This window comes from Megalobrama amblycephala, linkage group LG1 (assembly GCF_018812025.1).
Source record: "Megalobrama amblycephala isolate DHTTF-2021 linkage group LG1, ASM1881202v1, whole genome shotgun sequence".
Taxonomy (NCBI): domain Eukaryota; kingdom Metazoa; phylum Chordata; class Actinopteri; order Cypriniformes; family Xenocyprididae; genus Megalobrama; species Megalobrama amblycephala.
In genome coordinates, this window is record NC_063044.1 from 65,076,757 (window position 1) to 65,198,652 (window position 121,896).

Sequence of the window (121,896 nt, forward strand, 5' to 3'; positions counted from 1 at the left end):
TTATTAACTAAGCATATACTAACATCAACTAATGGTTTGTTAATGTATACTTATGTCATGACTTTACTTGAGGGGGCACATCATAATTAATTCACTGTTAACTACTTACCAAATTCAGCTCATGATTATCATTAACTTACTATCAAATACACATGTACTAACACAACTATATAAGTGTTCAGCCCAGTTAAGTGATGTTGTGTGACTTTTCAAAAAGTCAGAGAATGGAGGTACAGTATGATCATGGCCTGCGTCTGGATGGAGAGTGAACTTCTGAATCTGATCCCAGCAAACGCTCCCTGACCTTAGTTCATGTTTCCTGTTTGGTTATTTTTTTGGGAACCGATTCCTCAGGAACTGTTGTAAGTCACAGTAGTTTAGTTTGATAGGAAAGAATATCACAAAACAGATTAAGACCTTTTAAGATAGTGTATTTAAATAGTGTATTTAGTATTTTATATGTTTGATAAGGAGGGTCAGTGAAAATAATTACAAACTAATCCTGTGCCTTTCAGTAATGTTTATAATGAAGCTGCTGTTGTCAGTAGTTTAAATTCTGACAATAATAAATTGTTTAAATTTATTTCAAAGTCCAAATATGTATTATTCCTTCTTATAGAGACTGTTTGATTTAGTTTATCCTAAATGTTAATTAATGCATTAATTATCAAACATGTATTAACGCATAGTTAAGACTTCTGTTTTCATGCATGAATCCCTATGACTCCTGTCGTAGTTAAGGATCACTCTTCATTAGTTCATATCTTAACTAATCTTGAGTTCATGTTGAAGTAACTATTAACTCAGGTATTAGTTCATGGTTATTCATGTACTGTTATTGTAAAGTGTTACCAATAAATGTAGCCTTGGTGAGCAGACGAAACTTCTTTTAAAAACATTATAAATCTTAGTGGTTGCAAACTTTTGGACTTTACTGTACATCAATGTTAAATATTTAATTCTGTTTTCAAATCTACATTTGCACATACAGTTCCATATGCAAATATATTAATGTAAACAAACCAGCAGTGTCTGAATTTCTAATGTTGAGAGAATTATTTTCTTCAAGTCTTCAAGATCATCAGTTATGGGTGACAAAAATACATTCTGCTTGACAAGTGTCCAGTTCTCCATAGATATTCTGGTCGATTTCATAAGAGACAGTTTAGGACTATTTCTATTGTTTTGCCGGTTCCTTCTCATTTAGAAGATTGTCTTATAGTTTCATTGTATTGATCTTTTCGTCATCTAACAATAATATACAATGCAGATATATTAACTTCAGTCATGACATTATCTTATGAGCCCCAATGCATAAACACTAACAGACCACCATCACCTCTGCTCCCTGCAGGGTGAAACTGTTCAAATTAAAGTTGATGGTAAGTCTGACCCATTTTAAGACACTTAAGAAGAAAACGTTGACTTGACATTTTTTCACATTGATAATTTTGTCTTTCTTTCTCACTGATATTTTACCCTCAAAAGCTGCTCTGCTGTCTGACCTGGCACACGTTCAAAAAAGTTCAACTTTGACGTGGTGAGAGAGGACACAGAGGATTTACTTTAAATATTATTTTGTATTTTATGTAATTATGTGACTTATCTTTAACAAGCATACTGTGTGCTATACCTTTAGCATACTACTTCAGTCTTCTGGCTGAAGATATGAAGCTAAACGCAGTGTTTTATAATGCTCTTCTTAGGTTCTTTTCATGTTCCACTTCCAGCAGGTTTGTATCAGCATGGTGAAAAATGCTTCGTTTTGGTTATTTTCTGGTTCTGTTCCGTTAATCCCTTTTCATTACCCACATGTTTAGTCTGCTAATTGTCTTATTCATGTTACCCTTTTGAGTTTGGAGTTTATTTGGAGTAACCTCTTGAATCCTTCTGTTTTTGAGAGCTGTTGTTGTTGTTGTTGTTGTTAAATGATATGTCTCTGAATTTGGGTCTCAGAGCTTTTTCCAAAATTGAAGGGGGGGAAATAAAATAATTTTTAATATTTTCCCTTCTCGAAGGGAAAATATACGTTTGTTTGTCAACCACCATCAAACCTCAGAGGAAGAAGATTAACATGGTCTCTGTTATTGTGTTGTGGTTAACAAACTGTTAAAATGTACTTTTAGTATATAGAAAGATGAAATCTGGTCATTAAAATCATTCCCATCCTCATAGACGGTAGTAAGGTTTGAAGCAAGCAGGAATATCTGGAGGAGTATCAACTGAACTGAGATCTGCTGCTGTGAAGATGGTGTTTGTTAAAGAGGAGAGTGAGGAGGACATGAGTGAACCAGAACCCTGGAGAATAAAACACGAGGAACAAGGAGGTTGGTGTCTATTCTTCAGTCATATTTAATAACTGTTGTGCTACATTAAGCTAACAAAGCTTTAGACATTGAGTGTACGTGGATCCTTTAAAAGTATTAAATTCCTTAATGTAAAAAAGACATGTTTATTTTCGTTCTTTACTTTTTGGTAAAGCAAAACTATGTTCAAAACTCGGAGCATTTGCGACTCTCCATGCAGACTCTTTTTTTTTTTTTTTTTTTTTTTTACAGAAGCCAATAATCTCAAACATTTGTTTTTCCGTTTAAATAATGCCCTAAAATCTATGTATTAAGTCAAAAATGAATTACTATGGTTATATTACTATTTGTAAATAATACTAAATATCACTAAATATTTTTTCACACTCGCACATTTTCAGTCGCAAATGCGAGTGAAATGGTCGCAGTGTAGAGCCCTGAATCATGTAGTGTAGTGTGATTGAAGTGGTGGTCGTTATAAAATCATAAGAGCTGTGAAATAATGTGGATTAGACAAGTAAATAAAAAGGATGCACCGATACCAATACTTTCATTTTTGGTACTCTCCGACACTAATACCTGTTCTTTGCATTTGTAATTTTTGAAATGTATTCGGTAGAGAAAACAAAAGAATAACAATGAATCAAATTTGTTGATTTAAAGGGTTAGTTCAAACAAAAATGAAATTTATGTCTTTAATTACTCACCCTCATGTTGTTCTACACCCGTAAGACCTTCATTCATCTTCAGAACACAAATTAAGATATTTTTGATAAAATTCAATGGCTCAGTGAGGCATGCATTGAGAGCAAGTTAACTTAGACTTTCAAACGCCCAAAGAAGCTAATAAAGACATATTTAAAACAGTTCATGTGACTACAGCGGTTCAACTTTAATGTTATGAAGTGATGCAAAAACTTGTGAAAATGAGATCCAGGCAGTAGATAAAGTTGATGGAAAATTATTTATTCATTACAATGAAATTTAGCCTCATACGCAAACTTTAATCGATAATGAAAATATTTAATAAAACCAAAAGGTAAAATAACAACCATAAAGAAGCAGTCAATAGTTAATAATAAAATTTAGAGTATTGTAAAATCCAGAGTATTGTATCTAATAGATGAAGATCAAAAAGAGCAATAATTAAGACATTTGCAGATAAGAGACAAGAAGCAGAAGCCAAGGAGAGCAAAGGAGGGAAAAAGCTGAATTATCAATGACCCGGTCAGCTTTATACCATGAGCATATAGGGAAATTTACATCCCACACAAACGGATGTTTTTGTTAAAAGAAAAGGTTAAATGGTTTTACCCAGTGTGATATAAGAGTTGTTTTGACCCCCTTTGGGAATTTTGCAAATCTTACCCTTTTAAATGTCATCAGGAATAATAACAGACATATTTTGATCAGATTTCAAATTCATATGGTTAATTCTGAAAAACATCACTTATACAGTACTTGGCAGGCGTCCAATGTCTAACCACAAACGTGTCAGCGTGACCTGTCACACTGGAACACTTGAAGAACAATTGAACATAACAAGCATACTCTCTTAAATATAAAATAAGAGTAACCATAAAGGTACAATCACAAGTGAATACTTGAAAATATGATGTGAATTAATATGTAAAGTAGAAGTACATAAATATAGGAAATCAAAAGTGAAACTGATAAATCATAAGCCACAAATGATTAAAATAAATATTAATAGAAATGCATGAATATGAATATTGACCATTTTGGATCCATCAGAAGCAAAGAGAATACTTCTTGTGTGCCCAAAAAAAAAAAAAAATAAATAAAAATAGAGACTTTATTCAACAATATCTCACACTTGTCACTGGAGCTTTACGAATCTTTTGTTTCGAACCAGTGGTTCAGAACGTGTATCAAACTAGCTCAAACTGACAAAGTCATGTGATTTCAGTAAACAAGGCTTCATTGTGTCATATGTGTTTTGAAATTTCAATGGTTCACATGACTTTAGCTGTGCTCCGAACTGCTGATTCAAAACAAAAGATTTGTAAAGCTTCAAAGCTTCATGAAGCAGTGTTTAGTTCAGTGATGAGTGCTAGATATTGTTGAATAAAGTTGTTATTTTGATTTTTTTTTGGCACACAAAAAGTATTTTCATTTCATCATAATATTAAGGTTGAACCACTGTAGTCACATGAACTGTTTTAAATATATTTTTAGTACCTTTCTCGGCATTTGAAAGTTAACTTGCTCTCAATGCAGGCCTCACGAGCCATTGGATTTTATCAAAAATATTTTAAAGGGTCATGAAACCCTGAACTATAATTTCTGAGAGTTTAACAGAGGTATGTGTGTTGAACATAATTTTACACAAAGTTAGCATCTATTACATTTAACTGTAGGGGGAAAGTGGTTAATTTTGAGATTTGTTTCCGCAATTTTCATCTCCCGGGTTTAAAGTCTACACTGTGTTCACGTCACAGGTGGTGAAGTGGCGGTGCACTAGCATAATTAGATTATGAGTTGGTCATGGTCCCATGAATGTGGTGTAAAAGTTTGGGTGTGTTGGATGGCTTTCCCCACGGTGCTGCCAGGGCTAGACTGGCTGCGTGCAGTTGGTTGGCCATCAACTACCGACACATCAAAACTGTGTAGCAAGCATTTTTCTCTAGAGAGCTACAAGAACTGGAGACCGGTGGACTTCTGACAGGCGCTTCAAACAGTGAGATTGCATGCTATTAGCTAGAGATTCATTAATGGATCAAAAACGAGTGTTTGTTTTTTCTTTGTAAGAGTTTCTGCATCACACAAGTTGTCTTCAATATCTGTGTCTTCAGCACAAACATGATTCATCAACACTGTTTGTAACCAGTCTTTATGGCTCTTTAACTGATCAAACGGCTTATAAAAATGCAGCAAAATAATTCTCAAAAGTTATCAATGATGCAACAGAGTGGTCATGTTCAATGCAGAGAACAAAATGCAAATGGATGCACATTTATTTGTGTATTAAATTATAGCAAATACCATGTATATTGTGCTGCATGTATTTGCAGCATGCATTTATGGAAAGATTTTTTTATGCTTTTAATGAGTGAAATAAAACTGAATCAGAAGCTGTTGCTGTGTTGTCAGGCTCTCCTCCCTCACCCCCCTCTACTGCGCAGCTTAATCACGCCCACTTCTGTATCATTTTTCAAAATTGTGGTGAGAAATGACTGCTGCTGAAATGGGGTTTCATGACCCTTTAATTTGTGTTCTGAAGATGAACGAATGTCTTACGGGTTTGGAACGACATGAGGATGAGTAATTAATGACAGAAACTTAATTTTTGAGTGAACTACCCCTTTAACGTTAGTAATATGTGCCTTGTTTGACCTGCTTTGCAATTGACATATCCAACTGAACTACAAACTTTCCAGCCATGTCTATGAAAAAGGGATGTGTGCTTGAAATGCTTGCGTGTCTGTGCCGCTGTGCGTTCAGTTCATTCCGTGTTTAGTTTATCAGCTTGTGCACAGCAGCTAAATAGGCATAAATATTTAATTTGTTTAACATTCTGTTGTTAATAATATATTTGCTTCATAGACATCCTTCTATTATATATCCATTTTGCCCACTGTTTACTCTGTTGTCAGTTTTTCTTTGTCACAAGCACTGTACTGCACGTTACATGGTATCAGTTGTTGGTATCCAAGTGTTTTGATGTGAGTATGATTACAATTTTGATGAGTATGATGAGTACAAAAGCACAGTATCTGTGCATCCCTATAAATATAAAAAGAAAAATAAATTACTTCAAAATATATCTAAAGGTATGTTTATACGACAATGATGCACTTTTACTTTAAACTTTTACTTTAGTTTTTCCAACATTACAAAACAATCCTTGTTTGCACACATTCAAGAAAACAATTAAAAGTGCTGTATTATTCATGCCAGGCCAGTGTTTGTAAAGAACCACCATGTACCTATAGATTGAACACATAATATGTATGCGCGTGATGTCACCATTTTTACAAATTTGTATTTTTGTATTTTACACAGAGCTGATAATGGTACTGTTTTCAAAAGTTGCTCCTCAATAATCATAACCTCTACTAGGCTTCAGCAAAGTTCGAAATTGCGACCATATGAGCCTGAAATTCAATGTGTGCAACCTCAAAATGAGAAGAGACTCTCCCGGTGAGGGCTCTTTTCATGCAGGTTCTCATATGGGTGATCACTTCTTCTCTGTGGCACCAGAAGATGAGGTAGATGTGCTTAATCTGTTCCCCTCAGATGAGGAGTATGATTTTTGTTGATGTGTCTATGGCTGCTCGATTTAAAGGAGATCTTTGGTAGAGCGGCCAAAGCATTAGAAATCTTGATTTGAAGAGGAGACTGAGGCTCAGTCTGGTCCAGTTAAAGTCCCCTTCTTCTAGACTTTGAGGAGGCTGTGAGAAAATAAATTACGAAGAGCAACTTGCCATAACAGCGATACTTTTTCTGACTAGGGTTTCATCCCTAGAGACCTCTGTCAAGGAAGGTCATGGTTATGCAGATGTGCATCTCTCCGCTGGTGGAGGTGTGGGATAAACATGCTGGGTCTAGTATGCCATTGACAACTGGTGTCAACAGATGCATCTCATCTAGGCTGGGGGGCAATCCATGCAGGTTGGGGCATTAAGGGATGCTGGAACAGTCCTTGGGCAAGTCAGCACATCATTGTGCTAGAATTAAAGGCAGTGCATCTTGCACTTCAACATTTCAGGCCACGCCTTTGGGGGTATTGTACTACTTCTGACTGTACAGTAAGGCCGTGTGTCCACCTAAGCGTTTTTTCCAGCTCCGAGCGTACTTTTTCAATTGTTTTCAATGGGAGCGTCACGTTTTTTAAACGGCAGGAGCGTAACGAGCCGCTGAGCGTCTTTTTTACGCTCAAGCGCTGAGAGCTCGGCGTTTTTTACTGGTCGCCTCGAGTTGAAGAATGTTCAACTTTGAGTAAAACGCTGCGCTCATCACTGTCACTTTTTAGCCAGCCATCCAATCAGAGTGAAGGAGGGGCGGGACAAATATAACACTGGCCAACTGATATTCCGTATCATAGCAACAAAGCCTCTCAACGGAAAAAAACGCTACACTGCAGAAGCGCTCTCAAGTGCTCACAGACGGGCGTTTTAAGCAGAGCGCCTAGCGTTTTCAGCTGGCTAAAAACACGGCCTAATGGCAGCATATATCAACAGACAAGGGGGCCTCAGCTCTCCTACATTGTGGATTGGCACACAAACACTGGTTATGGGCTCAGAAGTAGTTCCTGTCACTGAAGGCAGCACATGTGCCTGGATCCACAAACATTGTCAGTGGATAAGCTGTCCTGGGGTATCGGGTAGAGTGGTCCAGGGGTAGACAGCTGCCCAGGGGAGTGGAGACTGCACCCCAAGGTGGTCATGCACCTGTGCAGGTTCAGTCCAGCAGTAGCAGACCTGTTTCATTGTCCCCAGTTATTTTCCTTGGGGAGGGACAATCCCCCTCTTGGAATAGATGCCCTGGCACATCAGTGGCCTCAGGGCGAGTTTTATGCATTTCCAACATTTAGCCTTCTTCAACCTCTTCTTCAGAGAATGAAGAGGGAGAAGGTGATACTAATTTTTATGGTCCCAGATTGGCCTCATATAATATGGTTATCAAACATTCCACCCCTCCTTCATGTCACACCATTGAAATTCCCAATCAGGAGGGATCTACTATCTCAGGCACAGGGAAAGTTGTTTCACCCCTTTCCTCGGGGTCTCAAGCTCTGGGCCTGGCCCCCGAAAGTTGGCTAGTTGCTATAGGACTATCAGGCAGTGGTTTAGACCCTAGAAGGAGCTTGTGTTCCCTTCATCAGTGGCAGCCTATTCATTTAGGTGGGGGTATGTTTCAGTCTTAGTGTGAAGGATAAAAGGTAAAAACTTTGACATCTACATCTACGATATTCTACAATTGGATGCAGGCAAATCCACTTCCACTTTCAGAGATATGGTGGCTGTAATTAAGGCTGTTTGAGTGGGTGATTGCAAATTATCAGAGCATTGTGTTAGCCTGATTTCTCAATTCCTCAAAGGTGCTCTAAGATGTATAGCACACAGTACTAGACATTTTAGTTTCTAAAGACTGCCTTCCTCCCGACAATAACCTCTGCTAAAAGGATTGGGGATTGGGGAAGTTTCTCATACATATGGAATATGTAATGTAGTTGAGAAAGTTTGTTCTCTAATTGAAGAGACTCTCTCCACCTTGAGGCCACTCTGGGACATGTTCCAATCAAAGGACAGCAATGAATGCACATAGTGGTGTCTTAGAGGGCACTAATTAGGGTGTGACCAGCACAGCCGGATTGCCTTAATCCACATCACCAGATATGGTGGATCAATTTCCCATACATATGGAATATGTAACATAGTGGAGAGATGGTTTCTTTACTCAGAGAACAAAGGTTACATCGTAACCGAACATTGATATGTATAATACAGCATTTGTATTCATTGTGAATGGGGATCGCTTTGACATCGTTTGTACGTAAAACTTTTCAAAAAAATCTTTTAATATTTTAGTACATCTTTGTATAAATGTACCCTAATTCTTTTTTATTTTATTGTCTCAATTGATTTTCATAATTTTTTTTTTTTTTTTTTTTTAGGCCTGATGGAAGTGAAAGATGAAAGGCAAGATCTGAGTGAAGTGGAAGAGAAACCTCAGCATCAGAAAGCTCATGATGTCACCACTGGAGAAAAAACATTGAGTTGCTCTAAAACTGAAAACAATTGCTCACAAAGCAGTATTCAAATAACAGAAGTCACAAGACCTTTCACCTGCTCTCAGTGTGGAAACACTTTCAAATATAAAGGAAGCCTTAAGAGGCACATGTTAATTCATACTGGAAAAAGGCCTTTCATCTGCTCCCAGTGTGGAAAGAGTTTTACACAAAAAGGACACTTTAATGAGCATGTGCGAATTCACACTTCAGAAACGGCTTTCATCTGCCCTCAGTGTGGAAACACTTTCACACGCAAAGGAAGCCTGAAGAGGCACATATCAATTCATACTGGAAAAAATCCTTTCACATGCTCGAAGTGTGGAAAACGTTTTACATGTAAAGGTAATCTTAATTATCATTTAGAAACTCACACTGAAGAAAAGGCTTTCACCTGCCATCAGTGTGGAAAGACTTTCAGGTGCAAAGAAACCCTTGAGAATCACAAGTTAATTCATGCTGGAATAAAGCCTTTTACCTGCACTCAGTGTGGAAAGACTTTCAGATGTAAAGAAACTCTTGAGAATCACATTTTAGTCCATGCTGGAATAAAGCCTTTCACCTGCTCTCAGTGTGGAAACAGTTTCAAACTTAAAGGAAGCCTTAAGAGTCACATGTTAATTCATTCTGGAACAAGGCCTTTCAGCTGCTCCCAGTGTGGAAACCGTTTCAAACATAAAGGAAGCCTTAAGGTTCACATGTTAATTCATATTGGAAAAAGGCCTTTCATCTGCTCCCATTGTGGAAAACGTTTTACACAGAGAGGGCAACTTAATGAGCATGTGCGAATTCACGCTTCAGAAAAGCCTTTTAGCTGCTCTCAGTGTGGAAACACTTTCTCACGTAAAAGAAGCTTGAAGAAGCACATGTCAGTTCATACTGGAATAAAACCTTTCTCCTGCTCTCAGTGTGAAAAGAGTTTTACATGTAAAGGAAGTCTTGATTATCATTTGGTATCTCACACTAAAGAAAAGGCTTTCACCTGCTCTCAGTGTGAAAAGACTTTCAGGTGTAAAGAAACCCTTGAGAATCACATTTTAGTCCATGCTGGAATAAAGCCTTTTACCTGCTCTCAGTGTGGAAACACATTCAAACATAAAGGAAGCCTTAAGACTCACATGTTAATTCATACTGGAACAAGGCCTTTTGTCTGCACCCATTGTGGAAAGCGTTTTACACAGAAAGGACAACTTAATGAGCATGTGCGAATTCACACTTCAGAAAAGCCTTTCAGCTGCCCTCAGTGTGGAAAGACTTTCTCGCGTAAAGGAAGCCTGAAGTTGCACATGTCAATTCATACTGGAATAAAGCCTTTCTCCTGCTCTCAATGTGGAAAGAGTTTTACATGTAAAGGAAGTCTTGATTATCATTTGGTAAATCACAATGAAGAAAAGGCTTTCACCTGCCCTCAGTGTGGAAAGACTTTCAGGTGTAAAGAAACCCTTGAGAATCACATTTTAATTCATGCTGGAATAAAGCCTTTCACCTGCCCTCAGTGTGGAAAGACTTTCAAACATAAAGGAAGCCTTAAGAGTCACATGTTAATTCATACTGGAATAAAGCCTTTCATCTGCTCTCAATGTGGAAAGTGTTTTACCCATAAAGGACACCTTAATGAGCATGAGTTAACTCATGCTTCAGAAAAGCCTTTCACCTGCCCTCAGTGTGGAACCAGTTTCACACGTAAAGGAAGCCTGAAGAAGCACATGTCCATTCATACTGGAATGAAGCCTTTTGTGTGCTCCCAGTGTGGAAAGAGTTTTACACATGAAGGACACCTTAATGATCATTTGGCAACTCACACTGACGGAAAGCCTTTCACCTGCTCTCATTGTGACGAGACTTTTACGTGTAAAGAAACCCTTGAGAATCACAGGTTAATTCATGCTGGAATAAAGCCTTTCAGCTGTTCTCAGTGTGGAAACACTTTCAAATATAAAGGAAGTCTTAAGAGACACATGCTAATTCATATAGGAACAAGGGCTTTCGTCTGCTCCCAGTGCGGAAAGAGTTTTACACATAAAGGACACTTTAATGAGCATGTGCTAATTCACGCTTCAGAAAAGCCTTTCACTTGCTCTCAGTGTGCAAAATCTTTCACGCGTAAAGGAAGTCTTAAGAAACACATGTTAATTCATACTGGAATAAGGCCTTTCACCTGCCCTCAATAGCACAAAGTTCATCTGCACCACTCTCACTCTGCCGTAAGGCAATTTAACTGTGATCACTGCAGTAAAACATTTGCTTTCCCGTCATTACTGAAAAACCACCAGAAAGTTCATACAAATGAGAAACTGTACGCCTGTCCTATTTGTGGAAGAGATTTCCAAAGATTGACTCCTTAAAAAGACACCAGAAAATAATACATGATAGCTTGAAAACTTGTGTGCTGTGTGGGAAAAGCTTTAATACAGAAGATCTACCATGCCAAAGCACCCATAAGAGTGGAAATATGGAAAAATGACAGTTAATCACAACAGTTACCACTAAAATAAAATAAAATAAAATAAAATAGAAACAATCTCTGGGACTTTCTCTTCTGTTGACATTTGTTTAAAAAAGCCAGCCTGTTCTCATTTCAAAGGCATCTGATAATGATAATGAAAACCATGCCCAAAATCCCCATGCCCTTCGCGTCAGTATCGACGGCAACTGTTTCTCATTGAAAGCCTTAAAATTACCTGCATGTATAAAGATAGCATTTATGAGAACAAATTGGAGTGTTAACCGGTTGCACACCAGACAGGAAGTGCCGGACCTCTGACATCTCATAATAGGCCTATCGGACACTGGTCCAGTCTTTCTGTACTCGCGTTCTCAAGTTCAAGGTGGCAGTGTAAAACAGTGAATTGAATCACCGAATGTACAAAAAGTTCACTTCAAGAATTAATTCAAGTGGCGTCCATGTAAGGAAAAAACCTGCGTTAACACAAAGATAAAGTGCGATTATTGTTTCTCTGCACTATTTAAGGCACAAAAACAAATCTGTTGTTAAAACAGATTTTTTAATAGTTGTGTTTGAGTCCCTCAATTGCCCTCAGTATGAAAACACAAAACATCTCAAAATCATTCAGTCACTGCTGGAAAGGGTTCAAATATGCAAAAATGCTTGAAAACTGAATAATCTGTAGGACCCAAAGGATTTTTCTAAAGAACAGAGCTCAGTTTAACCCTCTGGAGTCTGAGGCTGATTTGGGGCATGGAGAAGTTTTGACATGCCCTGACATTTGTGCTTTTTTCAGTTGTTCATAAACTTATTAATGGAAGGTTAATATGGTTACCATAATATGTGAGGAACATGCATGTACATGTTTGTGATTTTGAAGGAATAACGTTTATGCGTGGTTATTGAAAAACAAAAAAACTTAAGTCACTGAAATAAGGCCAAAAAAATAATAAATCTGTGTTCACAAGACTTCTGGGTATTAGGGATTGTAGACTAGAGTTTTTGCTTCAAAATTATGTAAAAATTATCCTACCTACTCTTTTATATAAAACAATAGAGAGATTTAAATCTTGTAAGACACTTTTTGTCAAGAAACACAGTATGCGTGGAGGCATGAATCATCATGAATAATCCTGTAATTTACACCTGAGAAGACAAAAGAATCGCATAATGGGCTGTAATGACTTGCATATTAATGAGCTCTTTCAGTCAGGTAGGCTGTGAAAAAACCCTCTATCATCATGTCTTAAGCTCATCATGGTGTATATCAAACATATAGAAAAAACAGCAATACTGTGAAATATTATTACAATTTAAAATAATGGTATTCTATTATATACTTTAAAATATAATGTATTTCTGTGATGCAAAGTGTCTGAACAATTATGTTACCTCTATGGCATTTCATATAGCCTTTTAGCTTAAAAGCACGCATATTTGGAGAAATATTTGTAAGAATTGAAAATATCTAAAGATATTTTAAAATGAACAAAGACATTTGCTTTACTGTTTCAACCCCCTCTCTCGTGATCAAGCCCTGTAGGCCAAGATGTGTGTACATCAGGGGTCTACAAATGGTAACACCTTTAGTACAGTGGGCAACGCTCTCCCACATATTTTGCTATTATGACTGCGCTTATTTCCGTCGTTGGTATAAGTTGCAGTGGGTGGTAATAGAAAAGAAATGTACAGTTCTCTACCATCTTATCTGTTCAAACATCAGTGTTTGATCTGTAGGTGGATAAACAGCTTCTGCTGGATGTTTGTCGTCTCTGTGTGTGTCAGCAGTTTGTGGCTGAAATATTTCTTCATTTTCTCTCCTGCTAATAAGAAGATCACAATCTTACACAAAACATCTTTACACTGAAATAAAGTGAATCCATCAACAGTCAAATAAGAGTCACAGGTCAGAGGTCAAATATGATTGACAGCTCACAGCACTAAATAACTCCAGTAGATTCAGATATATAGTTCAATATTTCACTCTTCTTTTCATTCAAAGATAGTCCTACATTTAAAAAAAATGTTAAAATCATGTTCAAGTTCATGAGTTCGCCTGCCAATGGTATGAGAGGAGCACAGCTTTCGCTCTAAACCAAACTGACATTACTAACTAATCACAGGTAGAATGGGGTGGGTCTTGGAAAATGTGTGGTTGAGATCCAGCTGCAACCGAGTCCTACTAACTTAGGGGGAGATCAGGGTGAAAAGCACAAAAAAAAAACTCACAAGAATTGAAAATGGGCTACTTTACCACAGACTGGAGTGAGATCATAGACGTCTCTCAAGGTGTTGATCTTTCTTGGTGCTCTGTGGCGTGACAGATCGCTGTAGACCAGAGCACATGAACCAATCATCTCTTCCGCTTTACTAAGTACAACATGAAATAAACATGAATAAACATCCAAAGGTAAGTTGTAAGATACAGTACAACTTTCTGAAATCCGTATGCCACATGTAATCAATCAATCAGTGTTTCAACCGCAGAAAGGCATCAATAAAACAGCTTGTAAAAATGTCACATTTACCGTCACATTTACCACAGAAAAACAGTTCAATGTTCAAAAACTCATTAGTCAGCTACAAAAATGACTGCATTTTTTTTTACATGTACTGCCGTGGCAAATTGTCTCTGTGTCCCTTCAGTTCTGGTCTCGAAGTAAAGCTCACAGAGTCGAAGTTCCGGGTCTCAGAAGTATTTAACTTTATTGTCAAGCAACAAAGTGAGATGCCAGCTCCACATCTGAATCTCTCCAGCCAGGGCACAGTTTTTAAACATTTTTCTTATCTGTTACAGTGTAAGATCCACCACTACAGTTATTTTCCATGATCTCATTTACAGGTGCTCTCCTCCCTTTCACTTCTTGGAGTCTCCCAAGTGCTCCCCAACATTTTTACCACAGTCACTTCACCAATTAAACTGCAGGTGTTGCTTATGCAAGAGATAATTCTCTTTCAACAGCCAACTAGTCTACATCTTTTGACTTTAACTCTCATGGGCCTTCTGCCAATTGATGGTCAACCCTTTTCCCATGGGCCAAATGAAACATTGTATCAAACCAGTCAATACTCCCCGGAGGCAAGAAGCCTTCACATAACACCCTTTAATAATGGTCTTATTCATTTCACAGCCACCTGTTGTCTGGTGGAAAATTAGCTACAAAATATGCTTAGTGGCCAAGTTAACTTCTCAGACACATCTGACCCTTATAGTCACATAGGTCAAGAGGCCTCAAAACACTTCTAGCTTTTATAGTAAGCAAACTAATTCTACAATTGTTTTCTATAGGATGGATAAAATACTCCATCAGTACTGTACCTGATAGGTCCAAAATTAATCAATACTGAATCAAAGGTAATCAAATCGCAAGCGTCTGATTAAAAACCGAATCCAATTGTGAAATTTGTGTCAATGCCCAGCAATAGTCAATAAATGTTTGTTTTTTACTTAAAGCAAATGTTTTATTTTTCATTTATTTTCTTGTCAGAGTGCACCAGAATGTCACCCATTTCCACCTATTTTGAGTTTGCAGGTATGGAGTGAGGAGTGAGGTTTACTTGCACAGAAACTACTAGCTGGCCTCCATTGCATAGGGAGAGGGTGCCATTTTCTTTAAACTTGAATTTTGCTTTTGTTCTGTTAGACAGGGAGCAAGGTAAGACTTTGTTGTGTATTTGTTTACCTTTGTATAGGTTACTTAATGCTACCCTTGTCAGTTAGAAAGTTTCGTTTATGTTGGCCTGGCCCTCTTCTGAAGATTTGCTTCCTTTATTTCTTTCTTTTTGTTGATGTTATTTTTGAACTTATTAATCAAGTTATTTTTCTTAATTCAGTGCTTGTTGCTTTTCTGTATTAGGGAATTGAAGTGACTGTCAGTCATTTTCCTTTAGTTTATTTTTATTTTATTTTCAATAAGTGTTACAGCCTCCTACCCCTAGACAAACTGAGAGGTTCATAACATGTTTTAGATTGTAGGTCGTTTTGTACACTGTCAAGGACAAAGCTAACCAGTGAAACTTTATATCAAAAGCATCCTAAATGTTACATGTGTTTGCACCATATTGTAGTGAGCAACCTTTCTTGGTATTGCTATTGCTGTTTTAAACAGCCCACCATAATCTGTAGTCTGAGCATGTCAAGGACTAATGGCAATGGCAAATATGTTACTACTAGCTAGTTTCTAGGAAGATGTTTTTTTTGTTGTTGTTGTTGTTTTCTGTTTGTGTTTGTTTTTGCCAGATATCCCAGCGTACGTGTCCTCCAAACCACCTACACCTCACTCCAAAAAAAGTTCAGGCTCAGGATGTTTTTTTTTAACCCATGTGGATGTGTAAGCAAAAACTGAGGTTGGGGGAGGATTCACACACAACCAGATAAATATCGCAGTTCGGTTTGTTTCAGGTCAATCTGAGGGTTTTCAGACATTTTAAGAGTTACTATCGTGGGCTTTTCAGTGAAGCGATGAAGAAAATGTTTCTCAAGTTAGTTTTGCTCTGTTTGTGGCATCTGGATGGTGAGTTTTAAATGTGTTTTTATGGCTTCAGTTGTTTCTGTTCTGGTACCATGTGATAAATTACTGGTTAAATTAGTTAGAGAAGATTAACATTCACTGTTAGTGTCAGCGACGGTGGCTGTAGTGAAGCGCACGACTCAGGAAATAACTCAAAGAACAGTCTTTAATCTAATAATCCACACAATACACAGGATAATCATGAGGAGAAACACAACCACGTAACGTAGACGATACCGGACGATAAACTGAACAGAACTCAGGTTTTAAATAACAGGGAGATCATTGGAAGAACAGAAACAGGTCTGGGATTAATGAACTAATGATAGAGAACACAGGCAAATGGAAACAGAGAGAAAACTAAACCTAAAGAGAACAGACACGTTACAGTTCGTCTAATATAGAAATAACTGAACTGGGATTTTACTGTCAGATCAACTTTGAATTCAGCTCTAAACTCAGTTATTGTGGATTGATTAAAGAAAATAATATAAATATGAAGCTCAGATACTCAACAGCATTGGTTTTAGTGTGACATTAAACATTAAAGTAAAAGTGTCCTTTTTAGTTATTGATCCATATATAAATCTATTTCTTTTTTCCTTCATCATCTTTTGTCTTTGTGCTGCTGCAGAATATTATTCATGTCACATTTAAATGATTAAAAGTATTTCAATGAAGCTTCATCAAACCAACATCGTGATTTTAAAGCTTTAATCTGTGAAAAACTCTGTTCTTCAGGAGTGTTTGGTCATGATGTAGTACATTATGTACGGAGGAGAGTGTTTGAGGGAGATACAGTCACTCTTGACTATGATCTTAATGAAATTAAGGATAATGATGTGATTCAGTGGAGGTTTGGAGATGATGAAAACACTGTAATAGCTGAAATCATTAAACGGGACGACAGGTTCACGGTATATGATGACGTTCTTGATGGGAGATTCAGAGACAGACTGAAGCTGGACAAACAAACTGGATCTCTGACCATCATAAACATCACAATGAAACATACTGGACTTTATAAACTAAAGATCAACAATAAGAAAGTTCATTTCTTTCTCATTGTCACTGGTGAGTTAAATATAAATAAATATTTTGATCATCATCAAGATTCAATTAATAATCCAAACTCAATTTTGCTTCTTTTGTTTAATGATGATATTCATTTTATTTACTTTCATAAATGACTGTCTTAATCTGTGCTGAAGCTGTTTCTGTTTGTTCTCCGTGTGTGTGTTTGATGATTCAGTGTCAGTGATGGAGGGAGATTCAATCACTATAAACTCTCGTCTTACTGAAATGAAGGATGATGATCTGATTCGGTGGAGGTTTGGAAAAATTTTAATAGCTGAAATCAATAAACTGAACAACAGAATCACTGTAGATGATGATGTTCTTGATGGGAGATTCAGAGACAGACTGAAGCTGGACAATCAAACTGAATCTCTGACCATCACAAACATCACAATGAAACATGCTGGAGAATATGAACTAGAGATCAACTATAAGACTGTTGCTTTCTATCTCGCTGTCATCGGTGAGTTCAAAAATGTTTTTAATGACAAAATTTTAATTAATTCATACGTCATTTTATTTCTTTTTGCTCTTTTCTGATATTGTTTATTTCAAATTTAAATTTTAAACTATTTAATAAACCATTATAATCTGTGACAAACCCTGTTTCAGTGTCAGTGATGGAGGGAGATTCAGTCACTCTAAACTGTCCTCTTAAGGAAATGACGGGTGTTGTTCTGATTCGGTGGAGGTTTGAAAACACTCCAATAGCTGAATTTGATAAACGGGTCGACAGAATCACTGTACGTGGTGATGATGTTCTTGATGGGAGATTCAGAGACAGACTGAAGCTGGACAAACAAACTGGATCTCTGACCATCACAAACATCACAATGAAACATGATGGAGATTATAAACTACAGACCAACACTTTCTTCTGGCGTTCTTTTATTCGTCTCATGGTCTACGGTGAGTTAAATATCAGTTTCACATGTTTTATTTATTACAGCTAGATCTAAAGAAGTATCTTATCATGACTAATGAGTTCAAATGACTAATTCTCTTACTTTCACATGAACAGCAGGTTTATATTTAACTTTCTATTAAAGGTGCCCTAGAATTTCTTTTTAAAAGATGTAATATAAGTCTAAGGTGTCCCCTGAATGTGTCTGTGAAGTTTCAGCTCAAAATACCCCATAGATTTTTTTTAATTCATTTTTTAACTGCCTATTTTGGGGCATCATTAACTATGCACCGATATATAGGTTGCGGCCCCTTTAATTCTCGTGCTCCCCGCCCCCCGAGCTCGCGACTGCCTTAAACAGCATAAACAAAGTTCACACAGCTAATATAACCCTCAAAATGGATCTTTACTCTGCCATTTTTCGCTATTGTTCTTGCTTGCTTACCTAGTCTGATGATTCAGCTGTGCACAGATCCAGATGTTAATACTGGCTGCCCTTGTCTAATGCCTTGATCATGGGCTGGCATATGCAAATATTGGGGGCGTACACCCCGACTGTTATGTAACAGTCGGTGTTATGTTGAGATTCGCCTGTTCTTCGGATAAATGAGATTTATATAAGAAGGGGGAAGCAATGGAGTTTGAAACTCAGTGTATGTCTTTTCCATGTACTGAACTCTTGTTATTTAACTATGCCGAGGTAAATTCAATATTTAATTCTAGGGCACCTTTAAACAGTTTTAAATGCTCTACTTTTGATCATCTTGGTTCCTCTGGATGTTTCTTGAATATCTTCATTCATCCTCATTTCTCTTTATTCTCTCATGTTTTCAGCTCGTCTGCCTGTTCCTGTCATCAGCAGTAACTCTTCACAATGTTCATCATCATCATCATGTTCACTGGTGTGTTCAGTGGTGAATGTGAGTCATGTGACTCTCTCCTGGTACAAAGGAAACAGTTCATTGTCCAGCATCAGTGCGTCTGATCTCAGCATCAGTCTCTCTCTACCTCTGGAGGTGGAATATCAGGATAAAAACACCTACAGCTGTGTGCTGAACAATCCCATCAGCCACCAGACTCAACATCTGGACATCACTCAACTCTGTCACACATGTTCAGGTACGGCAGCGCTGATTATATTAGCACATATTCACACATCAGGTACTTGAATGATGTAATTTCTCACAAAATGATTACATACATTACATACATACATAAATATTTGTGAGACTGATTAATTTATGGCTTTACATGTTCATCTTTTTCAGGAAGTGGTTAAATCTGAAGCAGAACACTGAACTTTAAAGATTCTTCAAGTGTGTTTTTGTCACAATAAATACTGATGATTATTTGAGCTTCTCTTTCAGTGTCAGATTTGTAAAAATCTTAGTTGTAAGGCTTTATTGTTTATATTTCTCTCAGAGACACACAGATCTCACTTTACTACTGGTGCTGCTGCTGTATATTTGTCATGTGTATTTTACACTGTTGTTGATGATCAAATTAAAATAGCATCTTTTTAATGTGTTGACCCAAATTAAGTTCTGAAGTGAATAAATGTAAATTTTTAGAAGAAAACTTTTTCAGAAAAACTTGTTCCCTTACATGTTCATTAGCTGAGACCTTTGTCTACAAATATATCAGTTTATAATAATGTGTTATTAAATAATAAAAACTAACAACTAAAACATGACTAACATTGTCTCTTTTCTCAAGAATCAGTGAGATATCTATATGTCACGTAATGCACACTTGAGACTTGAGGGTAAGATCCAGTTGCAGCATTTAATAGGGAAATCCAAAATCGTTGTACATCCAGGCAAGAGTCAAACACCATATAAACAGTCCACACATGAAACAAGGAACAAAAACCAAAAAAACAGTGTTCAGTAACGCAGGTGACAAAAGATTAAGACTCAACAAAGGCAGAAACAAACTCAGTATAAATAGACAGACTCTAATAACAAAACTCTGGGAAGTCCGGGAAGTGGGTTTATGGGAAATGAAGTCAGAAGTGGTGAGGCAGTAGTTGGGGGTGGAGTGCCCTCTGGTGGCTAACCAGGGCACTCCAGCTGGTGATCATGACAGTATATCTATGTCATAAGACTGCTCTGCGCTCCTGCCTCTGTTGTGATTCAGCTGAACAAAAGTTTGTAATTTTAGGTGTTTTAAAGTATTTAAAGCGCACATATTATGCAAAATCCATTTATACAAGGTGTTTGGACATAATGTGTGTTAGCAGTGTGTGAACGCAACTACCCTACAATGATAAAAATCCACCCATTCCTTTTAATCCCCATTAACCCTTAAATGCATGACTGTTTCGCCAATCATTCTTACATATTCGGGTCTTTATCGACCCGGATCTATATCTAACACGTAAGGATCTCTATAATATAAAACTCCTCTGATATTAGAGTAACACTTACAGAAGAATAAAATAAATCATATTTTGTTACCTTTTGGAGCTTGAAAGTGCTCCGTTTGAGCAGATGTTTTATGCCATCACCACTGTCCTCGACAGAGCTCATTTCCCAGTGAATTCAGCAAATAATAGGCTAGTTTTATGTTTGAGGTCACGAATATGAGCCCATTCGCAATCTCAAACGTATTCTCAATGCTATATAATTTTCAACATCTTCAAAATCAATATTTCGATCACTAACAGCTTCACCAGATCCATCCAGTAACAGTTAGTTATATTTGATGCGTTCAGTACTTGCTCTGCAGTAAATCGCTGAGCCATTTCACGTTTTTCTTATTATTTCGTTTTTTGTCTGAATGAGTCGTCACTTCATCATTGTGTATCAGACTTTGCCACCTTGTGGAATAAAGGTGAATTGCACTTATTCCATCATCTAAGATTCAATTATTGTTGTTCAGAAAAAATATACATACACTCATACACACCTCGGGTCATGTGCGACCCTATACAATTTTTACAAAAAAATGAATACAAAAATAGGCATTCTTTTATTATTTTGTGATTTTTTTTTCTTGTTATATTCTTTATAATGAATTGATTGAGGAATGCCAAGAAGGTTGATGTCTAACTTTAAAAAATGAACGAGGAGGAGGGTAGTGAATGACGTCCCGGGTCACTAAAGACCCGAGGTATGCATTTAAGGGTTAAACCAAAGCAGTGTCATTAGACAAGCCGTTTTAATTCTCTGATCAATGTGACGTCACATTAACCACAGTCCCCGCCCATGGCCACTGATTGACAGTCCTGTATTACCATAGTTTCCACCCTCAGCCAGCTGTCCGCCATTTTCTCCGTGCTCGAGCAGCTGTAGACAACAATGTCTGGTGAGTAATTGAGATATTTTGTTGTTGGATGTAAGAGTGAACATAACAGTCTTCATTTACTGACATCAGAGCCGCTGAATGCAGTGGATTAGTTTGATTTTTGAAGGGAATGTGCCACAGATCTAATATACACATACAATTTCTGTAAGGTTGTGTGTGTGTGTGTGCTTCAGATAAGTGTGCTCAGAAAATGATCCATTAGAAGTTGATATAGCTTTAAAACGCATGGAAATAATTAACTTTAATGATGAAGAAAGAACTATGCTATCTGTGAGAGTGTTCGCGATAATCAAAACCAAGCTGATGTCTTGTTAGTATTTGGCAGAGAATATGATTGATTGAACTGTGATCGTAGAGAGGGGGCGGGGCACAGCAGCTCTTTTGCATTTAAAGGCACATGTGTGACTGTGTGTGTGTTGGAATAATTCACTGAGATCAGGTGGATGGTCACTCAAAGTTGCTTTACTGGGCCTGGGACAAGACAAAACTTGGAAAAACAGCACCAGATTGCATATCAGCATACAGTGCATCGATGTCGCATGAAAAGTCAGCAGGACGAGATATGCAGCTCTCCCGATTACATATTTCTACAAAGTGATCGTGAACATATAGTGGAAAAAATTCTAAATAAAACATACATTAGAGAAAAGAAAATACAAAACACTGATACAGACAATTCACATTAATACAGTGAAAATATAAACTCAAATAACCATCATTTTACATATGTTGTATAAATTAAATGAGAACGCAGCCCTAAAATGGCGCAGTTACAGTTACACAGGAGAGCACGTGCGCTAATAGCTAACACTCAGCTGGGGCTAATATTTTAACACAGAACATGACAAAACCGAATAAAACACATACCTGGAACAAACAGCACCAAATGGCTGATCAGAATGCAGTGCATGATGTTGCATGAAAAGTCTTAAAGGGTTAGTTCACCCAAAAATGAAATAATGTCATTAATTACTCTCCCTCATGTTGTTCCACACCCGTAAGACCTTCATTAATCTTCAGAACGCAAATTAAGATATTTTTTATGAAATCCGATGGCTTTGTGAGGCATAAATGAATAAATGAATCAGTGTGTCGAATCAGCTGTTCGGAGCGCCAAAGTCATGTGATTTCAGCCGTTGGCAGTTTGACACGCGATCCGAATCATGATTCGACACAAAAGATTCAAAACGCTCCGAAGCTTCACGAAGCAGTGTTTTGAAATCGGCCATCACTATATAAGTTGTTATTTTGTTTTTTTGGTGCACCAAAAATATTCTCGTGGCTTTATAATATTAATATTGAACCACTGTACTCACATAAACCGATTTAAATATGTTTTTAGTACATTAATGGATCTTGAGAGAGGAAATGTCATTGCTGGCTATGCAGGCCTCACGGAGACATCAGATTTCAACTAAAATATCTTAATTTGTATTCCGAAGATTAACGAAGGTCTTACGGGTGTGGAACGACATGAGGGTGAGTAATAAATGACAGAATTTTCATTTTTGGGTGAACTAACCCTTTAAATGAAATAAACAGAAGTTGAGTTCACAAGCAGGCCAGTTAACACTCTATTCATCTTATCATCACAAATAACACATATTTGACTTGATTAACACAACTAGGAGCTGACAGTCAAAATAAGTAAACTTGTGTGTAGTTTACAGTTCAAACTTGGGCTTGAAAACTATCCAAACTTAGTTATTAACTGCTCAGGACAAACAAGAGAAACAACAGTCACAGATCATCCAGGTAACCACTCACAGTATTGAGAATCAGTGGTTCACATACTTATGAATGGGGTTATGAATGATCGCATATATATATATATATATATATATATATATATATATATATATATATATATATATATATGCAATCAGTGTGTCCAGAGCGCTCATACATAATTTGTTTGCACATCAATATAACGGATTCACGCGTGCTTCTGTACGTCACCGCAATCGTCTTTACTTTGATTGCAATCCTCATCCATCAAAACTTTCATAGCAAATGTGTGATGTAAATTACCTTATGACGCAATTTCACACGCTTCCATAATTTTTTGAGTTATATGCATTAAATTATTTTAATGCGTTAAGGATTTTGAATTAATCACATGCATTAATGCATCAACGTTCACAGCCCTAATATATATATATATATATCTATTTTAAATCTAAAAGTTTGGGGGCTCGTCCAGGATATTCCCAAGAAACACGATGATCCTTTATCACAGGTAAGTTGTTTTCATGATTTCCTGTGGTGATAGGATTGATTGATCTCTTTTTATAATAGGTAGTGTCATCCTTGGATGGAGCTCTAAGAGTTTAAACTGTTTAAATGCACAGCTACCTGACAAATATTTTTTTTGGCTCCATGCATATTACAATCCTTACTAGGAATTATTAAAACAAGTCTTGGAATAGTCTATAGATCACAGTATTAGATTATGATTGTGTGTTTAGATTTTGCTTGCTATTATTTGAAAATAAAGTGAAGCACTAAATGATAAATGATTTAAAGTGGCCATTGTTAAATAATTTCTCATTTCTTGGGCTTCACTTCTTGACTTTCTTTGTCTTGGGATTTTTCCATTGTGCACCTCATGCATTTCTAAGTTAATATATTTCTTGAAATGCCATACATGGTAAGGTTTGATTTTTAAGTCGTATGATGGGATGATCAAGCCAACCTGGAGATTGTTGTTTGATCTATGTCTATAAATGACCCTTCATTTCAAACGATGACCCTTCTTCCTGAATAAATCTGAGAATGCTTTGTACCACACTTGATCTTTTATTGAGCATGACATTTATCAACTGTGACAATAACAATGTTTAGAATATATATATACATTGCATTTATATATTACTGACAGTGCCAATTCTCTGATTAAGCATTCATCATTTCAGCAGTTATAAACAATATTCATTTATGAGGAAGTGTTGCAAGTACCCATTAAAGTGAATATACGTCATTGTGGCAATGATGCCACCGGCCTTGCGCTGTTCCCACGGCCCTCAGTCTGGTCCTGTTATCATTATCATTGCCACAGTTATCATTAAACACTTTAGGGTGTTGCATAAAATAACCCCTAAGCATTTTTATTGGTTAAATGTCAAAGATTTTTCCTCAAGTCTTCAGCGCTCAGATAATAGTTGATGAGAAAAGACTCAACGTTCTGAAAGAAATAAAAATGAAAGCAGAAAATGTCTTCCTCTTTTTTAAAAATCGCATCTTTTTTGTACACATCGTTGTTGTGTAAATGTAAAGGTCTCTCACGGGATTGTTACACACACTTTCCTTTAATTCCTTACCACTCTTACAAAGGCCTTATTAATGTGCTCTGCATCCCTGATGTTATATAGAAAACTGGTACCTCTCAAATAAATATGCATGTGGTTATGAAAAAAAATAAATAAATAAACTCTCCAGATGTGAATATAACTCCCTCTGAATTAATCTACAAGATCGTGTATAAAAAAGATATGCCAATTTTGTCACTTTGACAGTCTCTGCATGAAGAAAATATGCACACACAATAAATGAATGTACTGCACTGCAAAAAATAATAAAAAATGCATTGTTTCCAGTCAAAAAAAATTTTTTTAAATCAAGATGCATTTTTTTTTACATAAGAAAAATGACATGGTATTTAGTTTTGTTTCCTGGGGGGAAAAATAATTTAAGTTAATTTTTTCTTATTTTGCAAATTATCTGCCAATGGTTTAAGAAAAATAGAAGACCAAAAAAGTCAAAAATCCTGCACACTATCAATACTTGCAAAACTATCAAAAATATTTGCCTGATGAAGGTCGTGAGACCAAAACTAATAAAATATTTTTTATATGTTTTGAAAGTATTGATAGTGTGCAGGATTTTCTTTGTTTTTGTTTTTTGTTTGTTTGTTTGATATTTGTACTTGAAATAATACAAAAATACACAGTAAGAAAATCATTTTTGCAGCATGAATGAATGAATGAATGAAGTACTTAAACATCGCTTATGCTTTAAAAAGTTAGAGGAGCCAGAAAGAAACTCTAGGTTTACCAAAAGAAAACCTGCTCCTGACCAATGTCAATGGCAATTACAATGGCAACTGACTCTGAGTACAAGTTACCTCTGTTTCAGAAACGGGCTTGAATTACCCTGAGTTTCCTTCATTTCAGGGTTAATATACTCAGAGTTTCACATCCTTTCTGAAAAGGGCCCCTGGCCTAACATGCAGAACATAGTGCTGACTTTGACAAAATTCTCATCTGTATGCATGCAGAGAATGGATGGATGGATGTTTGTATACCATATAGCATCAACATGGTAATTTACTGGTAATGTTGCAACTTCTCATCCCAGAAAATTGCAACAACTGATAAAAACTGCAGTTTACTGGAAACATTCCAGAAATCCTGACACAGAGAGACTATACACCCACACATTGAATCTGGGAATCAAAGTAAACACTGAAGTTTCAAGATGAACTGGCCCTTTCAAGATTTTACTGGACATCCTCTTTCAAGTAAAGAAGAGCATGTGACTTCTGCCAACACACACTAAAAATAGAGTGGTAGTACTTATATACTGATGCACTAATATGCATTAATTCATGCTTAACTAATGCACAGATAATCATGAGTTAATGTATGACTCATGAAGAACTGAACCGGTAATTAATGATTGCTGCATCAGCAACTAATAAAGAATATATATATCAATAGATTAAGTAATATATGAATTAAGAAAATATATGTATTAATTCCTTAATAACATATTTACTATTAACTAATAGTGTAAGTTAATGTGTTAATTACCACAATGGTTTGAAGTCATACTTCAACTTCCAATTGTCTGCTTTAATTAATCATTAACTAATGATTTGCAAATGTATTATTATGTTATGACTTTACTTGTTGAGGCACATGACTATTAACTAATTGCTTATTATTGGCTATAAACTAATGCTTATTAGTGCACCCGTATTGTTAAGTGTTACCAATAAAGCTTCCAAATAGTTTTTATTTTTATAATTGAATGGAAAGGTTTCATGGATGTTGGAATAAAATTTTCTTCATGAAACCATTGGTGCAAATGAAGATTTTTTAAGAGTGTGTTAGTGTTGGATTTTTCGTTAAGGGGTGATCAAACGAGGCTATTTTTCAGACAGTATGATGTCATACTGTATGGCTTCTGTTGTAATAAATAACAAACATAACAAATAATATAAGTCATAGTTTATGTGTTCATCATACAACACTTCTGTTTGTACAATTCTTTTAAGAGATATATGGTTCAAAAGTGATCAAGGGCTTGGGCAGTTCCAGTAAAACCCACTGCAGGACTTCTCACTTTTGGATTTCACTTTCATTTGCCCTGCTCTGTGTATATATATATAGGGTGCAGACCGAGACACAATGACACTCCACCAAAGAGACTGAGAACTTGTGAGACATTAAAATGTCAGAAAGACTGCGGTTGAGGCACCATGGACATGGTGAAAATGGTAAGTGCATTTTAATATAAAGCTTTTTTCTAAACATCTGTGTCTATTTGCACTGCATCAAAGCTCATTTGTTTTATTTGCAGATGAAGACGATGTACCCACTACCAAACATGGACATGGTGAAAATGGTACGTGTATTGCGATAGTTGGTCTGTATTTACTAACACTGACTCTGCAACTCTAAATTTGTGTATTTTATTTACTTCTTCATTTTCTCAATGTAGTTTGTTCTGTGTTTCTGAATATTCCTAAAAACTGAATGAAATAGGTCATTGCTGTCATATTTCAAAAACATCTGAAATATGTCTCTATTCAATGAAAAATATATTAAGTAAGAATATCAAATACCAAATCTCAGACTGAATCACACCAAATATAGAAATATTAGCTTGCAAAGTTGAGTAAAACCAACTTGTCACATTTACAGTGTTTTAATGTTCAGTGCAAAATGGCGTACATTTATATAGGAGCTTGTTGTTTTTCTAAACATCTGTGTCTATTTGCACTGCATTAAAGCTCATCTATTTCATTTGCAGATGAAGAAGATGATTTTCCTTCTACTAAACAGCAGCAGAACAGTGGCATAAATGAAATTGAAGAGGCTACTATAGAAAAGTCAAAAGCACAAGAAACATCAGTTATAAACACCATCATGGACATATATAATACATATGACAGACCAGCAAATGCCGAAGCAAAAGGCAGTTATGCAAAACAAGAAGCATATAAGAAAGCTTTTAAAGACAAGCCAGGAGAGAGAAATCCCAAGGCTGGATACCTCGCAGAAGCAGGATATGGACGAGTTCGTGTTGAAGCCAGTATATTTGAGGCTGAAGCCAGAGGCCCCAACGCCTCAGCTTGTGCTGAAGCCAGTTCGACTAAAGTAGGAGCAATGGCTCGAGCTGAACTTGCCGGTGTATCAGCTAAAGCTGGTCCACTTGCTGCAAAAGTGGGAGTTGGATTAGACACGGGTGCATCTCTTGGTTGGGATGGGGTGGAGCTCAAATTCCTGGGAACTGGATTCTCATTTGGTCCAAAAATGGGTGTATCTGTTCTGGGTTCAGAAGCATCAGCATCATGTTCAGTCATGTAGCCACAGAGTTAATAACTATCTTTGAATATGTGTAACATTCTACTTACAAAACATGAAGACAAAAACAAAAACCTTATATATTTTTAAAAGTTTAACCAGTTTTAATGCAGAATTAGTAACAATATTGAGCTATAAATACACATAACATACTTTAACAATATGAAAATAATGTTTTATTTTTTGATTTTATACAAATGTTATGACTTTTGTCTTTTGAGAATGTCATTTGTCATTTAAGAATAAATATTTGTGTTTGGTAATGTATGGATATGCTTATTCCTTTTCTATTAAGTGCTGTCATTCCAAGCTTTTATGTTAAGCTGCAATGGTGTAGAGCCTGGGATATAATGATCTGAAGATCGGGTTTAAACAGTTTGCCAGTCAGCTCATCAAAGTGAGAGTCAAAAAAGTATGCAGGTGCTTAAACAGACACAAATGTTGCTCAGGTGATTTATCACACAGCCTTCACAGTCCTCCTTCAGCTTCCCGTCAATGAGGTGATGCAGCAGCACCATGAGCGTAGCTTTAATGATTTTGAGCCTGACGTTGAACCCCCTAATGGCACACAGATCCGTGAGTAAACTCAGGTTGCGATATCCGAGCTCTTTGCAGAATTTATCCAACCATCCATTGTGGGTATCAGATGTGTTGGGTTCCTCTGTCAGAATATGATCAGTAGCATTATCATCAGGAGGCTCCAGGCCGAAAGAGGTGTCGTCTTGAGACATATTGTATAAAAACGTGTTGTGGGGGGGGGGGTCTGACTTACTGTGGTTTATAATGGCTGTACTGGTGAATGAGCGAGGATGGCAGAGTGTATGTACTGGGTGGAAAAGTGGAAAAGATTGATGCACTTTAATTTTGTTGTATCCGTCACACCACTTGAACATTTTGTTTATGATTGAAAAAAGAGAACTCAACAGACAGAAATCTGTTGGGCTTGGATCAACATAAGGGTGAGTAATTAATGGCAGAATTTTAATTTTTTGGGTGAACTAACCCTTTAATGCAGTTTCTTAGGCTACAATTATTTCTTTTATTTTGCTGATTGCTAAATCTTAGAAGGTTGCCATCAGTTGTCATAGTTATACCATGGTACAATGTAGATTATACACTCAGGTAGCATTGTGCAAAAACACTCATTGGACCTCCATCTCTCCTGATCTCACAAGTTTGTCCACAAAGAGTAGTCATACTTCAAATAGTAAAGCAAATTTAATAACAGAAGATTCGACTTAACAGTATCAACATAACCAACACCAGAGACAATGAACAGAAAAATAAGGGCAAAAGAACTAGATACAAAACAGGAGTGCTCTAATTAGTAACATAGTAACCATGACAACTAATGATGGCATGCAGGAACATAGGAACAATAACACAGGCAAACTACATCAAAAAAAAAGAAAGAAAAAAAAAAAAGAAAGAAAGAGAAATAAAGCCAAAACGTGACACCTGACCATCCGTGGTGAAACTGTGTTTCAAATAAAAATTCTGATTCATTTTTAAAACATTTCAGAAGAATTCTTGATTCCTTCAAAACCCATATTGGAGATAAAAAGAAAACCTGATCATTTGTTTAAAACATTAATAGTGTAGAATGTATTTAATACACAGTTTACCAAAAAAGTGTCCCAATTTTGCTGACTTCACCTCTCTGCTGTAACAGTCATTATTCAATATAGTAAGTGATTATGAAAAGGTAAATATTGGGCAACATTATGTGATTTTCACTGAAATATGTGGCTGGAATTTGAAAGATCTCGTTTCTCTTTTCTTTTCTACACTGCATGTGTAGGCCATAGGCGTAATTTGCGGGTGGGACATGTCCCCACCACTTTTTGAAAGGGTCGATATTGTCCCCACCACTTTTTGAAACATCTCGCGGCATCTCGCGGATATCTAATACAAAAGAAACACCTCTAGTTGATTATCAATTTGAGTTAATAATAGGCGATCTGGCGCTGGGATGTGTTGTTTTTGAAATCATGTTGAGTGCTCGTTGTCGCTGTTATGGAGGCGCAACAGTGTTCTCTTGGCGCTCGTGCACATTGCGCAGTGTTCACACGGACGAGCGCTTCAATCTATCGCTTAACTGTGGCAGAGACTCTCTATTCGTTACGTTGAATCACAAAACAAAATACAAATAAACGTGTCCCTGCTCTTGATATACAATCACTGACAAACATCTTTGGTTTTAATGAGAGAAAAAAAAAAAAAATCATACATGGTTGGATTCGAACCCAAAATCTCTTGCATGCTAAACGAAAATATTGCCTCCAGTCCATCAGGACAATCTAGTTTGGATAGCGGATCCACGTATTTATTAACTAATATACATACTCTCGCGACATTGTATTATAGCAGATGTAAGGAAGAAACTATCATATTAATTTTAATATCATATTATTATTATTGTAATAATACAATTACAATACCCCCCACCCCCCACATACACATTCCTGTCCCACCCACTTTTTAAAACAAAGTTACGCCACTAGTGTAGGCTATGTATTTTAACATAGGCCTAGCTATTCCCAACGTCCTTTTCATTTCTTTGTGCAACTCTTTTTTTTAAAGGAAAACAAACAAACAAACAAATAAACGGTGAACTATACACGCGCTAAGTTTTATCGCCCAAATTATTTTCCCGCCTATGGACGCTTCACACTCCAGTCCAGTGGGTGGCGGTAAGACACATGCGTGTGTTTGCCAACCACCATTAAACCTCAGAGGAAGAAGATTAGTTTTCAGTATGATCTCTGGTGTTATGTTGTGATACTGACTCAATACGAACTGTTAGAAATGTACTTTTAGTTTAGAAAGATACATGTTGAATCAGGTCAATATTAAATCATCCTCACAGACGGTAGTAAGGTTTGAAGCAAGCAGGAATATCTGGAGGAGTATCAACTGAACTGAGATCTGCTGCTGTGAAGATGGTGTTTGTTAAAGAGGAGAGTGAGGAGGACATGAGTGAACCAGAACCCTGGAGAACAAAACAGGAGGAACAAGGAGGTTGGTGTCTATTCTTCATTCATATTTAATAACTGTTGTGCTACACTAAGTCTTAAGTTCTTTAATGTAAATACAAGGTGTAATTTAACATTAAAATGTCTTAAATCCACGTTTCAATGGTCTTAAAAATGCATCAGGAACAGGCAGCGATACAAATTAGATTTTGTGTTTGGAATCGTAAAACTTGTGTTGATCGTCATACATCATACAGTTTTGTCATAACATTTTTAGTAGCGCGAGAGCTCGCGGGTTTCCTTTGCTCGTCCACAGAACTGGACGCGCGCTCTCCACTGTATGCAGTGCTCTCTTATGACCTGATTCTCCTCTCTCAGATATTGTGTGCGCTTAAACTGTGTCCTGTGCACTCGTGAATCTGTGTTTTTGAACTAGAAATTATTTCTTTTCGCTTCTTGATTAAACGTTGTCAAAAGTTATTAACCAGTCATTATATACTTTCGACTGACCGATGAAAATGCTACATGGAATCTTATTTGCTGAGAGTTATTGTACATATAAATAACCTAGTCTAACTGCATCACATTACAGGTCAAACACCACTGAACAATTTATCAGTTTCATATCACTTCACCAAATGATTTCAGTTATTTCAATAGGTCATTATTAGATCCTACAACCGCAAAAGAAACAAAACCTACAACAACATCGACCAAGCAAATAAATATGGTAAACAATAGGATAAAAATTACAAGTTATTGTCATGGTTTTTCCACAAAATACATTTTATGTCCTGAAAGCGCATACTCTCTCCTGCTTTCTCTTTTTCTCTCTCTCAAACACACACACACACACACACACACACACACACACAGTACAGACACACAAATGGTTTAGCAACTTAAAAGCAATGACATTTCACACCAGCGAGGTAATAGCTGTGGTTCTTGAGGTAGATAAACTTAAGGCCTTTGCACACTGAGTCCGAAATTTTCGCATACGTTTTTTCGTATTCGTAATCCTAAAAATTTGTCACGCACAGAGACCTTGCGCACTGACTCAGGTGTGTATTAAATTCACCAAATGTTGGCATGCTCTGGTAGCGGATTCCACCCTTGGCATCTTGAGGACTTTGGAAATGGCTAAATTTTTTAATTATGACCACAACAAGGAAACCAGATGCAACAGGGAAATGATGCAAAAGCTTGTTACATGCATTGTCTGTTGTAATTCTAGACAGACTCTTTTTATCTTCCAGTCTGGAAGCATGTTTTCCATCATTTCTGTGATATGGTCTGCCGTATAGGTCTTCTGGAAAATAAAGAGTCTCAATACAGTGAGACTTAAGCTTCCAATCAGTAGAAAGGTTGTGGACTTTAAAGGCCGGAACACACCAAGCCGACGGTCGGCCGTCGGGCAGTTTTTCTTAATCGGCCGACTAAGTTTCCTCGGTGTGTTCCGCACCGTCGGCTGAAGTTGGTCCTCGTCGGCTTTGTTTCGGCCGATTCGACATGTTGAATCGGCGTTGGACCTCGTCGGGCCATCGGGCCATATGATCATTCTGATTGGCTGTTCAGCTACTGCCGTCTGCTGTTTCGGAAAGGCATTTCATATCACGCAGGCGCAGAACTGATGTGCTGCTTGGCCGTCGGCTGTTTAGCGTCGGTTTGGTGTGGCAGGGCAACTTTGGACACAGACGCTGCCGACGTGAGCAAACCCCGCAGTCTGCTTTTGTCGCCACTATTTCGTCGGCGTCGGCTTGGTGTGTTCTGGCCTTAAAGCTCATAAAGGGTTCTCCTCCACCACTAGTGCTGGTCCACAGGTCTGTGGTTGCACTAAACCACACACCCTCTGCCACCTGTTCCTCCACACTCGCTCGTACCTATTTGTACATGGCTGGGATTTTGAGAAGTAGCTTTTTGTTGGAACTTTGTATTGTGGCACTGCCTTTTTTCATCAGATGAAGAAACCCAGGTTTTTCCACAATCTGAAATGGCATCATATCTTTGGAGATGAAATAGGCCACTGCTTTATTCAAATCCTGGGTTTGTTTTGAAGTGGTAGCATAGGTTACACATTTGCAAAGGATTCTGCAACGGCACCACCAGTCTTAAGCTAAAAGTGAATAAGAAAAGTGAAAATATATAATCTATACCAAGATTAACTTTGACTGGACTTGCAGTAATGACTTGCGGAATCTCTTGATCTAAAGAGCGATCTCATATGTGATCATGCATATGTAAAATAAAGCTATCAAACATTAAACAGCACATAAATCAAAACTGCCTAATGTTAAATGAAATGTAATTCAGGAAGAGCTATAGGAATGTGCAAGCAATAGGAGTGTTGGACTCTATCTACTTCATCTGTGTTTTGATCATCCTTGTGAATATTATCCAGATGTAGTTTTTGACAACAAACATGTTTTTCTCAGCTTTTTGCTCGAAAAGCTTTTTATGAAACTTACCCACATTCAAGTGTTGATATAAAAAGGAATGCATGAAGCTAGAATAAAATGGAATAAAAAAAGTTACATTTATTTGGGCGTGCAAAGCTGGGTGGTGATCTCGCAGGTGCTGCATCAAATTGGATGTTTTCGATCCTTTAGCAGCAAGTTTTGCATACAGGCGATCCATCATTTTCATTGATGTCATTCTTGGTGTACCAAAAATGCTCCCACACTGCTGACTTCAGCAGTTTCTTTGGTGGAAACACAGCTTCACTGTTTGGCCCCTCTGTCATAGTTAATCTAGTGTGTGTATATAGTATCCTTCGAGTCTCTGATACGCATGTCACTTTAAGCTGGTGCGCCGCAATTGTAACTTTGTTTTAGTTTCTTGCAAGTTACGACAGTTTTGTTCTGTGCAACTGAAATGCGGTGTAGCAGAGCCTTTACTATTAATTAACCATGAAGTTTTAAAGCACGGTTAATAGTAAAATCGGTTAATCGCTGCATCCCTAATTCACGATAAGAAGAATCTGGAGCGATTCTGATATTTTCCCATGTATTGCGGTTCTCTCTTGAATCGATTCTGAGCTTGGTTTTTAAACAGCAGATGGCACTACTATACATTACATTAACACTCATACACTGCCTGCTTCCCGTTCCTGTTCACACACCACTTAAACTTAAAATAATCATAAAGTTCGAAAAGTTTGAAGCGAATTACAAATCTTGCATCCTAAAAGCATTCTGAGCCGAGGTGCAAGTATATTTAAAGGATTAGTCCACTTTTAAATAAAATTTTCCTGATAATTTACTCACCCCTATGTCATCCAAGATGTCCATGTCTTTCTTTCTTCAGAAAAGAAATGAAGGTTTTTAATGAAAACATTCCAGGATTTTTCTCCTTATAGTAGACTTGAATGGGCACCAAACAGTTGGTCAAAATTAGTTTCACTGCAGCTTCAAATTGTTCTACACGATCCCAGATGAGAAATAAGGGTCTTATCTAGTGAAACCATCGCTCATTTTCTGAAAAAAATTGAAAATTATATAAGTTTTAACCATAAGCTCATCTTGAACTAGCTCTCTTCTTCTTCTCCTCTATTTGAATTCTCTGTTTGAGTGGTCTTCTTCATGAGCGTTTGAGAGTGTGTGCAGTGCTTCCCACAGGTTTGAAATATATACTTGCAGTGGTAGCCGGGTGAAAAATCCTCCTATTAGCCATCACACAAAAATAGTCTACTACATGTGACAAACAAATAATGTGTGATTTTTAACAGTATTTTTTTTATTTATTGAAATTCATTTCAATTACATACTAATATTATGCATTATATATTGTAAATTATGCAAAATTACAGTATTTAAATGGTTCTCTTTTTCCTATTTTCTCCTTGCTATGTCATATAGTGTCTCTCTCAGTAAATGGGACACAGATTTTACTAGTAAAATTCAAATAATGAATAATATAAGTGTCAAATAATGTTCCTAGTCTTTTCTTCCTGTGGAGGAGACTACAATAATTTACTATGAATTAAATTAAAATCAAATTAAATACAATTTATTGTGTAACGAAAATACCAATAATGCCCAGAAGAAGAAGAAAAAAACTTTTCTTGTGACTTTTAATTATTAACAAGCCTGAAATTCACCGGAACTCTTATTTTGAAATGTCTACATAATTGCGGGCTGATCCTTCAGATTCTTACAATCGTCTAAAACATATTATATAAAGGCTATAAAGTAGACATTGTCAAAATTCATCAACTTGAGTTAATTAACAATTGATTGGCATAAATCTGCGCTTTTCGTTGTTTAAGAATCACTTTGAAGCACTGTTTTGCGAGCATGTAGAACGCACAACAGCACCGCCCTGCATGCAGTGCTCTTTGTGAAATATCCACAGCATCTCTGCAGCGCAAGTGGGAATGTCAACAGGAGTAAACAGTTTTGATGCACACATAACGAGCAGGTACAAAATGCGTAGGGCGAGGGGAGATTTACCACTAGTTAATTGGTCGCGGATGGTTTCATTATCTTGGGTGAATACAAAGTATACGAGGATAAAAATAATAAAGGCATAAATGTGTTCCAGATATACTTGGGCGGCTGTTATTATACCTGGGCGGGCTGCCCAAGTAAAGTCTATGTGTGGGAAGCACTGGTGTGGTTAAAAACTGGCATATAGTGCCATCTGCTGTAAAAAATAAGCTCAGAATCGATTAAACAGAGACAATATCAGGATTGATCCAGATTCATTGTATCGATCGATAATCAATGTATTGTCCCAGCCATAGTGTTTTTCTAATAATTCAATGGTTTTTCACCAATTATTCCTTGCATATTTAATGCATTTACTGATAATGTAGTGATCTGTAACTGTCATATTCACTGATATAGAGGAGTGTGTCATTAAATGGAGCTAATATGAAGTGGGTTTTAATTAAAGTACAAGCAGCAATTCTAGCAGAGCATTTATGATATCTTGTGCATTACATCTATTGTTGCATTTAATGTTGATTTGAAACATAATTATTTATTACTGTCATTGTTCCAGTTGAATTTATCACAATTAGTGTTGGGTGGTATTAGACGTGCTGATATTCAGTAATGTGATATATCACAATAAAGAATATGCACTATATTGATATCGTGGGCACTTCAAAATACCTTAAAAAAAATTATTACCAATTATTACAATTTTAAAATGCATTTAAGAATACTTTCCCCAACAACCGTAAAAAATGCACAACACCGCTGTATTCTGCGTCAAAGGGACACGCGCTCAGATGTAAACAAGCCCAACGTGCATGAGAAGCACATGGCGGAACGAGCGAAAAAGCCGTGCTGAATGAAAGTCCATGTTCACTCTCTGACAGCAGAAGGCGCTGATGGAACAGCAGAATGCAGTGGTTACCCCGGAAACCCTGCAAAAAAAAGCAACTGCATTTGTGAAGTTTTTAAAATGCTTCAAACAGACATTCATTCATGTTGTTTATAAAAGCACCAAATACTTACTACTTAAAGACTTAATAGGCTATCTATTTAAACATTTTTATATTTTAATCTGGACTACAAGATGCCCTAATGATTAGAAATGTTCTGATTATTTATTATTGTTCAGTAAAACATCGAGACATGTGTGACTAGCGATACACAATATTATTTTGTGGGGCGAGGGGACATATTTATTTGATAATTTACCATGCTTATTTATTTATTTATTTAGACAATAGACTGCAAATGGGTGTTATACAGGGTAATACAATATTTTATTAGCATCAAAACAGCCTTCTCTAAAAACTCTCACATGATTTGGTTGGATAAAATGTTTAAAATTTCATAGTTTTAGAGATAACATCCTCATATTTGAAATGTAGCCACAAGTCTGCTCATGCTTCAACAACTACAACAAATGCAAATTTGTGAAAACAAAAAGTAATGTCATGCACATGTGCATTAAGTGATTTGTTTATTGAGTGACATCGCCAACTACTGGCCTGGCATGAATAATAGTGTTTTTTTATTTATTTTCAAGGATCGTTTTGATAATGTTGTCGTCTGTACTTGAAACTTTTGAAACTACTATTTTTTTTTTTTTCTCCAATTGTCCCAATTGATTTATCATTTTAATGTTTTTATTTTAGGTCTGATGGAAGTGAAAGAGGAAAGAGAAGATCTGAATGAAGTGGAGGAGAAATATCAGCTTCAGGAAGCTCATGATGACTCCGCTGAAGAAAACCTATTGAGTTGCTCCAAAACTGAAAACAGTTGCTCACAAAGCAGCATTCAAATAACAGAAGTCACAAGACCTTTCACGTGTTCTCAGTGTGAAAAGACTTTTAAACATAAAAGAAGCCTTAAGACTCACATGATAATTCACACAGAAAAAAATCCTTTCACCTGCTCTCAGTGTGGAAAGAGTTTTACAAAGAAATCACACCTTAATGATCATTTGTTAATTCACACTTCAGAAAAGCCTTTCGCCTGCCCTCAGTGTGGAAAAACTTTCACACTTAAAAGAAACCTTAAGACTCACATATTGATACATGTTGCAAAAAAGCATTTCACCTGCTCTCAGTGTGGAAAGAGCTTTACATGTAAAAGACAACTTAATGATCACTTGGTAACTCACACTTCAGGAAAATCTTCCATCTGCCCTCAGTGTGGAAAGAGTTTCAAACATAAAATAAACCTTAAGAATCACATGTTGATACACGTTGGAAAAAAGCCTTTCACCTGCTCCCAGTGTGGAAAGAGTTTTACACAGAAAGGACAACTTAAAGATCATTTGGTAATACACACTTCAGAAAAGCCTTTCACCTGCCCTCAGTGTGGAAAAACTTTCACACGTAAAGGAAGCCTTAAGACTCACATATTGATACATACTGGAAAAAGGCCTTTCACCTGCTCTCAATGTGAAAAGAGTTTTACATGTAAAAGACAACTTAATGATCATTTGGTATCTCACACTTCAGAAAAGCCTTTCAGTTGCTCTCAATGTGGAAACACTTTCACACTTAAAGAAAACCTTAAGAAGCACATGTTAATACATGCCGGAATAAAGCCTTTCATCTGCTCTCAGTGTGGAAGGAGCTTTACACAGAAAGCACACCTTATGGATCATTTGTTAACTCATACATCAGAAAAGCCTTTCGCCTGCCCTCAGTGTGGAAAATCTTTCACACGTAAAGAGAATCTTAAGACTCACATGTTAATTCATACTGGAAAAAAGCCTTTCACCTGCTCTCAATGTGGAAAGAGTTTTACACAGAAAGCTCACCTTAATGTTCATTTGGTAACTCACACTTCAGAAAAGCCTTTCGTCTGCTCTCAGTGTGGAAAGTCTTTTAGATGTAAAAGAAGCCTGAAGAAGCACATGTTGATTCATACTTGAAAAAGGCCTTTTACCTGGACTCAGTGTGGAAACACTTTCACACATAAAGGAAGAGAATTTAACCTGCTCTTAGTGTATAAAGACAAGAGAATTCACACTGAAGAGATGCCTTACATGCGTCATTCATGTGAGAAGAGTTTTAAATGGATCATAAGCTCATCTGCACTATTCTCACTGCAGAAAGAAAATTTAAAGGAGCAGTAAGCAATTTCTGAGAAACGCTGTTAGGCTTGCACGATCCTGGATAATGTGAGAATCACAATTTTTTTGGTTTCAAATAGAGATCATGATTCTCCCACAATTCTGAATATACAACCAAAGAAAATAACATGTAATTTACTAAAGGTAAAAATATTAATTGCTGGAAAATGTTTGAATTAAGGCGAGACACCCCAGGTGAATAGGGTAAAAAAATTAACTAATAGATATCACCATACTACCCCAGCTGATTGATTACATTAAAAATTGCAAACATTTTTTGTATTACAAGTTTTCTAAAATGTTGTTTAAATATGCAAATGAGCTGTTATCTAATTAAATATGCGCTAATTTGCATATATTTCTAGAATAAAAATCTGAATATTGGATGACGTCAAGTTCAAAATTCTTGTTTAATTTTTTGGACATATTAAATTCAAAGGCTTTTACAGAGGAAATTTTGGATATCTCTTTTTATCACTCCATAAATCAGAAAATACTATCAACAGCCAGAAAAAAAAATATTTTCATCATTTTTTTAGGAATAAAATGTTGTATAAAATCAGGCAAATTATATATCAACAAATCCCTCTGTAAAAACCTTCAGAATATAGATAGGAATAAAACTGTAAAGTTTGGTGTATATAAGTTCTGCTGAAGTGGAGATTTCTGACTCAGAGCAGAAGAAAAAACTAATTTTGAGAAAACGGCCTTTAAAGATATTTACTTTAATTGAAATCTATAGGCACAAATAGATAAAGTGCTATAAAATATACACCTAAAAGTGTATTTTGAATGTTTTCTTTCCACCAGTCTGAAAAAACACTTTATGAAAAGCCAAAAAGTGCAAAATCTCAAAATTGACAGGTGTCTGAAAAAACAGTGTTTTTGCCTGTAGTGTCTCCCCTTAATTATTTAAAAATGGTTTTGAATGAATTCAATGACATAAATACTTCTTTCATTACAGGATGAATCAGTGTTTTTGAACAAATCTTTTAAATGAATGATTCAGTGACAAATACATTTTTAGCAGTCACTTGTCGCCAACTAGTGGCATAAGATGTAAATGACACAACTGTTATTTACATACTTCTGTGATAATTTAAATATTTGTAACAAATAATTACTGTGTGACTCTGGCAGCACAATGTTCCAGTAAGATTTTATTAAAGGTTTAAAAGATGCAGGCAAATCTTTCATTAATAAAATAAGATTGTGTGGGTGCTTGAATCGAAATTGCGATCTTTTTAAGATTAATCATTCCGCTCTATTGAGAGACGTTATAATAGAGAAGAGGTCACAGGAAAATCACTGGTAAAAGAACCTGATTTTATCCGTTCATTTACATGACGGTGATTTTTGGTGGCTTAAAAATACAAACTTTTAAAAAACAGATTTCAAAGTGTACGTTTTTACCTTCTCCATATAAACTACAATAATACAAATTTGTGAAAATGGTGATATTGTGCACATTATTTGTTCAGTATAGCTGCATAGTGATTCTTTACAAAGTGACGTCGCCAATGACTGGCCTGGCATGAACACATACAGTGTTTTTAGTTTTTTCCAAGATGCGTGTGAACAGATTGTTTTGATGTTGTCATCTATATGTACATCATTGTGGTGTAATCATACCCTTATACTTAGCTTACTTCAATTATTTTTCTGTTCCCACCAGATATGAATTTCTCATTCATTTAAAAGATTAGTTCACTTTCAAATGAAAATCAGTCCAAGCTTTACTCACCCTCAAGCCAGGTGTATATGACTTTCTTCTTTCTGATGATAATATTAATCGCACATCACTAGATGTTGTTGAATAAAGTCGTTTTTTGGCGCACAAAAAGTATTCTCGTCTCTCATATTATTAAGGTTGAACCATTTTAGTCACATGAACTGTTTTTAAATATGTCTTTAGTACCTCTCTGGGGCATTTGAAAGGATTCATTATCTTGCTGTCAAAGGAGGCCTCACTGAGCCATCGTATTTTATCAAAAACATCTTAATTTGTGTTTCAAAGATGAACGAAGGTCTTACAGGTCTGGAACGACATGAGGGTGAGTAATTAATGATAGAATTTTCATTTTGGGGTGAACTAAACTTTTAAGCCCAAAGTATACTTCACTTTTTTACGCTTGTGCAAGAATTAGCAAACAGTGCGTCATTTGGCGCAAATTTCGTCATCCAAAGAGTATACATGCATGTACTTTATGTGCGCCACTGGATTTCTGTAACCATGCGTACTTGTACGCACAGGTTGCGCATGCGCATTTAATTTTTTGGTGAGTAATTAGTTTATCCACAAGGTGGCAACCGTGCCTTCAAGGATGTCACAAGTTAGTCAAAGAAAACCTGCAGAACAGACCAGAACACATGCAAGCTACAGCGACAATGGAGGCCTACATTGATGAGTGATTGTGCAAAGCGGTTAGAAACTACCCTCATTTGTACAACTCTAGCATGAAAGAATACAAAGAAGTTTACATGGGTTGTAAACTCATGGCAAGAGATAACTAAAGTCCTCCTTTTCCGGCACCGGCGTCACCACAGCTGTCTGCATCTTCATCAGCCTCCACTGTGGTCGCTCAGCACCAGCAATGTTAAATGTCGCTGTAGATTTAGCATCACAGTACTGTAAAAACCTACAGTACAGTACCACATTTTCGCCCTGCTGCTCTCCTCACATTTTAAAATCTAACTCAGTGAATTAGCTTAGGGTTTATTTCGACCAAACTCGATGTCGATGATTGTTGGAACCATGGAAAGACGAACCGAAATGGGTTTGGTGAGTTTTAATTTGGTTCTGTCGAGTTTGAACGAAGTTTGTTTTACTACTGAGCGCGAGGTTGGAATCTGCTGGGAGATCGATAGACAGCTGTTTGTGTTTAAACAAAAAGGATCTTGCGATTATAAAAAGTCTATTCCTGTGGGGATCCTTTCCATAATGTTGTCCGATCCGAGCCTGTCAGTGACAAAAACAAGCACTTTTATAGTCATTCGCTGACGGTGCACACAAGCTCAAACGTATTATATTTGCAGTCCGCTGACGGCTGCAGTGGTCGCGGTCAACACTGCATCTTCAGTTAGTGCGTAGGCACAAAAACATGGAAAAAGATGGCCCAGATTGAAAATACTTGGTTTCACTTGAAACGTACTTTAAATGGGTGGTTTGGGGTCAGAGAGATTGGGTATTGTTAACTTGACCAGATTATTACTGCATCTGTTTGTGCAAGAAGTCCCTGTTCTGTAGCATAGTGATTGTAATGACAATAAACGATTATGATAATAAAAAAATATATGAATTGGGGTGTAAATTACTTTTATCACCGTTAATAATGATCTATTAGACAACAAAGCCAGTATAATGCATGCCATGGCAAAATATTCAGCAAGGTCAAGGAAAATATTTTACTAACCTAGATTATTGAAGTATATGGAATGCACGTGACAACAGCGTATGTGTTAGCCTATCCCCAACAAGCAACATCAATGAATAAAATATATTTTGATTTCTTCCAGCAGTGTGGTCCACTTGTCTTTGCATCCTGGGAAGTGCATTGCTGTCACAAGGAAGCTTATGAGTATTTTGTAAGTATTAGCCATAATAATAATACCTTTTAGACTTTAAAAATAAGTTGCATTTTGTTCTGCTAAAGAATTTTCATTTGACATTTCTACCTTACACTGTCTGTTCATCTTTATTGGTGCTGTGGATAACAGTTTTTGTAATAAGTGTATTTGTGTGTGTGCCTTGACTTTGTTACAGTTTCGGCATTGAAGGGAAGAAGTGTACTGCCAGACAGGGAGTGAGCAGAAGATCAGGACGGTGGTGCAGAGTGATGGCCATCAACCCACATGTCAACAGCTTCGTTCGGTCCTTTGTGTTTAAATGGAAGACTTCACACTGAGGGTCTGTGGCCTGTTTGCAACCATCCACATGCCCTTCAGTTAGGGGTGAATGTTGTGGGACAGTTGTTGTTGTGATGCACTTTACCAGGGCCATTGCTGATGGGGCGAAAGATGGTGACATTTCTGAAATGTTTTGAAATGTTTAAATATATTGATTGAATAAAAATATATATTTTTAAATTTACTTTGTTCGGTTTGCCTTTTGATTTGTAATGCTATTCTGTAGTATAGTACTATTGTAATATTACTAACTATAGTATGTATATACTATTCTAACCTATGTATTATATAATTATATATTTTATCATTATTAGCAATGATTATAAGTAATATTTAACAGTAAAATAACAATATAAAGTAAAATACAGTAAAATGGATCAAATTACAAAATACTGTAAAAATACAGTAAAATACTGTAATGTAGTTATACAGTACTGTTCTTTGTACTGTAAAATTGCATTACAGTACATTGCTGTAAAGCGAAATACAGTACATTGCTGGCAACCGTGCTGCCAGTACTGTACTGTAAAAATACAGGGAAATCGTTAAAAGTGTAGCAGTGGCTCCAGAAAGCGTCCTTCTATATGATGTGACTGCAGTCAAGAGCTGGTAGAGCTCGAAAAGGAGAAGCTGTAAGTGCTGAAGGGGATCGAGCAGAGTTTACAAGAGGCCAACAACCTCGCCCGGGCTACGCTGGAGGTGAAGAAGGTGAAGCTTCAGATACTGGAGAAACACTATGCTTTGTCAGAAGCACAATTTCAAAGACCAACCACCTCCGTGCCAATCATAATGCCAGGTCAAGGTAAGCGTGATTATGATACTCAGTAGAGTCGAGTGTTGACCTCCTCCTCCTCCTCTTCTTCCTCCTCTTCTGGCAAAGCTGCACTTCCACTGACTGTAACATTGTGTATGTAACAACTGCTACTGCACAACATCTTTCTGGCTTCATACGCAACCCTCCAGCTGATTTATTCATGGCACCGGAAACTCATCTTCCAGCACACCAAGTTGCAGGTACGGATGTGTGCAATGTTGTAATTGTGCTCGGCCTGCGTTGTTGGATTCTGGATTTAGAAGATAGGTTTGGAGGAAGTAGCCGCTGTCACCTAAAAAAAAATGCTCTGCCCAAAAACCCCTCTTTCGGCATCTTGACCCACTGCTGAATTGGCCCACACAAAGCTGTCGTGTGCTACCAGGCTACTTTGCCACCACATCTGCAAACATTCCCCTGTGGTCCACCACCACCTGGACATTGATGGCCGCAAAGCCCTTATGACAAATGAAGGCCTGATTGAGCGCTGATAGGTTTGCAATGGGGATAAGTGTCCCGTCGCAAAAGGCCTGTTATCCGATACCATCAATGGCATGGAAGCCTTGATGCGCCTCCATCACTTCATGCCTGGCAGAAGGCATATGGATATAATCTGTGGCATGACGGAGCAGAATGTCCGTGACTGAGTGAACGCACTGCCACACCAAGGATTTACCCAGCCCATATCCATCCCCAACCACCTCCAGAAAACTACCCACTGCATAAAAACGGAGAGCCGCCAGCAGCTGAATTTCGAGGCTGAGGGGTAGCTCTGTCCAGTTTCTCTTAACAAAGTAGGACCAACAAGATCTAAAAGCTGCTGTATTTGCTGCCATGGCAGGCGACATTTTGTTAGAATTGCAGCTTCTGACATGGTATCCAGGGGACTAAAGTTTTCATGTATGCAATAGTGTACATACACTAAATGGCTCCGCGGACGGGGCCGTCTTTGATTTAGCACAACTATCCGCTGTATCACTGCCATAGTTCAAACTCCCCACTACAATCATTGCCTTTAAATAGACTCCTAAGCCTTTACTGTCTAATGGCTTGCCAGCTGATGTACCTTTGGATAATATTATTAAATATCTAACAACTATCAGTGTAATGACAATTTTATTGTTTTTATAAAAACACTTCAGTTGGCCTAATTTAACACTGGGTGTATGCTATTACAGCATCAGAATTATATTCATAGACGGAGATGTAAAAAAGCTTTTTGCACAGTGGTGGCCACTAGTGGAGTGAACTGTCAACAGTGATAAGGTATAACTAAGAGTGCTCCAGACCAACCTTACTAAAGTATGACTTACAGAAGGTATACTTAGCTAAGAACGTTTTGGGAATCATATTAACGTATTAATGTACAGTTTAAGGAATAATTATAAAAAGAATGATGTAGAGTTAATAAGGTTTCGGGAGATCCAGCCCTGACCATTTGTATAAAATATTAGTAGTGTAGAATATTTGTAGGCTATTTAATACAGTTTACCAAAAAGTGTCCCTATTTTGCTTATTCCATCTCTATTATTAAATGTAATGTCAATCATTCTGCAACATAATTAGTAGTTCATGATTATGAAAAGTTAAACATAATTAAACACTGGGGAACATTCTGTGGTTTTCACTGAAATATTTGACTGGAATAAATTTAGAATCTCGTTTCTCTTTTCTTCTCCTCACTCAAGCCTGATTAATATAGCGTAACTATCATAGGCTATAAAATTTTAACAAATTTCACAAAGTCTTTTTCATTTCTTTGTGCCAATCTTTTTTCTAAAGGAAAAAGATAACAAACGGTTCCCCCACCCCAAATTATTTTACTCCAGTCCAGTGGGTGGCCGTAAAACACATATTTGTTTGCCAACCACCATTAAACCTCAAAGGAAGAAGATTAGTTTCAGCATGACCGCTGGTGTTGTGTTGTGAAACTGACTAATTGTTAGAAGTGTACTTTTAGTTTAGAAAGATTTTGAATGGTCAGTAAATACCTGTAATATTCCCATCCTCATAGACTAAGGTTTGAAGCGAGCAGGAATATCTGGAGGAGTATCAACTGAACTGAGATCTGCTGCTGTGAAGATGGTGTTTGTTAAAGAGGAGAGTGAGGAGGACATGAGTGAACCAGAACCCTGGAGAATAAAACACGAGGAACAAGGAGGTTGGTGTCTATTTTTCATTCATCCACTGTTGTGCTACATTAAGTCTTAAATTATTTAATGTAAAAACAAGGCGTAAATTAATATCAAAATGTCTTAAATCCACGTTTCGAAGGTCTAAAAAATGCAACTGAACGGGAGCGATGTGAATTAGATTTTGTTTTTTGGAATCTTAAAACTTGTGTTGATCATCATACATACTTTGTTTTTTCATACTTTGTTTTTAGTAACGCGAGAGCACGCGGATTTTCTTTGCTCGCCCTCAAAAATGGATGCACGCGCGTTGCCGCGGTTACGCACCTAGCTCGAAGTTAACTTCCGGTCTTTGTTGAACGTGTCACTTTCCCGCCAGAACGCGCTCCCTCAGCTGGACTGAGTGGCAAAAGAACCTGCTGAATGATTGGATTTAATAGAGGAAACTGCGAAAACGCGAGTAAAACAAACGATTACACTAACGGTTTGGCTCGAAAGTGTTTTTACAAATTGTCAAATAAATCCATGGATATTGACATGAAGTCAGGAGTCGTGTTTCCTGACATTTATATGTGCCTAATTTCGACGCCGGGGAAATACATAAAGCAAAGCTGTCTGTGAATGCTTTATATAACTACAATATAGGTTTTAAATCCGAGTGATAACTTTATATATATTATATATCGTCAAATCGTCCAGCATTAAAACTTGTATTTGTTGTCAGTAATATAACCCAGCAAACATGCTTCTTTGGGGCCCGTGTGGGGCCATTGCGGGTAGCCCACTGTGGGCCAAGATACCGGCGTGAAATGCGGGGCACGTGTGGGTCCCGCACTATGGGACCCAGGTGGGGCCCCAGTGGAACAGCCCAAAGTGTGGGCTGACTATGGGCTGGCCCACACTAAGCAGAGTGGGCCCCTGTTGGGGCCATTTGTGGGCCTACAGCAAGCCCACACTGTGGGCAAAGTGTGGGTATACTGTGGGTACACTGGGAAAAGAGTGGGCATACTGTGAACAATGCACAGATGTGTAAGAACATACCTTTGGCTTTAACAAACAACAAGATTAGTTTGGTTCTACTTTACATTAACCACAACACACACAAAACAAGTTCACTTGTTAAAAGAATAAATTAGAAGTCATATGTTTCAAATAATAAGCTCAGAATTGATTAGACAGAGAAAATATCGGGATTGATCCAGATTTGTTGTATTGATCTATGATCGATGTATCGTCACAGCCCTAGTATTTTTCTAATAATTCAATGGTCCATTGCCATTTATTCCTTCCGTATTTAATGTAGTGACCTGTAACTCTCATATTCACTGATATAGAGGAGTGTGTCATTTAAATAGAGCTAATATGAAGTGGGTTTTAATGAAAAAATTACAAGAAGCGATTCTATTAGAGCATTTGTGATATCTTGTGCATTACATGTATTGTTACATTTTAATGTTGATTTGATTGGAAACATAATAATTTATTACTGTCGTTGTTCCAGTTGAATTTATCACAATTAGTGTTGGGCGATATGCTCCATTTTCATATGTGTGATTACACTATTTTGTGGGACAACGGGGCATACTTATTTGATCATTTACCTTGCTTAATTATTTATTTAGACAATCGACTGCAAATGGGTGTTATACAGGGTAATGCAATATTTTATTAGCATCATAACAGCCTTTTCTAAAAACTCACATGACTTGGTTGGATAAAATGTTTAAAATTTCATAGTTTTAGAGATAACATCCTCATATTTGAAATGTAGCCACAAGTCTGTTCATGCTTCAACAACTACAACAGTGCAAATTTGTGAAAACAAAAAGTAATGTCATGCACATGTGCATTATTTGATTCTTTACAGAGTGACATCACCAACTACTGGCCTGGCATGAATAATAGTGTTTTTATTTATTTATTTTTGTGGATCTGCGTGAACAAGGATCGTTTTGACAATGTTGTCGTCTGTACTTGAAACTTTTTTTAAAAAAATGCCAAGCAAAATTGTTTCCATTTTTAGTACATTGTTGTGTAAACATACCCTAATTTCCTATTATTATTTTTTTCCAATTGTCCTAATTGATTTATCATTTTAATGTTTTTATTTTAGGCCTGATGAAAGTGAAAGAGGAAAGAGAAGATCTGAATGAAGTGGAGGAGAAATATCAGCTTCAGAAAGCTCATGATGACACCGCTGAAGAAAACCCATTGAGTTGCTCCAAAACTGAAAACAGTTGCTCACAAAGCAGCATTCAGATAACAGAAGTCACACAACCTTTTACATGCTTTCAGTGTGGAAAGACTTTTAAACATAAAAGAAGCCTTAAGATTCACATGATAATTCACACAGGAAAAAATCCTTTCACCTGCTCTCAATGTGGAAAGAGTTTTACAGGTAAAAGACAACTTGATGATCATTTGGTATCTCACACTTCAGAAAAGTCTTTTGCCTGCTCTCATTGTGGAAACACTTTCACACGTAAAGGAAGCCTTAAGAAGCACATGTTAATTCATGCCGGAATAAAGCCTTTCACCTGTTCTCAGTGTGGAAGAAGCTTTACACAGAAAGGACACCTTAAGGATCATTTGTTAATTCATACATCAGAAAAGCCTTTCACCTGCCCTCAGTGTGGAAAAACTTTCACACATAAAGGAAACCTTAAGACTCACATGTCAATTCATACTGGGAAAAGACCTTTTACCTGCTCCCAGTGTGGAAAGAGTTTTGCACTGAAAGCAAGCCTTAATGTCCATTTGGGAACTCACAGTTCAGAAAAGCCTTTTATCTGCTCTCAGTGTGGAAAAACTTTCAAACATAAAGTAAGCCTTAAGACTCACATATTGATACATACTGGAAAAAGGCCTTTCACCTGCTCTCAATGTGAAAAGAGTTTTACATGTAAAAGACAACTTAAGGATCATTTGGTATCTCACACTTCAGAAAAGCCTTTCAGCTGCTCTCAGTGTGGAAACACTTTCACACGTAAAGGAAACCTTAAGACTCACATGGTAATTCATACTGGAAAAAAGCCTTTCAGCTGCTCTCAGTGTGGAAAGAGTTTTGCACTGAAAACAAGCCTTAATGTCCATTTGGGAACTCACAGTTCAGAAAAGCCTTTCACCTGCTCTCAGTGTGGAAAAACTTTCAAACAAAAAGTAAGCCTTAAGACTCACATATTGATACATACTGGAAAAAGACCTTTCGCCTGCTCTCAATGTGAAAAGAGTTTTACATGTAAAAGACAACTTAAGGATCATTTGGTATCTCACACTTCAGAAAAGCCTTTCACCTGCCCTCAGTGTGGAAACACTTTCACACGTAAAGAAAACCTTAAGTATCACATTGTTACATATCATTTGTTAATTAACACTTCAGAAAATCCGTTTACTTGTTCTCAGTGTGGAAACACTTTCACATGTAACAGAAGCCTGAAGAGGCACATGTTGATTCATATGTGAAAAAGGCCTTTTACCTGGACTCAGTGTGGAAACACTTTCACATATAAAGGAAGAGAATTTTACCTGCTCTTAGTGTGGAAAGACAAGAGAATTCACACTGAAGAGATGCCTTACACACATCATTCATGTGAGAAGAGTTTTAAATGGATCACAAGTCTCAGATCTCATCTACACTATTCTCACTGGAAAAAGGCAATTTAAAGGAGCAGTAAGCAATTTCTGAGAAACGCTGTTAGGGCTGTGTGATGGATAATATGAGAATCACGATTTTTTTTGTTTGTTTTTTGTTTCAAATAGAGATCATGATTCTCCCATGACTCTGAATATACAACCAAACAAAATAATGTGTAATTTACTAAAGATAAAAATATTAATTGCTGGAAGATGTTTGAATGAATTAATTAAAGATGGTTTGAATGAATTCAATGACTCATTAATAAATGCACTGATTCATCCTGTAATGAAATAAGTTTTTTAACAAAACTTTTGAATGAATGAATGAATGAGAAATACGTTTTTAACAGTCACTTGTCGCACAAATCGTTTCATTAATAAAATTGCTATGTTTTTATGATTAATCATTCAGCTCTATTGTGAGACATTATAAAAGAGACAAGGTCACAGGAAAATCACTGGAAAAAGAACATAATTTTATCCGTTCATTTACATGACAGTGGTTTTTGGCAGCCTAAAAATGCAAACTTTTAAAAAACAGGTTTCGAAGTGTACGTTTTTGTAAAGGATACTGTTATCTTCTTCATGTAAACTACAATAATACAAATTTTGTGAAAACGGTGATATGATGAAGCTTTACTCACCCCCAAGCCATAGGTGTATATGTCTTTCTGATGATTATATTAATCGCCCATCACTAGATATTGTTGAATAAAGTAGTTTTTTTGGCGCACAAAAACTAAATTCTCATCACTTCATAATATTAAGGTTGAACCACTTTAGTCACATGAATTGTTTAAAATATGTCTTTAGTACCTCTCTGGGGCATTTGAAAGTATTAATTATCTTGCTGTCAATAGAGGCCTCACTGAGCCATTGCATTTTATCAAAAATATCTTAATTTGTGTTTCAAAGATGAACAAAGGTCTGGAATGACATAAGGGTGAGTAATTAATGATAGAATTTTCATTTTCGGTGAACTAACCTTTTCAGCCCAAAGTATTCTTCACTTTTTTATGCTTACACAAGGATTAGTGTACAGTGCGTCATGTGATGCAAATTTTGTCATCAGAAGAGTATGCATGTACTTTATGCCGGATTTCCATGACAACTAATGATGGCAGGAACAAAGACAAGCAACCTACATCCATAAAGAAAATGAAAGAGGAACAAAGCCAAAATGTGACACCTCGCCATCTGTAAAAAATCTGATCAAATTGAATTGTGCAGATTTATTACCCTCAATCATAATGTAGCATTGAGCCCCAGTGTAAAAACACTTGAAGGACCTCCATCACTCCTGATGTCACAAGATAGTCCATGAAGATGAAGATGAGAGTAGTCGTACTTCAAATAGTCAATCAACTTTAATAAAATAACAGCAGAATCAACGTAACAGTATCAACACAACCAACATCAGACAATGAACTGATGGGCTTCAATACACAGGCAAAGGAACTAGATAAAATGGGTGTGCTCAAATTAGTAATCATGACAAAATGAAGGCGGGAACAAAGGAACAAAGACAAGCAAACTACATCCATAAAGAAAATGAAAGAGGAACAAAGCCAAAACGTGGTACCTGACCATCTGTGGTTAAAAAAAAATCTGATAAAATTGTGAACCATTTTAAAACATTTCAGAAGAATTCTTATTCCTTCCAAGATCATAGTTGGAGATGAAAGAAAACCTGAGCATTTGTATAAAATATTACAGTTTACCGAAAAGTGTTTCTATTTTGTTTATTTCACCTCTATTATTAAATGTAATGTCAGTCATGCTGCAAAATGTAGTGTTAAACATTGGGGAACATTCTGTGATTTTCACTGAAATGTTTGACTGGAATAAATTGTGAATCTCTCGTTTTCTTCTCCTTTTTTTTCTAAAGGAAAAAAATTAGAAACGGTTAGATTAGAAACGGACCCCTACCCCAAATTATTTTCCCGCCTATCGACGCTTCACACTCCAGTCCAGTGGGTGGCGGTAAGACACATGCGTGTGTTTGCCAACCACCATTAAACCTCAGAGGAAGAAGTTCAGTTTCAGCATGATCTCTGGTGTTGTGTTGTGATACTGGTTTAATATAAACTGTTATTAGTGTACTGTTAGATACATTTTGAATCAGGTCAATAAATCATCCTCATAGACGGTAGTAAGGTTTGAAGCAAGCAGGAATATCTGGAGGAGTATCAACTGAACTGAGATCTGCTGCTGTGAAGATGGTGTTTGTTAAAGAGGAGAGTGAGGAGGACATGAGTGAACCAGAACCCTGGAGAATAAAACACGAGGAACAAGGAGGTTGGTGTCTATTCTTCATATTTAACTGTTGTGCTACATTAAGTCTTAGATTCTTTAAAACAAGGCTTAAATTAATATTAAAATGTTTTAAATCGACGTTTCACATGTAAAAAAAAAATGCAACTGAACGGGATCAATATGAATTAGATTTTGTTTTTTGAATCTTAAAACTTGTGTTGATCATCATACAGACTTTGTTTTTTCATACTTTGTTTTTAGTAACGCGAGAGCACGCGGATTTTCTTTGCTCGCTCACAAAACGATGCAGGCGTGTTGCCGCGGTTGTGCACCTAGCCCGAAGTTAACTTCCGGTCTGTGTTTGTTGAACGTGTCACTTTCCCGCCAGAACGCGCTCCCTCAGCTGGACTGAGTGGCAAAAGAACCTGCTGAATGATTGGATTTAATAGAGGAAACTGCGAAAACGCGAGTAAAACAAACGATTACACTAACGGTTTGGCTCGAAAGTGTTTCTTGCAAATTGTCAAATAAATCCATGGATATTGACATGCAGCCAAGAGTCGTGTTTCCTGACATTTATATGTGCCTGATTTCGACGCCGGGGAAATACATAAAGCAAATCTGTCTGTGAATGCTAACTACAATGTAGGTAGGTTTAAATCTGAGTGATCACTTATATAAATGTTATATATCGTCAAATCGTCCAGCACTAAAACTTGTATAGTTTTTGTCAGTGTTTATATAAAAACAACCAATTATGCAGAATATAAGATGGTAAATATTTAATTGATGAGTTGTCAGCACAATATCTAACAATACAATATATGGTTTTGACACAAAATAGTAACTGCAAACATGTTTCTGTGCAGGTCTTGGTCACATTGCAGTTCCATATTACTTAACCAAATGATTTCAGTTATTTCTTTAGGACCTTAATTCACATATGCTTAGTCTCTCTCTCATAAGTGTGTTAATAACTGTATAGTCTGCTATCAATGGCTCAAGCCTTCGTTACTAGTTCTGAAATTACATTTTGGAATTGGCAACAGAGGCTTGGGATGAGATTTGTAAGAAATTAGTCCCCCCCCCCCCCCCCCCCACCCCCGTATTAAGGACAAAAACCTGAAAAAATATCTTGAAAAATAACATCTGAATAGTGTCTTGAGGTGTGGTAACCATAGTATAAGCAGAATAATTGACTCCAGACCATTGAATTATTAGAAAAAAATGCACACTCGAGGTGTAACGGCCATGACATGAAGCACACCACACACATACATTGAATCTTGATTCGCGTTATGGATGCAACGTTTATAGATTTTGTTGGTATGATTATATTCTTAAGAATAATCACGGTTTTAAGATTATCACAATTACTACTAATAACACTACTAATGTATAAAATCACATGAACACTTTAGCTTTTAAAGTGTCATTTATTGCTGCCTTTTGAAATAACACTGTAACCAAATAATACAGCAACAGAAAATAATAAAGACAAACAAAAGTCCACCTCTCTCTTTAGAAGTAAAGAAAGGTGAAAAAAAAAATCTTGCTGCCTTTTGAAACACATATAATACAGTACAGTGAAAATAAATAAAAAGTAACAATGTCCACATCTCTGGAATTAAATACTACCTAGCTATGCAAATCCTTTTGAAACAAAACAAGGATTCATAGGCTGCAGGACCAGCTACATCAGGGCCTTTTTACAGATTGCACACTTATGGCTCGTTTCCACTGAGTGGTACGGTTCGGTTCGGTACAGTACGGTACGCAATTTTTGCCACTTCCATTGTCAAAAGTTGTGAATGGTACCCTAATTCTGTACCATACCACTTTTTTGGGACTCTTTCGTTGGGGTACTAAGCACAACAGTACTGTACCAAAAGGGTGGAGCTACACTCTGCAGAACGTTGATTGGTTGACAGAGAATCCACACTTGCGTGTGCCACAAGAGGAATGACAACACAAGAGGCGCCACACGCAAATGTGGTTCAGGCAACGCATACATTGATTATCTCCACTTCATGTAGGCTATTTAACAAAACAAAATATAAAACGCAACCCTGCCTCTTTTCGTTTTTATTTGAAAAATATGAAACCTATTAATGTGTGGTTCAGGCAGTATGTGCATATGTACTCTGAATATATTCACTGAATGTAGCCTACATGTACCTATAATAAAATTAAATAATAAAACAAAACAATCTCTTTTTGTTAAAAGTCAGTTTTAATTATCAATAATAACTATTATAAAAGTATATGTATGAAATATGAAAAGCTATACAATAAGAAATAAAGACAAGCAAACAATTCAGTCAAACTTACAGCGGTAAAGTCAGCCAAAACAATTTGCCCAGGAACAAATTATAAATTCATGAGACCAAAGATTGTCCGTTATACACAAGATGAATGATATCTTGTTTTTAACCACTACAGAGACATCTGAGCCAGCGGCAAATGTCAGAAGGACTAGCCGAGGTACAGCTGCTCTCGGCTGGGTACATTAGCACTGAGAACGTCAATTTGACAACGTCAGATCAAATTTTCAAATTGGTGCTATCTTTATAAATAAACCACAGATTTGAGCTTTAAACAACTACATTCTTGAATGGAAAAACTTTTAAAACTACATTTCATGACACAATAAAATAGTTTTTAAATTACACGGGTTTTCTCCTTCGCTTGCTGGTAGGTGCTGCTGCACAGACGTCTGAACTTTGCGTACTTGGTATTCTGAAAAGCCGAATGTTGGCGTGCAGCAAGCAAAGCTCGTCTTCTTCTTGTGACAGACAGCTTCAAGCCAAGAAGCAAGATCTGCTGTATACCCTCAATTGTTGTTTACTGTGTCGTTTTCTTCTTTGTGCGAGAATGACTTCGATCACTACTTCCCGGCTACACCACGCCTATCAAGTAAGGGTACTATTGGCGGTGGAAACGCAAGCCTGATCAAGGTGTACCGTTCTGAACCGTACCGAACCGTACCGCTCAGTGGAAACAAGGCATTATTTCCATTATTTCCACACTTGCTGCAGGGATACAGAAGTATTTTCATGGAGAGGGCAAAGGAACTGGCTTACATTCTTTAGACATAAGACATAATGTCATATAGACATAATGTCTTTAGACATAAGATGCCAGGTGCTTCTGTCTCCTTCTAGCACCTTACAGATGACCTGCTGCTGCTCCAAGAACCTGGAAATCATTTCAAATGTGGATCTCCATCTGGTGACCACATCGTGTATCAGTGAATGCTCAGGGATGTTCTATTATGCATAGTTCTTTTGGAGCTCACGCTTCCGTTTCCAGCTTAGAGAAAACCCTTGCACCAAATGTCGGCATGCTTTGGTAACGGATTCCAACCTTGGCATCTTGAAGACTTTGGAAATGGATACATTTTAAATTATGACCAGAACAAGGAAACCAGACACAAGAAAATGGTGCAAAAGGTTGTTACTGGCATTGTCTGTTGTAACTATAGATAGATTCTCATTATCTTAAGACAGAAATACACCAAACCGACGGTCGGCTGTCGGGCAGTTTTTGTTCATCGGCTAAGTTTTTTCTGTATGTTCCGCACCGTCGGCTGAAGTTGGTCCTCGTCTGCTTTTTTCGGCTGATTTGAAATGTTGAATCGGCATCGGAGCTCGTCGGTCCGTCAGGCCATCTGATCATTTGCCCACATTCAAGTGTTGATATTAAAAGGAATAAAACGGAATAATAATGTACCTTTAATGGGCCTGCAAAGCTTGGTGGTGATCTCGCAGGTGCAAATCAAATTGGATGCGTTCGATCCTTTAGCAGCGACGTTTTTAAAATGTGCTTTGCACACAGGCAATCCAACATTTTCATTGATGCCCTGGTCATTCTTGGTATACCCAAAATGCTCCCACAATGCTAACTTCAGCCGTTTATTTGTTGGAAACAGAGCTTCACTGTTCGGCCCCTCTGTCATAGTTAATCTAGTGTGTTTATATAGTATCCTCCGAGTCTCTGATTTGCATGTCACTTTAGTAGCATAGCCTATTAATTAACCGTTAAGTTTTAAAGCGTGGTTAATAGTAAAATCAGTTAATCACTGCATCCCTAATTCTGGAGTAGAGGTCTTCATGGGTCCAAAAAATTATACCCGAACCCGAAGAGACCCGTAAATATGCTACACGGAACCGACCCGGGCCTGACTATTATTTTGAAAGTTGGACCCGGTCCCGTGCAGAACCGAGAAATGCCATAAATGTACTACCCAGAACCAACACGGACCCATCTATTATTTGAAAGCTGGACCCGAATCCGGCCGGGAAGAAACAGACCCGACTGGACCCGATCGGCACAGGTCTATTCCACAGCAAATTGCTTTTAATAAGTCAATAAGTTGCGAAAATAAAACGTTTTGTCTTGCCTAATGTTAGTAGCCTTCTCCCTTGTTCCTGACTATAATGAACAATCCTCCTTGCCAAGAAAGTTAATCCATCTCTTGCCAATTTAAATGCTTAATCCACTCATTATTCCAGCTTTAAAAGTCCACTTGCTGTCATGATGACAAATGCAACTTTGCAGTTTTGCATTTTGCTGTATCTCGAGTCCACTCATATAATAACTTTGACTGTTTGCCCTTATGAATAATGATTGCTTGTTTAGTGACATGGCCGCTTACGTTAGCATTGCCTATTTGTGATCATTTGTGTGCTTTCTGAGACGAGTCTGACCAAAACTTCCGATATAACAAGACTGTTCATTCATAATATTATTATAAAAATAAAGAAAGTGCGCTTGCATGAGACTGCACATACAATACATTATTATGTATTGTAAATTATGCAAAATTACAGCATTTAAATGGTTCTCCTTTTCCTATGTTCTCCTTGCTATGTCATATAGTGTCTCACTCAGTGAATGGGACACAGATTTTACTAGTAAAATTTAAATAATGAATAATATGTGTCAAATAATATTCTTAGCCTTTTCTTACTATGCATTAAATTAAATACAATTTTTGTAACCAAAGTACCAATAATGCCCAGAAGAAGAAAAAAAAAAACGTAGCTTGTGACTTTTAATTATAAACAACCCCGAAATTCACCGGGACACTTATTTTGAAATATCTACACAATTGCGGGCTTTGTGAAATATCTCTGCAGTGCCCGTGGGAATGTCAGCAGGAGTAAACAGTTGTGACGCACACATAATGAGCAGGTACAAAACATGTAGGGCGAGGGGAGATTTTCCACTAGTTAATTGGTTGCGGACAGTTTCATTATCTTGTGCGGATACAAAAGTATACAAGGATAAAAATAATAAAAGCATAAATGTGTCTCCAGATATACTTGGGCAGCCATTAATATACCTGGGCGGCCTGCCCAAGTAAAGGGTATGTGTGGGAAGCACTGGTGTGGTTAAAATCTAGCCTAGAGCGCCATCTGCTGTTAAAACTAAGCTCAGAATCGATTAGAAAGAGACAATATCAGGATTGATCCAGATTCATTGTATCGATCGATAATCAATGTATCGTCCCAGCCCTAGTGTTTTTCTAATAATTCATTAATCTGTCTATGACTGCATTATAATGGCAATAATGACCGAGCGCACAACTGATGCTTGCGCATGCAGTAAATCACTCCAGTGAGAGGATAACAGATATACACGCGAGGAAACAGGAGCCCGCAAGCTCATTTTAAACCCGCGTGTGCATGGCATCTCCTCTGCGCGCAGATCATGGCCTCACTTTTTATTTTAGACAGTCGTGGGGTGGGACTTTACTTATTTCCGTGTAACCTCAATTGTCATTGGTCAGTTCTGTTTTTCCAGAAGTCTGTTGTGATTGGACGCCTGTTGTAAAACGATCTGAACCACTAGGGGTGGGAATCGGAGGGTACCTCACGATACGATACGATCACCATAAATGGCTCACGATAACGATAATATCGCGAGTCAGTGATTCTGCAATAATCGATATATTGCTAGACAATCCTATAATGATACATTGCGATATTGGTCTTAATTTGAAAACAAAATGCACGTGAAAAGGTTAAGTGCAGGTTATCGGATAAATCCGATCTTCAGTTCCTGCAATATATGTACATTTAATAGAGTTCACGTCACCGAAAGCAAGAAATATGAGGTGCATTTTATTGACCATCAGTTAATTTCAAAATCAAAGAACGCAATAGGAGAGAGCGGCAACAGCACTGGTAAGGTCTCATTGCTTTTAATGAAGATAATAGTGTGTTATGCATCTGCGACTTACTTTCATTGCATATGATTTAGTACAGTTATGTTACAGCTGTTATTGTTACTTGCAATTACACATACAGCCTGTGTTTTTTTTTTTTTTTTTTTTTAACGAGTACAGTAAATTGTTTACTTAACATTTAAGTACAACACATTTTAATTTGATCTTTATTTAAGTTCATTTTTATTTAAACATTTAAAGTACAGTACACTTTTTATTTAACTTTTAAGTTCAATACATTTTAATTTAATTTTTTTTTTTTTTTTTTACAAACCCAAAAAAGTTGGGACACAAATTGTGAATAAAAACAGAATGCAATGATGTGGAAGTTTCAAATTTCAATATTTTATTCGGAATACAACATAGATGAAAATGAGAAAATGTATCATTTTAAGGGAAAAATAAGTTGATTTTAAATTTCATGGCATCAACACATCTCAAAAAAGTTGGGACAAGGCCATGTTTAACACTGTGTGGCATCACCTCTTCTTTTTATAACAGTCTGCAAACGTCTGGGGACTGAGGAGACAAGTTGCTCAAGTTTAGGAATAGGAATGTTGTCCCATTCTTGTCTAATAAAGGCTTCTAGTTGCTCCACTGTCTTAGGTCTTCTTTGTCGCATCTTCCTCTTTATGATGTGCCAAATGTTTTCTATGGGTGAAAGATCTGGACTGCAGGCTGGCCATTTCAGTACCCGGAACCTTCTTCTACGCAGCCATGATGTTGTAATTGATGCAGTATGTGGTCTGGCATTGTCATGTTGGAAAATGCAAGGTCTTCCCTGAAAGAGACTACGTCTGGATGGGAGCATATGCTGTTCTAGAAATTGGATATACCTTTCAGCATTGATGGTGCCTTTCCAGATGTGTAAGCTGCCCATGCCACACACACTCATGCAACCCCATACCATCAGAGATGCAGGCTTCTGAACTGAGCGCTGATAACAACTTGGGTTGTCCTTGTCCTCTTTAGTCTGGATGACATGGCGTTCCAGTTTTCCAAAAACAACTTCAAATTTTGATTCATCTGACCACAGAACAGTTTTCCACTTTGCCACAGTCCATTTTAAATGAGCCTTGGCCCGGAGAAAACGACTGCGCTTCTGGATCATGTTTAGATATGGCTTCTTTTTTGACCTATAGAGTTTTAGCCGGCAACGGCGAATGGCACGGTGGATTGTGTTCACCGACAATGTTTTCTGGAAGAATTCCTGAGCCCATGTTGTGATTTCCATTACAGTAGCATTCCTGTATGTGATGCAGTGCCATTTAAGGGCCCGAAGATCACGGGCATCCAGTATGGTTTTCTAGCCTTGACCCTTATGCACAGAGATTTGTTCCAGATTCTCTGAATCTTTGAATGATATTATGCACTGTAGATGATGATAACTTCAAACTCTTTGCAATTTTTCTCTGAGAAACTCCTTTCTGATATCGCTCCACTATTTTTCCCCGCAGCATTGGGGGGAATTGGTGATCCTCTGCCCATCTTGACTTCTGAGAGACACTTTTTTAAGAGAGGCTCTTTTTATACCCAATCATGTTGCCAATTGACCTAATAAGTAGCAAATTGGTCCTCCAGCTCTTCCTTATGTGTACATTTAACTTTTCCGGCCTCTTATTGCTACCTGTCCCAACTTTTTTGGAATGTGTAGCTCTCATGAAATCCAAAATGAGCCAATATTTGGCATGACATTTCAAAATGTCTCACTTTCAACATTTGATATGTTATCTATATTCTATTGTGAATAAAATATAAAGTTTATGAGATGTGTAAATTATTGCATTCTTTTTATTCACAATTTGTACAGTGTCCCAACTTTTTTGGAATCGGGTTTGTATTTACCTGTATGTAAGTGCAGTGTTGATGTTCAAACTGTGCATTTACAGTGTTTAACAATAATAAATATAATTATTTGGAATAAACTGCCTCGTTTTTGAACTTTAGCTGAATAGTTAGTAGGGTTGGGTATCGTTTGAATTTGAACGATTCCGATTCCGATTTCGATTCCTTGTTTCGATTCCGGTTCCTAACGATTCTCGATTCCGATTCTTTTAAGAGGCAGGGTCAAAAAAAGTTTAGGATATTTTAAATGAGCTAGCTAACCAACGGTCTTTCTGAAGGAAATAGTCTGACCTTGTCCATCAATTTTAATTCTATGAACTTTTTACTTTTTATGAACTTTACTATGAATTTCTCACAGGGCTGTTTTCAACTACAATATAAATATCAAATCTATGAACTTGAATATAAATATTATAAATTATGAATATATTGAAAACACATTTACACATGAGTATATGGCTGCATTTACACTGCAAGTCTTAATGCACAAATCCGATCTTTTGACCATATCCGATTTTTTGGTCAGTGTGTTTACACTCACTTTAGACGCGACTGGTATCGATATCTGTGTTTACATTAGGCTACTTCCTGCCCCAAAATGATCGTCACTGATAGTTTTAAATGCACATAGTAGATCCTCAGGTTTTGAATGGCCGTGCTATTAAAATTATTTATATAATTCATGGAGTGGCCATGATTAGCCTGTCAGAATGGATAAGTTAACAGCTGTCATGGATGTATTGCAGCGCGAATTCTGACTGAACGGATATAGACCGGAAAATAAAGGTAATTTGTGTTTTATATTTTATCTACATTTATTAGTTTTAGAATTCCGTTTTTTAATGAATTTGAGCGAGCAAGGGAGAGAGTGCGCGCGTGCGAAGCTGCTGAATATATATGTGTGTGCGCAATTTCTTTCATGTTAGACAAAGTTCCCACATTAATATTGAGCTGCGAATTTTTAGTGCAAGTGCATACATGCACGTCTGCTTCATAATACAACATTGAAGCTATAGTTTAGTGAGCAAACGTGCCGCCCTCGCTGTTTGATGGCTTGGAATTACAATAGGAATCGGATATGCGTGTTTAGACGTAGGTCGCATGTTCAGAGATCGGATATGTATCGGATTTAAAACCACATTTGGAAGTGGCTCAGATCGGATACGAAAAAATCGGATCTCGCGTGGATTGCCAGGCTGGGGGTCGGAGCCAGAGGAAGAGGCAGTGGAGGACGGTCGGCGCAGCGCATCAAAGAGATTTATTTATTTCTACTCCATGAACTCGGAGGTGCTTTATCATGTTCGACGTGCACCCTCCTATGCACGAAACAATCTTGCCGCAAATGTTGCATTTTGCCGAGATTTCGTTCTATTTAGAAAATTGAAGCCACACTTTGGACCGCCGACGCACGCTATCCATGTTCGACTCGCTCGGTTATGCCAACACTTTCGGTGGACGCTTCTTCGTTGGTGTTAAGCGGTTTCTTCTTCCAGTCGGCGGACTGGGAATCGAAACTAGGAATCGAAATTTAAACTTTTGAACGATTCCGGGAAAATCGCAAAGCTAGTCCTGGTTCCAATCGATACTCGATACTCGATACCCAAGCCTAATAGTTAGGCCTACTACGCTACTGTATTTAAATGTTGGTCATTGTGGTCGTACTTGGAGAGAGAAATATTTTCTGAGGTGGTACTTGGTGTAAAAAGTTTGAGAACTACTGCTTTAAATAATGTGTTGTATTATTGTATTTAAACATTCAAAGTTCTTTTTATTACAAAAAGAGTTCTTAAACCTGTTATACTATGACAACACTTTTTTGCAACTTATTGCAATATTGTGATAATATCGTATACCATGATAAAAGCTTCAGCAATCATCGCAACGTGAAAATTCGATACCGTCACATGCATAGTCGATATGCTCAATTTTCATATCGTCGTATTTTCAGCCTCTGTAATTAGCGATACACAATATTATTTTGTGGGGCGAGGGGGCATACTTATTTGATAATTTACTTTGCTTATTTTATGTATTTAGACAATATACTGCAAATGGGTTTTGTACAGGGTAATGCAATATTTTATTAGCATCATAACAGTCTTCTCTAAAAACCAGCATGACTTGGTTGGATAAAATGTTTAAAATTTCATAGTTTTAGAGATAACATCCTCATATTTGAAATGTAGCCACAAGTCTGCTCATGCTTCAACAACTACAACAATGCAAATTTGTGAAAAACAAAGTGATGTCATGAACATGTGCATTAAGGCAGGAACACACCAAGCCGATGGTCGGCCGTCGAACAGGTTTTGTTCGTCGGCCAACTAAGTTTTCTCAATGTGTTCTGCACCGCCGGCTGAAGTTGGTCCTCGTTGCCTTTTTTTCGGCCAATTTCGAATCGGCGTCGGAGCTCGTCAGTCTGTCGGCCCATCTGATCATTCTGATTGGCTGTTCAGATACTGCCACCTGCTGGTACGGAAAGGCATTTCATCTCACGCAGGCGCAGAACTGACATGCTACTTGGCCATCGGCTGTCTAGCATTGGTTTGGTGTGTCAGGCCGACTTTGGACACAGACGCGGCCGACGTGAGCCAACCCCACAATCTGCTTTCATCACCACTAGTTCGTCTGTGTCAGCTTGGTGTGTTTCGGCCTTTAAGTGATTCTTTATTGAGTGACATCGCCAACTACTGGCCTGGCATGAATAATAGTGTTTTTATTTATTTTTGTGGATCTGCGTGAACAAGGATCATTTTGACAATGTTGTTGTCTATACTTGAAACTTTTTAAAATACACCAAGCAAAATTGTTTCCATTTTTAGTACATTGTTGTGTAAACATACCCTAATTTCCTATTATTTTTATCCAATTGTCCTAATTGATTTATCATTTTAATGTTTTTATTTTAGGCCTGATGAAAGTGAAAGAGGAAAGAGAAGATCTGAATGAAGTGGAGGAGAAATATCAGCTTCAGAAAGCTCATGATGACACCGCTGAAGAAAAATCATTGAGTTGCTCCAAAACTGAAAACAGTTGCTCACAAAGCAGCATTCAAATAACAAAAGTCAAAAAGCTATTCACCTGCTCTCAGTGTGGAAAGAGTTTTACACAGAAAGGACACCTCAATGATCATTTGGTAACTCACACTTCAGAAAAGCCTTTCACCTGCTCTCAGTGTGGAAACACTTTTAAACATAAAAGAAGCCTTAAAACTCACATGATAATTCACACAGGAAAAAAGCCTTATACCTGCTCCCACTGTGGAAAGAGTTTTACACAGAAAGCTCACCTTAATGATCATTTGTTAATTCACACTTCAGAAAAGCCTTTCGCCTGCCCTCAGTGTGGAAACACTTTCAAACTTAAAAGAAGCCTTAAGGCTCACATATTGATGCATGTTGCAAAAAAGTCTTTGACCTGCTCTCAGTGTGGAAAGAGTTTTGCACAGAAAGGAAACCTTAAGACTCACATATTGATACATATTGGAAAAAGACCTTTCACCTGCTCTCAATGTGGAAACACTTTCACACGTAAAGAAAACCTTAAGAAGCACATGTTAATTCATGCTGGAAAAAAGCCTTTCACCTGCTCTCAGTGTGGAAAGAGTTTTACACAGAAAGGACACCTTAAGGATCATTTGTTAATTCATACATCAGAAAAGCCTTTCAGCTGCTCTCAGTGTGGAAAAACTTTCACACGTAAAGAAAACCTTAAGACTCACATGTTAATTCATACTGGAAAAAAGCCTTTCACCTGCTCTCACTGTGGAAAGAGTTTTACACAGAAAGCTCACCTCAATGATCATTTGGTATCTCATACTTCAGAAAAGCCTTTCACCTGCTCTCAGTGTGGAAAAACTTTCACACGTAAAGAAGGCCTTAAGAAGCACATGTTAATTCATGCCGGAATAAAGCCTTTCAGCTGCTCTCAGTGTGGAACGAGTTTTACGCAGAAAGGACACCTTAAGGATCATTTGGTAACTCACACTTCAGAAAAGCCTTTCACCTGCTCTCAGTGTGGAAAAACTTTCACATTTAAAAGATGCCTTAAGACTCACATGTTAATTCATGCTGGAAAAAATCCTTTCACCTGCTCTCAGTGTGGAAAGAGTTTTGCTCAGAAAGCAAGCCTTAATGTTCATTTGGTAACTCACACTTCAGAAAAGCCTTTCACCTGCTCTCAGTGTGGAAACACTTTCACATGTAAAGGAAACCTTAAGAAGCACATGTTGATTCATACTTGAAAAAGGCCTTTTACCTGAATTCAGTGTGGAAACACTTTCACATATAAAGGAAGATAATTTTACCTGCTCTTAGTGTGGAAAGACAAGAGAATTCACACTGAAGAGATGCCTTACACACATCATTCATGTGAGAAGAGTTTTAAATGGATCACAAGCTCATCTGCACCATTCTCTGCAGAAAGGCAATTTAAAGGAGCAGTAAGCAATTTTCTGAGAAACACTGTTAGGGCCCCGGTATACTTCAGATGAAATCAAAGAACAAACTGATGTGATGTAATATTGAACAAAATCATGCCAAACGAAGTTTGTTTTGTGTTCTTTTTGGGAGTTTGAAACAGTTTGCCAAAGCGAACTTTCAGGAAAAGTTTGCTCCAGCTGCAAAACACCTTCGTACTACCATTGGTCAGTGACGATAACGTAATAGGAGGTGTGCGCTGAGGCTCCTCTTTCATTCGCGTGGAGCGCATCTCTGACTCATTTCGTGTGTTTGAGTTCGTTGAGGTAAGATCTCCGCAGGTGAAAACATGAACAACACTGGATAGCCACTTTATAGTACAAAATGAAGTTGTGCTTCTGATAAAATGAGGCACTAACACTGTTTAGTGTTTGATTCTGTAAAGCTGCTTGATTTTAAGCAACGTGACGTGACTGGAGTGCTAATTTGCAGAGCTCGTGCTAACATACCCATGTTATGATCAGACACTTTTCTTATGCTTTCTATAATAAATGCTTGCTGTTTACTCATTTTTGTTGTGTTTATTTAGTTACTGAGAAGAAAGTGCACGGTACATATTTACATATTCATGTAACCTTTGCTCTCAGCAGTGTGGACGGCGTCAGATGTTCGTTTACAGTATATTGCTGGTCACGCATTTCGAACTTTGTTTTACCCCTAAACGAAGAACAAAAAAGAACTTAGTTTGAAGTATACCGGGGCCTTTAGGGCTGCACGATTCTGGATAAGATGAGAATCACAATTTTTTTGGTTTCAAATAGAGATCATGATTCTCCCATAATTCTGAATATACAACCAAACAAAATAACATGTAATTTAAAGGTAAAAATATTAATTGCTGGAAAATGTTTGAATGAATTATTTAAAAATGGTTTTGAATGAATTCAATGACTCATTGTCTTGTTTACTCAAGGCATGACTCATTACTTGTTTCATTACAGGATGAATCAGTGTTTTTGGACAAATCCTTTGAATGAATGATTCAATGACAAATACATTTTTAAGTCATTATTCACCAACTAGTGGCATAAGATGTAATTGATACAACCATTATTTGATGAGCCAAGTTAGTTTCAAAGTACTTCTGTGATAATTTAAATATTTGTAACACAGAACTAACTAAACTGTGGCTCTGGCAGCACAAACACAGATTTGAATGTTCCGGTATGATTTTATTAAAGGTTTAAAAGACATGGGCAAATTGTTTCATTACTGCAATTTTATTATTTTTATGATTAATCATTCAGCTCTATTGAGAGACATTATAAAAGAAAAAAGGTCACAGGAAAATCACTGGAAAAAGAACATGATTTTATCCGTTCATTTACATGACGGTGGTTTTTGATGGCCTAAAAAATGCAAACTTTTAAAAAACAGATTTCAAAGTGTACGTTTTTTAAAGGGTACTGTTATGTTCTCCATGTAAACTACAATAATACAAATTTGTGAAAACGGTGACATTGTGCATATTATTTGTTCAGTATAGCTGCGTAGTGATTCTTTACAACGTGACATCGCCAACTACTGGCCTGGCATGAACAATACAGTGTTTTTAGTTCATTGTGGTGTTATCATACCTTTATACTTAGCTTACTTCAATTATTTTTCTGTTCCCACCAGATATGAATTTCTCATTCATTTAAAAGATTTGTTCTCTTTCAAATGAAAATTAGCCCAAGCTTTACTCACCCTCAAGCCATAGGTGTATATGACTTTCTTCTTTCTGATGATAATATTAATCGCACATCACTAGATATTGTTGAATAAAGCCGTTTTTTGGCGTACAAAAAGTATACTCGTCACTTCATAATATTAAGGTTGAACCACTTTAGTCACATGAACTGTTTAAAATATGTCTTTAGTACCTCTCTGGGGCATTTGAAAGTATTAATTATCTTGCTGTCAATGGAGGGCTAACTGAGCCATTGGATTTTATCAAAAATATCTTAATTTGTGTTTCAAAGATGAACAAAGGTCTTACAGGTCTGCAATTACATGAGGGTGAGTAATTAATGATAGAATTTTCATTTTTGGTGAACTAACCTTTTCAGCCCAAAGTATTCTTCACTTTTTTTATGCTTACACGAGGATTAGAGTACAGTGCGTCGTGTGACGCAAATTTCGTCATCAGAAGAGTATGCATGTACTTTATGCGCGCTGCTGGATTTCTATAACCGCACGTACTTGTACACACAGGTTGCGCATTTAATTTTTTGGTGAGTAATTAGTTTGTCCACATGATGACGACTTACACTACTTTTGGTATGGTTTTGTTGCACAGACCTGGCAACCCTCCACTCCAAAACCCCACCTCTTTCATGCACTTCGAAGTGCGCGGCCCCTGAATTAGGACACAGCTTTTGTGTGCCCTAGGGTGACCACATTTGAAGTGCCCGCCGCAGCAAAACACACACACACTGAACTTTACAAACATCTAAGTAACAATCTAAAAGAGAAAACCGTTCCAAAACTTTAACAATCGACAACAGCGTCACATATTTGCCGAGAAATAATGGTAAATAAATGGTAATAATAGAAATAATGGTAATAATTTTTTTCGCGATCAAAGGGATTTCACGATCTTTTTATATTCTCTCTGTATATATTGTATCATTAAGTGTTAATTTTGTATTCGTATCTTTCCAGCTAAATATATACAAAACATGATTTAAAAAAAAAAAAAAAAAAAATCTTAATCACTTGGTGCCCCCCTATTGACTGGTGCCCCAGGGCACTCGCCCAATCCCGTCTATGGATAATCCGGCCCTGTGTTCAATACGTGCACGCTCACTTCAGAGATGGCTGTTTCATGCCTACAGAGTGCCCCAGGGATGACGCGTTTTTATAGGCAAAACCCAGAAGCGATTTTAAGACTTCCGGTTCCAAAGCAGTAAAGTCTATGGGTTTTTTGAATGGGTTTTTGCTAAATCGCCTGAAATAAGGTCTGTGGTAAACAAAGCCTCTAAATACTTTCATGTTTGATCTATGACATAAAACATAGTAGCTGTAGTCCGTTTATAGCCTACTGTTAGCCTTTTATATCTGACGACTTTATTTAGGCTTCAAAATCTATAAATGTTGTGTTAACTTGTAAAGATTATCTTGATAGACAAAACGTTTAAGTGTCATAACCCTTTGTTAAACACAGAGCTTATTTTCTGCAATTTTCCAAAAGTCTATGGGAAAAATGAATAGGCTTTCAGTCGAGGGAACCCGTGCGCTGCTAACTTCCGGGTTGGCCTACAAAAACGCGTCATCCCTGTGGCACTCTATTTGGAGGAAGCCGACTGCAGCAGCCACACCAATCTCCTGCTCCATACAGATGTCAGGTGGTTAAGCAGGGGCAAATTCTTGGAAAGATTTCGCGAGCTGCTGCCTGAGATAAAAGAGTTTCTCCTATCTACAAAAAATACAGAATACAAACAAATTGAGGATGAGCAGTGGCTTTTAGATTTGGCTTTTTTGACTGACCTGCCAACATGCTGAATGAGCTAAATTTAGAGCTACAAGGTAAAGAGAAGATGGTGGTCAACATGATCAGCTTAGTTAATGCTTTCAAACGAAAACTGCAGTTACTCACATCTAAGCTGCAGCGTCACGAATTAGGCAACTTCCAAAACATTGCTTCTGAACTGCATAAGCAAGGAAAGGAGCCTGCACAACTGAACAGTGAGCGCTACATTGAGCAAATTGAAAAGGTCAGGTCAGACTTTGACATACATTTTCAAGACTTTGCTTTACTTGAGCCAATCGTTACGTTCATGTGCTTTCCATTTGGAGATGAGCATGAGGTTGATTCCCTGGCCTCAGAAATGGGAAATCTGAAGACAAGTATCCAAATCTCAGAAAATGTGCAACCTCACTAACTGTACTGTTTGGCTCAACTTATTTATGTGAAGCAGCCTTTTATCACATGAAGATTATTAAATCAAAACACCGGTCAACCATGACTAATGACAATTTGGAGGCCTGTTTGAGACTATCAGCAGCTACTGCCTAGATTATGCAAAACTGTCAGATTCGATTCAGTGCAAGTCGTCAGAATAAGGTAATTTAAATCAGCTGGCTATTGTGATGTTGTGCTGTAGGTGTTTTGATTTTAGTGTAAAAACTGAACAACAATGAGCATTTATTAATATTTTTTTCTCCTGTACAGTTCCATGTACATACATGCAATTGAAGTAAGAAGCATTTGAAATGTATTTCAATTAAATTAAACTGCGAAATTAAACTGCGTTTTTTTTTTTTTTTGTTTGGTTGGTAGATCTCATTGAATTGATCAGTTTAAAAGTAGATCATCACGCAAAAAAAGTGTGGGCATCCCTCATCTTGACGCTTCACACTCTAGTCCAGTGGGTGGCGGTAAGACACATGCGTGTGTTTGCCAACCACCATTAAACCTCAGAGGAAGAAGATTAGTTTTCAGAATGATCTCTGGTGTTGTGTTGTGATGCTGATACTGATGTGATAATTTTAGTTAAGAAAGATACATTTTGAATCAGGTCAATAAATCATCCTCATAGACGTGAGTAAGTTTGAAGCAAGCAGGAATATCTGGAGGAGCATCAACTGAACTGAGATCTGCTGCTGTGAAGATGGTGTTTGTTAAAGAGGAGAGTGAGGAGGACATGAGTGAACCAGAACCCTGGAGAATAAAACACGAGGAACAAGGAGGTTGGTGTCTATTCTTCATTCATATTTAATAACTGTTGTGCTAAATTAAGTCTTATTTTTTTAATGTAAATAGGTGTAATAATGTATAACAAGGCGTAAATTAACATTAAAATGTCTTAAATCCACGTTTTATAATACAACTGAACATACGAAAAATTATATTTTCCCCTCGTTGCTTTTTGGAATCGTGGCGTTATTTACAAATTTACAAAATTTAATTTTTTGTGTATGTGTTGTAAATATAATTTATTCTGAAGCAAGCGACATTCTCATCAATGTTTTATCAGCAATTTAAATCTGAATATCTGTGATATTTACCCTTAATGGAATTTTATTAACCTTTTATAAAGGGTATACCCAATCTAATTAAATTTGTTTCATCTTTTATTTCAAATTCTTACATTTGATAAATATAAATAGTAAGACACTATAGGGATGTTACCAAATTAAATAATTTACAACTGCATTCAATAATGTAATGAGATTCTTTAAATATTTTTCAATATACAAATAAGAAATGTTGGTGGGAAATGTATACTTTTAAAATTAAACCACCCGTAGATGGCGGCAAGTGATCGTCTTAATGAGTGAGCCACTGAGTCATTTATTCAAACGATTCATCAAAAGGCTGAATCGTTTGAGAATGAAGCAGTTGTTTATGATTCGGCCATTGAATCTTCACTCAACCGATTCGTTCAAAATGCTGAATCAGTCAAAACGGCTGAGCTGCGAGATGTGCTGGTTCTGCTTTGTTTGGGACCATTTTCACTGCTACAATAAAAAAAAATAAAAAAAAGTCAAGATTGCACCTAAAACATAAGTGATTAGTATTAACTACTTGTTTTTTGAACTGTTGTATGAAATTAGTCACAATTTCAATCAAGGTGATATTCAGGAATTCAGCACTTTTGGTCGTGTGATTAACTTTATCATATGTTGTAAATAGGCTATAAAAACCCCACATATTGAATTTTTATTGCAACATGATAACTAAGTTTATTTTGATAACTGAATAACTCTTCATTTGTTTTGAATTCTTCTCAAGAGGTTGAGATCAGAGAAGATCTGAATGAAGTGGAGGAGAAATATCAGCTTCAGAAAGCTCATGATGACACCGCTGAAGAAAAACCATTGAGTTGCTCCAAAACTGAAAACAGTTGCTCACAAAGCATCATTCAAATAACAGAAGTCAGAAGGCTATTCAGCTGCTCTCAGTGTGGAAACAGTTTTAAACATAAAGGAAGCCTTAAGAGTCACATGTTACTTCATACGGGAATAAAGCCTTTCACCTGCTCCCAGTGTGGAAAGAGTTTTACTAAGAAATCACACCTTAATGATCACATGTTAATTCATACTGGAGAAAAGCCTTTCGCCTGCCCTCAGTGTAGAAAGACGTTTACAACGAAAAGACAACTTAATGATCATTTGGTATCTCACACTTCAGAAAAGCCTTTCAGCTGCTCTCAGTGTGGAAACACTTTCACACGTAAAGGAAGCCTTAAGAATCACATGTTAATTCATGCTGGAAAAAGGCCTTTCACCTGCTCTCAGTGTGGAAAGAGTTTCACACGTAAAGAAAACCTTAATACTCACATGTTAATTCATGCTGGAAAAAGGCCTTTCGCCTGCTCTCAGTGTGGAAAGAGTTTTACACAGAAAGCTCACCTTAAGTCTCATTTGTCTATTCACACTTCAGAAAAGTCTTTTACCTGCTCTCAATGTGGAAAGACTTTCACATGTAAAAGAAGCCTGAAGAAGCACATGTTAGTTCATACTTGAAAAAGGTCTTATACCTGCTCTCAATGTGGAACTACATGAGAATTCACACTGAAGAGATGTCTTACAGACATCATTCATGTGAGAAGAGTTTTAAATGGAGCACTATTCTCACTCTGCAGAAAGCCAATTTAAAGGTACAGTAAGCAATTTCTGAGAAACACTCTAAGCCAATCAGCAATTGGGGGCGTGTCGACTCATAATGGGGGAGGAGAGAGAGTGAGAAAGGGGAAAAAAACTAGAAAAAGAGATGGCTGAGAGACATTACAAAAGAGAAAAATATCACAGGAAAATCACTGGAAAAGAACAGTTATGATTTTATCCGTTCATTTACATGACAATGGTGTTTTGGCGGCCTAAAAATGCATGGCATGAGCAATACAATGTTTTTAGTTTTTTCCCAGATGTGTGTGAACGGATGGATTTGATAATGTTGTCATCTATATGTACATCATTGTGGTGTAATCGTACCCTACTTGGCACCCCTTTTGGAAAAAAGGTTTTAGCTGGTAGCTAATGTTAGCTAGAGAGTTCAACTATCAGTTCAGAAGAGCAGTAACAAAGCACAATTAACATATTAACATTTCTTGCATTTTTATGTTTTAACAGATGTTGAAAGCAAGCCCAGAGTGATTTTTTTTCTTTTTCTTTTTCTTTTTCTGAGTCACTTTGGCTCAATTCCTAAATTAGATTTTTTTTTTTTTTTTCTCTCAAAACTATAAGTGCAGGTCTCAACAATTAGTTTCCTGTTCATACCAGATTTTAATTTCTCATTAATTTAAAGGATTAGTTCACTTTGAAATGAAAATTAGCCCATGCTTTGCTCATCCTCAAACCATCCTAGGTGTATATGACTTTCTTCTCTCTGAAGAACACAATCTGTGAAATATTAATAAATATCCTGACGCATCCAAGCTTTATAATGGCAGTGAACATGAGTATGAGCTGAATAAAGTGCCTCCATCCACATCCATCCATCATAAATGTGTATTCCACATGACTCTGGGTTGGTTAATAAAGGCTTTCTGAAGTGAAGTGAAGTGATGCATTTGTGTAAAAACAAATATCCATGTTTACATTTCTTTGTACTTTGAATACAGAAAACGGTCTGGCGGAAGCTCGATATTTTACTTCATAACTTGTTAAATATGGATATTTTTTTACATAAATGCATTGCTTTGCTTCAGAAGGTCTTTATCAACCCCCAGAGCTGCGTGGAGTTTATGATGGATGGATGTGGATGAAGACATTTTCTTCAGCTCATACTTGTTAATCCTCGCTTACTGCCATTATAAAGCTTGGATGCATCAGGATATTTTTTAATATTTCTCAGATTGTGTTCATCAGAAAGAAGAGAGTCATATACACCTAGGATGGCTTGAGGGTGAGTAAAGCTTGGGCTAATTTTCATTTGAAAGTGAACTCATTGTTTAGGCAAATTCATGTATTTTGGCACATGTCTACAAAGAGTAAGAATAATTGTACAATTTACAAAATAACAATGTTTATGGATTTCTGATCAGAACTGATGAGTTGATTCTCAGACAATATCCAAACATTCTTTCATCACGTGAGCCTTCACATGCTAAATGATCCGTTCATTTATGAGCTATATATGAGATATGTCAAACACACATATACTCCATAAATTTCTACCAATGTCCACCAAGAATATGGGAACTTGTAGTCTTATGTACTGTGAGGAGGTACAATTTAGTTTTTTTTTTTTTTACAGAACTTCTATTTTTCACTATATTATGACTTCTCATGAAAGAAATGTGTAAAAATAGACATGCAAGTGTGAATTTTCAGTTTACATGTAACACATTGCTACACAAATAAATGTACTGTATACATATAAATGTGCATATTCTTTCTCTGTGTACTATAGCATTGACTTTTCTGAGTAAACTTCAGAAGTGTAAAGAGTACCTGAAAACCATACTTGAGTAAAAGTGCTGATACCTTACATCAAAAATGACTCCACTACAAGTTACAAGTAACCAATTCCAATACGACTTGAGTAAAAGTCTTAAAGTATCTGATTTTAACAGTACTTAGGTATTTTTATTTATGCTGAATGTAGGTTCAGAGATGCACTAGTCCTAAGAGACTGCCAGTGAAAATACAAAATAATTGATTTGTAAGATGAGAAATCAAGTTTATTTTCTAAAATCAAAATAAAACTGAACACCTTAATGTTGCAATAAATCAAGGTCAACACAACAACCTTTTAAAGAAACACTCTTATAAGTCTCATTTTCCAACTCCCCTAGAATTAAACAGTTGAGTTTTACCGTTTTCAAATCCATTCAACCGATCTCCAGGGGTGCTTCTCAATTCTTATTTGTGCATCCTCGTTTCCTTTCCTTGCTTCCTTTCCTCACGTCTTAGCTCCACCCCTTCAGGATGCGAGGGAAGGACGCAAGGAAAATATGCGAGGAGGTAGGAATTGAATCAAGTGTAATGATATCCTCGCTCCCTTTAGCGTCACTTCAAAGCGTCATCAGCTGCACTCCAGGGATCTCTCCATATGTTATTAAAGTTTGGTTATTTAAAAAAATTATAATAAATATTAATAAAGCAAGATGCCCCGTTGAAATATATGAGGTATAAAGTTAATTTCAATTTAAATTATTGTGAGAGATATAAAGGGGGAGGAGATGCGTGCGTCACGTTTCTCAACGAGAAAGACTTCCGCAAAGGATGCACCTGTGTATCCTCGCTCATGACTCCTCAGGAAGCCTCCTCACTCCTCGTTCCTCACCTCCTCGCGGTGCAATTAGAGAATTGAGATGTCCTTCAAGATGGCTGAGCTCGATCGTTTTCCGGGTCATAGAGGACGGAGGAGCGAGGAGACGAGGAGGGATATTGAGAAGCACCCCATGTCTGGTGGTACCACTTTTAGCATAGCTTAGCATAGTTAAATGATTAGCCATAATGGCCTAGAAAATCCAACTTTTCATTTTCCGTCGCTCTTAGTACACGATGTAACTACAGAAGAGTCAAGTTTTAAACAGGAAACATATCAAAACTCTTTGGTCATTTTTGAGCGAGATCGCTAACGGTCTAATAAGATTCAATGAACAGGCCAATCATCAATTGGGGGGGTGTCGACTCATAATGGGGGAGGAGAAACCAATGTTTTGCACCATTGCACCAACCAATGTTTTGAAACATTTCTAAATTTATTGGTGTTTAATATACCAAAAGTGTCCCAAAAGTTAAACATTGGGGAACATCTGTGATTTTCACTGAAATATTTGACTGGAAAAATTTGGAATCTCTCGTTTCTCTTTTCTTCTCCTCACTCAAGACTGTATTTATATAACTCCAATACTCATAGAATAGGCTATATAATTTTAGCAAATTTCAAAGTCCTTTTCATTTCGTTATGCAAATATTTTTAAAGAAAAAGAAACGGTTCCCCTTTCCCCATCCCAAATTATTTTCCCGCCTATGGACGCTTCACACTCCAGTCCAGTGGGTGGCGGAAGACACATGCGTGTGTTTGTCAACCATCATTAAACCTCAGAGGAAGAAGTTCAGTTTCAGTATGATCTCTGGTGTTGTGTTGTGATACTAGCTTAACACAAACTAGAAGTGTACTATAGAAAGTCACATTTTGTATCAATTCAATGAATACCAGTAAAATTCCCATCCACACAGACGGTAGTAAGGTTTGAAGCAAGCAGGAATATCTGGAGGAGTATTAACTGAACAGAGATCTGCTGCTGTGAAGATGGTGTTTGTTAAAGAGGAGAGTGAGGAGGACATGAGTGAACCAGAACCCTGGAGAATAAAACAGGAACAAGGAGGTTGGTGTCTATTCTTCATTCATATTTAATAACTGTTGTGCTACATTAAGTCTTGAATTGATTAAGTCTTGAAGTCGTAAATTAACATTAAAATTACTTAAATACACGTCTTAAAATACAACTAAACAGGCAGCGATACGATTTATATTTTATTTTGCCTCGTTAGATCGCATTATTGTAGCGCGAGGGCTTGCGGATTTACTTTGCTCGTCCACAGAACTGGACGCGCGCTCTCCACTGTATGCAGTGCTCTCTTATGAACAGAACTGCTTCTCCTCTCACTCAGATATTGTGTGCGCTTAAACTGTGTCCTGTGCACTCGTGAATCTCTCCGTGTTCTTGAACTAGAAATACATTCTTTTTGCTTCTAGATTAAACGTTGTCAAAAGTTATAGAGTGCCTCAGGGATGACGCATTTTTGTAGGCAAAACAGTCAGAATAGAGGCACGTGACATCTCCGTCGACCGTTATGACTGTCACGCCCACTGAGTGGCAGCATTGGTTTTCAGCACAGACAGCGTGAATGCCGCGAAAAACACACAAAACACTGAAAGAGCTTCGTGATTGACTGTACAAATAGCTTTGATACAAAACCTGAGGTATATATTTAAAGACTGCCGAAAGCTACAGAAAAAAGAAGCAATGCAATTCACAGAAACAGCTGGACTCCAGGCAGAGAAACATGGATTTGCAGTTATCATTTTGTGTCAAATTGTTGGATTTTGAGGTAAAATCATACCATATATATTGTATTGTTATATTGTGTTGACATCTCATTTATTAAATATTTACCATCTTATATTAATTTCTGCATAATTGGGTGTTTTTATATAAACACTGACAAAAACTATACAAGTTTTAGTGCTGGACGATATATAGCATTGATATAAGTGATCACTCAGATTTAGACCTACCTATCCATGAGTTTCAAAGACGTCACTTCCGCTATGCCCGCCGCCATATTTGTGTCCGAGATGGCAACTAACACAGCAGCGCTTCATTGATGGTCATCTTTAGCTTCAGCGCGAGTGCTCAAACAGCAACACAAAACATTATCTACGATTGTGGCTGTATTAATAACATTTTAATTGTCTACACTATTGTATTAAAATATTGTGAATTCTGGTTGCTGTGTTTCGGCGTGTTGTTAAGGGAAGAACGCATCCACAACAGGAGCTATTCTGACTACGTTACTAGTTCAAGTTCATGCGCGCATGATTTTGTGCAAATATAAGTTGTAATTTTATGTTTATCTTGTATAAATATATATGAATTACCATATATAGGATGTGTTCCGTTGAGTTAATTAACCTAGCAAAGCGCTTCAGTTTAGGGGTGTTCATTCAGCGTGTGTAACGTTAATAACGTAAATTTTATTATCAAAATGAGATGATTTGAGGAAAAACTCTGTTATTGTTTGTGATCCTTATTAACCAAACCATGTGTTTATGAAAATAATACGAGAACAATATAAGTGCTAGTTATTAAAAAAATAATGCTTTCATTTTTTGAAAACATTAAAGTTTTAATATTACAGTAGTAAACATTGCTGTTTTGAGCTGCGCACGCTGAAGCTGAAGAGAATCAAACCCCATAAACTGAAGGTTTACTCAACGGAACACATCCCATATAAGATAATGCAAATATTTTTACAAAATAAAAATATTACAACTAGTATTTGCACAAAATCACGCACAGATGAACTTGAAGTAATGTAGTCAATAACTCCGAGACACAGCAAATAAGCCCAAAGAATTCACAACGTTATATTACAAGTGTATACGATTAAAATATCATGTATAAGAAGACAGTCCCAATCATATTAATGTTGTATGCAAAGACTTTGTATCAATTGACAAACTGTAAAATATAACACGTTGAGAGAGCCCTCTGCTATGAACAATAAAATGCAGATCAAAATCATTCTTTAGATGCTGGTAGTGTGCAAAGCTACATCTGATGACATTAAAATCTTTCTGTAGGCCTGTGCCTTCTCCTTTGTGTCAGTATCAAATATAAGAGTGATGCTACCATTAAAGTAGAGAATATAAATACAAAAGTGCTCGACATCAAGCCTTGTTTTGTGCTTGTCCTTTGGACAACTACATTTTTATTTGTCTGCAACTTTTTAGTAGGGAAAAAGGAAAAACTTTCCATTTTTAATACATTGTCGTTTAAACGTACCCTAATTTCCTTTTATTTTCCAATTGTCCCAATTTATTTTCATAATTTTAATGTTTTCTTTTTAGGCCTGGTGAAAGTGAAAGAGGAAAGAGAAGATCTGAATGAAGTGGAGGAGAAATATCAGCTTCAGAAAGCTCATGATGACACCGCTGAAGAAAAATCATTGAGTTGCTCCAAAACTGAAAACAGTTGCTCACAAAGCAGCATTCAAATAACAGAAGTCAGAAGGCTATTTAGCTGTTCTCAGTGTGGAAAGACTTTCAAACATAGAGGAAGCCTAACGACTCACATGTTACTTCATACGGGAAAAAAGCCTTTCACCTGCTCCCAGTGTGGAAGGACATTTACAAAGAAAGGACACCTTAATGATCATTTGGTATCTCACACTTCAGAAAAGCCTTTCAGCTGCTCTCAGTGTGGAAAAACTTTCACACGTAAAGGAAGCCTTAATACTCACATGTTAATTCATGCTGGAAAAAGGCCTTTCGCCTGCTCTCAGTGTGGAAAGAGTTTCACACGTAAAGAAAACCTTAATACTCACATGCTAATTCATGCTGGAAAAAAGCCTTTCACCTGCTCTCAGTGTGGAAAGAGTTTTACACAGAAAGCTCACCTTAAGTATCATTTGTTAATTCATACTGGAGAAAAGTCGTTTACCTGTTCTCAATGTGGAAACACTTTCAGACATAAAGGAAGCCTTAAGAATCACATTGTTACATATCATTTGTTAATACACACTTCAGAAAAGCCATTTACTTGTTCTCAATGTGGAAACACTTTCACATGTAAAAGAAGCCTGAAGAAGCACATGTTGATTCATACTTGAAAAAGGCCATAAATAACATAAAAGAAGAGAATTTCACCTGCTCTCAATGTGGAACTACATGAGAATTCACACTGAAGAGAGTCTTACATACGTCATCTCTGTGAGAAGAGTTTTAAATAGATCAGGAGTCTGATCTCATCTGCACTATTCTCACTCTGCAGAAAGGCAATTTAAAGGTAGAGTAAGCAATTTCTGAGAAACGCTGTTGAAAGTTGATCGGATCAAGCAGCACAACACTCATAGCCAATCAGCAGTAGGGGGCGTGTCCACTCGAAATGGGGGAGGAGAGAGAGTGAGAAAGAGGGAAAACTGTAGAAAAAGAGATGGCTGAGAGACATTACAAAGGAGAAAAGATCACAGGAATATCACTGGAAGAAGAACAGTTATGATTTTATCCATTCATTTACATGACAATGGTGTTTTGGGAGCCTAAAAATGCAAACTTTTGAAAACGGGTTTTAAAGTGCAAGTTTTTGAAAATGATACTGTCATCTTCTCCATGTAAACTACAATAATGCAAATTTGTGAAAATGGTGATATCATGCCTGTTAAGCGTTTAGTCTATTGGTGCATAGTGATTCTTTACAAAGTGACATCGCCAACTACTGGCCTGGCATGAACAATACAGTGTTTTTAGCCTTTTTTTCTTTTTCTCAGTCACTTTGGCTCAATTCCTAAAGACTATGGGAACTTGTAGTGTTATGTACTTTGAGGAGGTACAATTAAATGTATTTTTATTTTTTTAATACAGACCTTTCATTTTTCCAGAATTATTTTTTCATTATATATGACTTGACATGAAAGAAATGTGTAAAAATTAACATGCAAGTGTGAATTTGTTTACATGTAAAACTGATACACAAATAAATGTACTGTATACATACAAGTGTGCATATTCTTTCTCTGTGTACTACTGCATTGACGTTTCTGAGTAAACTTTTACCTACCATTGAAATTTTCCAGCCAGCACAGACATGTGGGGCCCAAATGGGTTTCACCTGGGCTATCTAACTGGGGCCCAGCCAATTTTGACCCCAGTTTCCACATGGGTTTGCCCAGATAATTGGATGAAACAGACGAGTGAGCACACTACAGGGTGATAAAAGTAACACTAAATCAGTGTTGGATTTAATGAGATAATTCAGTGGTTAATGGAGTGATGAATGAGCATTAGTGGTGAGAGTAGTTGTACTTCCAATAGTCAAGCAACATTAATAAAATAACAGAAGAATCAACATCAGACAATGAGCTGAAAGAACTGATGGGCTCAAATACGCAGGCAAAGTAACTACAAAACAGGTGTGCTCTAATTAGTAACATACTTGGTAACCATGACAACTAATGATGGCAGGAACATAAGAACAAAGATGAGCAAACTAAGGCCCTATCCACACAAATATGGGTATTTTCAATAGCGCTTTTTCTATGTGGTTTGGCCATTCGTCCACATGCAAACGTAGTATCCGGTCACTGAAACCAAACTTTTTTGAAAACTCGGGCCAGTGTGAAGATTTTTAGAAACTCCAGTTACATCGTTGTTGTGTAGATTTTGGCCAATGACATCGGAGTGCGCGCTGTTGTCTCCTTTATTGCTGCTATGTGCTAACAGGGCTTATAACATACATGCACAGTTCTCCCATTATATTGTGGAACAGAGGTGACAGAATGCAATACTATGCAGGTCACTGCTTATGACAATGTTTTTTTTTGTTTTGTTTTTTTAAACTTTGAATGAATATGTCTCTTTGTATTATTCTGGTTTATGGAATAATAATAATAATAATAATAATAATAATAATAATAATAAATTCCTTAATAAAATGGCAATGCTGTTAACCTACCGGAACCAGTTATAAACTTTTTTCCAGGTTTCTGATAGGCCAAGCATGACAGTGCTTGAAAGTGTGTTTTTGTGTTTTCATGTGGACGGGGATTTTTTTAAAAAATGTGCTTGTGTGGATGCAATTTTTTTTTTTTTTTAAACGAATGAGGAAAAACTCTGTTTAGAAAAATGCAAGTGTACGTGTGCACTAGGCCTTAGCTTTAAGAGGTATAACCAGTTTAGATGGGAAAGATCTCAAGCTGACTAGCTGAAGACGTTACTGTAACGAGGCGGGACTCAGGCAGAAATCCATTTGCAAGCTTTATTACAAAAGTAAGTGTGGTCATACAGGCAGGGTCAAAGCAGGGGCAAACAGGGACAGCAAGGGACAGGCAGAATCGTGGTCAGGATACAGGCAGTAGATCAGGGCGGGCAGATATCGTTCACAGTCCAGATAACAATAACCAGTCCGAAGGCAGAGAATCATAAACCGGAAACAGGCAGGATACAAACGCTCAGAATTGTCACAGGGTGAATCAAGACCTCGCGATGAGGTGGTGTGTAAGTGAGTCTTAAATAGTCCAGGTAAAGAGCTTCAGGAGTATGTGGCAATAGGTGATTAGTGGAGTGAGTGCATGTGATAGGCAAGGGAGGATTATGGGAAATGGAGTCCGGAGTGAACAGGAACGTGACAGTTACAGTATCTTTACCCATTAATAGACATGGTTGTAAATAAATTCCAGCACAGCTTTACAACAACGGTAATAAAATGACCCTTCACAATATATAATGCTTTACAATGAGATTCATATAGCAATTTATCTGTTCATTAAAAAAACCTTACTAGCCCTGTTGAGTAATAAAAACTGAATATTTGCGCTGCTTTTACATTTCACATCCCTCAGTTCATACTATCTCAGAAAAGCCAATGGGTACCTACTATTGTGAAATGCAGACTGATTTACCTATACAACACTTTTTGCATGCACATGTTTATACATAAAACTATACAATGTTTCTAATTTGCATATTAATGTGTTCTTGGAGCAACATGTAATGAAAAAAGAAGTGTAATAATGGGAGTAATAATTGGCAACATTTTCATAATAATATCAAATAATTCATAGTAATATTGATATATAATTAATTTCCCTATTCACTTGTTGTATCTACAGCTTCACACTCCAGTCCAGTAGGTGGCGGTAAGACACATGCGTGTGTTTGCCGACCACCATTAAACCCCAGAGGAAGAAGATTAGTTTTCAGCATGATCTCTGGTGTTGTGTTGTGTTGTGATACTGACTACAAACTGTTAGAAGTGTACTTTTATCAGATATGTAGATACATTTTGAATCAGGTCAATAAATCATATTCACAGACGTGACTAAAGTTTGAAGCGAGCAGGAATATCTGGAGGAGTATCAACTGAACTGAGATCTGCTGCTGTGAAGATGGTGTTTGTTAAAGAGGAGAGTGAGGAGGACATGAGTGAACCAGAACCCTGGAGAATAAAACACGAGGAACAAGGAGGTTGGTGTCTTATTCTTCATTCATCTTTAATAACTGTTGTGGTACATTTTTAAATTTAAGTTTTAAAGTATTTAATGTAAAAAAGGCGTAAATTAACATTAAAATGTCTTAAATCCACGTCTTAAAAATACAACTAAACAGACAGCGATACGATTTATATTTTATTTTGCCTCGTTAGATCGCATTATTGTAGCGCGAAAGCTCGCGGATTTTTTGTTCGTCCACAGAACTGGACGCGCGCTCTCCACTGTATGCAGTGCTCTCTTATGAACTGCTTCCTCTCTCTCAGATATTGTGTGCGCTTAAACTGTGTCATCATGTGCTCTCGTGAATCTCTCTTTGTTCTTGAACTAGAAATACATCCTTTTTGCTTCTGGATTAAACGTTGTCAAAAGTAATTAACCAGTCAGAATAGACGACAGACCGATGAAAATGCCGCATTGAATCTTATTGGCTGAGCGTGAACTGCACCTGGAATTCTTTCGACAATCATATTAATCTTTAATATCTTTACAGTTTAATATTTAATCATTTGAATCAAATGTATAAGAAATTACTCAGTTTGGGGCGCTTGAATGATTTGTACACAAGTCTAACTGGATACTGGTAAATCCCCACTGAACAATTTATCTAAACAAACAAACAAAAAAAGCATTTGGTTTTGTTTACACATGTGTTGAAATATATATTTATAAAAAAGGTTCTGATTTAGGACAGAACTATGATTTTCACATATTAGTCATAAGATTATAACATTATGTTCAATGGATTCAATGCATTTTAAGACAATGTAGTGACTGTAACTGTCACATTCACTGTTATAGAGGAAAGCATCAAATATAGGTAATGTGAAGTGGGTTTTCGTGAAAAGAAAGAAAAAAAAAAATCCAAACTAAAATCGGAACTGAAAACAAATGCCAGATGCACAAACAAACCATACATGTCCAAGCAGTGAGCAGAGCATTTATTGTGATATCTTGTGCATCACATATACCGCTGCATTTGATGTTGATTTGGCTGGAAACATAATTATTTATTATTGTCTTTGTTTCATTTAAAATTTATTGCAATGATTTTAAATTCAGTTGAGTTATTTGATATTAGGGATGTGCGCAACGACTAATTTCATAACCTTTGGGTATACATACTACTTGACTGATTAATGAACAGGCAGAAATACAGCAGGACACTTATTTTGAAATGTATGTGCTTTACTTTTGCTGCTCATTCAATTTCGGATGAGGAAGATAAATTTACGTTGTTACAACCGCTTACAACACATTACAATATCAATAATATAAAGTAAACTTTGTCTTCATTTATTTGCATAAGCAAAAGGTTGACAAATGTGCACTAATCAGTAGGTGTGTTTTCATGGAACATTGTAATCAGTTTAAAAGTCCAATCCGAATGAAACTGCTATAAACAGCCCAATCGGAATAAAAATGCCCAAACCGAATGAAATTGTAATCAGTTTGAGAGGAGTGGGATAAACCTTTCTATAAACTGAACAAAATAAAAATTCTGCCATGTAAACGAGTTAAACCTATTACTTCGCGTCTACGTCACCACGTCAAGAGGCCAGGGGTCGTCAGAATGTGCAATGGCGGCAGCAAGTTTTAAAGAGGAGTAAAACTGAAACAACACATTAAATACACTGAAGGAACTCCGTATTACTAAGGACCTTCATCCACACACTTTTGCTTTTTGGAGGAGGGAGGGGTAGTATTGAGATGCTCCAAGATGCACAGCCACCAAACAGGTCAGCTTCCTGCAACTGACTTTTCCTCATACCTTCCTGCAGTAACTGCCTTGATTAAGAGCAACACTTTACATAAAAATAACACGAGAAACGGCAGTCGTCTCCTTTATGCAGGAGCAGAACGGTGTGTTCAAATGCAGCTTTTTTCCAACAATGCAGGCGACAACACAGTCCGCTTTCATTAGCGCAAGTTTTTTAGCGTCGGTTTGGTGTGTGATATTTTTCCCTACTTTCACACGCAGCATTTGTGATAGGGTACTGGTCACAGAACACGCAAATAACATGAAAATTTTACAGTTATAATGTGTGAATTTATACAAAAGAGCTCAAAAGAATATCACTGGAATGAAGGTTTATGACTAGGCAAGCGCTTTAGGACCAGCGTTAATATTAGAAAAGCTTTCCAGCGCTGGAGAGAGCTAAGCGGGAAGGCCTGAAAACAGACACAGAGGCTGCTTTGATTCTGCTTCACATGTGAGTAACACTGGGTTTGAGTGTCATTGATTTTCTGAAGCTGCTGTGCTGTTGGCAACTAACAACAAAGTCTTGTTTGTATTTACTATACATTTATTTTTTGTGCTTCCTCGTCGTTCATTCACCATCTGCGCTTTATTATTTGTTAATCATTATTTTGTTGCGCGTCAGCTGTGTTAAACAGACATCCACATGCATTGCGTGTGTAACAGTGGCCAGATAGTGAGAGTTGTGCAGGTAAACCACTGCACACTGACGACCGCTAGAAAATGCAGTGTTTAGGATTGGGTGGTTAGGATGGGAGTGTGAGTTTGAGGCGGAGCATTGAAGAGAGGGGTGGGTTTCTTTGGGTTGATTTCAAATAACTTTTTTTACTAAGAGCACTGTTGCCCCTTGCTTACTGAAAATTTAGGGGCACACCTTCGACCTGCAGTGTAGTTTTTCACATTTTCCCCCATTTTGACTGTGTTACTGACAAATGCCTTGGTAATAAATAACTTACAGAAATCACAATGTGCAGTTTTATTTTAAGTTTGCAAGGCTCCAGATTAACATGTGAGTGCAGCATCATTACTCATAATGTCTAAATATTATTCATTTTATGCCTTCATAATATTAAAGAATTCAAAAGCAAAACAACTGAAAAAATATATTAGGGAGTGGAAATGCAGCCACCTACTGGTTACAATGGTAATTTTATGTCTTTTTTTAATCTTTAAATAAGTGTGAGTTTTCCTACATGTTGAAACTTTTAGTTTTATAAATGGGGGTAATTTATGATGGATGAACAAATAATGTTTTGGTCATCACATAAAAAATAACATTTAAATATGATAATTAGAGCTTTGAAGTACTTTACTACTGTGTAAAGCAATTTATATCGCACCGGCAGGAAAAATGGTCGCAAAATGCAAGCATTTAGTTGCAGTCTGGAGCCTTGTGTTATGCGCATGTGTAAGTGTTCAGGTGCGTAGTGATTCTTTACAATGTTGTCGTCACCAACTACTGGCCTGGCATGAATAATACAGTGTTTTTTCCCCGTTTTTGCAGATCTGTCTGAACTGGGATCATTTTGACAATGTTGTTGTCTGTACTTTTCAGTAAGGAAAAGGAAAAAACTTCCGTTTTTAGTACATTGTCGTGTAAACGTACCCTAATTTCCTTTTATTTTCCAAATGTCCTAATTTATTTTCGTCTTTTTAATGTTTTATTTTTAGGCCTGGTGAAAGTGAAAGAGGAAAGAGAAGATCTGAATGAAGTGGAGGAGAAATATCAGCTTCAGGAAGCTCATGATGTCACCACTGAAGAAAAACCATTGAGTTGCTCCAAAACTGAAAACAGTTGCTCACAAAGCAGCATTCAAATAACCGAAGTCAGAAGACCTTTCACCTGCTCTCAGTGTGGAAAGCCTTTTAAACATAAAAGAAGCCTTAAGAGTCACATGATAATTCATACAGAAAAAAATCCTTTCACCTGCTCCCAGTGTGGAAAGAGGTTTACAAAGAAAGCACACCTTAATGAGCATTTGGTATCTCACACTTCAGAAAAGCCTTTCACCTGCTCTCAGTGTGGAAACACTTTCACACGTAAAGAAAGCCTTAAGAATCACATGTTAATTCATGCTGAAAATAATCCTTTCACCTGCGCACAGTGTGGAAAGGGTTTTACACGTAAAGAGAATCTTAAGACTCACATGTTAATACATACTGGAGTGAAGCCTTTTATCTGCTCTCACTGTGGAAAGAGTTTTACACAGAAAGCACACCTTAACAAGCACTTGTTAATTCATACTGGAAAAAGCCTTTCTGCTGATCACAGTGTGGAAATACTTTCACATGTAAAGACAACCTTAACAATCACTTGTTAATTCATGCTGGAAAAAAGCCTTTCTGCTGCTCACAGTGTGGAAAGAGTTTTACACAGAACTCACACCTTAAGTATCATTTGTTAATTCATACTTCAGAAAAGCCTTTTACCTGCCCTCAATGTGGAAGGAGTTTTACACAGAAAGGACACCTTGACAATCACTTGTTATTTCATACTGGAATAAAGCCTTACACCTGCTCTCAGTGTGGAAAGAGTTTTACACAGAAAGCACACCTTAAGTATCATTTGTTAATTGATACTTCAGAAAAGCCTTTTACCTCCCCTCAATATGGAAGGAGTTTTACACAGAAAGCACACCTTAAGTATCATTTGTTAATTGATACTTCAGAAAAGCCTTTTACCTGCCCTCAATATGGAAGGAGTTTTACACAGAAAGCACACCTTAAGTATCATTTGTTAATTCATACTTCAGAAAAGCCTTTCAGCTGTTCTCAGTGTGGAAAATCTTTCAGACATAAAGGAAGCCTTAAGAATCACATGTTAATTCATATTTGAAAAAGGCATTTCACCTGCTCTCAATGTGTAACAACATGAGAATTCACACTGAAGAGATGTCTTACATACGTCATCTGTGTGAAAAGAGTTTTAAATAGATCAGGAGTCTGATCTCATCTGCACTATTCTCACTCTGCGGAAAGGCAATTTAAAGCAGTAAGCAATTTCTGAGAAATGCTGTTGAAAGATCACGCAGCATAACACTTGTAGCCAATCTGCAATTGGGGCGTGTCCACTCATAATGAGGGAGGAGAGAGTGAGAAAGGGGGAAAAAAACTAGAAAAAGAGATGGCTGAGAGACATTACAAAGGGGAAAAGACCTTTTTTAAAAAGGTTTTAGCTAGTAGCTAATGTTAGCTACGGTATACTTCAAACAAAGTACTTTTTTTTTGTTCTTCGTTTAGGGGTAAAACGAAGTTCGAAATGCATGACCAGCGATACACTGTAATCGAACATCTGACACTGCCCACGCTGCTAAGAGTGACGGTTAGATGAATATGTAAATACGTGCCGTGCACTTTCTTCTCAGTAACAAAATAAACACAACAAAAATGAGAAAACGGCAAGCATTTATTATAGAAAGCATCAGAAAAGCATCTGATCATAACAACACAGGTATGTTAACACAAGCTCTGCAAATTAGCACTCCAGTCATGTCACGTCTTGACAATATCAAACATGAAAAAGTTAGTGCCTCATTTTTTTTACAAGCACAACTTCATTTTGTACTATAAAGCAGCTATTCAGTGTGTTCATGTTTTCACCCGCGGAGATCTTACCTCAATATAATATATAATATATACAGTGGTGTAAAAAAGGGCTTGCCTGAAGGTTTATTATAAAGGGAAAACAAAATCCAAACCCACAGGTTGGGCCACCCTTAGCAGCAACAACTGCAATCAAGTGTTTGCGATAACTTGATAACTTGTCTGTTACAGCGCTGTGGAGAGTTTTGGCCCACTCATCTTTGCAGAATTGTTGTAATTCAGCCAAATTGGGGGGTTTTCGAGCATGAACCACCTTTTTAAGGTCATGCCACAGCATCTAAATAGGATTGAGGTCAGGACTTTGACTAGACCACTCCAAAGTCTTCATTTTGTTTTTCTTCAGCCATTTAGAGGTGGACTTGCTGGTGTGTTTTGGATCATTGTCCTGGTGCAGAACCCAAGTTCTTTTCAGCTTGAGGTCACGAATAGATGGCCGAACATTGTCCTTCAGGATTTTTTGGTAGACAGCAGAAATCATGGTTCTATTTATCACAGCAAGTCTTCCATGTCCTGAAGCAGCAAAACAGCGCCAGATTATCACACTACCACCACCATATTTTACTGGTGGTATGATGTTCTTTTTCTGAAATGCTGGGAGACACACCTTCCAAAACGTTCAACTTTTGTCTCGTCAGTCCACCGAGTATTTTCCCAAAAGTCTTGGGGGATCATTAAGATGTTTTCTGGCAAAACTGAGATGAGCCTTTATGTTCTTTTTGCTCAGCAGCGGTCTTCATCTTCAATGGCCTTATGTAGGCCATTTTGCCCAGTCTCTTTCTTATGGTGGAGTCATGAACACTGACCTTAACTGATACACAGGCAAAGGAACTAGATAAAACGGGTGTGCTCTAATTAGTTACATACTTAGTAATCATGACATCTGATGGTGGGAACATAAGAACACAGACAAGGAAACTATTCAAGTCACATTTATTTGTATAGCGCTTTTCACAATACATATCATTTCAAAGCAGCTTTACAGAAAATGCATGTCAACATCACAATTTAAAGAATGCAGTTAGCAAATAATGTAATATTTTAGGCAATTAATTTACAATCACTGTTAGCAGTTTAACTGAACGTAGAAGCAATGAGCTCCTGAAAAATGAATTACATTAACAATGATTAGGATATATAGAAATTGTGTAATGTGCTTGTTGATCCAGATGATTGCGTCTTCTGAAGTCCTCACAGGAGTTGGCGAAACTATGTCCGTATTGAAAGAGAAACAAAGCCAAGACATCTGTGTTGAAACTGTGGTTCTGAATTCTGATCCTTTTTTAAAACATTTCAGAAGAATTCTAATTCCAAGATCATAATTGGAGACAAAAGAGAACCTGAGCATTTGTATAAAATGTGTTGAATATTTGTATTTAACAAACAGTACCAAAAAAAAAAAAAAAAACTCGCTTCACACTCCAGTCCAGTGGGTGGCGGTAAGACACATATTTGTTTGCCAACCACATCAGAGGAAGAAGATTAGTTTTCAGCATGATCTCTGGTGTTGTGTTGTGATACAGGCTAGTGAGGCTTGCGGTTCTTTGGATGTTGTTGTCGGGTCTTTTGTGACCTCTTAGATGAGTCATTGCTGCTCTCTTGGGGTAATTTTGGTCAGCTGGCAACTCCTGGGAAGGTTCACCACTGTTCCATGTTTTCACCATTTGTGAATAATGGCTCTCGCTGTGGTTCGCTGGAGTCCCAAAGCTTTAGAAATGGCTTTATAACCTTTTCCAGACTGATAGATCTCAATTACTTTCTCATTTGTTCCTGAATTTCTTTGGATCTCAACATGATGTGTAGCTTTTGAGGATCTTTTGGTCTACTTTACTTTGTCAGGCAGGTCCTATTTAAGTGATTTCTTGACTGTGAACAGGTGTGGCAGTAATCAGGCCTGGGTGTGGCTAGAGAAACTTAACTCAGGTGTGATAAACCACAGTTAAGTTATGTTTTAACAGCGGGGGGCAAGCACTTTTTCACACAGGGCCATTTGGGTTTGGATTTTGTTTTCCCTTCATAATTAAAACCTTAATTTAAAAAACGGCATGTTGTGTTTACTTGTGTTATCTTTGATTCATATTTAAATTTGTTTGATGATTTGAAACATTAAAGTGTGACAAACATGCAAAAAATCAGGAAAGGGGCAAGCACTATATATAAAATTACATCATTCTTAGAATTTTGACATACTTAAGACTACAATTTTACTCTGAGAGGCTTTATACATACAGCCCTTAATTTGAATTTCTTATTAAATTAAGCAAATGCATGTGTTTTGGCAGAAACAAAGGGTAAGTACAATTGTACAATTTGCACAATAACTAAATGTATATGGATTTCTGATCAGAACTGATGAGTTGATTCTCAGACAACATCCAAAAACATTCTTTCATCATGTGAGCTTTCACATGCAAAATGATCCATTCAATTATGAAGATATGTCAAATACACGTATACTCCATAAATGTATGTCCACCAAGAATAACAGGGTAATAGGGGGCTGTTTACATAACACCGTTTTCAACTAAAAACTGATACATTTTTAATGAATTTTGGCCGTTCATTTACACGATAACGGCGTTTTGGTGGCCTGAAAACAGGTTTACAAAGTGCAAGTTTTTGAAAATGGTCTCCATGTCAACAACAAAAATGCAAATCTGTCAAAACAATGACATCACACACAAAAGATAAAGATGAGAGTAGTCGTGCTTCAAATAGTCAAGCAACTTTAATAAAATAACAGAAGAATCAACATAACAGTATCAACATAACCAACATCAGACATTGAACAGAAAGAACTGAAGGGCTTCAAAACACAGGCAAAGGAACTAGATAAAACGGGTGTGCTCTAATTAGTTACATACTTAGTAATCATGACATCTGATGGTGGGAACATAAGAACACAGACAAGGAAACTATGTCTGTATTGAAAGAGAAACAAAGCCAAGACATCTGTGTTGAAACTATGGTTCTGATCCAATTCTGATCCATTTTTAAAACATTCAGAAGAATTCTAATTCCTTCCGAGATCATAATTGGAGACAAAAGAGAACCTGAGCATTTGTATAAAATGTGTAGAATATTTGTATTTAACACACAGTACCAAAAAAAAAAAACTCGCTTCACACTCCAGTCCAGTGGGTGGCGGTAAGACACATATTTGTTTGCCAACCACCTCAAAGGAAAAAGATTAGTTTTCAGCATGATCTCTGGTGTTGTGTTGTGATACTGACTTAATGTGAACTGTTAGAAATGCACTTTTAATATATAGAAATACATTCTGAATGCCTTTTAGTCTTATTTTAGTCAGAATTATCCATGACTATTTTCGTCTAGTTTTAGTCGACGAAAAGTGATGACATTTAGTCTAGTTTTAGTCAATGAAAATTGTATTCTAGTCTCTTTTTAGTAATGTAATTCTATTTAACCAAGTCAATATAGTATAAGTACCTAGTAGTATAGACGAAACCAAAATTTTCTTTTAGCCAAACCCATTTCAAACAAGGTTATCTTATTATATTATTGTTACCTTATAGATAATACTTTATAATGCCTTGAGATGTCAAAAGAGAACCTGAGCATTTGTATAAAATGTGTAGAGTATATGTATTTAACACAGAGTACCAAAAAAAAAAAAAAAAACTCGCTTCACACTCCAGTCCAGTGGGTGGCGGTAAGACACATATTTGTTTGCCAACCACCTCAGAGGAAGAAGATTCGTTTTCAGCATGATCTCTGGTGTTGTGTTGTCCCTGCTGAAAAAAACAGCTAAAACCAGCTTAAGCTGGTCAAGCTGGTTTTAGCTGGTCTCCCAGCCTGGTCATAGCTGGTTTCTCATGCTGGTTTAAGAGGGGTTTTGACCACTTTTTTAGCTGGTCAGGCTGGTTTTAGCTGGTCAGGCTGGTCTTAGCTGGTTTTAGCTGGTCAGGCTGGTCTTAGCTGGTTTTAGCTGGTCAGGATGGCTGGTCTTAGCTGGTTTTAGCTGGTCTTAGCTGGTCAGGCTGGTCTTAGCTGGTTTTAGCTGGTCAGGATGGCTGGTCTTAGCTGGTTTTAGCTGGTCAGGCTGGTCTTAGCTGGTTTTAGCTGGTCAGGCTGGTCTTAGCTGGTTTTAGCTGGTCAGGCTGGTTTTAGCTGGTCAGGCTGGTTTAAGCTGGTCAGGCTGATTTTAGCTGGCCAGGCTGGTCTTAGCTGGTCAGACTGGCTGGTTTTAGCTGTTCAAATTGATTGATTTTGATTGACTGTTTGATTTGATTGATCACATCCCAGCCGGCATTTCAACGTTGAAACAACGTCAGGTACCATGGTTGGATCAACGTTGGATTACCTTTCGGTTTTGCAAATTGGATCAACGTTAATATTGTGACGTTGTTTCACCCTGTTACCCTCAACACGGATAAATACACTATTTTACATTAAATTTCAATCTAGTTTGCGTTTGTACGAACATGACAATACTACATAATTACTGTACATGCACTAAAAACACTTTATAAAACAAAACATCTCAACTTTGCAATGTTTAGAGGTAATATTAAAAACCTGTAGCATACAATAATGTGTAATAATGTGTAATATATATGTGTAATAATGTGTAATAATAATTTCATATTATGAAAATGCAAGGTTTTTTTTCTACAATTACAGCACAAACCTTAAATCAAGGCTTTTCTAGCTCAAAATGATGCAGAACATTCATGTGTACTATACCTTCAACTAGATAAAAACAAACAAAAAAAAAATTCTTAAGTATTTTATTAATTTATTTATTATTTTGAGAACATCATATGCAGTGTCTGACAGTATTTTGTAAGATCGATAGGCCTCAGTTCATCTAGAGAGGGATTGCACTCCATAAGAAATCTGTCAATTTTAAAGATACATCAAGAAATGCAGTATTGATCTTCCTACAAAGATGGTTGATGCTGTGGACCAGGGACCTTGACTTCGTTGACTGTGGTGGTTGTGAATGTGATGACTGGTGAAGAGTGAGGGTACCGATATTTCTGTCCTGGAACTGCCTTTTGTGCAGTGGAGGTGCGTGGAACAGTTTGAGAATGGACACAGGCCAGGATCCTGCAACAGAACCGTGTTGGTGGAAAAGGGGAATCGGACCATGTGACTGCCTGTCTGAGTTTTGTTAATAGCTGGAGACAGCATCAAATTTGACAGGGAGCCACCTAGTAATTCACTATGCAGGAAAAAAAAAAAACCCTGCCTTAAATTAAATACATATAATATGTAAGGAGAAAAGCCTTGTTCAGTACTTGGACACATAGTGTAGTTGTGCTTTGGGTTATCCAAGACAGTCGCAGCAGCTCAAGGTCCTTTCTGATGCCCTCCCCTCCACTCTCTTCACTTGTCCACTGTCATTACTGCTGTGTATATTAAAAACAAACAAACATCAAAATATATTATCATTTAATACTTATATTGTTTCCCCTGGGGGCTCGATATATTACTAATTATATGGAGAAACATTACACAACAGAATCCTATCTATACTTTGTAAATAAATTAAAATCAACCTAAGTGCATTTATATTCAATTAAGTAATCGAAAATCACAAAATGTTAATAAATCAACTAGAAAAAGAAGTGACAGTGATATAGACAACAATCTCTTACCAAATTGCCAGTAATCAGCCAGATGTTTGGTGAATCTGCAAAAAGGAAAGAAATGGTTCACTGAAAAGTCCTTAAAATGAGGAATTTAATTTTTACTACAGACCTATTCGTATTTTTGGGTTTCTCAGAAGCGGAAGTCGTCATAGTTGGGTCTATGTCTATGGCAGTGAATGAGAGAATAAATTAAATATATTTTTTGTATTCCCATTTTCTCAAATAGTAAAAGAAACAACTTTCAAAAAGATGAAAAAAAATAGAGAGAGATTGATAACCGATTTACCGTCACTCCCATAGCTGCTACAGGAAATCATATTCACTGAAAAAAATAATTTTGGCCATGCTTAAATTAAGCATAATTACATTTTGCTTGTTTAAATCATTTAAATTTAGTTTTTGAATTTAGTTTTTAAATTTAGTTAAATTTAATTGGTTTTATGGGAATTACAAGTGTTTTGAACCAAGCTGTGTAAATTCATTAAAGTCAGTTAAAAAAAATTAAGTTGGTTGCTTGCGCATGCGCAGTTGCGCACACAGTTGCTTTGGCGCCTTTTCAGATTTGTGGCTGTGGCAGCTATTGTGAAACTCACCTTCTTCATGTACTGAGTGTGAATGGCATCAAGGCGTTGTCCTGAAGAATCTCAGCACCAAACGCTAGAGATTACATCTCATCTGGTAACAAAAGTAAACATAACTGTAAGAACTCTAACGATATCTTTACCCTGGTGATATAATTCAAACATATTAGAGGCACAGAGTATGAGCAATGAGTAAGCTGGCCAAATTTCTGTCGAAAATAGCTTGCATGCTTAAAGTTGTCGACCCCCCTGAACCACAGTCAGCCTTTATAAGTAAAAAGTATTTAAGTTAAAAATAAAAATAAAAATAAAAATACATACATGTGTACAAACAAATAAATAAATAAATTTTAGTGGAATAGTATGGTGTCTGTTCACTGGCAAACATAACTACAAACAGACATAGAGAAATACAATAAAATAGATTAATGACCATGATATCCTGTTATTATAATAGTTAAATGATTATAACTACAAGCATTATAACATTATAATTGTCACCTATGTTACCTCATTTAGATGATTATTTAGCCTACAGGCCTTTCAAGGACAATCTCACTAAAACAACCCGGGGTTAATGATTTTAAAATGTGAGACTTCTTTCAAAAACATGTAAAAATCTTACAGACCCACAACTTTTCAACAGTAGTGTGCTGAATGATTGAGGTTCATCTGGTTCATGGCCTTTGACAGGAGGTCACTCAGCTCTGCTGGGATGCAGGAGTCCATCCGCATGGAAGGATCTAGGAACACAACATGCAATTTGTCTCAGAGCCAACAATATTTTGTATAAAATGCCAGGTTTATTACAAGGAACCAAGCTAGAGCAGAGGTGGAAAGAATAATATACATATTAAAATATATATATATATTACTTAAGATAACAAAATGTATATTTTTAGATTTAGAATTCAGTATTTTACATGTAGTGTCACTTACATTTGGATGTGAAAGACTTCTTAACTAATAAATTAAAAATATAATAATAATTTTGCAAAAGAAAACTTTTAAGAAATGTTTTAAAGTATTTAATGAGCTTTCTCAGTTCACCTGTGTTTCCTCCTCCTCTGTCAGCTTCTCCTTTGTTGTAGAGGGGGTTTTCTGTCGACCCTGAAATTGCAGGACATTATTCATATCTGTTTACCATTAGAGATCAAAAGATGTTTGAAATAGTTTCAGTTCATTTTCGCGCTCATGCAAGTGACGTCACCGATTAACGGTACAGCAACTTTTAGGTTAAATAAATTAGTTTACTATCATCCATTAACAATTTGCCAGCAAAACCTTTACAAAACTATTATAACATCTCATCTACACATAAAGATGCGATTAAAAGCCAAACTTCCATTAAACAAGAGCTCAAAATAGAGTTAGTTAGCCAACTGCCTCTGAAAACGGTTGAGATGCTAACGGACTTTTTCAAAGACACTAAATCATTTCTTTGAAGTAAATATTCAACAGAAGTGTGTCGATTACACGTAAGAAAGGTATCAGGGACAGTTATATATATTATTTGTGTGATTTTATGGACTAAACTTACCTAAAATCAGTGAAAACAACAGCGAGATGGAGTCTTGATGCTCGACGTTTCTCCGTTTCCATGGCAACTCAGATCCGCTCCAGGCTAGTAGTGTTTGCTATCTTATAGTCTCGTGTAATCTCGCGATATCTCTTCAGACCGCAAAAAATGAAAATGAGCATATAATTTCTATTTTCTGAAATATTGACGTACCAACAAACTGACACAGAAGTGGCAAAACAGGCCTAATAGGGCACATTTTTATTTAATATACATTATTGTTAGCCTTTATTATTATTATTATTATTATTATATAATTTGGTTAAACACTTGTTTTTTTTTTAGTATACAAGCTTATTTCAGCATTTATTTATAAGTGATTTTCTTAACCTATTTCAACCATTTTACATTTAATAATTGTTTCACTGTTGAAACATCAACTGACGTTACTTCAACCATATTTCAACGTTGAATTTCGGTCATGTGTTGACTGAGCTTCAACCGTTTAGCATTCAACGTTGTATCAATGTTGTTTCAACGTTGAAACATCAACTGACCTTATTTCAACCACATTTCAACATTGAAGGTCGGTCATTTGCCGGCTGGGATAGTGTTTGACCCAATTTTCCTGTCATTGAGTGTTGTGACAATTTAAATCATTCCAATTTTACTTGAAATAATCTGCAGGACCACAAGCACAACCACTTTAACAATTTTTTATTTAATCTGGCAGGCACTTAGCTATTCTAACAAATATTTACAAAATTATAGGAATGATTAAAATGCTAAAAAAAAAAACTATATCACCAATTAACTGAAGGTGAACAATAACATATTATGGGTCATTCTACGAAACAGGTGCCATCTGGGTCCGCAACATTTGGTCAGATGCATAAGGCATAAAAAATGTCCCAAAGTCTAAAGCTTAAAGTCAATAATTCAAGTGTTCTTTTTGACATAATATATGATCAAATGGTTTTTTTGAAGATTAGCATACTATTTTTAATAATTTTTCATTATTACATAGCCAATTTCACATGTCCATGTTAACCAACATGACATTTGCATCTAAAATATCACCAAATAAGTTATATATTTTTTTCAAACATATACTATTTTCAGGATTATATGTGTGTCCCTGTTTAAACAAAATATATTTATTCACAATAAACCTTATTTTTTTTGTAAATATTTGTGATTTGTGCACGTCCCTCAGTTTGACTTACCACCCTGTCACGCACAATATATATTTTTACATTATTAATACAAAGATAATTATATTTCAGACTGAATGCATGTATGCTAGGTGAGAAACTTGACCACATGGGAGATTTGCGGACATTTTGGGATGAAATTTACCACCCCGTCACATACCACCCCATCACAAAAACGTGACAGGGTGGTATGTGACGGGGTGGTAAATTTCATCCCAGAATGTCCCCTGATAAAAATCACATTCTGGGGGGTAAAACTTTTTTATTGGCAAGGTTCCCTTGGTAAAATGTGCATTCCAAGGGCTAAATATCAGCTTGACCAGCTTGACCAGCTTGGTCAGGCTGGGAGACCAGCTAAAACCAGCTATTTCCAGCTTAAACCAGCTAAAACCAGCCTGGCCAGGCTGGGAGACCAGCTAAAACCAGCTATTTCCAGCTTAAACCAGCTAAAACCAGCCTGGCCAGGCTGGGAGACCAGCTAAAACCAGCCTTGCCAGGCTGGGAGACCAACTTGACCAGCCTGGCCAGGCTGGAAGACCAGCTTGACCAGCTTGGTCAGGCTGGGAGACCAGCTAAAATCAGCCTTGCCAGGCTGGAAGACCAGCTAAAACCAGCTTGGTCAGGCTGGAAGACCAGCTAAAACCAGCCTGGCCAGGCTGGAAGACCAGCTTGACCAGCTTGGTCAGGCTGGGAGACCAGCTAAAACCAGCTATTTCCAGCTTAAACCAGCTAAAACCAGCCTGGCCAGGCTGGGAGACCAGCTAAAACCAGCCTTGCCAGGCTGGGAGACCAACTTGACCAGCCTGGCCAGGCTGGAAGACCAGCTTGACCAGCTTGGTCAGGCTGGGAGACCAGCTAAAACCAGCCTTGCCAGGCTGGAAGACCAGCTAAAACCAGCTTGGTCAGGCTGGAAGACCAGCTTGACCAGCTTGGTCAGGCTGGGAGACCAGCTAAAACCAGCCTTGCCAGGCTGGAAGACCAGCTAAAACCAGCCTTGCCAGGCTGGAAGACCAGCTAAAACCAGCCTGGCCAGGCTGGAAGACCAGCTTGACCAGCTTGGTCAGGCTGGAAGACCAGCTAAAACCAGCCTGGCCAGGCTGGAAGACCAGCTTGACCAGCTTGGTCAGGCTGGGAGACCAGCTAAAACCAGCTATTTCCAGCTTAAACCAGCTAAAACCAGCCTGGCCAGGCTGGGAGACCAGCTAAAACCAGCTATTTCCAGCTTAAACCAGCTAAAACCAGCCTGGCCAGGCTGGGAGACCAGCTAAAACCAGCCTTGCCAGGCTGGAAGACCAGCTAAAACCAGCTTGGTCAGGCTGGAAGACCAGCTAAAACCAGCCTGGCCAGGCTGGAAGACCAGCTTGACCAGCTTGGTCAGGCTGGGAGACCAGCTAAAACCAGCTATTTCCAGCTTAAACCAGCTAAAACCAGCCAACCATCTTAGGCTGGTTTAAGCTGTTTTTTTCAGCAGGCTGACTTAATGTGAACTGTTAGAAATGCACTTTTAATATATAGAAATACATTCTGAATCAGGTCAATAAATCATCCTCATAGACGTGAGTAAGGTTTGAAGCAAGCAGGAATATCTGGAGGAGCATCAACTGAACTGAGATCTGCTGCTGTGAAGATGGTGTTTGTTAAAGAGGAGAGTGAGGAGGACATGAGTGAACCAGAACCCTGGAGAATAAAACACGAGGAACAAGGAGGTTGGTGTTAGGGCTGGGCGATATATCGCATGCGATTGTCACGCGCATTTCGTCAGAAAGCCGGTTCCCTGATTACCGCTAAATCGCCATCACCTGCTTTCAAATGGAGCGGCATTTAATAGACAGAGCCGTAGTTCACTGAAAAGCCACGCAATATCGCGTTCATATCGCAGATGAATCGCCTTCGATAATGAACGCGATATTGCGTGGCTTTTCAGTGAACTACGGCTCTGTCTATTAAATGCCGCTCCATTTGAAAGCAGGTGATGGCGATTTAGCGGTAATCAGGGAACCGGCTTTACTGACGAAATGCGCGTGACAATCTCATGCGATATATCGCCCAGCCCTAGTTGGTGTCTATTCTTCATTCATATTTAATAACTGTTGTGCTACATTAAGTTTTAAATTATTTAATGTAAAAACAAGGCGTAAGTTAACATTAAAACGTATTTAATCCTCGTTTCAAAGGTCTTAAAAACAACTGAACATACATTTTATATTTGATTTTTTCTTTGTTGCTTTTTGGAATTGTGGCGTTATTTACAAATATGGAGACCAATTACCGCGAGAGCTCGCGGATTTCCTTTGCGCGCTCTGAGCTGATTCTCCTGTCTCTCAGATATTGTGTGTGCGCTTAAACTGTCATGTGCACTCGTGAATCTCTCTTTGTTCTTGACTTGAACTAAATATTAATTATTTTTGCTTCTGGATTAAACGTTGTCAAAATTTATTAACCAGTCAGAACAGCCGACTGAGCGATGAAAAATTCATTGAATCTTATTGGTTGAGAGCAGGGGCGGACTGGGACAAAAATGCAGCCCTGGCACTGTAGCACACCAGCCCACATTACCACACCCACAGACACGTGCACTCCCAGGTGAAAAAAAAATACACTTCCATAATGTACTGAAAGTGTTCTATTTCCACACATTAATTTTGTACTTAATATACTAAAAATCCTTCTTTAGTACTTCTTAAGATAATCTTAAGAACATCCAAGTGTACTTAACTGTGCTATTTTAAGACACCATGAAAATGTATTTAGTTACCACTTGTAGTACACTTGAACCCATAAGTATATTACAAATACAGAGATAGTATGTTAAAAGCACATTTTAGTTCATATTCATGCGGTCTTAAAATAGCACAGTTGAGTACATATAGATGTTCTTAAGAAGTAGGCCTACTAAAAAAAAAATTTTTTTTCTATATTAAGTACAAAATTAGTGTGTGAAAATAGAGAACTTTAAGTACATTATGGAAGTGTACTTTTTCACTTTGGTTGCTATACATTTGTGACGTGTTAGATTATATTGCAAGTTGTTTTGGCGGCCTGTTTAAATTTTAGTTTTGTGTAGTCATTGTGTCAAGCTGTTATTTTAGTTTTTATTAGTTTTAGTCACGTTCATACTCTTTTTAGTCTAGTCAAGTTTCAGTCGACTAAAAGTCTGAGCCTTTTAGTCTTATTTTAGTCAGAATTATCCATGACTATTTTCGTCTAGTTTTAGTCGACGAAAAGTGATGACATTTAGTCTAGTTTTAGTCAATGAAAATTGTATTCTAGTCTCTTTTTAGTAATGTAATTCTATTTAACCAAGTCAATATAGTATAAGTACCTAATAGTATAGACGAAACCAATCAAACCAAACATTCTATCTTATTATATACATCTGGTTTTGTGGAAATAGCATATAAAGAATAGTTTAATAAAGTGTTATTCATATTTTTGCAGTTAGATGGCACCCACGGGTGGTAAACTCTGGTTTAGAGACACTTCTCAACACTCGTTAGGAGTTTTTCAGGAGTTTGGCTAGATGCATTAAAAAGCTGAGCTTCTAAGCTTTAAGATGATACCTATTTTGTGTTATTCCATGTTGGAAAATGAATATGAGTACAATAACGAATAACGAATACAAGTCTCAGGTCTTTGAGGTCCAAGTCATGTCTCAAGTCGTCAAGTCTCAAGTCTTTGAGGTCCAAGTCAAGTCTCAAGTTGTCAAGTCTCAGGTCTTTGAGGACCAAGTCAAGTCTCAGGTCTTTGAGGACCAAGTCAAGTCTCAAGTCTTTGAGGTCCAAGTCAAACCTCAAGTCGTCAAGTCTCAGGTCTTTGAGGACCAAGTCAAGTCTCAAGTCTTTGAGGACCAAGTCAAGTCTCAAGTCTTTGAGGTCCAAGTCAAGTCTCAAGTCTTTGAGGTCCAAGTCAAGTCTCAGGTCGTCAAGTCTCAGGTCTTTGAGGTCCAAGTCATGTCTCAAGTCGTCAAGTCTCAGGTCTTTGAGGACCAAGTCAAGTCTCAAGTCTTTGAGGTCCAAGTCAAACCTCAAGTCGTCAAGTCTCAGGTCTTTGAGGACCAAGTCAAGTCTCAAGTCTTTGAGGTCCAAGTCAAGTCTCAAGTCTTTGAGGTCCAAGTCAAGTCTCAAGTCGTCAAGTCTCAGGTCTTTAAGGACCAAGTCAAGTCTCAAGTCGTCAAGTCTCAGGTCTTTGAGGACCAAGTCAAGTCTCAAGTCTTTGAGGACCAAGTCAAGTCTCAAGTCTTTGAGGACCAAGTCAAGTCTCAAGTCTTTGAGGTCCAAGTCAAGTCTCAAGTCTTTGAGGTCCAAGTCAAGTCCCAGGTCTTTGAGGACCAAGTCAAGTCTCAAGTCGTCAAGTCTCAGGTCTTTGAGGACCAAGTCAAGTCTCAAGTCTTTGAGGTCCAAGTCAAGTCTCAAGTCGTCAAGTCTCAGGTCTTTGAGGACCAAGTCAAGTCTCAAGTCTTTGAGGACCAAGTCAAGTCTCAAGTCTTTGAGGACCAAGTCAAGTCTCAAGTCGTCAAGTCTCAGGTCTTTGAGGACCAAGTCAAGTCTCAAGTCTTTGAGGTCCAAGTCAAGTCTCAAGTCGTCAAGTCTCAGGTCTTTGAGGACCAAGTCAAGTCTCAAGTCTTTGAGGACCAAGTCAAGTCTCAAGTCGTCAAGTCTCAGGTCTTTGAGGACCAAGTCAAGTCTTAGGTCTTTGAGGACCAAGTCAAGTCTCAAGTCTTTGAGGACCAAGTCAAGTCTCAAGTCTTTGAGGTCCAAGTCAAGTCTCAAGTCTTTATCATTTATCCATTGGTTATCATGAGTGATTCACAAAACCAAACGCTTGACCAATCTGCTGTTTTGTAAGCATCAACAATGGTAAAACAAAGACTGTCACCTAACATCGGTTAAGAGCAAATATTTACAATGTTATCATTATTAATTAAAAATTAAACAATAAAAATTACAGAAAATGTATAACAAAGATCATTTTCAGATCAATAAATGTACATTTCAGTAGAAATATGTTGGCTTGAAAAGGCTATCCCGACAAAAAAAAGCATTCTGGCTGAGTATCATCTGTACATTGTTGTGTAAACTTACCCTAATTTCCTTTTATTTTCCAAATTATCGCAATTGATTTTTGTCATTTTATTTTTTGTCATTTTAGGTCTGGTGAAAGTGAAAGAGGAAAGAGAAGATCTGAATGAAGTGGAGGAGAAATATCAGCATCAGAAAGCTCATGATGTTACCACTGAAGAAAAACCATTGAGTTGCTCCAAAACTGAAAACGGTTGCTCACAAGTCACTAGACCTTTCACCTGTTCTCAGTGTGAAAAGACTTTTAAACATAAGAGAAGCCTTTGGAGTCATATGATAATTCACACTGGAAAAAAGCCATTCATCTGCTCCCAGTGTGGAAAGAGTTTTACACAGAAAGGAATCCTTAAGTGTCACATGTTGATTCATACTGGGAAAAAGCCATTCACCTGCTCTCAGTGTGGAAAGAGCTTTAAACAGAAAGGACACCTTAATGATCATTTGCTTACTCACACTTCAGAAAAGCCTTTTACCTGCTCTCAGTGTGGAAAAACTTTCAGACATAAAGGAAGCCTTAAGACTCACATGTTAATTCATACTGGAAAAAAGCCTTTCACCTGCTCACAGTGTGGAAAGAGCTTCACACGTAAAGAAATCCTTAAGAATCACATGTTAATACATACTGGAATAAAGCCTTTCATCTGCTCTCACTGTGGAAAGTTTTAAACAGAAAGCACACCTTAATGACCATTTTCTAATTCACACTTCAGAAAAGCCTTTCACCTGTCCTCATTGTGGAAACACTTTCACACTTAAAGAAAACCTTAAGAAGCACATGTTAATACATGCCGGAATAAAGCCTTTTAGTTGCTCTCACTGTGGAAAGAGCTTTACACAGAAAGCACACCTTCAGGATCATTTGTTAACACACACTTCAGAAAACCCTTTCACCTGCCCTCAGTGTGGAAAATCTTTCACACGTAAGGCCAACCTTAAGACTCACATGTTAATTCATACTGTAAAAAAGCCTTTCACCTGCTCACAGTGTGGAAAGAGCTTCACACGTAAAGAAATCCTTAAGAATCACATGTTAATACATACTGGAATGAAGCCTTTCTGCTGCCCTCAGTGTGGAAAGAGTTTTACACAGAAAGGGCACCTTAAGGATCATTTGTTAATTCATACTTCAGAAAAGCCTTTCACCTGTTCTCAGTGTGGAAAATCTTTCAGACATAAAGGAAGCCTTAAGTATCACATGTTAATTCACGCTTGAAAAAAAGGCCTTTTACCATCCCTCAATGTGGAATGACATGAGAATTCACACGGAACACAAGTCTCAGATCTCATCTGCACCATTCTTAAGCCTTGTTTACACTGCACGCATCTGCGGTGCGTTGCGGCTCCGGCAAGGTTTTGTTCCGTCCTCTGCACGGTGTCAACTCACACCAGAAGCATTTCAGCAGTGAAGCGGCTTGATTCGCAAGACCACGGGAAATCCAGTTATGGATGACAAGGACAAAAATTTTTTTGAATCTTTTGTCTTCAGTTTCTGGCCTCCTAGTGATGTGAAATATAAGCAGGAGTTTACACAGGGTGATTATTTTGACTTTACTTTGTATTTGAGCTGCACGTCTTGGTGTCCGTCAAAAATAGGCGAAGTGTCTATATTTAGCGAAGCGCCATGGCTAGCCACTTCTGGGACGCTTTTAAAACGCACCGTGGCATGGCTGATGTAAACACAAGCATTGACTACAGTGACCGCGTATCCGCTCCGGTAGCCACTTCGCAGCTGTAACGCACCTCAGATGTGTGCAGTGTAAAGCCTTGTTTGCACTGCATGCGTCTGCAGCACGTTACGGCTCCGGCAAGGTTTTGTTCCATCCTCTGCGCAGTGTCAACACACCAGAAGCATTTCAGAAGCAAAGCGTCTGGATTCGCGAGACCATGAGATTTGCCTGTCCGATGCTTTTTCCTTGATTTTTTTCATGTTTTAATAGCTAAATATTTATATTTTGTCCGGTTTAATTGTTTATTGCCATGCCATACTTTATTTTACTTAAAAGTCCAGTTATGGATAACAAGAACAAAAAAAGTCCCAGCCGTAACGCGCCGTATACGCGTACAGTGTAAACAAGGTTTACGCAAGGCTTTAATCTGCAGAAAGGCAATTTAAAGGTACAGTAAGCAATTTCTGAGAAACGCTGTTGAAAGAGGATCGGACTGAGCAGCACAACACTCATTGCCAATCAGCATTAGGGGGTGGTCCACTCATAATGGGAGAGGAGAGAGAGTGAGAAAGGGGGGAAACTGTAAAAAGAGAGATGGCTGTGACAGATTACAAAATTTTCTGTTTTCCAGAATTTTCTGTTCACTATACTGTACATAACTTACAAACAGACATGTAAGTTTACATGTAACACATTGCTTCACAAATAAATGTACTTTATACATACAAATGTGCACATTCTTTCTCTGTGTACTATAACACTGACTTTTCTGAGTACGGTTTTATAGTTAACATGGATTGTGGCATGCTTTGAGTTGAGGATTTCTTTCACCTGGTGGAAAACAAACACACTTTTAACATTAACATGACATAAAATTGACGGCTGCAGAGAATCACTCATTAGCTCATTTGCCATTTCTGCTCATTTTTTATAGTTCTTTTAGAATCTTTTGCTTTTGGGTTTATTACAAAATAATGAATATTAAAAGAAATCTTAGCAATTTTATTGCACTGGAATATGAAGTATAGCAAGAGTAGGAAAAGTCAAAAAGTCTCTTGCCATTTAGATAAAAGGAATTTCAAGCTAAGGCTAGATTTTATTGTGGATGGGAAACTGTCTTGAATTACTCCCGCTTCATATTATGAAAACTATTTGTGTAACATACTTAGTAATCATGACATCTAATGATGGCGGGAACATCACAAGCAAACTACAAGACATCTGTGGTCCAAATAGAAATTCTGATCCAATTTTAAAACCTTTCAGAAGAATTCTAATTTCTTCCAAGATCATAGTTGGAGATATCTGAGCATTTGTATAAAATACAAGTAGTGTAGAATATTTGTATTTAGAAATCTTTTTTTTTTCTTATAAAAGAATCTGTTCCCCCACCCAATCCCATCCCTACGGAGCCCCTAAAGGGACATGGTGGTAGAAAAAAAATGGGAAGGAAGGAAATTTTACGTGGTGGTGGAAAAAAATTTGGGATGGGAGGAAATTTTTTTTTTCAAATCTTTTGCGTTCCCTCGCAAAGATTGCGTTCCCTTGCAAAGATGTTTTGCGTTCCCTCGCAAAGATGTTTTGCGTTCCCTCGCAAAGATTGCGTTCCCTCGCAAAGATGTTTTGCGTTCCCTCGCAAAGATTGCGTTCCCTCGCAAAGATGTTTTGCGTTCCCTCGCAAAGATTGCGTTCCCTCGCAAAGATGTTTTGCGTTCCCACGCAAAGATTGCGTTCCCTCGCAAAGATGTTTTGCGTTCCCTCGCAAAGATGTTTTGCGTTCCCTCGCAAAGATGTTTTGCGTTCCCTTGCAAAGATTGCGTTCCCTCGCAAAGATGTTTTGCGTTCCCACGCAAAGATGTTTGCGTTCACTCGCAAAGTTATAATCGTTCCCTTGCTGTGAGCTCGGACAAACACTTCCTCTTTAATGTCCCGCTGGCTGGCAGTAGTTAGTAACATACAATAATGCACACAAATAATGCACGGCTCATAGAGTTTGAACTTGTCGGACTCAAAAATGAAGAAATGCAGTCAGTGCTTATGTCAAGCAGCTCAGTTGGCAATATATTCACAGATTCGAGCTTCCCGGATTAATAACTCGTGAGCTAAACGTTGTTAAAACACAAATGCAGCTACTTCCAATCATAGTAACCTAGACAACAAGCTACAACAACCCAATTTTCCTCAAATGTGCTTTATAATAAATTGGTCTCTATGAGCAGGCGTCGGAGATACACGCCTAAAGGGACCGTCTGAAAAGTGCAAAACCCAACACTTAGTTTGATAAAAAAAAAAGCATAACGTTTATGATTATTAATTATTAAATAAAATAATATAATAATAACTTCACTGTTATTAGTAAAAATATTAAATAAATTGTAATGCCATCAAATCCAGTAAGCAATTATCATGCAAAAGCTGTTGTAAGTATGTAAGCTGTGTACCAACATCATTTGTGTAAAGAAGGCCTTTATGTGCTACTTGCCAAACTAAGTGTTGTAGTACCTATAACCAGCAGGAGAGCAGTGATGTATGAACTGAATTTGGTGCCAGTACAGTGTGTTACAGTGAAGTTATTGAGTATTTTTCGTAATATAAAATGAGCAAAAGGGTTTCGGGTTTTGCACTTTTCAGACGGTCCCTTCAGGCGTGTATCTCCGCCGCCTGCTCATAGAGACCAATTTATTATAAAACACATTTGAGGAAAATTGGGTTGTTGTAGCTTGTTGTCTAGGTTACTATGATTGGAAGTAGCTGCATTTGTGTTTTAACAACGTTTAGCTCACGAGTTATTAATCCGGGAAGCTCGAATCTGTGAATATATTGCCAACTGAGCTGCTTGACATAAGCACTGACTGCATTTCTTCATTTTTGAGTCCAACAAATTCAAACTCTATGAGCCATGCATTATTTGTGTGCATTATTAACGTATGTTACTAATTGAAACACTGCCAGTTAGTAGGACATTAAAGAGGAAGTGTTTGTCTGAGCCCACAGCAAGGGAACGATTATAACTTTGCGAGGGAATGCAAAACATCTTTGCGAGGGAACGCAATCTTTGTGAGGGACCGCAATCTTTGCGAGGGAACGCAAAAGATTTGCAAAAAAAAATCCTCCCATCCCAAATTTTTTTCCACCACCACGTAAAATTTCTTTCCTTCACATTTTTTTTCTACCACCATGTCCCTTTAACATCTTTTACATCCCATCCCATCCCATCCCAAATTATCTTTCCTTCTCTCGACACTTCACACTCCAGTCCAGTGGGTGGCGGTAAGACACATGCGTGTGTTAGCCAACCACCAGTAAACCTCAGAGGAAGATTAGTTGTGTTGTGATACTGACTACAAAATGTTAGAAGTGTACTTTTAGTATATAGAATACATGTTGAATCAGGTCAATAAATCATCCTCATAGACGGTAGTAAGGTTTGAAGCGAGCAGGAATATCTGGAGGAGTATCAACTGAACTGAGATCTGCTGCTGTGAAGATGGTGTTTGTTAAAGAGGAGAGTGAGGAGGACATGAGTGAACCAGAACCCTGGAGAATAAAACACGAGGAACAAGGAGGTTGGTGTCTATTCTTCATTCATCTGTAATAACTGTTGTGCTACATTAGGTTTTAAATTATTTAATGTAAAAACAAGGTGTAAGTTAACATTAAAATGTATTAAATCCACATTTCAAAGGTCTTAAAAAAACTTGTGTTGATCATCATACAGACTTTGTTTTGTCATAACATTGTTTTTAGTAACACGAGAGCTCGCGGGTTTCCTTTGCTCGTCCACAGAACTGGACGCGCGCTCTACACTGTATGCAGTGATCTCTTATGACCTGATTCTCCTCTCTCAGATATTGTGTGCGTTTAAACTGTGTCCTGTGCACTCGTGAATCTCTCCGTGTTCTTGAACTAGAAATACATCTTTTTTGCTTCTGGAAACATTGTCAAAAGTTATTAACCAGTCAGAATAGAGGCACGTGACATCTCCGTCGACCGTTAGGACTGCGGTCACGCCCACTGAGTGGCAAAAGACTGAGCGGCAGCATTGGTTTTCAGCGTGAATGCCGCGAAAATCACGCAAAACACTAGGGATGGGCGATACCATTTTTTTCTTTCCGATCCGATACCAAGTACTTTCAAGGCAAGTATCGTCGATACCGATACCGATACTCCAATGAAATATTTTTATATTGTTTTTTGATAGCCATCATTATTAATATTAAATAAACTGCAATGGACATTATTCTTTTTTTATTATTATTTATTAAAAAATACTGAACATTATTAATTGAATGAACAAATATATCACTGTAGGCTAACAAAAAATATAACAAATATAACAAAAATGTAAATGTGTCTCACAAACATTTTCTCAATAATTGTCACATAATGTTTCTACATTTCTTCCCTTTATATGCTTTTGAGATGAAACCAGTGAATGTTGACATTCTCCCCTTCAGCCTGTTTTTCTTTGACTGATCAAAATCTCTTGCTTTTCAAAAAAGTGTGGCGTATTGTTTTTTGACAAACGTCACACGAAGCTTCGTCATTCTTAACTGGAGTGTAATAACTCCAGATTAAACTTCTTTTTCTTTCAGTCATAACTGCAGCCACGCACTCGACTCCCTTTAAAATCCTGCGCTGTGCGTGCTTGCTTGTCTTTGACAGAGTGATTGCGTGCGAATATTGTCTCGACAAGCAGAGATACAGCGGAAGAAGATGTAGTTCCCATTGCCGTTCCTATTTAAGTAAATATTGCAATAATATACGGCGTATTATTATTATTAAATATACCATAATCACAAAAAAAAAAAAAAAAAAAAAATAGATAGGATCGATACTTCTATTTGAGAATCGATCTTTTTGATACAAAGCCAGTATCGAAAGTATCGATACTAGATCGATCCGCCCATCCCTACAAAACACATCCAAAACGGGAAAGAGCCTTGTGATTGACTGTACAAATAGCCAGGGTTCGAAATGACTTAGGACTCTTGGGGGGTCCCCTAAAATTTAATTATTAAAGGTTCTGAAGGTAACCCCCCCCCCCCCCCCCACTCACACACACACACCTCTTTGTTAAAAAAATATAGATTAATAGTAAATAGATATATTTAGTTATATTTGTATATTAGATATAATTAATAAACAGATTGTCTCTTTCAGGGGCGTCATGCACTCATTATTTTTGAGGGGGCACAAGTTATTTATTTATTTATTTTTTCAAACTGAATTATCATGAAATATCTTAATTCTCACCTTTATAGATTATGATCTATAGTGGGCGATGGTCAAATTAACCTAATAATGTAATATGCATAAAAAACCTGTCTGTTTATTTAATTAACAGATATGGATGTCATGCCATAACATATTTTTAATACGACTGAGTTTATATATATATATTTATATATTTAACATTGCAAGTTATGTAAATAAAAACATTGTAAGTTACATCATCAAAGAACAGACATCGAATAATCAAATGTAAAATAACACTGTCTTCACTGTATACATTAAATATGATTCATATAATGAATACAGTTTATCTTTAGCTACAAAAGTGTTTTTTCTCTTTCTCTTTTGTTGTTTGATTAACTTTGGTGACACAAACAGCTGCAGGTATATTGGGTTGCTTTCCCTTTAAGACGAATGCATGTATCTAATGCCGCGTTCCAGGCAACCCGTAACCCGTGTTTTTCCAACCTTCTACCCGTGAAAGTGCACTGGAACGGCAGTCAAACCCGTGAACTCGTACTAGATCGATGTACTCCCAGTTCCGAGCTCTGAGGTCACATAGCCCGGGAAACAACAATGGCAGCCCCTACGGATAGTATTGCCTACGGATGCAGTGTTTATGCAAGTGGTACACGTTGAAAAATTGATTTTAGGACAATATAACGTTGCAATAAAATTAAAAATCTAGCTACAATTCCTTGCGCTCAGGAAACCTGGAACGCAGCATAATACCGGGAATGACACGCATCCGTTTTCTTTCTCTGACTGCGTTTACGGGGAAACTCGTTGAGACGGGCACTTTGACTTTTTTTTTCGAGCACATAGTTAATTTTTTTTCGTTCAAACACAAATAAGAAAGACAAGGGAATTCGGCGTTCACGAACTTCACGTGCTTTCTGCGACTGCGTGGCTCTGTGCCCCGACAGTCAGACCAGTCTACATTTGGATGTTTAAAGGTGCCCTAGAAACAGAATTTGAATTTACCTCGGCATAGTTGAATAACAAGAGTTCAGTACATGGAAAAGACATACATTGAGTTTCAAACCCCATTGTTTCCTCCTTCTTATGTAAATCTCATTTGTTTAAAAGACTTCCGGAAAACACTCGGATCTCAACATAACACCGACTGTTACGTAACAGTCGGGATCATTAATATGTATGACCCCAATATTTGCATAATGCCAGCCCATTCGACGCATTAGACAAGGAAAGGCAGTATTAACGGCTGGATCTGTGCACAGACAAGGTAAGCAAGCAAGAACAACAGCGAAAAATGGCAGATGGAGCGATAATAACTGACATGATCCATGATATCATGATATTTTTAGTGATATTTGTAAATTGTCTTTCTAAATGTTTAATTAGCATGTTGCTAATATACTGTTAAATGTGGTTAAAGTTACATCGTTTATTACTGTATTCACGGAGACAAGAGTCGTTGCCATTTTCATTTTTAAACACGTGCAGTCTGTATAATGCATGAACACAACTTCATTCTTTATAAATCTCTCCAACAGTGTGTAATGTTAGCTTTAGCCACAGAGCATAGCCTTAAACTCACACAGAATCAAACATAACCATCTAAATAAATATTTTACTCACATAATTCGAAGCATGCATACAGCATGCATGACGAACATCTTGTAAAGATCCATTTGAGGATTATATTAGCTGTGTGAACTTTGTAAATGCACTGTAATATAGTCGAGAGCTCGTGTGGCAGATAGAGCGCATCTCTTAAAGGGGCCGTGCTGAAAAAAATCAGTGCATAGTTAATGATGCCCCAAAATAGGCAGCTAAAAAAATTAATTAAAAAAAATCTATGGGGTATTTTGAGCTGAAACTTCACAGACACATTCAGGGGACACCTTAGACTTATATTACATCTTGTAAAAAAACAATCTAGGGCACCTTTAACATAAATATATAGCCTACTGATACAACAAAGACAACGTCGGCAGTATTGACGGCAAAATAGGCTACAGCATATTTCGTTCTGTATTGACAGGGAGGTTTTTTTTTTAAGCAGAATTTGATGAGAATTTGATGCAGTTGCAGATAACATAGAGAGTAAAAGAAACACTAGGTGGGAGGCGCCGAAAAGTTCGCTGTTTTTGCATCCCTGATATATCTACGTTACAATTTCCCCCAACAGCCATGTTATCACATAAGCACAATCTACCCTTGAAAAAAGTCGGTGATCTTTCTTTTTCCTCTTTTTCTCTCCATGTGCAGGATTCTAAATTAAGAAAAATAATATTAGCTTCCTAGATATTACCAAGCTCTCATGTACTGTACATTCATGCTCAGCTCAAATCACATTCACTTTAATCAACTCACAGACTTGAATTAAGTCCTGATTTATCTTTCGTAATCACTGACTGGACAAGTAGGTTGTTAAGCTAGCTTTGAATAACTAGTCTAGCTGCTAGGTCTGCGGTTAGCTGGCAGATCATTTGGCTTCATACACATAAGTTACAGCTAGCAAGAAACGTTGACAAACGTACTCTTCTAATCATCACACTGGGTATCTAGTTAATGCAACTTTTGATATAGGAACTCGAACTCCTAATATTTTACTATAAGCAATTATGGAGCTATAAACACAATTGAAGCCCTTACAGGATTTTCATTCAGGATTTCACTCTTTGTGATGTCTCGTTTTGCTGCGTTTATCTAGTACGTGTCTGCGGGAGCACCACAACAACAATCTGTGACGCTGTATAGGAACTCACTCGGCTAATAGCTGCCCTGATTAATTTAGTGCATCATCCGGGTATTTAAAGTGCACTTTTTCTTTTTGGAATTTTCAGTGTGAACGCACTACTCGCACTATTTGTACTTAAAAACGTCATAGAATAGTGAGCAAGTACGCGAATTGGGACGCACCTGAAGAGAAGCGTTGTGTGTAGCTATTTTACGGCACTAAATGATAATACTGCAACTTGTGATGCGTGTAAAAAAAGAGTGTAAAAAATCTTTTTTAAGATTGTTTAAAAAGTATCGTTAGGGCTGGGCGATATATCACATGCGATTGTCACGCGCATTTCGTCAGTAAAGCCGGTTCCCTGATTACCGCTAAATCGCCATCACCTGCTTTCAAATGGAGCGCCGTTTAATAGACAGAGCCATAGATCACTGAAAAGCTACGCAATATCACGTTCATTATCGAAGGCGTTTCATCTGCGGTAATGAACGCGATATTGCGTCGCTTGACAGTGAACTACGGCTCTGTCTATTAAATGCCGCTCCATTTGAAAGCAGGTGATGGTGATTTAGCGGCATTAAACTGCCACCACCAGGTAAAGAAGAAAAAGACAGGTTCGTAACAGGGGGCATACTTATTTGATCATTGCCTTGCTTATTTATTTATTTATTTAGACAACAGACTGCAAATTCATTTACAGGGTAATATTTTATTAGCATCTTATCAGCCTTCTCTAAAAACACACATGACATGGTGTGATATAATGTTTAAAGGTGCCCTAGAATTAAATATTGAATTTATATTGGCATAGTTAAATAACAAGAGTTCAGTACATGGAAAAGACATACATTGAGTTTCAAACCCCATTGCTTCCTCCTCCTCATATAAATCTCAATTGTTTAAAAGACTTCCGGAAAACACGCGGATCTCAACATAACACAGACTGTTACGTAACAGTCGGGATCATTAATATGTATGACCCCAATATTTGCATATGCCAGCCCATGATCGAGGCATTAGACAAGGAAGGGCAGTATTAACGTCTGGATCTGTGCACAGACAAGGTAAGCCAGCAAGAACAACAGCGAAAAATGGCAGATGGAGCAATAATAACTGACATGATCCATGATAGCATGATATTTTTAGTGATATTTGTAAATTGTCTTTCTAAATGTTTCATTAGCATGTTGTTAATGTACTGTTAAATGTGGTTAAAGTTACCATCGTTTATTACTGTATTCACGGAGACAAGAGCCATCACTATTTTCATTTTTTAAACACTTGCAGTCTGTATAATTCATAAACAAAACTTCATTCTTTATAAATCTCTTCAACACGCTGCATTCACACGGGGCACGTTAACGCTTCTCGTTTACTTCGAATGGGTGACATCATGCGTTGCCGAACTGAATTGTGGGTTCCGTCGCATCGCTTCACTCGCGTTGCAAGCGGCAGAAGTTGAAGATTTCTCAACTTTTCAAGCGTCAACGCAGGCGTCATCCAATCAGATTGCCCTATGCAAATACCCTAGAGCAGTCACACCCAACTGCGTTCGTGCAACACCGGAAAGTAATGTGATTGGGTGTAATCACTATAACGGTCGCGTCAACACAAGCTTCAGACACGTCCTCCGTCAAGCGTTGACGCTGACGCCCCGTGTGAATGCAGCGTGTGTAATGTTAGCTTTAGCCCGTTAGCCACGGAGCATAGCCTCAAACTCGTTCAGAATCAAATGTAAACATCCAAATAAATACTATACTCGCATGATCCGATGTATGCATTCAGCATGCATGACGAACACTTTGTAAAGATCCATTTTGAGGGTTATATTAGCTGTGTGAACTTTGTTTATGGTGTTTAAGGCAAGCGGGAGCTCCGGGGACGGGGGAGTACGAGATTAAAAGGGCCAGCAGCCTGAATCGGTGCATTTCTAATTATGCCCCAAAATAGGCAGTTAAAAAAAAAAAAATAAAAAAAAATCTATGGGTATTTTGAGCTGAAACTTCACAAACACATTCAGGGGACACCTTAGACTTATATTACATCTTGTAAAAAAACGTTCGATGGCACCTTTAAAGAATTCAAAAGCAAAACGATTGAAAAAATATATTAGGGAATGGAAATGCATACACCTACTGGTTACAATGGTAATTTAACATCTTTTTTATCTGTAAACAAGTGTGAGTTTTCCTACGTTGAAACTTTTACTTTTATAAATGGAGGTAGTTTATGATGGATCAACAAATAATGTTTTGGTCATCACATTAAAAATAACATTTAAATATGATAATATTAGAGCTTTGAAGTGCTGGAAAAAGATGTGTAAAGTACTTTACTACTGTGTAAAGCATTTTACTATTCCTGCCAAATTTCCATGGTTACAGTTACATTATAAAGGTCCCATGGCATGAAAATTTCACTTTATGATGTTTTTTAACATTAATATGAGTTCCCCTAGCCTGCCTATGGTCCCCCAGTGGCTAGAAAAAGCGATAGGTGTAAACCGAGCCCTGGGTATTTTGCTTTGCCTTTGAGAAAATGAAAGCTCAGACGGCCCAAACTGGAATCTTCCCTATATGTTGTCATACGGGGAAAGGTTACCTCCCCTTTCTCTGCTTTGCCCGCCCATGAGAAAATGAGCTACTACAGTGAGTGATTCGAGCACAATATTTTTTTTTTTTTCCTCGAGAGACATCATGGCTTGCAAACGAGTGAAGCATCTCCAACAATGTAGGCTAGCATTAGCTACATGATAATAACTGTAACAAATCTAATAATAACTGTAACAAATAAACAAACCAACTAAAGTACCGTATCCAGACACAATGTTTTAAACTAACCATTCGGAGATGTCCTGCTGTAGCCGCTGAGTTGCAACTTCTTCATCCGGTGCTATAAAAGCATCAAAAAAGCAGCATGTCATAGGACCTTTAAATCCATGGTGAATGTTGTCAGTTTGTGGACTGAAAGCCCTATAACTTGTTCATTCATGACACAATGTTTCTCCTGGTTTTACACATCAGGGCTGTTTGATCTTATATCTATGGTTAATAATGGAGAACTCTGCGACAAATTTGAATTAGATCTCACAGCGATGTTATTAATTCTGTGGCGAATTCAAATGCTTTCTGGATCTCCCAGTGCTGAGTAGTAACAGTGTCGCGTGATTTAGATCAGCTCATGAGAGCTCGCGGCTGGTCTGGTCCAAACCGATAAACGGTCCGTGAAGCACAAATGAGTAGGGCAGTTTCATTCTGCTTTAATTATGTTTGCCATTTGATATTAGGCAACGTTATGGTGGTCGTGCGAGTGCTAGCAAATTTAGATTGCACCAGCAGGAAAAATGGTCACAAAATGCGAGCATTTAGTCGCAGTCTGGAGCCCTGTGTCATTACAAAGTTGACATCGCCAACTACTGGCCTGGCATGAGTAATAGTGTTTTTTTCCATTTTTGCGGATCTGTTTGAACTGGGATTGTTTTGACAATGTTGTCATCTGTACTTTTCAGTAAGGAAAAGGGAAAAACTTTCCATTTTTAATACATTGTTGTGTAAACGTACCCTAATTTCCTTTTATTTTCCAATTGTCCCAATTTATTTTCATAATTTTAAAGTTTTATTTTTAGGTCTGGTGAAAGTGAAAGAGGAAAGAGAAGATCTGAATGAAGTGGAGGAGAAATATCAGCTTCAGGAAGCTCATGATGACACCGCTGAAGAAAAACTATTGAGTTGCTCCAAAACTGAAAACAGTTGCTCACAAAGCAGCATTCAAATAACAGAAGTCAGAAGACCTTTCACCTGCTCTCAGTGTGGAAAGACTTTCAAACAAAAAAGAAGCCTTAAGAATCACATGATAATTCACACAGGAAAAAAGCCTTATACCTGCTCCCAGTGTGGAAAGAGTTTTACACAAAAAGGACACCTTAATAAACATGTACTCATTCACACTTTAGAAAAGCCTTTCAGCTGCTCTCAGTGTGGAAAAACTTTCACGCGTAAAGAAAGCCTTGAGAATCACTTGTTAATTCATGCTGGAAATAAGCCTTTCACCTGCTCTCAGTGTGGAAACGCTTTCACACGTAAACAAAGCCTTAACAATCACATGTTAATTCATGCAGGAAATAAGCCTTTCATCTGCTCTCAATGTGGAAAGAGTTTTACACAGAAAGGACACCTTGACAATCACTTGTTATTTCATACTGGAGAAAAGGCTTTCTGCTGCCCTCAATGTGGAAAGAGTTTTAAACAGAAAGCACACCTTAAGTATCATTTGTTAATTCATACTTCAGAAAAGCCTTTCAGCTGTTCTCAGTGTGGAAAATCTTTCAGACATAAAGGAAGCCTTAAGAATCACATGTTAATTCATACTTGAAAAGGCATTTCACCTGCTCACAATGTGTAACAACATGAGAATCCACACTGAAGAGATGTCTTACACACGTCATCTGTGTGAGAAAATTTTTAAATAGATCAGGAGTCTCAGATCTCATCTGCACTATTCTCACTCTGCAGAAAGGCAATTTAAAGGTACAGTAAGCAATTTCTGAGAAATGAGGATCAGATCAAGCAGCATAACACTTGTAGCCAATCAGCAATTTCTGACTGACAATCAAACCATGCAGCAAAAGAAAGCCACTTTTATGTTGATATTGAGCTTCCCTGGAGGTGTTGGAGCCGTTGATGAACTCATGACACATCATTGCTCCAATTGTAAGTGAGGAGACATGTATCAATAGAAAAAGATTCCACACCATCAATACTAATTTGTGATAATTTTGCACAATGCAAAGCTATTTTAACCCTTTGATGCACAACATGGGTTTTTATTTTATATATCTTTGCAAGAAATTAATTTCATCATTCAGTATTCCAGGTATTCCTCAATTAACTTGTTTTTGATCATCACAAATCCTCATTTTCATTTTTTCTTTCTTACTTTTTTAATAAAAATCATTTTTGTATCACTACCCTTCTAATGCGCAACATGGGTCAAAAATGACCCGTATTCATTTCCTATGCAATTTTAATAACGGTTGAGTGTTTCTTTGCTGAATCTTTAAAAGAAATGTATTTTATCATTCATTTATTCCAGGTATTCCTTAAATATCTTGTTTTTTATTGTAAAAAATCATTATGTTCATTTTTTCTTTCTTACTTTAGAAACAAACACAGTTTTTGTTTGTCTACATCAATTTTACACACATGGGTCAAAAATGACCCGTATTCATTTCCTATGGAATTTCAGTCATGACTGAGTGTTTCTTCGCTGAATCTTTGAAAGAAATGTATTTTATCATTTATTTATTTCAGGTATTACTTAAATATCTTGTTTTTGATTTTCTACAAATAATTATAATTAATTCCTTACATTTATATAGCGCTTTTCTGGGCACTCAAAGCGCTTTACATATTGAAGGGGGAATCTCCTCAACCACCACCAATGTGCAGCATCCACCTGGATGATGCGACGGCAGCCATATTGCGCCAGTACGCCCACCACACACCAGCTTATTGGTAGAGAGGAGACAGAGTGATGAAGCCAATCAGTGTATGGGGATGATTAGGAGGCCATGATGGACAGAGGCCAATGGGCAAGTTTGGCCAGGATGTCGGGGTTACACCCCTACTCTTTTCGAAGGACATCCTGGGATTTTTAACGACCACAGAGAGTCAGGACCTCGGTTTAACGTCTCATCCGAAGGACGGTGCTTTTTGTCAGTGTAGTGTCCCCATCACTATACTGGGGCATTAGGACCCACACAGACCACAGGGTGAGCACCCCCTGCTGGCCTCACTAACACTTCTTCCAGCAGCAACCTAGTTTTCCCAGGAGGTCTCCCATCCAGGTACTAACCAGGCTCAGCCCTGCTTAGCTTCAGTGGGCAACCAGTCTTGGGCTACAGGGTGATATGGCTGCTAGCTGTAATTATGTTTATTTTTTCTTTCTTACTTTATAAACAAACACAGTTTCTACATCAATTTTACACACATGGGTCAAAAATGACCAATATAGAAATCTTTAAATATTTGCACATTTTTGCAAGTAGGAACATATTTACTGGAGACAACTGTTCATCTGCCACACATTTCACATCTTAACAAGGCTACTTTTGTATATTTGATGGATGTAAGTCTTATTATATTTAATATATTAGGCTATATATTTCATAATTTTAATTTTTTGTCATAAATCAATGCAATTGGTCATCCTTTATGTCTGTCAGTGTTCCTGAAAAGTAACAGTTTTGGACATATACAACATGGGTCTAAAGTGACCTGAATGAGTTATTTTCTATATTTCATATATTTCAATAAATTAATTTTATCATTCATTATTCCATCTATTACTCAATAACCAAATCCTTATTTTAATTTTTCCTTTCTTTTTGAATGAATTTTTTTGAATGTGTGTGTCATTACCATTCTAAAGGCCAATGTATACTTCACTTTTTATGCGTACGTGAGGGTCAGCATACAGATTTTTGTAACTTTTTATAATTTCCGCTGGATTTCTGTAACTGTGTATGTGCAACCTGCACAAAATATGTAGTAACAATAATTTTGTTTCTTTTCAAATATGAGTTTGTCCATAATAAATTAGACAAAATATACTCCCTCTTCATTGAACAGATTGCTAACGCCCAACCAATGCACGTCACACTTTCACCAACACAACGCGAGTGGTGCTCTAATGTTTCTTGAATGAGAGAGCACGAGAAGAGAATGAAGAAAACTGCTGCCCAGCAGACTATATTAAACTGCTGGTCAAAGAGGGACGTTAAAAAGAATAAAGCATGTACTGAGAAGGAGGTATGAGAATATTGCAAAAGCTAAGTACACTCCACGTATATTTTAGCTAGCTAATCCATTGCAATTCAGCCATAACTATCAGTGTTACTGTAACCAGTTACCAAAACAGCCGTCTGTTTTGTTAGTTAATTTTTCAATAGTGTCTGTAATCAGCAATGACAAAAGTATTCACATCGGATCGGTGTTTGTTTTCTTCCTAAGTCTGACTTACGAATTGGCTAAATGAACGATTAAAGTGACTCACTCAATAAAAAAGTGAATCACTGCCACCCTGATAGCACACGTACATCTCGGAGACGTCTATTTGATGTGTGTGTTTACGCCTGGAAGACATATTTTTTAGAGTGTTTGCTCATCTGCAATACGTCTATAGGACGTTTCCTGTCAGATGTCAAATAGACGTTTAGAAGATGTTTATGATTTAGAATGTATGTAAAACTGACATCTTAAAGATGTCTATCAGATGTTTGTAAACAGCAGATGCTTTCCAGATGAACTGATCTTTAATAGACATCTTGCAGACGTACGTGTGCTATCTGGGCACCTACTGGCGGTTTGATAGCACACGTACATCTCGAGGCGTCTATTTGATGTGTGTGTTTACGTCTGGAAGATGTATTTTTTAGAGTGTTTGCTCATCTGCAATACGTCTATAGGACGCTTCCTGGCAGATGTCAAATAGACGTTTAGAAGATGTCTTTAAGATGTTTATGATTTAGAATGTATGTAAAACTGACCTCTTAAAGACGTCTATCAGATGTTTGTAAACAGCAGATGCTTTCCAGATGAACTGATCTTTAATAGACATCTTGCAGACGTACGTAGGCAGTTGCCTACTGGCGGTTTGATAGCACACGTACATCTTGGAGACGTCTATTTGATGTGTGTTTACGTCTGGAAGATGTATTTTTTAGAGTGTTTGCTCATCTGCAATACGTCTATAGGACGTTTCCTATCAGATGTCAAATAGACGTTTAGAAGATGTCTTTAAGGTGTTTATAATTTAGAATGTATGTAAAACTGATATCTTAAAGACGTCTATCAGATGTTTGTAAACAGCAGATGCTTTCCAGACAAAGTGATCTTTGCAGACGTATGTGTGCTATCTGGGATATTTAACATAATTTCTTTCTTTTTAGAATCACAGTTATGTTAGAATTTGATGAATGATTATACATAAATTTCATAAAGTTATGAAGTATATATAAATAGAGAAGAAATAAATGATCAAATAATGCTACAAATAAAACAGAATATTAGTATTTTTTAATTTAAAAAATAATAACAGGCAGCATACAAACGTTCAGCCCCTCGACCCCCCAATGTTGAAACCAAACATACGCCCTTACCCCCACCCAATCCCATCCCAAATTATTTTCCCGCCTATGGACGCTTCACACTCCAGTCCAGTAGGTGGGGGTAAGGCACATGCGTGTGTTAGCCAACCACCATTAAACCTCAGAGGAAGAAGATTAGTTGTGTTGTGATACTGGCTACAAACTGTTAGAAGTGTACTTTTAGTAAATAGAAAGATATATGTTGAATCGGGTCAATAAATCATCCTCACAGACGGTAGTAAGGTTTGAAGCGAGCAGGAATATCTGGAGGAGTATCAACTCAACTGAGATCTGCTGCTGTGAAGATGGTGTTTGTTAAAGAGGAGAGTGAGGAGGACATGAATGAACCAGAACCCTGGAGAATAAAACACGAGGAACAAGGAGGTTGGTGTCTATTCTTCATTCATATAATAACTGTTGTGGTTAGTCTTAAATTATTTAATGTAAACACAAGGCGTTAATTAACATTAAAACGTATTTAATCCACGTTTCAAAGGTCTTAAACATGCAAGAGGAACAGGCAGCGATACGAATTAGATTTTGGAATCGTAACTTGTGTTAATCATCATACAGACTAGCGCGAGAGCTCGCGGGTTTCCTTTGCTCGTCCACAGAAATGGACGCGCGCTCTCCACTGTATGCGGTGCTCTCTTTTGACCTGATTCTCCTCTCTCTCGGATATTGTGTGCGCTTAAACTGTCCTGTGCACTCGTGAATCTCTGTGTTCTTGCACAAGAAATTAATTATTTTTGCTTCTGGAAACGTTGTCAAAAGTAATTAACCAGTCAGAATAGATGAAAATACCTCATTGAATCTTATTGGCTGAGCGTGAACTGCACCTGGAATTCTTTCGACAATTATTAATCTTTAATATCTTTACAGTTTAATATGTAATCAGTTGAATCAATTGTATAAGAAATTACTCAGATTGGGGTGCTTGGATGATTTGTACATAAATAATCTATTCTAACTGCATACTGGTCAAACCCCACTGAACAATTTATCTAAAGCGTTTTACTATTCCTGCCAAATTTCCATGGTTACAGTTACATTACATTAAATCCATGGCGAATGTTGTCAATTAGTGGACTGAAAGCCCTATAACTTGTTCATTCATGACACAATGTTTCTCCTGGGCCCGTATGTATAAAACTTCTCAGAAATGCTCTGAAGAATAGTCTTAAGTTTTCGCTTAAGTGTCAAAAAATTCTTAGTAAAGAGTAGGAGTTTACTAAAAGTAAGAAACATTTATAAAGAAGCTAAAAGCAACTTTTAGTAAAGTGTAAGACGGATTCTTAAGTGCTGACTTAAGTGCTGTAAACTAAGGACTACAATGATGTCAACTCAAAGTGGCTGCCCTTAACCTCTGAATCAGCCAATAGCAAGTCTGCAAGGGTGAAGTCACAGCAGCACAACACCAATAATTCCATGTTATTATTAAAAAAAAAATCATTGAAAAATACACTGAAACGTTTTAATATTTACATTTATTTTTAAAAATTGCTTTGCACTGTGCAAAATTATCACAAATTAGTATTGATGGTGTGGAATCTTTTCTATTGATATGTCTCCTTATTTACAATTGGAGGAATGTGTCATGAGTTCATCAACGGCTCAAACAACTCCAGGGAAGCCCATAGTCAACATAAAAGTGGCTTTCTTTTGCCGCATGGTTTGATGGTCAGTTGGAAAGTCAATGAACTGCCATAGAGTAGTGGCCAAATGTGATGTCCAGCCATATGAAAACTGACTTCAACCTTAATTCAATAATTTTAAAAAATGTATTAAAAGATGTAAGCATATCTTGTAGCTGTGCTTGGAGTCAACTGTTTCATGTGTGATAATGAAATAAAATTTAAAATTATTTTTGGCCAGGCTGTCATACAAAGAAATTATGAACACATGCAAAAACAAGAGAGGACAAATGAAATATTAAAAACTGATTATGTTGTAGTCAATGTCATATTTTAAAACATTTAAATAATTTTAAAATAAAAATATTTTCCTCATATTTTGATGGTTTAAACAAAATTGTTTGCTATTAACAAGAAACTCTTGTTTGTATTGTGTACTGTTTGTTCATTTTTAATTTTTTTTTGTGCTTCCTTGTCATTCGTTCATCAACTGCACATTTTTTTACGTTAAGCATTTTGTTGCGCGTCAACTGTGATAAACAGACATCCACTCTCATTACGAGTGTAACAGTGGCAAATTTAGATCGCACCAGCAGGAAAAATGGTCGCAAAATGCGAGTATTTAGTCGCAGTCTGGAGCCCTGTGTCATTACAAAGTTGACATCGCCAACTTTTGCGGATCTGTTTGAACTGGGATTGTTTTGACAATGTTGTCATCTGTACTTTTCAGTAAGGAAAAGGGAAAAACGTTCCGTTTTTAGTACATTGTCGTGTAAATGTACCCTACTTTCCTTTTATTTTCCAATTGTCCCAATTTATTTTTGTCATTTTAATGTTTTCTTTTTAGGCCTGGTAAAAGTGAAAGAGGAAAGAGAAGATCTGAATGAAGTGGAGGAGAAATATCAGCTTCAGGAAGATCATGATGACACCGCTGAAGAAAAACTATTGAGTTGCTCCAAAACTGAAAACAGTTGCTCACAAAGCAGCATTCAAATAACAGAAGTCACAAGACCTTTCACCTGCTCTCAGTGTGGAAAGAGTTTTACACAAAAAAGAAACCTTAAGACTCACATGATAATTCACACAGAAAAAAATCCTTTCACCTGCTCCCAGTGTGGAAAGAGTTTTACACAGAAAGGACACCTTAATGAGCATTTGGTAACTCACACTTCAGAAAAGCCTTTCACCTGTTCTCAGTGTGGAAACACTTTCACACGTAAACAAAGCCTTAAGAAGCACATGATTATTCACACAGGAAAAAAGCCTTATACCTGTTCACAGTGTGGAAAGAGTTTTTCACAGAAAGGACACCTTAATACACATGTACTAATTCACACTGAAGAAAAGCCTTCCACCTGCCCTCAGTGTGGAAAAACTTTCATGCGTAATGCAAACCTTAAGAATCACATGTTAATTCATACTGGAAAAAAGCCTTATACCTGTTCCCAGTGTGGAAAGAGTTTTACACAGAAAGGACCCCTTAATAGACATGTACTAATTCACACTGAAGAAAAGCCTTTCACCTGCCCTCAGTGTGGAAAAACTTTCACACGTAAAGCAAACCTTAAGACTCACATGTTAATTCATACTGGAAAAAAGCCTTACACCTGCTCCCAGTGTGGAAAGAGTTTTACACAGAAAGGACACTTTAATAGACATGTACTAATTCACGCTGAAAAAAAGCCTTCCACCTGCCCTCAGTGTGGAAAAACTTTCACACGTAAAGCAAACCTTAAGAATCACATGTTAATTCATACTGGAAAAAAGCCTTACACCTGCTCCCAGTGTGGAAAGAGTTTTAAAAAGAGCTCACACCTTAAGGATCATTTGTTAATTCATACTGGAGAAAAGCCTTTCTCCTGCTCTCTGTGTGGAAAGAGTTTTAAAAAGAAAATACACCTTAAGGATCATTTGTTAATTCATACTGGAGAAAAGCCTTTTACCTGCTCTCAATGTGGAAACACTTTCAGACATAAAAGAAGCCTGAAAAAGCACTTGTTAATTCATACTTGAAAAAGGCGTTTCACCTGCTCTCACTGTGTAACGCCATGAGAATTGTTTTCACAGATGCATGGTTTTGGTAATGTTGTCGTCTATATGGCTGCATTTACACTGCAAGTCTTAATGCACAGGGCCTGTATGTATTAAACTTCACAGAAATGCTGTTAAGAATACTCTTAAGTTTTGATTTAAGTGTCAAAAAATTCTTAGTAAAGAGTAGGACTTTTCTAAGAGTAGGAGACTTTTATAAAGAAGCTAAAATCAACTTTTAGTAAAGTGTAAGACGGATTCTTAAGTGCTAAGTGAAGTGTTGTGAACTAAGGACTACAATGATGTCAACTCAAAATGGCCGCCCTCAACCTCTGAATCAGCCAATAGCGAGTCTGCAAGGGTGAAGTCACAGCGGCACAACAGCAATCATTTAATGTTATTATTTTTAAAAAACCATTGAAAAGGACACTGAAACATTTTAATATTTTAATTTATTTTTAAACATAGCTATGCATTGTGCAAAATTATCACAAATTAGTGTTGATGGTGTGGAATATTTTTCTATTGATATATGTCTCCTCACTTACAATTGGAGCAATAATGTGTCATGAGTTCATCAACGGCTCCAACACCTCCAGGGAAGCCTAAATATCAACATAAAAGTGGCTTTCTTTTGCTGCATGGTTTGATTTTCAGTTGTAAAGTCAATGAACTGTCATAGAGTAGTGGCCAAATGTGATGTCCAGCCATATGAAAGTTGATATCTTAATACAAATATTT

The 121,896-nt window shown here is 37.2% G+C and overlaps 8 protein-coding genes, 2 long non-coding RNA genes and 1 pseudogene across 17 annotated transcripts; 10 read left to right on the forward strand and 1 right to left on the reverse strand.

Moving 5' to 3' along the window:
* Positions 1-2,053: 2,053 nt before the first annotated feature.
* LOC125279743 (oocyte zinc finger protein XlCOF6-like) lies at positions 2,054-11,288 on the forward strand. The gene is made up of 2 exons (XM_048209732.1): positions 2,054-2,327; positions 8,947-11,288. Exons 1-2 carry the CDS (start codon positions 2,249-2,251, stop codon positions 11,229-11,231), a joined length of 2,364 nt encoding a protein of 787 aa, XP_048065689.1. The 5' UTR covers positions 2,054-2,248; the 3' UTR covers positions 11,232-11,288.
* A 4,582-nt stretch (positions 11,289-15,870) lies between these two features.
* On the forward strand, positions 15,871-18,931 carry LOC125272969. The gene is made up of 6 exons (XM_048198215.1): positions 15,871-16,020; positions 16,759-17,091; positions 17,270-17,557; positions 17,707-18,003; positions 18,833-18,892; positions 18,924-18,931. The coding sequence occupies exons 1-6, from the start codon at positions 15,969-15,971 to the stop codon at positions 18,929-18,931; spliced, it is 1,038 nt and encodes a 345-aa protein (XP_048054172.1). The 5' UTR covers positions 15,871-15,968.
* Positions 18,932-19,052: 121 nt separating this feature from the next.
* On the forward strand, positions 19,053-19,686 carry LOC125279939. Its single transcript, XR_007187470.1, has 2 exons — positions 19,053-19,117; positions 19,267-19,686. It is a non-coding gene; the product is annotated as an uncharacterized LOC125279939 (long non-coding RNA).
* Positions 19,687-26,651: 6,965 nt separating this feature from the next.
* On the forward strand, positions 26,652-28,160 carry LOC125279930. The gene is made up of 3 exons (XM_048210142.1): positions 26,652-26,807; positions 26,891-26,935; positions 27,344-28,160. The coding sequence occupies exons 1-3, from the start codon at positions 26,762-26,764 to the stop codon at positions 27,898-27,900; spliced, it is 648 nt and encodes a 215-aa protein (XP_048066099.1). The 5' UTR covers positions 26,652-26,761; the 3' UTR covers positions 27,901-28,160.
* Positions 28,161-30,556: 2,396 nt separating this feature from the next.
* Positions 30,557-49,149, forward strand: LOC125273046 (zinc finger protein 729-like). The gene is made up of 5 exons (XM_048198330.1): positions 30,557-30,918; positions 36,967-38,210; positions 42,923-43,125; positions 45,153-45,295; positions 47,380-49,149. The coding sequence occupies exons 1-5, from the start codon at positions 30,840-30,842 to the stop codon at positions 48,726-48,728; spliced, it is 3,018 nt and encodes a 1,005-aa protein (XP_048054287.1). The 5' UTR covers positions 30,557-30,839; the 3' UTR covers positions 48,729-49,149.
* A 1,728-nt stretch (positions 49,150-50,877) lies between these two features.
* LOC125279794 (gastrula zinc finger protein XlCGF57.1-like) lies at positions 50,878-64,096 on the forward strand. Of its 2 annotated transcripts, none has more exons than XM_048209824.1 (2): positions 50,878-51,200; positions 62,145-64,096. In XM_048209824.1, exons 1-2 carry the CDS (start codon positions 51,122-51,124, stop codon positions 63,476-63,478), a joined length of 1,413 nt encoding a protein of 470 aa, XP_048065781.1. In that variant the 5' UTR covers positions 50,878-51,121; the 3' UTR covers positions 63,479-64,096. The 2 variants fall into 2 exon arrangements, with proteins under 2 accessions (XP_048065781.1, XP_048065790.1); XM_048209833.1 differs by having other exon boundaries at positions 51,021-51,192; positions 62,144-64,096.
* LOC125279924 (gastrula zinc finger protein XlCGF7.1-like) lies at positions 50,941-84,643 on the forward strand. Of its 3 annotated transcripts, none has more exons than XM_048210088.1 (3): positions 50,941-51,027; positions 80,171-80,343; positions 83,797-84,643. In XM_048210088.1, the coding sequence occupies exons 2-3, from the start codon at positions 80,265-80,267 to the stop codon at positions 84,444-84,446; spliced, it is 729 nt and encodes a 242-aa protein (XP_048066045.1). In that variant the 5' UTR covers positions 50,941-51,027; positions 80,171-80,264; the 3' UTR covers positions 84,447-84,643. The 3 variants fall into 3 exon arrangements, with proteins under 3 accessions (XP_048066045.1, XP_048066056.1, XP_048066035.1); XM_048210099.1 differs by lacking the exon at positions 50,941-51,027 and adding an exon at positions 83,630-83,679 and having other exon boundaries at positions 80,044-80,343; XM_048210078.1 differs by lacking the exon at positions 50,941-51,027 and having other exon boundaries at positions 80,051-80,343.
* LOC125279883 (gastrula zinc finger protein XlCGF8.2DB-like) lies at positions 68,030-77,874 on the forward strand. 3 transcript variants are annotated; one of them, XM_048210019.1, is made up of 2 exons: positions 68,030-68,387; positions 69,433-70,996. In XM_048210019.1, exons 1-2 carry the CDS (start codon positions 68,309-68,311, stop codon positions 70,164-70,166), a joined length of 813 nt encoding a protein of 270 aa, XP_048065976.1. In that variant the 5' UTR covers positions 68,030-68,308; the 3' UTR covers positions 70,167-70,996. The 3 variants fall into 3 exon arrangements, with proteins under 3 accessions (XP_048065976.1, XP_048065963.1, XP_048065970.1); XM_048210006.1 differs by lacking the exon at positions 69,433-70,996 and adding an exon at positions 76,231-77,874 and having other exon boundaries at positions 68,043-68,387; XM_048210013.1 differs by lacking the exons at positions 68,030-68,387; positions 69,433-70,996 and adding exons at positions 73,676-73,981; positions 76,231-77,874.
* Positions 84,644-90,461: 5,818 nt separating the features above from the next.
* Positions 90,462-93,608, reverse strand: LOC125279933. 2 transcript variants are annotated; one of them, XR_007187469.1, is made up of 6 exons: positions 93,465-93,606; positions 92,975-93,034; positions 91,937-92,667; positions 91,350-91,384; positions 90,990-91,100; positions 90,462-90,798 (listed from the first exon to the last, which is right to left on the reverse strand). It is a non-coding gene; the product is annotated as an uncharacterized LOC125279933 (long non-coding RNA). The 2 variants fall into 2 exon arrangements; XR_007187468.1 differs by having other exon boundaries at positions 90,462-91,100; positions 93,465-93,608.
* Positions 93,609-96,135: 2,527 nt separating this feature from the next.
* Positions 96,136-102,131, forward strand: LOC125279844 (annotated as a pseudogene).
* A 2,547-nt stretch (positions 102,132-104,678) lies between these two features.
* Positions 104,679-121,298, forward strand: LOC125279834 (gastrula zinc finger protein XlCGF57.1-like). 2 transcript variants are annotated; one of them, XM_048209927.1, is made up of 2 exons: positions 104,679-104,968; positions 119,972-121,298. In XM_048209927.1, the coding sequence occupies exons 1-2, from the start codon at positions 104,890-104,892 to the stop codon at positions 121,135-121,137; spliced, it is 1,245 nt and encodes a 414-aa protein (XP_048065884.1). In that variant the 5' UTR covers positions 104,679-104,889; the 3' UTR covers positions 121,138-121,298. The 2 variants fall into 2 exon arrangements, with proteins under 2 accessions (XP_048065884.1, XP_048065875.1); XM_048209918.1 differs by lacking the exon at positions 104,679-104,968 and adding an exon at positions 117,041-117,874.
* The last annotated feature ends 598 nt before the right edge of the window (positions 121,299-121,896 follow it).

Bases quoted from the DNA above. Each gene is read 5' to 3' on its own strand.
- LOC125279924 (XM_048210088.1), top strand. From the start codon at position 80,265: ATGGTGTTTGTTAAAGAGGAGAGTGAGGAGGACATGAGTGAACCAGAA. The intron at 80,344-83,796 runs GTTGGTGTCTTA...TTTTATTTTTAG, and splicing joins AAAACACGAGGAACAAGGAG to GCCTGGTGAAAGTGAAAGAG.
- LOC125279794 (XM_048209824.1), top strand. From the start codon at position 51,122: ATGGTGTTTGTTAAAGAGGAGAGTGAGGAGGACATGAGTGAACCAGAA. The intron at 51,201-62,144 runs GTTGGTGTCTAT...TTTTTATTTTAG, and splicing joins AAAACACGAGGAACAAGGAG to GCCTGATGAAAGTGAAAGAG.
- LOC125279930 (XM_048210142.1), top strand. From the start codon at position 26,762: ATGTCAGAAAGACTGCGGTTGAGGCACCATGGACATGGTGAAAATG. The intron at 26,808-26,890 runs GTAAGTGCATTT...TTTTATTTGCAG, and splicing joins CCATGGACATGGTGAAAATG to ATGAAGACGATGTACCCACT. The intron at 26,936-27,343 runs GTACGTGTATTG...TTTCATTTGCAG, and splicing joins ACATGGACATGGTGAAAATG to ATGAAGAAGATGATTTTCCT.
- LOC125279883 (XM_048210006.1), top strand. From the start codon at position 68,309: ATGGTGTTTGTTAAAGAGGAGAGTGAGGAGGACATGAGTGAACCAGAA. The intron at 68,388-76,230 runs GTTGGTGTCTAT...TTTTCTTTTTAG, and splicing joins AAAACACGAGGAACAAGGAG to GCCTGGTGAAAGTGAAAGAG.
- LOC125273046 (XM_048198330.1), top strand. From the start codon at position 30,840: ATGGTGTTTGTTAAAGAGGAGAGTGAGGAGGACATGAGTGAACCAGAA. The intron at 30,919-36,966 runs GTTGGTGTCTAT...TTTTTATTTTAG, and splicing joins AAAACAGGAGGAACAAGGAG to GTCTGATGGAAGTGAAAGAG. The intron at 45,296-47,379 runs GTTGGTGTCTAT...TTTTTATTTTAG, and splicing joins AAAACACGAGGAACAAGGAG to GCCTGATGAAAGTGAAAGAG.
- LOC125279834 (XM_048209927.1), top strand. From the start codon at position 104,890: ATGGTGTTTGTTAAAGAGGAGAGTGAGGAGGACATGAGTGAACCAGAA. The intron at 104,969-119,971 runs GTTGGTGTCTAT...TTTTCTTTTTAG, and splicing joins AAAACACGAGGAACAAGGAG to GCCTGGTAAAAGTGAAAGAG.
- LOC125272969 (XM_048198215.1), top strand. From the start codon at position 15,969: ATGAAGAAAATGTTTCTCAAGTTAGTTTTGCTCTGTTTGTGGCATCTG. The intron at 16,021-16,758 runs GTGAGTTTTAAA...TCTGTTCTTCAG, and splicing joins CTGTTTGTGGCATCTGGATG to GAGTGTTTGGTCATGATGTA. The intron at 18,004-18,832 runs GTGAGTTAAATA...TCATGTTTTCAG, and splicing joins TATTCGTCTCATGGTCTACG to CTCGTCTGCCTGTTCCTGTC.
- LOC125279743 (XM_048209732.1), top strand. From the start codon at position 2,249: ATGGTGTTTGTTAAAGAGGAGAGTGAGGAGGACATGAGTGAACCAGAA. The intron at 2,328-8,946 runs GTTGGTGTCTAT...TTTTTTTTTTAG, and splicing joins AAAACACGAGGAACAAGGAG to GCCTGATGGAAGTGAAAGAT.